The sequence below is a fragment of the Salmo trutta genome, unplaced genomic scaffold (genome assembly GCF_901001165.1).
Source record: "Salmo trutta unplaced genomic scaffold, fSalTru1.1, whole genome shotgun sequence".
In the NCBI taxonomy this organism is placed as follows: Eukaryota; Metazoa; Chordata; class Actinopteri; order Salmoniformes; family Salmonidae; genus Salmo; species Salmo trutta.
In genome coordinates, this window is record NW_021822406.1 from 208,507 (window position 1) to 333,024 (window position 124,518).

The following is a 124,518-nucleotide window of genomic DNA, read 5'->3' on the forward strand; positions in this document are numbered from 1 at the left end:
TCCGTCTCATGCTACCACTAGAGTGAAAGCACCGCCAGCATTCAAAAGTGACCAAAACATCAGCCAGGAAGCATAGGAACTGAGAAGTGGTCTGTGGTCACCACCTGCAGAACCACTCCTTTATTGGGGGTGTCTTGCTAATTGCCTATAATTTCCACCTGTTGTCTATTCCATTTGCACAACAGCATGTGAAATTTATTGTCAATCAGTGTTGCTTCCTAAGTGGACAGTTTGATTTCACAGAAGTGTGATTGACTTGGAGTTACATTGTGTTGTTTAAGTGTTCCCTTTATTTTTTTGAGCAGTGTATAATGAACAATAGAAGGTTTATAGTTGTATCCATTAAAGTTTCATAATCAAAACAAAATAAAATTGTATAGTATTTAATCTGATTTTAGACATCAGGTCAACAGCTGAAAACTAAAACAAAAGTACATCTATTTTGTTAATGATTTCATATAAACAATAGGATTTCATTTGGCATAAACAAAAACCTAAATTCTCAGGTCAAAAAGATAAGTCAGAACACAGCCTCTCTATTCTCTCATGTGATTTCAGGTCTTCTGACTGGGAAAATGTCTTTCCACACTGAGAGCAGTGGTATGTCTTCTCCTCCTGTGTATGCATTATTGCATGCTTATTCAGATGTCTTAAATTGATAAAACTCATTCCACACTGGGAGCATTGGTAGGGCTTTTCTTGTGTGTGTGTTGTCTCATGCTCTTTTAGGGTCCCTAACTGGGTAAAACGCTTTCCACACTGGGAACATTGGAAAGGCTTTTCCCCTGTGTGTATCCTCTCATGCGCCTTCAGGCTCCCTAAGCAGGTAAGACGCTTTCCACACGGGGAACATTGGAAAGGCTTTTCCCCTGTGTGTATCCTCTCATGCGCCTTCAGGCTCCTTAAGTGGGTAAGACGCTTTCCACACTGGGAACATTGGAAAGGCTTTTCCCCTGTGTGTATCCTCTCATGTTGCTTTAGGCTCCCTAACCAGGCGAAACTCTTTCCACACTGGGAACAGTTGTATGGTTTCTCTCCAGAGTGTATTCTCTTATGCTCCCTCAGGTTTCCTAACAAAGTAAAACTCTTTCCACACTGGGAACATTGGAAAGGCCTTTCTCCTGTGTGTATCCTCTCATGCCGTTTTAGGTCCCATGATAGGGAAAATCTCTTTTCACATTGGGAGCATTGGTGTTGTCTCGCTGGTTTGGGTGTCACTGGGTCTGGTCCCCCTGAAGGACTCTTTCCCCTGTCAGAGTGAGAGTCTGGTCCCTCTCCTGCCAAAGACAAACAGATTATTTAGTTAAATACTTAATAGAGACCTGAATAAAACTTCTACATGATAAAACTGGCTCCGGTTAAAGGAGGAGCCTGGTGAAGAGCTCCGGTCTGAGTAACTAACTGGCTGACGCTGCTCCCTCCGTGACGTCGCTGCTCCCTCCGTGACGTCGCTGCTCCCTCCGTGACGTCGCTGCTCCCTCCGTGACGTCGCTGCTCCCTCCGTGACGTCGCTGCTCCCTCCTTTTAAACTACTGCCCAGCCTTTCTGAACTGCCTGGCTGAACAACACCTTATCATCTGAAGCTGTGGTAGACCATCATCAAGACCTGCCAGATCTCTACATGTGTTTTGTTCGTTTTTACAGTCTGAGATTGTCTTTCAAATGAAAAGCATTGTATAAAATACATTATTATTACTACTACTATTGTTATACTACCAGGTTTAGTCCCCCAATCACCTCATGAATTTAAAAAAAGTACTACTCTGCCATTTTTTTATTTGTACCCCCCTTCAGTCCTTGATTTTCCCTCAATAAATCTATATGACGCACTGTCATTGTTACAATCTTAATTTCACTAACAGAACTGGCGTTACCCACTTTGAGGAGGGCATATCATTTACCCACTTTGAGGAGGGCATGTCATTTTATTGAATAGTTTCCCCCCGTCCCCCAGTCCATCTCCTGAAAATAGCCCCTGCTCCTCTCCTTCTCCTGACAGGTTAAAGACCATTATTGGGCTAACAGAGGCTCCTGTTATTCATTTTTTACATTTTAGTCATTTACATTTTATTCAGCGACTTACAGTAGTGAATGCATACATTTCATACAATTTCATACATTTCATACTTTTTTCCCCCTGTGCTGGCCCCCCGTGGGAATCGAACCCACAACCCTGGCGTTGCAAACACCATGCTCTACCAACTGAGCTTCAGGTAGTACTTACTGGTGGTAATCAATAGCTCCTCCCCTCCTCCTGACAGGTTAAAGGGACGTGACTAGTTGATAATCATCCCCAATCATTTCTTCCAAACTGAACCTAACCTCTATTCAGACGTAGAACAACGGATTAAATGACTGAGGTAAAGTATGGTGGGGGAGAAAGGGGGAGAACGGGTGAGTTGATGAGTGAGGGGAAAATAATTATTTAATCACCAATTGTGAATGAAGAACAGCAGTCCTATCAGTCTACTCTGGTCTACTTGGAGTCCACAGTGACAGTGTGTCTAACTTACTAAATCTGAACGAAAACTACTCGGATGGCGGGGAAGAAATGAATCAAGACATCTCTGATGATTATTCTTGGGGAGGCCCTCCACCTATAAAATGGATTGAACTTGGGGGAAAGACCCTCCACCAATAAGAATGGATTGAACTTGGGGGGGAAAGGCCCTCCACCAATAAAAATGGATTGAACATGGGGGGAAAGGCCCTCCACCAATAGAAATGGATGGAACATGGGGGGGAAAGCCCTCCACCAATAAAAATGGATTGAACATGGGGGAAAGGCCCTCCACCAATAAAAATGGATTGAACATGGGGGGAAAGGCCCTCCACCAATAAAAATGGATTGAACATGGGGGGGAAAGGCCCTCCACCAATAAAAATGGTTTGAACATGGGGGGGAAAGGCCCTCCACCAATAAAAATGGATTGAACATGGGGGGGAAAGGCCCTCCACCAATAGAAATGGATTGAACATGGGGGAAAGGCCCTCCACCAATAGAAATGGATTGAACATGGGGGGAAAGGCCCTCCACCAATAGAAATGGATTGAACATGGGGGGGGGGGGGAGGCCCTCCACCAATAAAAATGGATTGAACATGGGGGGAAAGGCCCTCCACCAATAGAAATGGATTGAACATGGGGGGAAAGGCCCTCCACCAATAGAAATGGATTGAACATGGGGGGGGGGGGAGGCCCTCCACCATAAAAATGGATTGAACATGGGGGGAAAGGCCCTCCACCAATAGAAATGGATTGAACATGGGGGGGAAAGGCCCTCCACCAATAGAAATGGATTGAACATGGGGGGGAAAGGCCCTCCACCAATAGAAATGGATTGAACATGGGGGAAAGGCCCTCCACCAATAAACATGGATGGAACATGGGGGAAAGGCCCTCCACCAATAAAAACGGATTGAACATGGGGGAAAGGCCCTCCACCAATAAAAATGGATTGAACATGGGGGGGAAAGGCCCTCCACCAATAGAAATGGATTGAACATGGGGGAAAGGCCCTCCACCAATAGAAATGGATGGAACATGGGGGGAAAGGCCCTCCACCAATAAAAATGGATTGAACATGGGGGGAAAGGCCCTCCACCAATAAAAATGGATTGAACATGGGGGGGGGGGGGCCCTCCACCAATAAAAATGGATGGAACATGGGGGGGAAAGGCCCTCCACCAATAAAAATGGATGGAACATGGGGGAAAGGCCCTCCACCAATAGAAATGGATTGAACATGGGGGGGGGGGGGGAGGCCCTCCACCAATAAAAATGGATTGAACATGGGGGAAAGGCCCTCCACCAATAGAAATGGCTTTAACATGGGGGGGAAAGGCCCTCCACCAATAGAAATGGATTGAACATGGGGGGAAAGGCCCTCCACCAATAGAAATGGCCCCCCTCCACCAATAGAAATGGATTGAACATGGGGGGAAAGGCCCTCCACCAATAAAAATGGATTGAACATGGGGGGAGGCCCTCCACCAATAAAAATGGATTGAACATGGGGGGGAAAGGCCCTCCACCAATAGAAATGGATTGAACATGGGGGGGAAAGGCCCTCCACCAATAAAAATGGATGGAACATGGGGGAAAGGCCCTCCACCAATAGAAATGGATTGAACATGGGGGAAAGGCCCTCCACCAATAGAAATGGATGGAACATGGGGGGGAAAAGCCCTCCACCAATAGAAATGGATTGAACATGGGGGGGAAAGGCCCACCACCAATAGAAATGGATTGAACATGGGGGGGAAAAGCCCTCCAACAATAGAAATGGTTTGAACATGGGGGGAAAGGCCCACCACCAATAGAAATGGATGGAACATGGGGGGAAAGGCCCTCCACCAATAGAAATGGATTGAACATGGGGGGAAAGGATCAGAAAACCAGTCAGTATCTGGTGTGTCCACCATTTTCCTCATGCAGCGTGACATTTTTTATATGAATAAAAGCTTGCTAGAATGACCAAAGTCAGCATTTTGACATGTCCCTCCGTCCAACATGTATCACTTCCAGGATCATATTAACCCACTTAATCCCCCCCCAAAATGCTGTAAATTTCACCATAATTGTAAAGCCCAAAAGTTTTAATTGCTACCTTTATAGGGTTACTGTTCCCACATGGCCATATTTCCATGTTACAGCATGTTTGAGGAAAACAGATGGAAGACAGATGATAGACAGAGGCATACCTGGGCTAATTAGCTATCAGCGACTCCTAACACCTGTGTGTTAACGGAATACGGACGCCACAAAGGTGTTGTCGCTGAAAAACACTGTCGGCTGCAACTGTGTTAAAACCAGTTAGAACAGTGTGCAGTAAGAGTATATTTGTGAAATTATTTTTGATGTGATATGAAAGTAGAGAGATTTAGGTTTCTGGAACCGTACCACAATTGAGAATCGATTCACATTTAGATGTAGTATTTGTCTGTTTTGGAGCCAGTTCGCCTCACAGCAGAACATGTCTGGTCCTTGGACTATATTGAGTAACGTCAGGCTTCTTTCGTCCATTATTGGTCTAAAAGAGGTTGTGATCCTGTTATTAAGATAGTACTTACTGGTCTCAATCAGATCTTCTGTCTCCTCCTCGTCTTCTTCTTTCAATGTGACAGTCATCTCCCCCTCCTCCCCTGCATCCTCCTCTTGCTCTTCCTCCTCCTCTTTCACTCTGAACGCGTCTTCCTCTTCTTTCACAGTAACGTCTTCCTCTTCTTCTTTCACGGGAACAGCCTCAACCTCTACTTGTTTTTTAACTGTGACATCCTCCTCTTCTTTCTCCTCTTTCACGACAATGTTCAGCCATATACCCTCTGGAGCCTTATTCTCCGTCCAGCAGACCGCTTCTTCTTCAGCAGGAGGAGAGTAGCTTAGTGAGCTCATGGTCGGGGATGTTAGCTAGCTAGCATTAGCGACTAGCCTAGTGCTAGGCTAACTTATCAAGCCAGGTAACTGACTAACAATGTACATATAACATTAAATAAGGTAACTAGCTAAACGACAAAATTGTGTTTAAAACACTGAGACAGTCTAAAGAGCTTCAATGTTTCGGTTATGTTTGCTAGAAAGCTACCGAGGTGTCTGACTAGCTGCTGTTGTTGTTGAAGAAACGTCCCGTCCACTAGATTATACGTCACAATGACAGCATCGCCTGAAAGACGCTCATCGCCATCTGCTGACTGGAGTTGGTAACGCAGTTGAGAGAAAAGTGCATTTTATTTCATTTAAAACACTTTCCATCTGCTACGTATCTGACTGCATTTAAGGAAATGTCATATTAATTCTGTCAAAGAAACAATCTATACCGTGGTTTAACAGGGATCAACGTTCTATGAAAGCAGCTGGGAGCAAACTGGAGAAACGCTAGAGGAAAACAAGGCGAACTGTATATACATATGAAGTGTGTACAACAGTATGTAAGCATTATTAAAGCAACCAGTGATTCCATGTCTATGTACATAGGACAGCAGCCTTGAAGGTGCAGGGTTGAGTACCGGGCGGTAGCCAGCTAGTGACAGTGACAGGGCAGGGTACTGGGTGGAGGCCGGCTAGTGATGGCTATTTAACAGTCTGACGGCCTTGAGATAGAAGCTGTTTGGTGCAGTTGCTGTACCAGGTGGTGATACAGACTGACAGGATGCTCTCAATTGCATATCTGTATAAGTTTGTGAGGGTCTTAGGGGCCAAGCCTCCTGAGGTTGAAGAGGAACTGTTGCTCCTTCTTCACCACACTGTGTGGATGGACCATGTTCAGATTGTCAGGGATGTGTACGCCGAGGAACTTGAAGCTTTTCACCTTCTCCACTGCGGCTGGTCTCCTGAAGTCCACGATCAGCTCCTTTGTTTTTGTTGACGTTGAGGGAGGGGTTATTTTCTTGGCACCACTCCGCCAGGGCCCTCACCTCCTCCCTGTAGGCTGTTTCGTCATTGTTGGTAATCAGGCCATTCACTGTTGTGTCGTCTACAAACTTGATGATTGAGTTGGAGGTGTGGCCATGCAATCATGGATTCATTGTAAGACAAGAGGACCTTGTGCATTTCAGATAACATAACAACCCAATGTTTATATCCCAGGACAAATCAGCCAGCAACAGCAAGCTAACTAGCTAAATTGCCATGAATGCTTTTCGACCTGTCCCCAAATTCATGTACTTGGTTCAGAGTTCATTTTGATATTTCAACCTGCGTGTCCTGATCGCGTCTGGTATGGATGGACAAAATCAATATGCGCAGGTACATTTATTAGACCTAATGGATAAATAGACTAGTCAGTATAGGATACATATATTAGACCTAATGGATAAATAGACTAGTCAGTATAGGATACATATATTAGACCTAATGGATAAATAGACTAGTCAGTATAGGATACATGTATTAGACCTAATGGATAATAGACTAGTCAGTATAGGATACATGTATTAGACCTAATGGATAAATAGACTAGTCAGTATAGGATACATGTATTAGACCTACTGGATAATAGACTAGTCAGTATAGGATACATGTATTAGACCTAATGGATAATAGACTAGTCAGTATAGGATACATGTATTAGACCTAATGGATAAATAGTCTAGTCAGTATAGGATACATGTATTAGACCTAATGGATAATAGACTAGTCAGTATAGGATACATGTATTAGACCTAATGGATAAATAGACTAGTCAGTATAGGATACATGTATTAGACCTAATGGATAATAGACTAGTCAGTATAGGATACATGTATTAGACCTACTGGATAATAGACTAGTCAGTATAGGATACATGTATTAGACCTAATGGATAATAGACTAGTCAGTATAGGATACATGTATTAGACCTAATGGATAAATAGACTAGTCAGTATAGGATACATGTATTAGACCTAATGGATAAATAGACTAGTCAGTATAGGATACAATTATGGTAACTTATTATAGCCTAATATATTAGCTACCATGGAGCCATATTCTAATGAAATGTATTAGATCCATGGAGCCTAATTCTACTTTATTAGCTACCGTGGATCCTTATTCTAATATAATGAATTAGCTACCATGGTGCCTTATTCTAATGAATTAGCTACCATGGAGACTTATTCTATTTTAATGTATTAGCTGCCATGGAGCCTTATGCTATTTTAATGTATAAGCTTAAATGGAGCCTTATTCTATTCTAATGTATTAGCTACCATGGAGCCTTATTATATTCTAATGTATTAGCTACCATGGAGCCTTATTATATTTTAATGTATTAGCTGCCATGGAGCCTTATGCTATTTTAATGTATTAGCTACCATGGAGCCTTATTATATTCTATTGTATTAGCTACCATGGTGCCTTATTATATTCTATTGTATTAGCTACCATGGTGCCTTATTCTATTCTAATGTATTAGGTACCATGGAGCCTTATTATATTATAATGTATTAGCTACCACGGAGCCTTATTCTATTATAATGTATTAGCGACCATAGAGCCTAATTCTATTCTATTGTATTAGCTGCCATGGTGCCTTATTCTAATGTAATAGCTACCATGGAGCTTTATTCTAATGTATTAGCTACCATGGAGCCTTATTATATGCTAATGTATTAGCTACCATGGTGCCTTATTCTAATGTATTCTCTACCATGGAGCCTGATTATATTCTAATGTATTAGCTACCATGGAGCCTTATTATATTCTAATGTATTATCTACCATGGAGCCTTATTATATTCTAATGTATTAGCTACCATGGAGCCTTATTATATTCTATTGTATTAGCTACCATGGTGCCTTATTATATTCTAATGTATTATCTACCATGGAGCCTTATTATATTCTAATGTATTAGCTACCATGGAGCCTTATTATATGCTAATGTATTAGCTACCATGGAGCCTTATTATATTCTAATGTGTTATCTACCATGGAGCCTTATTATATTCTAATGTATTAGCTACCATGGAGCCTTATTATATTCTACTGTATTAGCTACCATGGAGCCTTATTATATGCTAATGTATTAGCTACCATGGAGCCTTATTATATTCTACTGTATTAGCTACCATGGAGCCTTATTATATTCTAATGTGTTATCTACCATGGAGCATTATTATATTCTAATGTATTAGCTACCATGGAGCCTTATTATATTCTACTGTATTAGCTACCATGGAGCCTTATTATATGCTAATGTATTAGCTACCATGGAGCCTTATTATATTCTACTGTATTAGCTACCATGGAGCCTTATTATATGCTAATGTATTAGCTACCATGGTGCCTTATTATATTCTAATGTATTAGCTACCATGGAGCCTTATTATATTGTAATGTATTAGCTACCATGGAGCCTTATTATATTCTAATGTATTAGCTACCATGGAGCCTTATTATATTCTACTGTATTAGCTACCATGGAGCCTTATTATATTCTAATGTATTAGCTACCATGGTGCCTTATTCTACTCTAATGTATTAGCTACCATGGAGCCTTATTATATTCTATTGTATTAGCTACCATGGAGCCTTATTATATGCTAATGTATTAGCTACCATGGAGCCTTATTATATTCTACTGTATTAGCTACCATGGAGCCTTATTATATGCTAATGTATTAGCTACCATGGTGCCTTATTATATTCTAATGTATTAGCTACCATGGAGCCTTATTATATTGTAATGTATTAGCTACCATGGAGCCTTATTATATTCTAATGTATTAGCTACCATGGAGCCTTATTATATTCTACTGTATTAGCTACCATGGAGCCTTATTCTATTCTAATGTATTAGCTACCATGGAGCCTTATTATATTCTAATGTATTAGCTACCATGGAGCCTTATTATATTCTAATGTATTAGCTACCATGGTGCCTTATTCTACTCTAATGTATTAGCTACCATGGAGCCTTATTCTATTCTAATGTATTAGCTACCATGGTGCCTTATTATATTCTAATGTATTAGCTACCATGGAGCCTTATTATATTCTAATGTATTAGCTACCATGGAGCCTTATTATATTCTAATGTATTAGCTACCATGGAGCCTTATTATATTCTAATGTATTAGCTACCATGGAGCCTTATTATATTCTAATGTATTAGCTACCATGGAGCCTTATTATATTCTAATGTATTAGCTACCATGGAGCCTTATTATATTCTAATGTATTAGCTACCATGGAGCCTTATTATATTCTAATGTATTAGCTACCATGGAGCCTTATTATATGCTAATGTATTAGCTACCATGGAGCCTTATTATATGCTAATGTATTAGCTACCATGGAGCCTTATTCAACAGTATTAGCTACCATGGAGCCTTATTATATTCTAATGTATTAGCTACCATGGAGCCTTATTATATTCTAATGTATTAGCTACCATGGAGCCTTATTATATTCTAATGTATTAGCTACCATGGACCCTTATTATATTCTAATGTATTAGCTACCATGGAGCCTTATTATATGCTAATGTATTAGCTACCATGGAGCCTTATTATATTCTAATGTATTAGCTACCATGGAGCCTTATTATATGCTAATGTATTAGCTACCATGGAGCCTTATTCAACAGTATTAGCTACCATGGAGCCTTATTATATTCTAATGTATTAGCTACCATGGAGCCTTATTATATTCTAATGTATTAGCTACCATGGAGCCTTATTATATTCTAATGTATTAGCTACCATGGAGCCTTATTATATTCTAATGTATTAGCTACCATGGAGCCTTATTATATTCTACTGTATTAGCTACCATGGAGCCTTATTATATTCTAATGTATTAGCTACCATGGAGCCTTATTATATTCTACTGTATTAGCTACCATGGAGCATTATTATATTCTAATGTATTAGCTACCATGGAGCCTTATTATATTGTAATGTATTAGCTACCATGGAGCCTTATTATATTCTAATGTATTAGCTACCATGGAGCCTTATTATATTCTACTGTATTAGCTACCATGGAGCCTTATTATATTCTAATGTATTAGCTACCATGGTGCCTTATTCTACTCTAATGTATTAGCTACCATGGAGCCTTATTATATTCTATTGTATTAGCTACCATGGAGCCTTATTATATGCTAATGTATTAGCTACCATGGAGCCTTATTATATTCTACTGTATTAGCTACCATGGAGCCTTATTATATGCTAATGTATTAGCTACCATGGTGCCTTATTATATTCTAATGTATTAGCTACCATGGAGCCTTATTATATTGTAATGTATTAGCTACCATGGAGCCTTATTATATTCTAATGTATTAGCTACCATGGAGCCTTATTATATTCTACTGTATTAGCTACCATGGAGCCTTATTCTATTCTAATGTATTAGCTACCATGGAGCCTTATTATATTCTAATGTATTAGCTACCATGGAGCCTTATTATATTCTAATGTATAAGCTACCATGGAGCCTTATTATATGCTAATGTATTAGCTACCATGGAGCCTTATTCAACAGTATTAGCTACCATGGAGCCTTATTATATTCTAATGTATTAGCTACCATGGAGCCTTATTATATTCTAATGTATTAGCTACCATGGAGCCTTATTATATTCTAATGTATTAGCTACCATGGACCCTTATTATATTCTAATGTATTAGCTACCATGGAGCCTTATTATATGCTAATGTATTAGCTACCATGGAGCCTTATTATATTCTAATGTATTAGCTACCATGGAGCCTTATTATATGCTAATGTATTAGCTACCATGGAGCCTTATTCAACAGTATTAGCTACCATGGAGCCTTATTATATTCTAATGTATTAGCTACCATGGAGCCTTATTATATTCTAATGTATTAGCTACCATGGAGCCTTATTATATTCTAATGTATTAGCTACCATGGAGCCTTATTATATTCTAATGTATTAGCTACCATGGAGCCTTATTATATTCTACTGTATTAGCTACCATGGAGCCTTATTATATTCTAATGTATTAGCTACCATGGAGCCTTATTATATTCTACTGTATTAGCTACCATGGAGCATTATTATATTCTAATGTATTAGCTACCATGGAGCCTTATTATATTCTAATGTATTAGCTACCATGGAGCCTTATTCTACTTTTTATTTTTCATTTCTTTCAAAAGTTTATTATATTGAGACTAACAAAGATACGTTTTTGCTAATCAATTAGTAAGAATTTAAAATAAACTTCACATCTACTACACATCTGTATTCAATCTAAACTAGCTCTATACTGCTTCTATATAGTGGTATAACATTGATGGGAACACTCATGTTTTTCATGTAAACAACTTATCAATGTTGTTATAAAAACGGCATCACATTTTCATTGTACTTTAGCTTGATGACTAGTAAACAAATTAACTAAATGCAACAAAAACGACTAAATTCAAGAGGTTTCAATGTTCAAAATAAAGAAATGCACATTCTATTAATCTATTCAATAATTTACATGGTGCAATATCTAAATCATGTAATACAATTCATTTAGTGAAAAACCAGATCACATCAAATTCAGGAGGTTTAAGGTTAGAATCAAGAAATGCAAACTCCATTCATCAACATTTAGCAATATCCCAAAAACAAAATGAACAATATTAGAGGGTTTGCAATGGATTAAATATTAGAGGGTATGCAATGGATTAAAGTTCATAATCAAAACACATTGTATAGTTTTTATCATCTCCAGATGAAAACTTAAACAAAAGTAGGTCTATTTGGTTAATGATTTCATGTTGTATAAACAAAAACCTAAATTCTCAGGTCAAAAACATAAGTCAGAACACAGCCTCTCTATTCTATGATGTGATTTCAGGTCCTCTGACTGGGAAAATGTCTTTCCACAATGAGAGCACTGGTAAGTGCATGCTTATTCAGATGTCTTAAATTGCTAAAACTATTTCCACACTGGGAACATTGGAAATGATTTCCCCTGTGTGCATCCTCTCATGCTTCTGCAGGCTCCTTAAGCGGGTAAAAATCTTTCCACACTGGGAACATTGGAAAGGATTTTCCCCTGTGTGTATCTTCTCATGCTTCTGCAGGCTCCTTAAACGGGTAAAATGCTTTTCACACTGGGAACATTGGAAAGGATTTTCCCTTGTGTGTACCCTCTCATGACTCTTCAGGTTCCTTAAGCGGATAAAACGCTGTTCACACTTGGAACATTGGAAAGGCTTTTCCCCTGTGTGTAGCCTCTCATGCTCCGTCAGGCTCATTAAGCGGGTAAAACGCTTTCCACAGTGGGAACATTGGAAAAGATTTTCCCCTGTATGTGTCCTCTCATGCTCCTTCAGGCTCCTTAAGCGGGCAAAATGCTTTCCACAGTGAGAACATTGGAAAGGCTTTTCCCCTGTGTGTGTCCTCTCATGCTGTTTTAGGGCCCATGATAGGGAGTGGTGTTGTCTCGCTGGTTTGTGTGTCACTGGGTCTGGTCCTCCTGAAGGACTCTTTCCGCTGTCAGAGTGAGAGTCTGGTCTCTCTCCTGCCAAAGAAAAACAGATTATTTAGTTAAATACTTAATAGAGACCTGAATAAAACTTCTACATGATAAAACTGGCTCCGGTTAAAGGAGGAGCCTGGTGAAGAGCTCCGGTCTGAGTAACTAACTGACTGACACTGCTCCCTCCGTGACGTCGCTGCTCCCTCCGTGACGTCGCTGCTCCCTCCGTGACGTCGCTGCTCCCTCCGTGACGTCGCTGCTCCCTCTGTGACATCGCTGCTCCCTCCTTTTAAACTACTGCCCAGCCTTTCTGAACTGCCTGGCTGAACAACACCTTATCATCTGAAGCTGTGGTAGACCATCATCAAGACCTGCCAGATCTCTACATGTGTTTTGTTAGTTTTTACAGTTTTTACAGTCTGAGATTGTCTTTGTAATGAAAAGTGTTGTATAAAATACATTATTGTTATTATTACTACTATTGTTATACTATCAGGTTTAGTCCCCCAATCACATCATGAATTTAAATAAAGTACTACTCTGCCATTTTTTTGTATTCATGCCCCTCTTCAGTCCTTGATTTTCCCTCAATAAATCTATATGATGCACTGTCATTGTTACAATCTTAATTTCACTAACAGAACTGGCGTTACCCACTTTTTGGAGGGCATGTCATTTTATTGAATAGTTCCCCCCCTGCCTGTCCGTCTCCAGACAATAGCGCCTGCTCCTCTCCTTCTCCTGACAGGTTAAAGTCCATTATTGGGCTAACAGAGGTTCCTGTTATTCAGGTAGTACTTACTGGTGGTAATCAATAGCTCCTCCCCTTCTCCTGACAGGTTAAAGTCCATTATTGGGCTAACAGAGGTTCCTGTTATTCAGGTAGTACTTACTGGTGGTAATCAATAGCTCCTCTCCTTCTCCTGACAGGTTAAAGTCCATTATTGGGCTAACAGAGGTTCCTGTTATTCAGGTAGTACTTACTGGTGGTAATCAATAGCTCCTCCCCTCCTCCTGACAGGTTAAAGGGACGTGACTAGTTGATAATCATCCCCAATCATTTCTTCCAAACTGAACCTAACCTCTATTCAGACGTAGAACAACGGATTAAATGACTGAGATAATGTATGGTGGGGGAGAAAGGGGGAGAACGGGTGAGTTGATGAGCGAGGGGAAGATAATTATTTAATCACCAATTGTGAATGAAGAACAGCAGTCCTATCAGTCTACTCTGGTCTACTTGGAGTCCACAGTGACAGTGTGTCTAACTTACCAAATCTGAACGAAAACTACTCGGATGGCGGGGAAGAAATTAATCAAGACATCTCTGATGATTATTCTTGGGGAGGCCCTCCACCTATAAAATGGTTTGAACATGGGGATGAAAGGCCCTCCACCTATAAAATGGTTTGAACATGGGGGAAAGACCCTCCACCAATAGAAATGGATTGAACTTGGGGGGGAAAGACCCTCCACCAATAGAAATGGATTGAACATGGGGGGAAAGGCCCTCCACCAATAAAATGGTTTGAACATGGGGGGGGAAAGGCCCTCCACCAATAGAAATGGTTTGAACATGGGGGGGAAAGGCCCTCCACCTATAAAATGGTTTGAACATGGGGGGAAGGCCCTCCACCAATAGAAATGGATTGAACATGGGGGGAAAGGCCCTCCACCAATAGAAATGGATTGAACATGGGGGGGGGGGGGCCTCCACCAATAAAAATGGATTGAACATGGGGGGAAAGGCCCTCCACCAATAAAAATGGATTGAACATGGGGGGGAAAGGCCCTCCACCAATAAAAATGGATGGAACATGGGGGAAAGGCCCTCCACCAATAAAAATGGATTGAACATGGGGGGAAAGGCCCTCCACCAATAAAAATGGATTGAACATGGGGGGGAAAGGCCCTCCACCAATAAAAATGGATTGAACATGGGGGGGAAAGGCCCTCCACCAATAAAAATGGATGGAACATGGGGGGAAAGGCCCTCCACCAATAAGAATGGATTGAACATGGGGGAAAAGGATCAGAAAACCAGTCAGTATCTGGTGTGACCACCATTTTCCTCATGCAGCGTGACATTTTTTATATGAATAAAAGCTTGCTAGAATGACCAAAGTCAGCATTTTGACATGTCCCTCCGTCCAACATGTATCACTTCCAGGATCATATTAACCCACTTAATCCCCCCCCAAAATGCTGTAAATTTCACCATAATTGTAAAGCCCAAAAGTTTTAATTGCTAACTTTATAGGGTTACTTTTCCCACATGGCCATATTTCCATGTTACAGCATGTTTGAGGAAAACAGATGGAAGACAGATGATAGACAGAGGCATACCTGGGCTAATTAGCTATCAGCGACTCCTAACACCTGTGTGTTAACGGAATACGGACGCCACAAAGGTGTTGTCGCTGAAAAACACTGTCGGCTGCAACTGTGTTAAAACCAGTTAGAACAGTGTGCAGTAAGAGTATATTTGTGAAATTATTTTTGATGTGATATGAAAGTAGAGAGATTTAGGTTTCTGGAACCGTACCACAATTGAGAATCGATTCACATTTAGATGTAGTATTTGTCTGTTTTGGAGCCAGTTCGCCTCACAGCAGAACATGTCTGGTCCTTGGACTATATTGAGTAACGTCAGGCTTCTTTCGTCCATTATTGGTCTAAAAGAGGTTGTGATCCTGTTATTAAGATAGTACTTACTGGTCTCAATCAGATCTTCTGTCTCCTCCTCGTCTTCTTCTTTCAATGTGACAGTCATCTCCCCCTCCTCCCCTGCATCCTCCTCCTCCTCTTTCACTCTGAACGCGTCTTCCTCTTCTTTCACAGTAACGTCTTCCTCTTCTTCTTTCACGGGAACAGCCTCAACCTCTACTTGTTTTTTAACTGTGACATCCTCCTCTTCTTTCTCCTCTTTCACGACAATGTTCAGCCATATACCCTCTGGAGCCTTATTCTCCGTCCAGCAGACCGCTTCTTCTTCAGCAGGAGGAGAGTAGCTTCGTGAGCTCATGGTCGGGGATGTTAGCTAGCTAGCATTAGCGACTAGCCTAGTGCTAGGCTAACTTATCAAGCCAGGTAACTGACTAACAATGTACATATAACATTAAATAAGGTAACTAGCTAAACGACAAAATTGTGTTTAAAACACTGAGACAGTCTAAAGAGCTTCAATGTTTCGGTTATGTTGGCGAGCAAGCTACCGAGGTGTCTGACTAGCTGTTGTTGTTGTTGAAGAAACGTCCCGTCCACTAGATTATACGTCACACAGCAGTAACGCCTGAAAGACGCTCATCGCCATCTGCTGACTGGAGTTGGTAACGCAGTTGAGAGAAAAGTGCATTTTATTTCATTTCAAACACGTATCTGACTGCATTTAATTAAGGAAATGTCATTTTAATTCTGTCAAACAATCTGCACCATGGTTTAACAGTGATCTACGTTCTATGAAAGCGGCTGGGAGCAAACTGGAGAATAGCTGGAGGAAAACAAAGCGAACAGTATATGCATATGAAGTGTGTACAACAGTATGTAAGCATTATTAAATTGACCAGTGATTCCATGTCTATGTAAATATGGCAGCAGCACACCGGGCGGCAGCCAGCTAGTGACAGTGACTAAGTTCAGTGTAGGGTACTGGGTGGAGGCCGGCCAGTGATGACTATTTAAAAGTCTGATGGCCTTGAGATAGAAGCTGTTTGGTGCAGTTGCTGTACCAGGTGGTGATACAGACTGACAGGATGCTCTCAATTGCATATCTGTATAAGTTTGTGAGGGTCTTAGGGGCCAAGCCTCCTGAGGTTGAAGAGGAACTGTTGCTCCTTCTTCACCACACTGTCTGTATGGACCATGTTCAGATTGTCAGGGATGTGTACGCCGAGGAACTTGAAGCTTTTCACCTTCTCCACTGCGGCTGGTCTACTGAAGTCCACGATCAGCTCCTTTGTTTTTGTTGATTTTGAGGGAGAGGTTATTTTCTTGGCACCACTCCGCCAGGGCCCTCACCTCCTCCTTGTAGGCTGTTTCGTCATTGTTGGTAATCAGGCCATTCACTGTTGTGTCGTCTACAAACTTGATGATTGAGTTGGAGGCGTGGCCATGCAATCATGGATTCATTGTAAGACAAGAGGACCTTGTGCATTTCAGATAACATAACAACCCAATGTCTATATCACAGGACAAATTAGCCAGCAACAGCAAGCTAACAAGCTAAATTGTCATGAATGCTTTTCGACCTGTCCCCAAATTCATGTACTTGGTTCAGAGTTCATTTTGATATTTCAACCTGCGTGTCCTGATCGCGTCTGGTATGGATGGACAAAATCAACATGCGCAGGTACATTTATTACACCTAATGGATAATAGACTAGTCAGTATAGGATACATATATTAGACCTAATGGATAAATAGACTAGTCAGTATAGGATACATGTATTAGACCTAATGGATAATAGACTAGTCAGTATAGGATACATGTATTAGACCTAATGGATAAATAGACTAGTCAGTATAGGATACATGTATTAGACCTAATGGATAAATAGACTAGTCAGTATAGGATACATGTATTAGACCTAATGGATAATAGACTAGTCAGTATAGGATACATTTATAGTAACTTATTCTATTCTAATGTATTAGCTACCATGGAGCCTTATTATATTCTAATGTATTAGCTACCATGGAGCCTTATTATATTCTACTGTATTAGCTACCATGGAGCCTTATTATATTCTATTGTATTAGCTACCATGGAGCCTTATTCTATTCTAATGTATTAGCTACCATGGAGCCTTATTCTATTCTAATGTATTAGCTACCATGGTGACTTATTATATTTTAATGTATTAGCTACCATGGAGCCTTATTATATTCCAATGTATTAGCTACCATGGAGCCTTATTATGTTCTAATGTATTAGCTACCATGGAGCCATATTCTATTCTAATGTATTAGCTACCATGGAGCCTTATTCTATTCTAATGTATTAGCTACCATGGAGCCTTATTATGTTCTAATGTATTAGCTACCATGGAGCCATATTCTATTCTAATGTATTAGCTACCATGGAGCCATATTATATTCTACTGTATTAGCTACCATGGAGCCTTATTATATTCTAATGTATTAGCTACCATGGAGCCTTATTATATTCTAATGTATTAGCTACCATGGAGCCATATTATATTCTACTGTATTAGCTACCATGGAGCCTTATTCAACAGTATTAGCTACCATGGAGCCTTATTCTACTATAATATATTAGCTGCCATGCTGCATTATTCTATTATAACGTATTAGCTTCCATGGAGCCTTATTATATTCTAATGTATTAGCTACCATGGAGCCTTATTATATTCTAATGTATTAGCTACCATGGAGCCATATTATATTCTACTGTATTAGCTACCATGGAGCCTTATTCAACAGTATTAGCTACCATGGAGCCTTATTCTACTATAATATATTAGCTGCCATGCTGCATTATTCTATTATAACGTATTAGCTTCCATGGAGCCTTATTATATTCTACTGTATTAGCTACCATGGAGCCTTATTCTATTCTAATGTATTAGCTACCATGGAGCCTTATTCTATTCTAATGTATTAGCTACCATGGAGCCTTATTATATTCTATTGTATTAGCTACCATGGTGACTTATTATATTTTAATGTATTAGCTACCATGGTGCCTTATTATATTCTAATGTATTAGCTACCATGGAGCCTTATTATATTCTAATGTAATAGCTACCATGGAGCCTTATTATATTCTAATGTATTAGCTACCATGGAGCCTTATTATATTCTAATGTAATAGCTACCATGGAGCCTTATTTTATTCTAATGTAATAGCTACCATGGAGCCTTATTATATTCTAATGTATTAGCTACCATGGAGCCTTATTATATTCTAATGTATTAGCTACCATGGAGCCTTATTACATTCTAATGTATTAGCTACCATGGTGCCTTATTATATTCTATTGTATTAGCTGCCATGGAGCCTTATTATATTCTAATGTATTAGCTACCATGGAGCCTTATTATATTCTAATGTATTAGCTACCATGGAGCCTTATTCAACAGTATTAGCTACCATGGAGCCTTATTATATTCTAATGTATTAGCTACCATGGAGCCTTATTCTATTCTAATGTATTAGCTACCATGGTGCCTTATTCTATTCTAATGTATTAGCTACCATTGAGCCTTATTATATTCTAATGTATTCTCTACCATGGAGCCTTATTATATTCTAATGTATTAGCTACCATGGAGCCTTATTCTATTCTAATGTATTAGCTACCATGGTGACTTATTATATTTTAATGTATTAGCTACCATGGAGCCTTATTATATTCCAATGTATTAGCTACCATGGAGCCTTATTATGTTCTAATGTATTAGCTACCATGGAGCCATATTCTATTCTAATGTATTAGCTACCATGGAGCCTTATTCTATTCTAATGTATTAGCTACCATGGAGCCTTATTATATTCCAATGTATTAGCTACCATGGAGCCTTATTATGTTCTAATGTATTAGCTACCATGGAGCCATATTCTATTCTAATGTATTAGCTACCATGGAGCCATATTATATTCTACTGTATTAGCTACCATTGAGCCTTATTATATTCTAATGTATTAGCTACCATGGAGCCTTATTATATTCTAATGTATTAGCTACCATGGAGCCTTATTATATTCTAATGTATTAGCTACCATGGAGCCTTATTATATTCTAATGTATTAGCTACCATGGAGCCATATTATATTCTACTGTATTAGCTACCATGGAGCCTTATTCAACAGTATTAGCTACCATGGAGCCTTATTCTACTATAATATATTAGCTGCCATGCTGCATTATTCTATTATAACGTATTAGCTTCAATGGAGCCTTATTATATTCTAATGTATTAGCTACCATGGAGCCTTATTATATTCTAATGTATTAGCTACCATGGAGCCATATTATATTCTACTGTATTAGCTACCATGGAGCCTTATTCAACAGTATTAGCTACCATGGAGCCTTATTCTACTATAATATATTAGCTGCCATGCTGCATTATTCTATTATAACGTATTAGCTTCCATGGAGCCTTATTATATTCTACTGTATTAGCTACCATGGAGCCTTATTCTATTCTAATGTATTAGCTACCATGGAGCCTTATTCTATTCTAATGTATTAGCTACCATGGAACCTTATTATATTCTATTGTATTAGCTACCATGGTGACTTATTAGATTTTAATGTATTAGCTACCATGGTGCCTTATTATATTCTAATGTATTAGCTACCATGGAGCCTTATTATATTCTAATGTAATAGCTACCATGGAGCCTTATTATATTCTAATGTATTAGCTACCATGGAGCCTTATTATATTCTAATGTAATAGCTACCATGGAGCCTTATTATATTCTAATGTAATAGCTACCATGGAGCCTTATTATATTCTAATGTATTAGCTACCATGGAGCCTTATTATATTCTAATGTATTAGCTACCATGGAGCCTTATTACATTCTAATGTATTAGCTACCATGGTGCCTTATTATATTCTATTGTATTAGCTGCCATGGAGCCTTATTATATTCTAATGTATTAGCTACCATGGAGCCTTATTATATTCTAATGTATTAGCTACCATGGAGCCTTATTCAACAGTATTAGCTACCATGGAGCCTTATTATATTCTAATATATTAGCTACCATGGAGCCTTATTCTATTCTAATGTATTAGCTACCATGGTGCCTTATTCTATTCTAATGTATTAGCTACCATGGAGCCTTATTATATTCTAATGTATTAGCTACCATGGAGCCTTATTATATTCTAATGTATTAGCTACCATGGAGCCTTATTCAACAGTATTAGCTACCATGGAGCCTTATTATATTCTAATGTATTAGCTACCATGGAGCCTTATTCTATTCTAATGTATTAGCTACCATGGAAACTTATTATATTCTAATGTATTAGCTACCATGGAGCCTTATTCAACAATATTAGCTACCATGGAGCCTTATTATATTCCAATGTATTAGCTACCATGGAGCCTTATTCTATTCTAATGTATTAGCTACCATGGAGCCTTATTCTATTCTAATGTATTAGCTACCATGGAGCCTTATTATATTCTAATGTATTAGCTACCATGGAGCCTTATTCTATTGTATTAGCTACCATGGAACCTTATTATATTCTAATGTATTAGCTACCATGGAGCCTTATTATATTCTAATGTATTAGCTACCATGGAGCCTTATTATATTCTAATGTATTAGCTACCATGGAGCCTTATTTTATTCTACTGTATTAGCTACCATGGAGCCTTATTCTATTCTAATGTATTAGCTACCATGGTGCCTTATTATATTCTAATGTATTAGCTACCATGGAGCCTTATTCTATTCTAATGTATTAGCTACCATGGAGCCTTATTACATTCTAATGTATTAGCTACCATGGAGCCTTATTCTATTGTATTAGCTACCATGGAACCTTATTATATTCTAATGTATTAGCTACCATGGAGCCTTATTATATTCTAATGTATTAGCTACCATGGAGCCTTATTATATTCTAATGTATTAGCTACCATGGAGCCTTATTTTATTCTACTGTATTAGCTACCATGGAGCCTTATTCTATTCTAATGTATTAGCTACCATGGAGCCTTATTCTATTGTATTAGCTACCATGGAACCTTATTATATTCTAATGTATTAGCTACCATGGAGCCTTATTTTATTCTACTGTATTAGCTACCATGGAGCCTTATTCTATTCTAATGTATTAGCTACCATGGTGCCTTATTATATTCTAATGTATTAGCTACCATGGAGCCTTATTATATTATAATGTATTAGCTACCATGGTGCCTTATTCTATTCTAATGTATTAGCTACCATGGAGCCTTATTATATTCTAATGTATTAGCTACCATGGAGCCTTATTATATTCTAATGTATTAGCTACCATGGAGCCTTATTATATTCTAATGTATTAGCTACCATGGAGCCTTATTATATTCTAATGTATTAGCTACCATGGAGCCTTATTATATTCTAATGTATTAGCTACCATGGAGCCTTATTATATTCTAATGTATTAGCTACCATGGAGCCTTATTCTATTCTAATGTGTTAGGTACCATGGAGCCTTATTATATTCTATTGTATTAGCTACCATGGAGCCTTATTATATTCTACTGTATTAGCTACCATGGAGCCTTATTATATTCTAATGTATTAGCTACCATGGAGCCTTATTATATTCTAATGTATTAGCTACCATGGAGCCTTATTCTATTTTAATGTATTAGCTACCATGGAGCCTTATTATATTCTAATGTATTAGCTACCATGGAGCCTTATTCTATTTTAATGTATTAGCTACCATGTATCCTTATTATATTCTAATGTATTAGCTACCATGGAGCCTTATTCTATTTTAATGTATTAGCTACCATGGAGCCTTATTATATTCTAATGTATTAGCTACCATGGTGCCTTATTCTATTCTAATGTATTAGCTACCATGGAGCCTTATTATATTCTACTGTATTAGCTACCCTGGAGCCTTATTATATTCTACTGTATTAGCTACCATGGAGCCTTATTATATTCTACTGTATTAGCTACCATGGAGCCTTATTATATTCTATTGTATTAGCTACCATGGAGCCTTATTATATTCTAATGTATTAGCTACCATGGAGCCTTATTATATTCTACTGTATTAGCTACCATGGAGCCTTATTATATTCTACTGTATTAGCTACCATGGAGCCTTATTATATTCTAATGTAATAGCTACCATGGAGCCTTATTATATTTTAATGTATTAGCTACCATGGAGCCTTATTATATTCTACTGTATTAGCTACCATGGAGCCTTATTATATTCTAATGTATTAGCTACCATGAAGCCTTATTCTACTTTTTATTTTTCATTTCTTTCGAAAGTTTAATATTATATTGAGACTGACAGACACGTTTTTGCTGATCGATTAGTGAGAATTTAAAATTAACTTAATCTACTACACATCTGTATTCAATGCAAATTCTGATTCATTCAGTCAACAGACAATATCAAAATAAACAACTAGCTCTATACTGCTTCTACATAGTGGTATAACATTGATGAGAACACTCGTGTTTTTCATGTCAATAACTTTATTATAAAAACACCATCACATTTTCATAGTCCTTTAGCTTGACGACTAGTACACAAACTAACTCAATGAAACAAAACAATTAAAATCAAGAAATGCATTTTCTATTAATCTATTCAATAATATACATGGTGCAATATCCATGGTAGCTAAATCATGTATTCAATCAAATTCATTTAGCGAAAGCCAAATCCAAGAGGTTTAAGGTTAGAATCAAGAAATGCAAAACTCCATTCATCTATATAATCATTAACATTTAGCAATATCCCAAAAACATAATGAACAATATTAGAGGGTTTATACTTGTATGCAATGGATTAAAGTTCATAATCAAAACACATTGTATAGTATTTATCATCTCCAGATGAAAACTTAAACAAAATTAGGTATATTTTGTTAATGATTTCATGTGGTATAAACAAAAACCTAAATTCTCAAGTCAAAAACATAAGTCAGAACACAGCGCCTCTATTCTCTCATGTGATTTCAGGTCCTCTGACTGGGAAAATGTCTTTCCACACTGAGAGCAGTGGTAAGTCTTCTCCTCCTGTGTATGAATTCTTGCATGCTTATTCAGATGTTTTAAATTGATAAAACTCTTTCCACACAGGGAGCATTGGTAGAGCTTTTCTTGTGCGTGTGTTGTCTCATGCTCTTTTAGGGTCCCTAACTGGGTAAAACGCTTTCCACACTGGGAACATTGGAAAGGCTTTTCCCCTGTGTGTATCCTCTCATGCTCCTTCAGGCTCCTTAAGCGGGTAAACCGCTTTCCACACTGGGAACATTGGAAAGGCTTTTCCCCTGTGTGTATCCTCTCATGCTGCTTTAGGCTCCCTAACCAGGCGAAACGCTTTCCACACTGGGAACAGTGGTACGGTTTCTCTCCAGAGTGTATTCTCTTGTGCTCCCTCAGGTTTCCTAACAAAGTAAAACCATTTCCACACTGGGAACATTGGAAAGGCCTTTCACCTGTGTGTGTCCTCTCATGCCGTTTTAGGGCCCATGATTGGGAAAATCTCTTTTCACATTGGGAGCAGTGGTGTTGTCTCACTGGTTTGGGTGTCACTGGGTCTGGTCCCCCTGAAGGACTCTTTCCGCTGTCAGAGTGAGAGTCTGGTCCCTCTCCTGCCAAAGACAAACAGATTATTTAGTTAAATACTTAATAGAGACCTGAATAAAATTTCTACATGATAAAACTGGCTTTAGCAATTGTTCGATGTCTTTAGCAATTGTTCGATGTTGTCTTTTTGAAAAATGAAGAAGTAGTCGTCTTCTTTCTAAGTGTCACTCAGGTGGACTCTAGTCTTTTGGTGCGCGTGAATGAGAGCGCGCTCCGTGTTGTTTTTCTCCGGTATTGGAAACAGTTTATTCCATCTTAAATTTGATCGATTATTTACATTTTAGCGTTTCTAAGGTTGGATTAGAAATGTTGTTTGAAATGTTTGGACCAAGTTTACAGGTAACTTATTAGATCCTTTGTAGGCATGTTGGGTGAGTTGGAACTGGTGTATTTCTGAATCAAACGTGCCAAATAAACTGACATTTTTGGGATATAAAGAAGGACTTTATCAAACAAAATGACCATTCATTGTGTAACTGAGACCTTTGGGATTGCAAAAATATGAAGATCTTCAAAGGTAAGCGATTTATTTTATCGCTATTTCTGACTTTCGTGATGCATCTGTTTGGTTGGAAAATGTTTTTCATGCTTTTGTCTGCAGGGCGCTGTCCTGAGATAATCACATGGTATGTTTTCGCCGTAAAGCCTTTTTAAAATCTGACAAAGCGGCTGGATTAACAAGAAGTTCATCTTTAAGCCGATGTATAACACTTGTATTTTTTATGAATGTTTATTATGACTATTTCTGTATTTTGAATTTGGCGCTCTGCAATTTCACCGGATGTTGTCGAGGTGGGTGGCTAGCGGAACGCCTACGCCAGAAAGGTCAAAGGGCCGTTTCATCCATTATTGGACTAACAGAGCTTCCTGTTATTCAGATAGATCTGATTACCACCAGTAAGTACTACCTTCTCTTCCTCCTCCTCTTTGAACTCTCCTTCCTCTTCTTTCACGGTAACGGCCTCACCCTGTACTTATTTTGTTACTGTGACATCCTCCTCTTCATTCTCTTCTTCACAACAATGTTCAGCCCCAGACCCTCTTTCTCCGTCCAGCAGATCTCCTCTTCTTTAGCAGGAGGGGAGTAGCTTAATCGGGGATGTTAGCTAGGAAGCATTAGCCACTAACCTAGTGCTAGGCTAACTTATCAAGCCAGCTAGCTGAGTAACAATGTAAATATAATATTAAATATGGTAAATAGCTAAACAACAGAAATGTGTTTAAAACACAGAGGCACATATACAAAGTCTAAAGAGCTTCAATGTTTCGGCAATGTTTGCTAGAAAGCTACCGAGGTGTCTGACTAGCTGCTGTTGTTGTTGAAGAAACGTCCCGTCCACTAGATTACACGTCACAATGGCAGCATCGCCTGAAAGACGCTCATCGCCATCTGCTGACTGGAGTTGGTAACACAGTTGAGAGAAAAGTGTATTTTATTTCATTTAAAACACACTTTCCATCTGCTACATATCTGACTACATTTAAGGAAATGTCATATTAATTCTGTCAACCAAACAATCTGCACCATGGTTTAACAGTGATCTACCTTCTATGAAAGCGGCTGGGAGCAAACTGGAGAATAGCTAGAGGAAAACAAAGCTAACTGTGCATCCACAGTCCCTGGTATATCACCAGACTGTATACAAACCTAACTGCATCCCCAGTCCCTGGTATATCACCAGACTGTATACAAACCTAACTGCATCCCCAGTCCCTGGTATATCACCAGACTGTATACAAACCTAACTGCATCCCCAGTCCCTGGTATATCACCATACTGTATACAAACCTAACTGCATCCCCAGTCCCTGGAATATCACCCGACTGCATACAAACCTAACTGCATCCCAGTCCCTGGTATATCATCAGACTGTACAAACCTAACTACATCCCCAGTCCCTGGTATATCACCAGACTGTATACACACCTAACTGCATCCCCAGGCCCTGGTATATCACCAGACTGTACAAACCTAACTGCATCCCCAAGCCCTGGTATATCACCAGACTGCATACAAACCTAACTGCATCCCCAGTCCCTGGTATATCACCAGACTGTACAAACCTAACTGCATCCACAGTCCCTGGTATATCACCAGACTGTACAAACCTAACTACATCCCCAGTCCCTGGTATATCACCAGACTGTATAAACCTAACTGCATCCCCAAGCCCTGGTATATCACCAGACTGTATACAAACCTAACTGCATCCCCAGTCCCTGGTATATCACCAGACTGTACAAACCTAACTGCATCCCCAGTCCCTGGTATATCACCAGACTGCATACAAACCTAACTACATCCCCAGTACCTGGTATATCATCAGACTGTACAAACCTAACTGCATCCCCAGTCCCTGGTATATCATCAGACTGTACAAACCTAACTGCATCCCCAGTCCCTGGTATATCATCAGACTGTACAAACCTAACTGCATCCCCAGTCCCTGGTTTATCATCAGACTGTACAAACCTAACTGCATCCCCAGTCCCTGGTATATCACCAGACTGTATACAAACCTAACTGCATCTCCAGGCCCTGGTATATCATCAGACTGTACAAACCTAACTACATCCCCAGTCCCTGGTATATCACCATACTACATACAAACCTAACTGCATCCCCAGTCCCTGGTATATCACCAGACTGCATACAAACCTAACTACATCCCCAGTCCCTGGTATATCACCAGACTGTACAAACCTAACTGCATCCCCAGTCCCTTGTATATCACCAGACTGTACAAACCTAACTGCATCCCCAGGCCCTGGTATATCACCAGACTGCATACAAACCTAACTACATCCCCAGTACCTGGTATATCATCAGACTGTACAAACCTAACTGCATCCCCAGTCCCTGGTATATCATCAGACTGTACAAACCTAACTGCATCCCCAGTCCCTGGTATATCACCAGACTACATACAAACCTACCTGCATCCCCAGTCCCTGGTATATCACCAGACTACATACAAACCTAATTACATCCCCAGTCCCTGGTATATCACCAGACTGTACAGTCCCTGGTATATCACCAGACTGTATACAAACCTAACTGCATCCCCAGTCCCTGGTATATCACCAGACTGTACAAACCTAACTACATCCCCAGTCCCTGGTATATCACCAGACTGTACAGTCCCTGGTATATCACCAGACTGTACAAACCTAACTGCATCCCCAGTCCCTGGTATATCAGCAGACTGTATACAAACCTAACTGCATCCACAGTCCCTGGTATATCATCAGACTGTACAAACCTAACTACATCCCCAGTCCCTGGTATATCATCAGACTGTACAAACCTAACTGCATCCCCAGTCCCTGGTATATCAGCAGACTGTATACAAACCTAAATGCATCCACAGTCCCTGGTATATCACCAGACTGTACAAACCTAACTACATCCCCAGGCCCTGGTATATCACCAGACTACATACAAACCTAACTACATCCCCAGTCCCTGGTATATCACCAGACTGTACAAACCTAACTACATCCCCAGGCCCTGGTATATCACCAGACTACATACAAACCTAACTACATCCCCAGTCCCTGGTATATCACCAGACTGTACAAACCTAACTACATCCCCAGTCCCTGGTATATCACCAGACTGCATATAAACCTAACTGCATCCCCAGTCCCTGGTAAATCACCAGACTGTACAAACCTAACTACATCCCCAGTCCCTGGTATATCATCAGACTGTACAAACCTAACTGCATCCCCAGTCCCTGGTATATCACCAGACTGTACAAACCTAACTGCATCCCCAGTCCCTGGTATATCACCAGACTGTACAAACCTAACTACATCCCCAGTCCCTGGTATATCATCAGACTGTACAAACCTAACTGCATCCCTAGTCCCTGGTATATCACCAGACTGTACAAACCTAACTGCATCCCCAGTCCCTGGTATATCACCAGACTGTACAAACCTAACTGCATCCCCAGTCCCTGGTATATCATCAGACTGTACAAACCTAACTACATCCCCAGTCCCTGGTATATCATCAGACTGCATACAAACCTAACTGCATCCCCAGTCCCTGGTATATCACCATACTGCATACAAACCTAACTGCATCCCCAGTCCCTGGTATATCACCAGACTGTACAAACCTAACTGCATCCCCAGTCCCTGGTATATCACCATACTACATACAAACCTAACTGCATCCCCAGTCCCTGGTATATCACCAGACTGCATACAAACCTAACTACATCCCCAGTCCCTGGTATATCACCAGACTGTACAAACCTAACTGCATCCCCAGTCCCTGGTATATCACCAGACTACATACAAACCTAATTACATCCCCAGTCCCTGGTATATCACCAGACTGTACAAACCTAACTGCATCCCCAGTCCCTGGTATATCACCAGACTACATACAAACCTAACTGCATCCCCAGTCCCTGGTATATCACCAGACTACATACAAACCTAATTACATCCCCAGTCCCTGGTATATCACCAGACTGTACAGTCCCTGGTATATCACCAGACTGTACAAACCTAACTGCATCCCCAGTCCCTGGTATATCACCAGACTGTACAAACCTAACTACATCCCCAGTCCCTGGTATATCACCAGACTGTACAAACCTAACTACATCCCCAGTCCCTGGTATATCATCAGACTGTACAAACCTAACTGCATCCCCAGTCCCTGGTATATCACCAGACTGTACAAACCTAACTGCATCCCCAGTCCCTGGTATATCACCAGACTGTACAAACCTAACTACATCCCCAGTCCCTGGTATATCATCAGACTGTACAAACCTAACTGCATCCCTAGTCCCTGGTATATCACCAGACTGTACAAACCTAACTGCATCCCCAGTCCCTGGTATATCACCAGACTGTACAAACCTAACTGCATCCCCAGGCCCTGGTGTATCACCAGACTGTACAAACCTAACTACATCCCCAGTCCCTGGTATATCACCATACTACATACAAACCTAACTGCATCCCCAGTCCCTGGTATATCACCAGACTGCATACAAACCTAACTACATCCCCAGTCCCTGGTATATCACCAGACTGTACAAACCTAACTGCATCCCCAGTCCCTGGTATATCACCAGACTGTACAAACCTAACTACATCCCCAGTCCCTGGTATATCACCATACTACATACAAACCTAACTGCATCCCCAGTCCCTGGTATATCACCAGACTGCATACAAACCTAACTACATCCCCAGTCCCTGGTATATCACCAGACTGTACAAACCTAACTGCATCCCCAGTCCCGTGTATATCACCAGACTGTACAAACCTAACTGCATCCCCAGGCCCTGGTATATCACCAGACTGCATACAAACCTAACTGCATCCCCAGTCCCTGGTATATCATCAGACTGTACAAACCTAACTGCATCCCCAGTCCCTGGTATATCACCAGACTGTATACAAACCTAACTGCATCCCCAGGCCCTGGTATATCATCTGACTGTACAAACCTAACTACATCCCCAGTCCCTGGTATATCATCAGACTGTACAAACCTAACTGCATCCCCAGTCCCTGGTATATCACCAGACTGTATACAAACCTAACTGCATCCCCAGGCCCTGGTATATCATCAGACTGTACAAACCTAACTACATCCCCAGTCCCTGGTATATCATCAGACTGTATACAAACCTAACTACATCCCCAGTCCCTGGTATATCATCAGACTGCATACAAACCTAACTACATCCCCAGTCCCTGGTATATCATCAGACTGCATACAAACCTAACTGTATCCCCAGTCCCTGGTATATCACCAGATTGTACAAACCTAACTGCATCCCCAGTCCCTGGTATATCACCAGACTGTACAAACCTAACTACATCCCCAGTCCCTGGTATATCATCAGACTGCATACAAACCTAACTGCATCCCCAGTCCCTGGTATATCATCAGACTGTACAAACCTAACTACATCCCCAGTCCCTGGTATATCATCAGACTGCATACAACGAGGCACTGAACACTGCACACAAGTTATACTTTACCAATCTCGTTGCAAGTGTTGAGGGGAACCCCAGAATTCTATTTTCTGTTGTAAAGAAATGAGTTCAACCACCAGTTAACTCCTCCTTTACCCACTCCATTGAGTAAAGTAAAAGCCAATGGCCAGTATACAGTCTCCCTTCTCTATGTTTGACAAGTTGTAGCTGTGGCTAGGAGTGTTATTTATTCATTATTATTATATAATATATAATTAATACAATGTCGTCACAGTGAATTTGGTGGTGTTTTTTCTCCTGTTCAGATCATTTAGAAGTCGCTTGCATTTTGCCCCATAAATAAGTGTGAAAGTACCCCGTTTTTCCCACTAGATGCCGCTGTTCCTGCTTTCGCCACAAGTTTTCATACATTTTGCTGTGTTTATTAAATGGATCACAACAATTTCTTTCCAACTTTGGGTAGAAAACCAATAGCTTTTTTCTCACAATGAAAATAAATTGTCCTCTGATTCAGTCCTCCATGAAAGCAATTCAGTCCTTCTCTTAGGCTTAATCTGTGTCCAGGAAACAGCGTGTGGTTTATTCCCTTCAAAGAAGGGATCTGGATTAGTTAAGACCATTCCTGGTTGGTGGGGGATCCATGGGAAGCTTTTGACCATTTAACTGGATTCCTCATGTCTTACTCAAATGTTGGAAGAAGTTTGATCCCAATCGGATGTTGGATACTATATTTATTGAATATTATGAATCAAAAGGGCCAATTTGGGTGCAATCAATTAGCTTCATTTCTCAGATCAAATTAGATGTCAACAAAATCATGTTGCTGAAATGACATGAAACGACTTAGCTGTTATTCCATCCCTGTGATTGGGTATGGTAACTCCTACTCCTATAGGTTAGTGAAGAGGTCAGGTAATATGGGAGTTTTTGCAATAGGGCTTTATAAATGAATAAAATGCAGTGTTTCAACCTACGTGAGGTCAAAGAGGGTCATCCTACTTTCTGATAGAGCGAGCGGTGGAGTGCAAAACCTGTCACCTGTGATGAAACGAAGAGCGCTTTGATAAACTGCATCTAACGGCTTTAATGAAGTGGAAGCTGCATTCATGTAGATCAGGTTGTCATACCTGTGGTATACGGGCCTTATTGCTTAAATAAACTATTTATACTCCTCTACGTATTTATCTGGACAGGGAAGATAAACCGTTTAATGTGGCTCTGTACTCCTCTACGTATTTATCTGGACAGGGAAGATAAACCGTTTAATGTGGCTCTGTACTCCTCTACGTATTTATCTGGACAGGGAAGATAAACCGTTTAATGTGGCTCTGTACTCCCCTATGTATTTATCTGGACAGGGAAGATAAACCGTTTAATGTGGCTCTGTACTCCTCTACGTATTTATCTGGACAGGGAAGATAAACCGTTTAATGTGGCTCTGTACTCCTCTACGTATTTATCTGGACAGGGAAGATAAACCGTTTAATGTGGCTCTGTACTCCTCTACGTATTTATCTGGACAGGGAAGATAAACCGTTTAATGTGGCTCTGTACTCCTCTACGTATTTATCTGGACAGGGAAGATAAACCGTTTAATGTGGCTCTGTACTCCTCTACGTATTTATCTGGACAGGGAAGATAAACCGTTTAATGTGGCTCTGTACTCCTCTACGTATTTATCTGGACAGGGAAGATAAACTGTTTAATGTGGCTCTGTACTCCAGCATTTTAGATCAAATGTTTCATATGAGACAAAGGAAGAGAATGTCACCTTTTATTTGAGGGTATTTTCAGGGCATCTGTTTTACCATTTATAAATAAAATCACTTCATGTCGCTAGTCCCCCCCATTTGAATGCGTCATAATAAATTCACTTATATGTGTATTAAAGTATTTGGTCCAATATTCCTAGAACACAATGACTACATCAAGCTTGTGACTCTTCAAACTTGTTGGATACATTTGCAGTTTGTTTTGGTTGTGTTTCAGATGATGTTGTACCCAATAGAAATGAATGGTGTTGGGTTCTGAGAGTATGAAATATATTTATTCATGAACATGAGGGCGAGAGGGTAATGTATAACGTTTACATTATATCAGGGACCCTACTGAAAGACTGAGTGCAGGGAAGCGGTCACATGTGGCAGGCATTGATAAGGGGAGAGAGCCACGGATTAGTGATGAAGGGGGGGGTCGAGGACAGGTCACGTTAAGGGAGAAAGAAAAGTTTATGGCCCATATTATTTAGTGTCCAGCAATGTGAAGTAAAGTGCAGTAAAGATACAATGTTTGTACAGATGTGTAGGAGGCGGTTTTTTGTCTAATCCAGCTGGATTGACCATCTGGGAAGAATAAACTGGTTCAGCTTTTTCCGTTGGGTTTTCACTCTGAGAATTAGAACCTAACAACGGTAAATAATGTACAGTGAGGGAAAAAAGTATTTGATCCCCTGCTGATTTTGTACATTTGCCCACTGACAAAGAAATGATCAGTCTCTAATTTTAATGGTAGGTTTATTTGAACAGTGAGAGACAGAATAACAACAAAAGAATCCTGAAAAACACATGTCAAAAATGTTATACATTGATTTGCATTTTAATGAGGAAAAGAAGTTTTTGACCCCTCTCAATCAGAAAGATTTCTGGCTCCCAGGTGTCTTTTATACAGGTGACGAGCTGAGATTAGGAGCACACTCTTAAAGGGAGGGCTCCTAATCTCAGTTTGTTACCTGAATAAAAGACACCTGTCCACAGAAGCAATCAATCAATCAGATTCCAAACACTCCACCATGGCCAAGACCAAAGAGCTCTCCAAGGATGTCAGGGACAAGATTGTAGACCTACATAATGCTGGAATGGGCTACAAGACCATCGCCAAGCAGCTTGGTGAGAAGGTGACAACAGTTGGTGCGATTATTCGCAAATGGAAGAAACACAAAAGAACTGTCAATCTCCCTCGGCCTGGGGCTCCATGCAAGATCTCACCTCGTGGAGTTGCAATGATCATGAGAACGGTGAGGAATCAGCCCAGAACTACACGGGAGGATCTTGTCAATGATCTCAAGGCAGCTGGGATCATAGTCACCAAGAAAACAATTGGTAACACACTACGCCGTGAAAGAACTGAAATTCTGCAGCGCCCGCAAGGTCCCCCTGCTCAAGAAAGCACATATACATGCCCGTCTGAAGTTTGCCAATGAACATCTGAATGATTCAGAGGACAACTGGTGAAAGTGTTGTGGTCAGATGAGACCAAAATGGAGCTCTTTGACATCAACTCAACTCGCCGTGTTTGGAGGAGGAATGCTGCCTATGACCCCAAGAACACCATCCCCACCATCAAACATGGAGGTGGAAACATTATGCTTTGGGGGTGTTTTTCTGCTAAGGGGACAGGACAACTTCACCGCATCAAAGGGACGATGGACGGGGCCACGTACCATCAAATCTTGGGTGAGAACTTCCTTCCTTCAGCCAGGGCATTGAAAATGGGTCCTGGATGGGTATTCCAGCATGACAATGACCCAAAACACACGGCCAAGGCAACAAAGGAGTGGCTCAAGAAGAAGCACATTAAGGTCCTGGAGTGGCCTAGCCAGTCTCCAGACCTTAATCCCATAGAAAATCTGTGGAGGGAGCTGAAGGTTCGAGTTGCCAAACGTCAGCCTCAAAACCTTAATGACTTGGAGAAGACCTGCAAAGAGGAGTGGGACAAAATCCCTCCTGAGATGTGTGCAAACCTGGTGGCCAACTACAAGAAACGTCTGACCTCTGTGATTGCCAACAAGGGTTTTGCTACCAAGTACTAAGTCATGTTTTGCAGAGGGGTCAAATACTTATTTCCCTCATTAAAATGCAAATCATTTTATAACATTTTTGACATGTGTTTTTCTGGATTTTTTTGTTGTTATTCTGTCTCTCACTGTTCAAATAAACCTACCATTAAAATTATAGACTGATCATTTCTTTGTCAGTGGGCAAACGTACAAAATCAGCAGGGGATCAAATACTTTTTTCCCTCACTGTATTGTGTCATATGAGTCACACAAGAATAGAATATGTTTCTTAACACTTTGTGGATGCTAACATGATGGGTTCGGTAGGTAGCCTAGTGGTTAGAGTGTTGGGCCAGTAACCGAAATGTTGCTGGGTCGAATCCCCGAGCAGACAAGTTAAAAATCTGTCGTTCTGCCCTTGAACAACCCACTGTTCCCCGGTAGGCCCCAATTGTAAATAAGAATATGTTCTTAACTGACTTGCCTGGTTAAATAAAATACAAATATTTTGGGGGGGATAATCATGAATGGATCATGAATAATAATGAGTGAGAAAGGTAGAGCCATAAATATCATACACCTTATTGGTACGTAAGCGTTTTATATCTCGACTGTCCTAATAAACAGATAGGGGAGAGTAGCTGAGGGTTTGAAGAAATGGAACAACTCTAATTCATAGACAGAGCAGTGATGCAAGGACCGACCATGAGATCAAAATGATTGTTTTAACCACGTTTTGAGTCAAATACAGTGTTTGTTTACATTTGCATTGTTTACACACAACGAGAGTTTTGGGGTTCTGGTGAGGAGCACATTTCAGTGCAATGACCCTTTGGCTTTCAAACCACACATTAGTTCAACAACTGCAGAGTTTCTGTCTGGGTTTTTAAGACAGTACTCACTGGTGTTAATCAGATCTTCAGTCTCCTCTTCCTCTCCTTCATCTCCCAAAACATCCTCCTCTTCTTCTATCAATGTTATGGCCTCCTCTTCCTCCTTTTTCATCCTGAAAGCTTCTACCTCCTCTTTCTCTATCCCATCTTCATCTTTCACTCTAAAAGGTTCTTCCTCTTCTTTCACTATAATATCCTCCTCTTTCATTCTGAAAGCGCCTACCTCCTCTTCTTTCACTGTGACAGCCTCTATCCCCTCCTCTTCTTTCACTGTGACAGCCTCTATCCCCTCCTCTTCTTTCACTGTGACAGCCTCTATCCCCTCCTCTTCTTTCACTGTGACAGCCTCTATCCCCTCCTCTTCTTTCACTGTGACAGCCTCTATCCCCTCCTCCTCTTCTTTCACTGTGACAGCCTCTATCCCCTCCTCTTCTTTCACTGTGACAGCCTCTATCCCCTCCTCTTCTTTCACTGTGACAGCCTCTATCCCCTCCTCTTCTTTCACTGTGACAGCCTCTATCCCCTCCTCTTCTTCCACTGTGACAGCCTCTATCCCCTCCTCTTCTTTCACTGTGACAGCCTCTATCACCTCCTCTTCTTTCACGGTGACAGCCTCTATTATCTCCTCTTCTTTCACTGTGACAGCCTCTATCCCCTCCTCTTCTTCCACTGTGACAGCCTCTATCCCCTCCTCTTCTTTCACTGTGACAGCCTCTATCCCCTTTTCCTCTTTCACTCTAAAAGGTTCTTTCTCTTCTTTCACTGTAACATCCTCTTCTTTCAATGTGATACTGATAGCCTCTTCTTCTTCCTCTTTCATTCTGAAAGCTTCTTCCTCTCCTTTTACTGTAACATCCTCCTCCTCTTCGTTCATGACAACGTTCAGCCCCAGAGCTTCTTTCTCCGTCCAGCAGACCTCTTCTTTAGAAGGAGGCGAGTAGCTTAGTGACCTCATGGTCGGGCTAGCTAGCATTAGCGATAAGCTTAGTGCTAGACTTAGTATAATCAACACATTTGTAAATTTAACAAGCAAATTACTTTAAGTTAAATAGTAGATACGTAAAGAGGATTGTGTTAAAAACACCGAGATCAACATACAGAAAAATGGTCCAAAGAGCTTGTTTTCGGTTGTATGTTGGCTACCAGGCTACGGAGGTGGTTGAATGAGTCAGTATCCGTGTTGTTGAAACAGCATCCGGTGTCGATTAGTCCACTAGATATGACGTCACCATCTGAAGACGCATATCGCCGTCAGCTGACTGGAATGGGTAACGCAGATTAGAAAAAATATTCACTACATTGTTTATTCATTTAAAGATGAGCAAATATGTTTTGTCTGACTTCTTACAGCCAAAACGTTCGTCTATGCAGACCTGTAGCTACATGTGAATATGTACATTATGAATACATACTGTTAGAATAGTTTAATGCAGACCTGTAGCTTCATGTGAATATGTACATTATGAATACATACTGTTAGAATAGTTTAATGCAGACCTGTAGCTTCATGTGAATATGTACATTATGAATACATACTGTTAGAATAGTTTAATGCAGACCTGTAGCTTCATGTGAATATGTACATTATGAATACATACTGTTAGAATAGTTTAATGCAGACCTGTAGCTACATGTGAATATGTACATTATGAATACATACTGTTATAATAGTTTAATGCAGACCTGTAGCTACATGTGAATATGAACATTATGAATACTTACTGTTAGAATAGTTTAATGCAGACCTGTAGCTTCATGTGAATATGTACATTATGAATACATACTGTTAGAATAGTTTAATGCAGACCTGTAGCTACATGTGAATATGTACATTATGAATACATACTGTTAGAATAGTTCCGTGTAGCTCAGTTGGTAAAGCATGGCGCACGCAACGCGAGGGTTGTTGGTTTGATACCCGCGGGGGACCAGTACGAAAATGTATGCACACACTAATGTAAGTGGAGCTGTGTCTGCTTAATTAATAAAATGTTTAACAAAATTAAGACCTAGTTAAGGATTGAACTCCAATCTTGACAATATAATGTCAGTTGCTACGGAGGTGGCTGACTAGCTGCTGTTGTTGAAGAAGCGTCCCGTCTTCTAGATTACACGTCACGCTGGTAGCGTCGCCTCAAAGAAGCACATCGTCATCTGCAGACTGGTGTCATACGTTTATTTCATTTTCAGAACGTTTTCCCCCCCATCTATTTCATTAGATACTTATTAGATTGATTAGACGTCATGACAATTTAAAACATACTATCCTACTATTTTGTCATTCAGTGAAATGAACAGATAATTGTTTGTTTAATTTATTAAGAAAAACTGCGAAATGGAGAGTTGAAAATAAAGAGGAGGGAGGGTCACAAAAGTAATGTTTGGGAAAGATTTGCTGAAGTGGTAAAAGAGGATGATAGCTATGTCATGTGTGATGAATGTGAAGCACGATACAACTTTGCTCCCATTGGAAACAACGCCAATGATAAATCTGGGGTTAGTTATCAGTACGCTGCATTCATAACCAAGTGGGAATTTACCACATACGACTGGGAAAAGTCCACTTGAACGGCCATCCAACTGGTATTTGCAAACACAGCATTATTGGTTGCCACACCTCAGTCCACCTCATTCACCTGAGAGGGGTGGGGCTAGCTCTTTAAATGCCCCCACCTGCAGTCTTCGGCAGTGTTCATCTGCTCAGACGTTGCTGACACCTGACAGAGCTTACAATGCCTGGACAGGTAGTTGCACATGTTATGGCAATGGGCTGTTACAAGCGAATCACTGTTGTCAAGTCACCACCTTTCAAAGAGTGATGCATTTTGGGGATAGAAAGTGTCCGACTTGCTGACATGTCGACTACATAAACTTTACAACAATGACTTTACTATTGACGATGATGATCTGGCAAAGGTCCTTGAAGTACAGAACAACCTCTCTACCAACAACCTGCATGAACCCTTCTAGTCTGGCTAGATACTACAGAACTACCTCTCTACCAACAATCTGCATGAACCCGTCTAGTCTGGCTAGATACTACAGAACTACCTCTCTACCAACAACCTGCATGAACCCTTCTAGTCTGGCTAGATACTACAGAACTACCTCTCTACCACCAACCTGCATGAACCCTTCTAGTCTGGCTAGATACTACAGAACTACCTCTCTACCAACAACCTGCATGAACCCTTCTAGTCTGGCTAGATACTACAGAACTAACTCTCTACCAACAACCTGCATGAACCCTTCTAGACTGGCTAGATACTACAGAACTACCTCTCTACCAACAACCTGCATGAACCCTTCTAGTCTGACTGTATACAACTACAGAACTACCTCTCTACCAACAACCTGCATGAACCCTTCTAGTCTGACTGTATACAACTACAGAACTACCTCTCTACCAACAACCTGCATGAACCCTTCTAGTCTGGCTAGATACTACAGAACTACCTCTCTACCAACAACCTGCATGAACCCTTCTAGTCTGGCTAGATACTACAGAACTACCTCTCTACCAACAATCTGCATGAACCCTTCTAGTCTGGCTAGATACTACAGAACTACCTCTCTACCAACAACCTGCATGAACCCTTCTAGTCTGGCTAGATACTACAGAACTACCTCTCTACCAACAACCTGCATGAACCCTTCCAGTCTGGCTAGATACTACAGAACTACCTCTCTACCAACAACCTGCATGAACCCTTCTAGTCTGGCTAGATACTACAGAACTACCTCTACCAACAATCTGCATGAACCCTTCTAGTCTGACTAGATACTACAGAACTACCTCTCTACCAACAACCTGCATGAACCCTTCTAGTCTGGCTGGATACTACAGAACTACCTCTCTACCAACAACCTGCATGAACCCTTCTAGTCTGGCTAGATACTACAGAACTACCTCTACCAACAATCTGCATGAACCCTTCTAGTCTGACTAGATACTACAGAACTACCTCTCTACCAACAACCTGCATGAACCCTTCTAGTCTGGCTAGATACTACAGAACTACCTCTCTACCAACAATCTGCATGAACCCTTCTAGTCTGGCTAGATACTACAGAACTACCTCTCTACCAACAACCTGCATGAACCCTTCTAGTCTGGCTAGATACTACAGAACTACCTCTCTACCAACAACCTGCATGAACCCTTCTAGTCTGACTAGATACTACAGAACTACCTCTCTACCAACAACCTGCATGAACCCTTCTAGTCTGACTAGATACTACAGAACTACCTCTCTACCAACAACCTGCATGAACCCTTCTAGTCTGACTAGATACTACAGAACTACCTCTCTACCAACAACCTGCATGAACCCTTCTAGTCTGACTAGATACTACAGAACTACCTCTACCAACAATCTGCATGAACCCTTCTAGTCTGGCTAGATACTACAGAACTACCTCTACCAACAATCTGCATGAACCCTTCTAGTCTGGCTAGATACTACAGAACTACCTCTCTACCAACAACCTACATGAACCCTTCTAGTCTGGCTAGATACTACAGAACTACCTCTCTACCAACAACCTGCATGAACCCTTCTAGTCTGGCTAGATACTACAGAACTGCCTCTCTACCAACAATCTGCATGAACCCTTCTAGTCTGACTAGATACTACAGAACTGCCTCTCTACCAACAACCTGCATGAACCCTTCTAGTCTGACTAGATACTACAGAACTGCCTCTCTACCAACAACCTGCATGAACCCTTCTAGTCTGACTAGATACTACAGAACTGCCTCTCTACCAACAATCTGCATGAACCCTTCTAGTCTGACTAGATACTACAGAACTACCTCTACCAACAATCTGCATGAACCCTTCTAGTCTGGCTAGATACTACAGAACTACCTCTCTACCAACAACCTGCATGAACCCTTCTAGTCTGACTAGATACTACAGAACTACCTCTCTACCAACAACCTGCATGAACCCTTCTAGTCTGGCTAGATACTACAGAACTACCTCTCTACCAACAATCTGCATGAACCCTTCTAGTCTGCCTAGATATTACAGAACTACCTCTCTACCAACAACCTGCATGAACCCTTCTAGTCTGGCTAGATACTACAGAACTACCTCTCTACCAACAACCTGCATGAACCCTTCTAGTCTGACTAGATACTACAGAACTGCCTCTCTACCAACAATCTGCATGAACCCTTCTAGTCTGGCTAGATACTACAGAACTGCCTCTACCAACAACCTGCATGAACCCTTCTAGTCTGGCTAGATACTACAGAACTACCTCTCTACCAACAATCTGCATGAACCCTTCCAGTCTGACTAGATACTACAGAACTGCCTCTACCAACAACCTGCATGAACCCTTCTAGTCTGGCTAGATACTACAGAACTACCTCTCTACCAACAACCTGCATGAACCCTTCTAGTCTGGCTAGATACTACAGAACTACCTCTACCAACAACCTGCATGAACCCTTCTAGTCTGACTAGATACTACAGAACTACCTCTCTACCAACAACCTGCATGAACCCTTCTAGTCTGGCTAGATACTACAGAACTACCTCTCTACCAACAATCTGCATGAAACCCTTCCAGTCTGACTAGATACTACAGAACTGCCTCTACCAACAACCTGCATGAACCCTTCTAGTCTGGCTAGATACTACAGAACTACCTCTCTACCAACAACCTGCATGAACCCTTCTAGTCTGGCTAGATACTACAGAACTACCTCTACCAACAACCTGCATGAACCCTTCTAGTCTGACTAGATACTACAGAACTACCTCTCTACCAACAACCTGCATGAACCCTTCTAGTCTGGATAGATACTACAGAACTACCTCTCTACCAACAATCTGCATGAACCCTTCTAGTCTGGCTAGATACTACAGAACTACCTCTCTACAACAACCTGCATGAACCCTTCCAGTCTGGCTAGATACTACAGAACTACCTCTCTACCAACAACCTGCATGAACCCTTCTCGTCTGGCTAGATACTACAGAACTACCTCTCTACTAACACTCTGCATAAACCCTTCCAGTCTGACTAGATACTACAGAACTACCTCTCTACCAACAATCTGCATGAACCCTTCTAGTCTGGCTAGATACTACAGAACTACCTCTACCAACAATCTGCATGAACCCTTCTAGTCTGGCTAGATACTACAGAACTACCTCTCTACCAACAACCTGCATGAACCCTTCTAGTCTGGCTAGATACTACAGAACTACCTCTCTACCAACAACCTGCATGAACCCTTCTAGTCTGGCTAGAAACTACAGAACTACCTCTCTACCAACAACCTGCATGAACCCTTCCAGTCTGGCTAGATACTACAGAACTACCTCTCTACCAACAACCTGCATGAACCCTTATAGTCTGGCTAGATACTACAGAACTACCTCTCTACCAACAACCTGCATGAACCCTTCTAGTCTGGCTAGTATAACTACAGAACTACCTCTCTACCAACAACCTGCATGAACCCTTCTAGTCTGACTGTATACAACTACAGAACCTACCTCTCTACCAACAACCTGCATGAACCCTTCTAGTCTGACTGTATACAACTACAGAACTACCTCTCTACCAACAACCTGCATGAACCCTTCTAGTCTGGCTAGATACTACAGAACTACCTCTCTACCAACAACCTGCATGAACCCTTCTAGTCTGGCTAGATACTACAGAACTACCTCTCTACCAACAATCTGCATGAACCCTTCTAGTCTGGCTAGATACTACAGAACTACCTCTCTACCAACAACCTGCATGAACCCTTCCAGTCTGGCTAGATACTACAGAACTGCCTCTACCAACAATCTGCATGAACCCTTCTAGTCTGGCTGTATACTACAGAACTGCCTCTACCAACAATCTGCATGAACCCTTCTAGTCTGGCTTTATACAACTACAGAACTACCCTCTCTACCAACAATCTGCATGAACCCTTCTAGTCTGGCTAGATACTACAGAACTACCTCTCTACCAACAACCTGCATGAACCCTTCTAGTCTGACTAGATACTACAGAACTGCCTCTACCAACAATCTGCATGAAGCCTTCTAGTCTGGCTAGATACTACAGAACTGCCTCTACCAACAATCTGCATGAACCCTTCTAGTCTGGCTGTATACAACTACAGAACTACCTCTCTACCAACAATCTGCATGAACCCTTCTAGTCTGGCTAGATACTACAGAACTACTTCTCTACCAACAATCTGCATGAACCCTTCTAGTCTGGCTAGATACTACATAACTACCTCTCTACCAACAACCTGCATGAACCCTTCCAGTCTGACTGTATACAACTACAGAACTACCTCTCTACCAACAACCTGCATGAACCCTTCCAGTCTGGCTGTATACAACTACAGAACTACCTCTCTACCAACAACCTGCATGAACCCTTCTAGTCTGGTTAGATACTACAGAACTACCTCTCTACCAACAATCCGCATGAACCCTTCTAGTCTGGCTAGATACTACAGAACTACCTCTCTACCAACAATCTGCATGAACCCTTCCAGTCTGGCTAGATACTACAGAACTACCTCTCTACCAACAACCTGCGTGAACCCTTCCAGTCTGGCTAGATACTACAGAACTACCTCTCTACCAACAATCTGCATGAACCCTTCTAGTCTGACAAGATACTACAGAACTACCTCTCTACCAACAACCTGCATGAACCCTTCCAGTCTGGCTAGATACTACAGAACTACCTCTCTACCAACAATCTGCATGAACCCTTCTAGTCTGGCTAGATACTACAGAACTACTTCTCTACCAACACTCTGCACGAACCCTTCTAGTCTGACTGTATACAACTACAGAACTACCTCTCTACCAACAACCTGCATGAACCCTTCTAGTCTGGCTAGATACTACAGAACTACCTCTCTACCAACAACCTGCATGAACCCTTCTAGTCTGACTGTATACAACTACAGAACTACCTCTCTACCAACAACCTGCATGAACCCTTCTAGTCTGACTGTATACAACTACAGAACTACCTCTCTACCAACAACCTGCATGAACCCTTCTAGTCTGGCTAGATACTACAGAACTACCTCTCTACCAACAACCTGCATGAACCCTTCTAGTCTGGCTAGATACTACAGAACTACCTCTCTACCAACAATCTGCATGAACCCTTCTAGTCTGGCTAGATACTACAGAACTACCTCTCTACCAACAACCTGCATGAACCCTTCCAGTCTGGCTAGATACTACAGAACTGCCTCTACCAACAATCTGCATGAACCCTTCTAGTCTGGCTGTATACTACAGAACTGCCTCTACCAACAATCTGCATGAACCCTTCTAGTCTGGCTTTATACAACTACAGAACTACCTCTCTACCAACAATCTGCATGAACCCTTCTAGTCTGGCTAGATACTACAGAACTACCTCTCTACCAACAACCTGCATGAACCCTTCTAGTCTGACTAGATACTACAGAACTGCCTCTACCAACAATCTGCATGAAGCCTTCTAGTCTGGCTAGATACTACAGAACTGCCTCTACCAACAATCTGCATGAACCCTTCTAGTCTGGCTGTATACAACTACAGAACTACCTCTCTACCAACAATCTGCATGAACCCTTCTAGTCTGGCTAGATACTACAGAACTACTTCTCTACCAACAATCTGCATGAACCCTTCTAGTCTGGCTAGATACTACATAACTACCTCTCTACCAACAACCTGCATGAACCCTTCCAGTCTGACTGTATACAACTACAGAACTACCTCTCTACCAACAACCTGCATGAACCCTTCCAGTCTGGCTGTATACAACTACAGAACTACCTCTCTACCAACAACCTGCATGAACCCTTCTAGTCTGGTTAGATACTACAGAACTACCTCTCTACCAACAATCCGCATGAACCCTTCTAGTCTGGCTAGATACTACAGAACTACCTCTCTACCAACAATCTGCATGAACCCTTCCAGTCTGGCTAGATACTACAGAACTACCTCTCTACCAACAACCTGCGTGAACCCTTCCAGTCTGGCTAGATACTACAGAACTACCTCTCTACCAACAATCTGCATGAACCCTTCTAGTCTGACAAGATACTACAGAACTACCTCTCTACCAACAACCTGCATGAACCCTTCCAGTCTGGCTAGATACTACAGAACTACCTCTCTACCAACAATCTGCATGAACCCTTCTAGTCTGGCTAGATACTACAGAACTACTTCTCTACCAACACTCTGCACGAACCCTTCTAGTCTGACTGTATACAACTACAGAACTACCTCTCTACCAACAACCTGCATGAACCCTTCTAGTCTGGCTAGATACTACAGAACTACCTCTCTACCAACAATCTGCATGAACCCTTCTAGTCTGGCTAGATACTACAGAACTACGTCTCTACGAACAATCTGCATGAACCCTTCTAGTCTGGCTAGATACTACAGAACTAACTCTCTACCAACAACCTGCATGAACCCTTCCAGTCTGACTGTATACAACTACAGAACTACCTCTCTACCAACAACCTGCATGAACCCTTCCAGTCTGGCTAGATACTACAGAACTACATCTCTACCAACACTCTGCATGAACCCTTCTAGTCTGGCTAGATACTACAGAACTACCTCTCTACCAACAACCTGCATGAACCCTTCCAGTCTGGCTAGATACTACAGAACTACCTCTCTACCAACAATCTGCATGAACCCTTCTAGTCTGGCTAGATACTACAGAACTACCTCTCTACCAACAACCTGCATGAACCCTTCTAGTCTGGCTAGATACTACAGAACTACCTCTCTACCAACAACCTGCATGAACCCTTCTAGTCTGGCTGTATACAACTACAGAACTACCTCTCTACCAACACTCTGCATGAACCCTTCTAGTCTGGCTGTATACAACTACAGAACTACCTCTCTACCAACAATCTGCATGAACCCTTCTAGTCTGGCTAGATACTACAGAACTACCTCTCTACCAACAACCTGCATGAACCCTTCTAGACTGACTAGATACTACAGAACTACCTCTCTACCAACAATCTGCATGAACCCTTCTAGTCTGGCTAGATACTACAGAACTTCCTCTCTACCAACAATCTGCATGAACCCTTCTAGTCTGGCTAGATACTACAGAACTACGTCTCTACGAACAATCTGCATGAACCCTTCTAGTCTGGCTAGATACTACAGAACTACCTCTCTACCAACAACCTGCATGAACCCTTCCAGTCTGACTGTATACAACTACAGAACTACCTCTCTACCAACAACCTGCATGAACCCTTCCAGTCTGGCTAGATACTACAGAACTACCTCTCTACCAACAATCTGCATGAACCCTTCTAGTCTGGCTAGATACTACAGAACTACCTCTCTACCAACAACCTGCATGAACCCTTCTAGTCTGGCTAGATACTACAGAACTACCTCTCTACCAACAACCTGCATGAACCCTTCTAGTCTGGCTGTATACAACTACAGAACTACCTCTCTACCAACACTCTGCATGAACCCTTCTAGTCTGGCTGTATACAACTACAGAACTACCTCTCTACCAACAATCTGCATGAACCCTTCTAGACTGAGTAGATACTACAGAACTACCTCTCTACCAACAATCTGCATGAACCCTTCTAGTCTGGCTAGATACTACAGAACTACCTCTCTACCAACAATCTGCATGAACCCTTCTAGTCTGGCTAGATACTACAGAACTACCTCTCTACCAACAACCTGCATGAACCCTTCTAGTCTGGCTAGATACGACAGAACTACCTCTCTACCAACAACCTGCATGAACCCTTCTAGTCTGGCTGTATACAACTACAGAACTACCTCTCTACCAACACTCTGCATGAACCCTTCTAGTCTGGCTAGATACTACAGAACTACCTCTCTACCAACACTCTGCATGAACCCTTCTAGTCTGACTGTATACAACTACAGAACTACCTCTCTACCAACAACCTGCATGAACCCTTCTAGTCTGACTAAATACTACAGAACTACCTCTCTACCAACAATCTGCATGAACCCTTCCAGTCTGGCTAGATACAACTACAGAACTACCTCTCTACCAACAATCTGCATGAACCCTTCCAGTCTGGCTGTATACAACTACAGAACTACCTCTCTACCAACAATGCCAAGAGTGTGCAAAGCTGTTATCATGGCAAAAGGTGGCTACTTTGAAGAATCTGAAATATAAAATATATTTTGATTAGTTTCGTTTTTTGGTTACTACATGATTCCATATGTGTTATTTCATAGTTTTGATGTCTTCACTAATATTCTACAATGTAGAAAATAGTAAAAATAAAGAAAAACCCTGCAACGAGTAGGTGTGTTCAAACTTTTGACTGGTACTGTAAGTATTCCGACACTTTGCTATGAGACTCAAAATTGAGTTTTGATGCATCCTGTTTTCACTGATCATCCTTGAGATGTTTCTACAACTTCATTGTCTATACAAGGCCCCACAGTTGACAGTGCAAAAACCAAGCCATGAGGTTGAAGGAATTGTCCATAGAGCTCTGAGACAGGATTGTGTCGAGGCATAGATTTGGGGAAGGGTACCAAAGCATTTCGGCAGCATTGAAGGTATCAAAGACCACAGTGGCCTCCATCATTCTTAAATGGAATTAGTTTGGAACCACCAAGATTCTTCCTAGAGCTGGCCGCCCGGCCAAACTGACCAATCGGAGAAGGGCCTTTGTCAGGGAGGTGACCAAGAACCCAATGGTCACTCTGACAGAGTTCCTCTGTGAAGATGGGAGAATCTTACAGAAGGACAACCATCTCTGCAGCAGTCCACCAATCGGGCCTTTATGGTAGAGTGGCCAAATGGAAGCCACTTCTTAGTTAAAGACACATGACAGCCCGCTTGGAGTTTGCCAAAAGGAACCTAAAGGACTCTCAGACCATGAGAAACAAGATTCTCTGGTCTGATGAAACTAAGATTGAACTCTTTGGCCTGAATGCCAAGCGTCACGTCTGGAGGAAACCTGGCACCATCACTGCGGTGAAGCATGGTGGTGGCAGCATCATGCTATGGGGATGTTTTTCAGAGGCAGGGACTGGGAGACTAGTCAGGATCGAGGGAAAGGTGAACGGAGCAAAGTACAGAGAGATCCTTGATGAAAACCTGCTCCAGAGCGCTCAGGACCTCAGACTGGGGTGAAGGTTCATCTTTCCAACAGGACAACGACCCTAAGCACACAGCCAAGACAACCCAGGAGTGGCTTCGGGACAAGTCTCTGAATGTCCTTGAGTGGCCCAGACAGAGCCCGGACTTGAACCCGATCAAACACCTCTGGAGAGATCTGAAAATAGCTGTGCAGTGACGCTCCCCATCCAACCTGACAGAGCTTGAGAGGATGTGCAGAGAAGAATGGGAGAAACTCTACAAATACAGGTGTGCCAAGCTTGTAGCGGCATACCCAAGAAGACTCGAGGCTGTAATCGCTGCCAAAGGTGCTTCAACAAAATACTGAGTAAAGGGTCTGAATACTTATGTAAATGTAGTACTTACTGGTGGTAATCAATAGCTCCTCTCCTTCTCCTGACAGGTTAAAGACCATTATTGGGCTAACAGAGGTTCCTGTTATTCAGGTAGTACTTACTGGTGGTAATCAATAGCTCCTCCCCTTCTCCTGACAGGTTAAAGTCCATTATTGGGCTAACAGAGGTTCCTGTTATTCAGGTAGTACTTACTGGTGGTAATCAATAGCTCCTCTCCTTCTCCTGACAGGTTAAAGGGACGTGACTAGTTGATAATCATCCCCAATCATTTCTTCCAAACTGAACCTAACCTCTATTCAGACGTAGAACAACGGATTAAATGACTGAGGTAAAGTATGGTGGGGGAGAAAGGGGGAGAACGGGTGAGTTGATGAGTGAGGGGAAGATAATTATTTAATCACCAATTGTGAATGAAGAACAGCAGTCCTATCAGTCTACTCTGGTCTACTTGGAGTCCACAGTGAGAGTGTGTCTAACTTACCAAATCTGAACGAAAACTACTCGGATGGCGGGGAAGAAATGAATCAAGCCATCTCTGATGATTATTCTTCTGATTCTTAACCTCTGACCTACACCTCTGAGAGGCAGAAAGGTGAGTAGCACTGAGCAGATGCCTGTGCCACGACCAAATAACAACGGTGAGACAGGAAGAGAGGACGAGACGGCACCATTTGGACAGAACAAAGATGGTGACAATGTTACGGAACTATTATCAGCATAAAATGAGCAGATGCCTGCGCCACGACCAAATGAAAACGGTGAGACAGGAAGAGAGGGCACCATTTGGACAGAACAAAGATGGTGACAATGTTACGGAACTATTATCAGCATAAAATGAGCAGAAGCCTGCGCCACGACCAAATGAAAACGGTGAGACAGGAAGAGAGGGCACCGTTTGGACAGAACAAGATGGTGACAATGTTACGGAACTATTATCAGCATAAAATGTCATCACTCAGCAATGCACTCACAAGCTTTCATTGTTTATGTGACATGGACGTGCTCCAACCGATGTCGTTGTTTATGTGACATGGACATGCTCCAACCGATGTCTTCGTTCAGGTGACATGGACGTGCTCCAACCGATGTCTTTGTTCAGGTGACATGGACGTGCTCCAACCGATGTCTTCGTTCAGGTGACATGGACGTGCTCCAACCGATGTCATCGTTCAGGTGACATGGACGTGCTCCAACCGATGTCGTCGTTCAGGTGAGATGGACGTGCTCCAACCGATGTCTTCGTTCGGGTGACATGGACATGCTCCAACCGATGTCGTCGTTCAGGTGACATGGACATGCTCCAACCGATGCCGTTGTTCAGGTGACATGGACATGCTCCAACCGATGTCGTTGTTCAGGTGACATGGACATGCTCCAACCGATGTCGTTGCATGAACACCATGTACCATGTAAGCACGAGCTGACAATAACTGACTATATTTGACTGCTGTCATATCGACACATACTGTATTCATTATAATGTCATTATGGCATTTGAGTAAGACATTTAAGCGCGTTAACCCTCGCAAGGCTGCCGGCCCAGACGGACGTTCTTCCTCTCCTTTTACTGTAACATCCTCCTCCTCTTCTTCTTTAGCGGGGGGGGGGGGAGTAGCTTAGTGAGCTCATGGTCAGGGATGTTAGCTCGTTAACATTAACGGCTAGCCTGGTGCTAAGCTAATTTAGCAATCCAGCTAGCTACTAACCTGATTAACAACGTAAATATTAAATTAAATGGGGCAAGTTGCTATACGAAACAAGTATGTTAAAAACACACGGACCAAAATACACCTAAAGCTTGAATGTTTGGGCTACATTGGCTAACAAACTACCGATGTTGTTGTTGAAGAAACTATGATTTTTATTAACAACAAATCAATACAAAAAGTACAAGAACAACAGGTTTGTATAAAGAATATACAAAGAACATTTTGCAAGGGGCGGGGCTGGGGGCGTGACTGGGGGGGGGGGGGGGGTACAATATCACGTTACACAAGGACCTTAATGGACACAAACGCATTTATCGTTCGAACAGGCCGAGTATTTAATTGTCTTAAAATATAGTTACATTTCATTTTGCAAAGTAATAAAATGTGGTGTTTTGTTTGTAAATTTACATTTGTGAATATGAAATTTGGCCAAAAGAATAATGAAATTAATTACATTCAATTTTTCAATTTATTTCTATCATAAATAAAGAATCCAAGCAGTACATCTCTCCACAATAGTGTAAAATCTTCATAAATGTGTTCATTTATAAATCTACTGATGTCTTGCCGCAGATTCTTACATGAATACATTGCCAAAAAAGATGCAACACTGTTTCTGGGTGGTCATTACAAAAGGTACCATTTCATTTTTTTTTTTTTACATCTTCATATAGGGGTTGTCAGGATAATATTTATGAATAATTTAAAAAGAAACTTCCTGAATTTTGTTAATAAGTAGGTATGTGTGTGGCAACATCCAAACTTTTTCCAACAGACATTATCATCAATAAAAACATTCCAATAATGCATGACAAGGCATAGACACAACATCCTGTTGAAACAAGGTTCCTATAGCTCTATTGTTGTTCAATGGACTGACATGACAAGGCATAGACACACCATCCTGTTGAAACAAGGTTCCTGTAGATCTATTGTTGTTGAATAGACCAACATGACATAAGGAATAGACACAACATCCTGTTGAAACAAGGCATGTATAGATCTATTGTTGTTGAATGGACTAAAAGAACAACAAATCTTTCCTACTGATGAGTCAACAGGGGTAATCATAGGTATGTTCTGAGGGTCAGGTCTTGACACGTTCCTGAATAATAAAGCAACGCCTGAGGGAATGGCAGCTAAAATGATTGTAAAATGTTTAGGTGTTACAGGGACCTTGTGAAGTGATCAGAATTCCTTATAATTAAGTAAAAGACCCTCTGCATTTACAAGTTGGCTCACCAATAGGATATTATTTAGGAACCAATATTCTAAAAACAAAGAAGTATTTTTAAACAATATGTCCCGATTACTTCATATATAATATATATAATATACATATATAAAATTATGCTTATAAATTAAGGTCCGTAACAAGAAAAGCTGCCGATGAAAACCTGAGTTTCACCGGAACTCGTAGTACAGAGTAGATCAATCTGACATTGCGACATATTGCATTGTAGGTAGTTTAGAAGATATCCGGAAATAAGTTAATAAATATGTAGTAACGCAAAAACTCAAGCTTCCTAACCTTCAACGTGTTGTCAGAAAATAAAATATACATTTTGCTCAACTGCGTTACCCACTCCCACTCCAGTCAACAAAAAGCAATGTGGATTTTAAGTCAATGCCGCTAGTGTGACGTATAATGTAGTGGACGGAACGCTTCTTTCAACAACAACAACAGTTAGTCAGCCACCTCGGTAGCTTGCTAGACAACATAGACGAACCAATAAAGCTCTTTAGACGCTTTAGTGTATATTAGCCACTGTGTTTTAAACCCACTTCTGTCGTCTAGTTAGTTATCCGTTTTAATTTCATATTTACAGTGTTGTTATTAGTCAGCTAGCGGGCTGGTTAAGTTAGCATTAGCCTAGCTAGCTAACATCTCCGACAATGAGCTCACTAAGCTACTCTCCTCCTGCTAAAGAAGAGCAGGTCTGCTGGACGGAGAAAGAAGCTCTTGTGAAAGAGGAGGAGGAAGAGGAGGCTGTTACAATACAACAACAAGTAGAGGGTGAGGCTGTTACCGTGAAAGAAGAAGAGAAAGACGTTTCAGTGAAAGAAGAGGAAGACGCGTTCAGAGTGAAAGAGGAGGAGGATGTTACAGTAAAAGAAGAGGAGGAGGAGAAAGAGGAGGATGCAGTTTTTGGATTGAAAGAGGATGAGGGGGAGATGACTGTCACATCGAAAGAAGAGGAGGAAGAAGAGGAGGAAACTGGATATCTGGGCCCCGTTTCCCAAAGTTATCTTAAGGCATCCAATGGTTCTAAAGATGAAGTTAGCTGTGAAATGGTTTTGGGAAACCGGGCGCTGATTAATACTAGTAAGTACTGTCTTAAAAACAGAGGCATAAACTCTGCAGTTGTTGAACTGATGTGTGGTTTTAAAAGGAAAATCTGCAGTTGCTTTTTAAATTATTTATATATAGTCATTGATTCTTGAAGATTATAAACTGTGTGGTTCCAGCCCTGAATGCTGATTGACTGACAGCCGTGGTATATCAGACCGTATACCACGGGTATGACGAAACATTTTATTTTTACTGCTCTAATTACGTTGGTAACCAGTTTATAATAGCAATAAGGCACGTCAAGTGTTTGTGGTATATGTAAACCAACACTGTATAGCCTCAAAACATGGTTAAAACGAGAATGTTGATATCATGGATGGTCAGTCCTTGCATCCGTAGGCCTGTCTATGAATTTGAGAGTAGTTACATTTCTCCAGACCCATCCATCATCTTATTACCAAAACAGTAGCAGAATGATATCTTTGTTATTGTTTGAACTGCAGATTGGTTGGTTGGTTGATTGATTGTGGCTTTATTTTTACTTCTACAGGATCAATGTCCCGAAATCTGGACAGTTGCTGCTCTGAAGGTAAATAATGTACTTCTATTCAGTAATCTTGCTCTGATTTGTCATCCTGAGGGTCCCAGAGATAAAATGTGGTAGTAGTTTTATATCCAAACACGATCCATTTTTATATACAGTGTTTTGCATGAATTCCCGACTCTTTCAACTTGCAACAAAACTATTTATGAAATCTAATCTGCTAAACGTTGTTTAACCCGGTCAAGTTCAGTTTCTGTGCCCAGACACTCTAGAAGACAACCAAACTTGTTTCATCATTCTACATTACATATTGGCTACACAACACGTCAATTATACCATGAAGGTCAACCATCATTACGCACCAATGAGACGAGCTGTGTTCACTTGATTGACAGTGTCTTGGTCCAATGACCACCTATCGTTTTGAAATATAACTAGCTAGATAGCCAATGAGCTGGGCTTTCCAGCAGTATGTGAATGCCCTTTGTAATGACAAACAGCCATCTTGCTAGAGCTGTGTGCAACAGTGTTCATTCTCAGGTTAAAGGAAACAGGTAGTTTACGTTACGCAGAGGTTCGTTCTATATATTCCAAGAATATTCCTGAATTTAAACAGTTTTGTAAAGAGGAATGGTCCAAAATTCGTCCTGACCGTTGTGCAGGTTTGATCTACAACTACAGAAAACGTTTGGTTGAGGTTATTGCTGCCAAAGGAGGTTCAACCAGTTATTAAATCCAAGGGTTCACATACTTTTCCCACCCTGCACTGTGAATGTTTACATGGTGTGTTCAATGAAGACATGGACACTTATAATTGTTTGTGTGTTATCAGTTTAAGCAGACTGTTTGTCTATTGTTGTGACCTACATGAAGATCAGATCAAATTCTATCACCAATTTAAGCAGAAATCCAGGTAATTCCAAAGGGTTCACATACTTTTTCTTGCCACTGTATGTATATGTGTGTATATATGCTCAAAAAAATAAAGTGAACACTTAAACAACACAATGTAACTCCAAGTCAATCACACTTCTGTGAAATCAAACTGTCCACTTAGGAAGCAACACTGATTGACAATAAATTTCACATGCTGTTGTGCAAATGGAATAGACATCAGGTGGAAATTATAGGCAATTAGCAAGACACCCCCAATAAAGGAGTGGTTCTGCAGGTGGTGACCACAGACCACTTCCTATGCTTCCTGGCTGATGTTTTGGTCACTTTTGAATGCTGGCGGTGCTTTCACTCTAGTGGTAGCATGAGACGGCGTCTACAACCCACACAAGTGGCTCAGGTAGTGCAGCTCATCCAGGATGGCACATCAATGAGAGCTGTTGCAAGAAGGTTTGCTGTGTCTGTCAGCGTAGTGTCCAGAGCATGGAGGCGCTACCAGGAGACGTGGAGGAGGCCGTAGGAGGGCAACAACCCAGCAGCAGGACCGCTACTTCCGCCTTTGTGCAAGGAGGAGCAGGAGGAGCACTGCCAGAGCCCTGCAAAATAACCTCCAGCAGGCCACAAATGTGCATGTGTCTGCTCAAACGGTCAGAAACAGACTCCATTAGGGTGGTATGAGGGCCCGACGTCCACAGGTAGGGGTTGTGCTTACAGCCCAACACCGTGCAGGACGTTTGGCATTTGCCAGAGAACACCAAGATTGGCAAATTCGCCACTGGCGCCCTGTGCTCTTCACAGATGAAAGCAGGTTCACACTGAGCACATGTGACAGACGTGACAGAGTCTGGAGACGCCGTGGAGAACGTTTTGCTGCCTGCAACATCCTCCAGCATGACCGGTTTGGCGGTGGGTCAGTCATGGTGTGGGGTGGCATTTCTTTGGAGGGCCGCACAGCCATCCATGTTCTCGCCAGAGGTAGCCTGACTGCCATTAGGTACCGAGATGAGATCCTCAGACCCCTTGTGAGACCATATGCTGGTGCAGTTGGCCTTGGGTTCCTCCTAATGCAAGACAATGCTAGACCTCATGTGGCTGGAGTGTGTCAGCAGTTCCTGCAAGAGGAAGACATTGATGCTATGGACTGGCCCGCCCGTTCCCCAGACCTGAATCCAATTGAGCACATCTTGGACATCATGTCTCGCTCCATCCACCAACGCCACGTTGCACCACAGACTGTCCAGGAGTTGGCGGATGCTTTAGTCCTGGTCTGGGAGGAGATCCCTCAGGAGACCATCCGCCACCTCATCAGGAGCATGCCCAGGCGTTGTAGGGAGGTCATACAGGCACGTGGAGGCCACACACACTACTGAGCCTCATTTTGACTTGTTTTAAGGACATTACATCAAAGTTGGATCAGCCTGTAGTGTGGTTTTCCACTTTCATTTTGAGTGTGACTCCAAATCCAGACCTCCATGGGTTGATAAATTGGATTTACATTGATTATTTTTGTGTGATTTTGTTGTCAGCACATTCAACTATGTAAAGAAAAAAGTATTTAATAAGATTATTTCATTAATTCAGATCTAGGATGTGTTATTTTAGTGTTCCCTTTATTTTTTTGAGCAGTGTATATAAAACTTTTGACCGGTAGTGTGTGTGTGTATATAAGTTTTAGACTTACCATATCAGTGTGTAGCCCAAACTGTTTGGAGGCTACAGACGTTTACTTGAGAAGACAGATTTTCGGGACAAACACTGCTAGTCTGACAAACACCGTTGTAGCTCTGCCACCTTTTCGCCACTAATGCGGTTATTAGTTATAAATAAAATTAAAAAAAATTGCGGTTGTCATAGGCAACCGTTGTTGTTGTTTTGATTATTACTTGAACAGTCGCTATGGTTGTGATATTTGCAAAATACTTATTTTTGATGCGGCCCTGATTAACACCAGTAAGTACTTTTTAAAAACAGAAGCATAAACTCTGCAGTTGTTGAACTGATGTTTGGTGTTAAAAGGGAAATCTGCAGTTGCTTGTAAATTATTTATATTAGCTTGAATGCTAACGCTCATTGATAGGCTGGTTGCAAAGCTAGCCAAAGACTTAAAGTAGTTAAAGCTAGCCAAAGACTTAAAGTAATTAAAGCTAGCCAAAGAGCATTTTGCTGGCTGAAGTTAAAGTATTTTTTAAAGTATAAACCAGTTGATTTGTGACAATGACACAAACATTATACATTCTAACGAGCCTTACAATTATAATCCAAAAGTTAAATGTACTCATAAGCAACCTGGAAATGGAGGCTATTTTTGCTGGCAGCCTACGATTTTGAGCTGATAATGTGTAGTAATATTCAGAATACATTGTGAAAAACCAAAATCTTTGCTCATCATTTTTGCTCCATGCAGATATACTACATCCATAACTAGTGGTTTCCTCATTACCAGATATACTACATCCATAACTAGTGGTTTCCTCATTACCAGATATACTACATCCATAACTAGTGGTTTCCTCATTACCAGATATACTACATCCATAACTAGTGGTTTCCTCATTACCAGATATACTACATCCATAACTAGTGGTTTCCTCATTACCAGATATACTACATCCATAACTAGTGGTTTCCTCATTACCAGATATACTACATCCATAACTAGTGGTTTCCTCATTAGCAGATATACTACATCCATAACTAGTGGTTTCCTCATTAGCAGATATACTACATCCATAACTAGTGGTTTCCTCATTACCAGATATACTACATCCATAACTAGTGGTTTCCTCATTACCAGATATACTACATCCATAACTAGTGATTTCCTCATTAGCAGATATACTACATCCATAACTAGTGGTTTCCTCATTAGCAGATATACTACATCCATAACTAGTGGTTTCCTCATTACCAGATATACTACATCCATAACTAGTGGTTTCCTCATTACCAGATATACTACATCCATAACTAGTGGTTTCCTCATTACCAGATATACTACATCCATAACTAGTGGTTTCCTCATTACCAGATATACTACATCCATAACTAGTGGTTTCCTCATTAGCAGATATACTACATCCATAACTAGTGGTTTCCTCATTACCAGATATACTACATCCATAACTAGTGGTTTCCTCATTACCAGATATACTACATCCATAACTAGTGGTTTCCTCATTAGCAGATATACTACATCCATAACTAGTGGTTTCCTCATTAGCAGATATACTACATCCATAACTAGTGGTTTCCTCATTACCAGATATACTACATCCATAACTAGTGGTTTCCTCATTAGCAGATATACTACATCCATAACTAGTGGTTTCCTCATTAGCAGATATACTACATCCATAACTAGTGGTTTCCTCATTACCAGATATACTACATCCATAACTAGCGGTTTCCTCATTAGCAGGGAGGCGTTTCTACAACCAGATTGCATACGCATCGCTCTCTTGTGGCAATGTTTGCAAACACAGAAAGGGCCCTATATTGGAAACCGAAAGTGATCTGGCACACTGCTTAGGGTTTCAGGAACTTTAATAACTTATTTCTAACCTAGAATCATACATCATAATTACTACTAATGTGAAAAGAATAAGACAAAATATGGCTGTTTTTGATCACTTGACTGTCTTAAGACAATAGTCAATTAAGTTTGTAAAGGCATTTAAACATTCATTAAGGATGTAAATTGTTGTACAACATCATGGGGTTCACCCTTTAGCTGAAAGATACAGTGGATTTCTGCTGTTATGGGCCTTTAACCATCTGTCTGACTTTGTTGTTCACACAGGAGAGAGACGGGACTATCGTGGATCCTCTGGGGAGCCTCAACAACATCATGAAGTTGACGAGGCAGAGAAGAGTCTCTCCAGATCAGAACACCTCAAGAAACACCTGCGGAAACCCACAGGGAAGAAATCTCACCACTGCTCTGACTGTGGGAAGAGTTATTTAAGATCAGATTCACTAAAAATACACCAGAGAATACAAACTGGAGAGAAATCTTACAGCTGTGATCAGTGTGGGAAGAGTTTTACTTCATCTAGCCATCTGACTATACACCAGAGACAACACACAGGAGAGAAGCCTTATAGCTGTGATCATTGTGGGAAGAGTTTTGTTACATCTAGCCGTCTGACCATACACCAGAGAACACACACAGGAGAGAGACCTTACCAGTGCTCTGACTGTGGAAAGAGTTTTGTTATCTCAGGAAATTTAACATCACACCAGAGAACACACACAGGAGAGAAGCCTTATAGCTGTAATCAATGTGGGAAGAATTTTTCTCACTCAGGCAACCTGATAGCACACCTGAAAATACACACTGGAGAGAAACCTCATTGCTGCTCTGACTGTGGGAAGAGATTCATCTTTTTAGCAGATCTTAAAATACATCAGAGAATCCATACAGGAGAAAAACCTTACCACTGCTCTAACTGTGGAAAGAGTTTTGTTTCCTCAAGGCATTTAAAATCACACCAGAGAACACACACAGGAGAGAAGCCTTATAGCTGTGATCAATGTGAGAAGAGTTTTGTTACATCTAGCAGCCTGAAAACACACCAGAGGACACACACAGGAGAGAAACCTTATAGCTGTGATCAATGTGGGAAGAGTTTTGTTACATCTAGCAGTCTTACTATGCACCAGCGCACACACACAGGAGAGAAACCATATAGCTGTAGTCAATGTGACATGAGATACTCTGCTAAAAGATCTCTGATTAAACATCAGAAAATACATACATGAAGTTGTTTCATGATATCAATGAAATAATGTCACAATATAGGATGTTTTAACATTGTAGTAGGAGTATCTTAATGATGTCACAATGTAGAATGTTTTAACATTGTAGTAGGAGTATTTTAATTGATAATGTCACAATGTAGAACCTTAAACCATTGCCCTGTTCTATTGAGTTCAGTGTCATATGGATATTAGCCTCAGGGGAAAAATCCAGCCTCTGAATTGAAAGAGTTCTATTTAACCAAAAAAGTGTTGTGTTACACTTACCATGTTGGCGACCCACTTAAATCAAAACGCAACTCTTCAAAATGTAGCTTTTTGCTAGAAATTGTCCTCTAACCAGTGATGTACACATTATTCCCAGATTTTGTGGGGTGTTTGAGCTGTTCGTTTTTACAGGATTTGCAACCTCATCTCCCCCTCACGCGCAATTGATTTCAACGTGATTTTGATATGAGTGATGACAAATAATTGTTGCGTTTATCTTCGTCAAGCTCCCAGGCTCTACCAGGGGCTTGATGTGGTCTCCCACAGCTCTGTTCTGTAATGGAAAGTCATGTTCTGCTGCCTTTCCATTACATTGCTTGACTGCCCCTGCAACACAGAAAGAAACCATTTAGTCATATTATACTGAACAAAAATATAAACGCAACATGTTTCATGAGCTGAAATAAAAGACCCCAGAAATGTTTCATTTTTAGAAAAAGCTTATTTCTCAAAAATGTTGGGTGCAAATTTGTTTACATCCCTGTTAGTTAGCATTTCTGTTTCAGCAGGGTACTGCACGGCCCCATGTCGCAAGGATCTGTACACAATTCCTGGAAGCTGAAAATGTCCCAGTTCTTCCATGGCCTGCATACTCACCAGACAAATTACCCATTAAGCATGTTTGGGATGCTCTGGATCGATGTGTATGACGGCGTATTCCAGTTCCCGCCAATATCCAGCAACTTCGTCACAGCCATTGAAAAGCAGTGGGACAATATTTCACAGGCCACAATCAACAGCCTGATCCTTTCACAGCATTTTAAGGCTGCACTGAGACAATGACTTATCAATGACCCAAGCCCAGTTCAGTTCATCTCTACCATTCTGTTGCTTAGTTGTCATAATGCGTCAGCAAATGTACATTTTTATAATTTTTTTTATATTTTCTATTTCACCTTTATTTAACCAGGTAGGCTAGTTGAGAACAAGTTCTCATTTGCAACTGTGACCTGGCCAAGATAAAGCAAAGCAGTTCGACACATACAACAACACAGAGTTACACGGAATAAACAAACATACAATCAATAATACATTAGCCCAGGGGTGTTGGACGACACAGTGTCAGTGACCTAATTTATGTCCCGTTAACTGCCCTGAAGGCCTCTGCTGATGCTACAGCTACTGTATATAGTAATCATGTGCCTATGAACCAGAGATGTACTGTTAGCACTGAGGCGGTGTGCCCTAGGAGGAAGTCCACTGTGTGCAGCTCACCCTGCACTAACATAAATAACATAACATTTCCTCAGCTTCACAATAAAGCAATGAAAACAAGCAAGCATCCCAGAAAAGTGCTAAAAATAGCCCACTTTAACATATGTTGCTTAAGAAACAAGGTTCATGAAGTCAATCATTTGCTTGTAACAAATGACATGCATATTCTGACATTCTCTGAAACTCACTTGGATAATAGCTTTGATGTTACAATTGTAGCATTACATGGTTATAACATCTACAGAAAATACAGAAATATCAAAGGTGGAGGTGTTTCCATTTATATTCAGAACCACATTCCTGTAAAGCTTAGAGAGGATCTCAAGTTAAATACTGTTGAAGTAATATGGCTACAGGTTCATCTGCCTCACCTAAAGCCCATTCTGATGGGAAGCTGCTATAGACCACCAAGTGCTAACACAGTCAGTATCTGGATAACATGTGTGAAATGCTTGATAATGTATGTGATGTCAACAGAGAGGTATATTTTCTGGGTGATTTAAATATTGACTGGCTTTCATCAAGCTGACCACTCAAGAAAAAGCTTCAAACTGTAACTAGTGCCTGCAACTTGGTTCAGATTATCAGTCAACCTACCATGGTAGTTACAAACAGCATAGGAATTAAATCATCAACATGTGTTGATCATATCTTTACTTGTGCTGCAGAAAATTGTTTGAAAGCAGTATACAAATCCATCGGATGTAGTGATCACTATATAGTAGCCATATCGAGACAAACCCAAGTTCCAAAGGCTGGGCCTGATGTTCTGTAAAAGAGGTCATACAATAAGTTGTAGTGATTCCTATGTTGTTGATGTAAAGAATATTTGTTGGTCCGTGGTGTGTAATGAGGAGCGACCAGACGCAGCACTTGACACATTTATGAAATTGCTTATTCCAGTTACTAATAAGCATGCACCCATTAAGAAAAGGACTGTAAAAACTGTTAAATTCCCTTGGATTTATGAGGAATTGAAAAAGTGTATGGTTGAGAGGGATGAGGCAACAGGAATGGAAAATAGGTCTGGCTGCACAACCGATTGGCAAACGTACTTCAAATTGAGAAATCATGTCACTAAACTGAATAAAAAGGAGAAGAAACTATACAATGAAATAAAGATAAAAGACATAAAGAATGATAGTAAAAAGCTTTGGAGCACCTTAAATGAAATGTTGGGCAAAAAGGCAAACTCAGCACCATTTTTTATTGAATCAGATTGAATCTCAATAAATCACAAAACCCACTGATATTACCAAGTACTTTAATGATTTTTCCATTGGAAAGATTTCAGAGAGAGGAGAAGCAGACTTAGGGATGACGTACACATCCGAGGAAAAAACAATGACAAATAAAATCTGAAATATTTACTAAACAAACATAAGATAAAAAACCAAAATAATGACAAACTAAACAACTAAAAAGCACCCTGAGGAAAATCAAAAATACAAATATGTGTTTTAAGATCTCTTTTAAATATGTCCACATTTTCAGCCCCCCTCAGGTTCTCTGGCAGGCTGTTCCAGAGGCTGGGGGTATAATAACTAAAGGCTGCCTCTCCATGCCTCTTGGTCCCCCTCAGGTTCTCTGACAGGCTATTCCAGAGGCTGGGATATAGTAACTAAAGGCTGCCTCTCCATGCCTCTTGGTCCCCCTCAGGTTCTCTGGCAGACTATTCCAGAGACTGGGGGTATAGTAACTAAAGGCTGCCTCTCCATGCCTCTTGGTCCTAGGCTTTGGGATAGTTAAAAGGCCAGAGGACCTGAGGGACGTACTGGGTACATAACTTAAAAACATGTCTGACATGTATTGGGGTGCACAATCATGGATTGATTTAAAAACCAATAGAATGATTTTAAAATGAATTCTAAAACTGACAGGCAGCCAGTGCAGAGACCTTAAAACCAGTGTAATGTGTGCTCTCCGTCTGGTCTTGGTCAGTACCCCTGCTGCAGTATTCTGTATGTTTTGCAGTTGACCAATTACTTTCTTGGGTAGTCCAGAATAGAAGAGCATTACAGTAGCTTGCTTGTAATTAAAGCATGGATGAGTCTCTGTATCAGCCTGAGATAAAAACGACCGTACTTTGGCAATGTTCCTCATGTGGTAAAAAGCTATTTTGGTCACATTCCTAATGTGTGAATCGAAATTTAGTCCCAGGAACTAAAATAACACCTAGGTTTTTTACCTGGTGTTTTATGTGTATTGCCTGTGAATTAAAATGTGCGGCCAGATTCTCTCTCTGTGCTTTAGTTCCAACAATAATTACCTCATTCTTGGCTTGATTTAGCTGGAGGAAGTTGGGACTCATCCAAGTATTTAAATCACTAATACAGTCTAATAATTTATCTGTGGAGCTAAAATCCTCTGGTGACACAGAAATGTAAAGTTGTGTATCTTCTGAGTAGCAGTGAAAATCTATGCTGTGCAATCTGATAACGCTACCAATGAGTAACTCACTACCTGTCAAAAGTTTTAGAACACATACTCATTCAAGTTTTTTTTTTTTTTTACTATTTTCTACATTGTAGAATAACAGTGAAGAAATCAAAGGGCCCCAGGATCAATGGAAGCAAAATAGCCCCATAACATCAAAAATCCAGCATCAATTTACAGCAGGTACGGGGTTCTTTTGTGCTCATGCATTCTCATTTAGACTCTAAACCCACCAAGGAGCTCTATTTTAATCGATCACTTAGCAACAGATGTAAAGTTTGTTTTAAATTCTCACTGATAAAAAATCTGAACTAATCAATCAACACATGCTTTTATTTGGAAAAGTGTTATTAATCTATATATATAATATTATTTAATAGACAAAAATTAAACATTCCCTCAACTGCGTTTCCTCCCTCCAGACAGCAGATGGCGATATGTGTCTTTCAGGCGATGTTTCTAGTGTGACGTATAATTTAGTGGACGGAAAGCCTCTTCAACAACTGCAGCCACCTCGGTAGCTAACATTGTCGAAACAAATACACTCTTTAGACAATTTCGTGGTTTATTTGCCACTATGGTTTAAACAAATAGTTACCCCATGTAATTTTATATTAACGTTGTTGTCAGTCAGCATTAGCCTAGCTAGCTAACATCCCGACCATGAGTTTACTAAGCCACTCTCCCCCTGTTAAAGAAGAGGTCTTCTGGACGGAGAAAGGAACTATCGTGAAAGATGAGAAGGAAGAGGAGGCTGTTACCGTCAAAAAAGAAGTTAAAGGTGAGGCTGTTACGGTGAAAGAAGATGAAGACGTGTTCAGAGTGAAAGAAGAGGATAAAGAGGACGATGTTGCTGTCACAGTGAAAGAAGAGGAAGACGTTTTTGGCGTGAAGGGGATAACTGTCACATTGGAGGAGGAAGAAGCAGAAAAGACTGGAGATCTGATTAACTCCAGTAAGTACTATCTTAAACAGGGACACAAACTCTGCAGTTGTTGAACTAATGTGTGATTTTTAAAAGGGCACTACACTTGGATATGTTTTTCTGTACTGTAGGAATTGATAAAGACATCCTCTTATTCCTCTGGGAAGATATGTCATCAGCTAGCTCTCGAGAACTCTAGGAGGCATTCTGCATTCTCCCTACAGATTCCAGCCATTAGTTTGCATGTACTATGTTACGTCTAGTCTATGAGACCAGGCTGTGTGTGTTTAGAAAGTCAATCATTGCTTGCGATACGGCTTTTGAAGCAGCGTGAAAGAATCCTTCAAATTAAAAATATACACTTACTGTAGCAGTTACAGAGCCATACAGCTATGGAGCCTCCATCCTACTAAACTACACTGTAGCAGTTACAGAGCCATACAGCTATGGAGCCTCCATCCTACTAAACTCGTCTTCCGCTAGACTTCCTGAGTTAGGCTTACACACAGGAGCTAGATAGCTAATTAGCACAGGTATGTCGCCTCTTGTCTTCCATCGGGGTTCTGTAAACACGTGCTGTAACATGACCCTGTGGGAACATTAACCTTATAAAGGTGTGTATCTTTTTAACCTTTTTTAAAAATGATTATTATTTCTTGCTGATATGAAAGATAAGGTCCTTATGCTTCCAGAACAGTACTCCCAGGGGGACTTTCCTTGGCTCATCGAGTTCCAGCAACTCCTTGTGGCGGTCCAGGCACCTGCAAGCTGACTTTGGTCATCACATTGGTGCTGGCTTCCCGGTTAAGCGAACAGTGTGTTCAGAAGTTTCGGAGAATGCTTGTCTAGACCTTCGCCTCTCCCAAGCCCTTTGGGGAGTTGCAGCGATGAGACAATTGTAACTACCAATTGGATATCACAAAAAAAATCAAGAAATAAAATAACCCCCCCCCCGCGCCACAGACTCACTGAGCCATCCATCCACACAGAGAGCCATCCATCCACACAGAGAGCCATCCATCCACACAGAGAGCCATCCATCCACACAGAGATCCATCCATCCACACAGAGAGCCATCCATCCACACAGAGAGCCATCCATCCACACAGAGAGCCATCCATCCACACAGAGAGCCACATATACCATCCACTGAGCCATCCATCCACATAGATCCATCCATCCATCCATCCACACAGAGATCCATCCATCCACACAGAGATCCATCCATCCACACAGAGAGCCATCCATCCACACAGAGAGCCACATATACCATCCACTGAGCCATCCATCCACACAGAGAGCCATCCAGCCACACAGAGAGCCACATATACCATCCACTGAGCCATCCATCCACACAGAGAGCGACATATACCATCCAATGAGCCATCCATCCACACAGAGCGCCACAGACGCAACGAGACACCATCCAACAAGCCATCCATCCACACAGAGATCCATCCATCCACACAGAGAGCCATCCATCCACACAGAGAGCCATCCATCCACACAGAGAGCCATCCATCCACACAGAGAGCCATCCATCCACACAGAGAGCCATCCATCCACACAGAGAGCCATCCATCTACACAGAGAGACATCCATCCACACAGAGCACCACAGACACCATCCAATAAGCCATCTATCCACACAGATAGCCATCCATCAGACATTTTTTTGGTACCCTTCCCAGGATCACAATTCTTCAACCTCATGGCTTGATTTTTGCTCTGACATGCACTGTCAACTGTGGGACCTTATATAGACAGGTGTGTGCCTTTCCAAATCATGTCCAATCAATTGAATTGACCACAGGTGGACTCCAATGAAGTTGTAAAAACATTTCAATGATGATCAATGGAAACAGGATCCACCTGAGCTCAATTTCGAGTCTTATGTCAAAGGGTCTGAATACTTCTGTAAATAAGATATTGTTTATTTTTTATACATTTGCAGAAATGTCTAAAAACCTGTTTTCACTTTGTTATTATGGGGTATTGTGTGCTGATAAGGTGAAAAAATATTTTAATACATTTTAGAATAAGGCTGTAACGTAACAAAATGTGGAAAAAGGGAAGGGGTCTGAATACTTTCAAAATGCACTGTATAAAGAACAGTAAAACTGTATCTTTATCCATCTTTCAATAGACTCCTATCACCTGTTCTATTCACTATCTCTCTGTTTAACTAAATACTATGTTTGTCTTTGGCAGGAGAGAGACCAGACTCTCACTCTGACAGACGGAAGCGTCCTTCAGGGGAACACGACCCTGAGATGCCCAAACCAGTGAGACAACACCACTGCTCCCAGTGTAATAAGAGTTTTAAGTGGTTATGGAAGCTGAAAGAGCATGATAGAACACACACAGGAGAAAAGCCCTTCCAATGCTTCCAGTGTGGAAAAAGTTATACCCAGTTAGTGAGCCTGAAAAGGCATAAAGGAATACACTCAGGAGAAAAGGCTTACCACTGCTCTCAGTGTGGAAATAGTTTTACCCAGTTAGGGAACCTGAACAAACATAAGAGAATACACTCTGGAGAGAAGCCTTACCCTTGTTCCCATTGTGGAAAGAACTTTAGGTTGTCAGATAATCGGAAGGAGCATGAGAGGACACACACAGGAGACATACCATACCATTGCTCCATCTGTAGAAAGGGTTTTACCAAGTTAAGGAACCTAAAAGAGCATGAGAGGAAACACACAGGAGAAAAGCCTTTCCGATGCTCCCAGTGTGGAAAGAGTTTTTCCCATTTAGGGAACCTGAACAAACATAAGAGAATACACTCTGGAGATAAGCCTTACCACTGTTCCCATTGTGGAAAGAATTTCAGGTTGTCGGATAACTTAAAGGAGCATGAGAGGACACACACAGGGGAGAAAACTTGCCATTGCTCCCAGTGTGGAAAGAGTTTTTCTAATTTAGGGAACCTGAACAAACATAAGAGAATACACTCTGGAGAGAAGCCTTACCACTGTTCCCAGTGTGGAAAGAGTTTTACCCAGTTAGGGAGCCTGAAAAGGCATGAGAACATACACACACAGGGGAAGATAAGCTCACAGTTTGGAAAGAGTTTTAGTGAGGGAACCTAATTGTGGAAAGACATTTTCCCCAGACAAAGGACCTGAAATCACATGATAGAATAGACAGGCTGTGTTCTGATGAGTCACTGTGTTCTGATTGATGTTTGACTGTTGTTTTATGCTACATTAAATCATGTTGTTTATATGCAATCTTACTCAAAATTAGGCCCATTTTTATTTTTTCTCTAGAGACATGATCATGTCTAAAATCAGATTACAATTAAAACATTTCTCTCTTTTTTTATTATTATGGATTTGGACTGATTGAATTCATCTATAAAGATGTTCTTTATATGATTTTGATATTTTACAATATAAATGATTAAACGGATGAATAATGGGTCCCTAAGCAACCATTTTAAATGTAAACAGGTTCTCCAGCACAAAATGGGTATCGGCCAATTAAAATAGTTGATTTACTTGCATGTTCTGACTGACAAGTTGTGTTATACACCTTCCGGCCATCCATTCACCCACTCAGACGAGCTCATTTCTGTAAGTACAATGAATGCAGTTGACAGAACACTAAATTGTACATGTAACAATCTCATATTTTTTCCCCTCAAAGCACATGGATGTGTCAAACAGAAACAACAACATGGGATTTTGTCATACTATATTTGCAAAAACATGAAAATGTTGTCTAATGTTAGTAGTAGCTAGTAATCTAGTCAAGGAAGCATCAATGCAATATTGGTACACAACATTATGTTACAGACCAATGAATTTGTAGGTTTAAAATATCCCTCTAGTAGCCAAAGTTGACCTATTTTAAGAAATGCCATTGTTTGGTGGACGTAAAGTCTAAAGTCTTTGATAGGCTGATGAAGAATTTGTTCAGGTGAGCATAGGGCGTCATCCAATGGTACCAGCTACAATTTAGCTTTCTGTCAACTTCAAGTACATTTTTTTTTAAATTGTGCCGACGAACCTGTTTAAATTGAAATTGTTTCTTATGTTCGCAACTATGGACTCGGTGTATTTCTTGACTCTAACCTCATGAATTTAGTCTTTTGGTTTCATTTAATTAATTTGTGTACTAGGACTCTATTCAGTCTGTACAGCTGAAGTGTTACAGATTCCGCTATAGAAATGTAAAGGTCATTTCGGATTGAGCCGACATATGCAGGGTTTACCTTGAATGCAGTCTCCACTAAAGCGGTAACACTGCCTTTAAATTTCATTCACGCTGTAAAGCTGAACTTCCGCGATCCGGATTGAATAGAGCCCTCAGTCTTCAAGCTAAGAAAACAGAGTGCAGATTGTATTTTTTTTTTGCAACATGTTATCTGAATAAAAATTTCAATTAATATTTTTAACTGTGTTAGCCACTAGTGGACATTGATTATGTATATCTATGTACTTACAGAAATGAGCTCGTCTGAGTGGGTGAATGGATGGCTGGAAGGTAGACAACACAACATGTCAGTCAGAACATCACTAGAGGTCTCTTCTGAGTGGGTGAATGGATGGCTGGAAGGTAGACAACACAACATGTCAGTCAGAACATCACTAGAGGTCTCTTCTGAGTGGGTGAATGGATGGCTGGAAGGTATATAACACAACATGTCAGACAGAACATCACTAGAGGTCTCTTCTGAGTGGGTGAATGGATGGCTGGAAGATAGATGACACACTGTCAGCCTGAAAACCAATCACTTAAAACAAAATGTTACCTTTATTTAACAAGGCAAGTCAGTTAAAAACAAATTCTTATTTACAATGACGGCCTACTCCAGCCAAACCCGGACGACGCTGGGCCAATTGTGCGCCGCCCTGTGGGGCAGGTCTCCCAATCACGGCCGGTTGTGAACCAGGTACTATAGTGACGCCTCATGCAGTGCCTTAGACCGCTGTGATACAGCCTGGATTCAAACCAGGTACTATAGTGACGCCTCATGCAGTGCCTTAGACCGCTGTGATACAGCCTGGATTCAAACCAGGTACTATAGTGACGCCTCATGCAGTGCCTTAGACCGCTGTGATACAGCCTGGATTCAAACCAGGTACTATAGTGACGCCTCATGCAGTGCCTTAGACCGCTGTGATACAGCCTGGATTCAAACCAGGTACTGTAGTGACGCCTCATGCAGTGCCTTAGACCGCTGTGATACAGCCTGGATTCAAACCAGGTACTGTAGTGCCTTAGACCACTGCGCCACTTGGGAGCCCACATCACCTCAGGATCGCACACTTCCTTCTCTCTTCCGTGGCAGTCGTAAAAGAAACACAGACGGACAACTAGATGCACAATGGATGATCTTGGTCATCTAGTTGCTCCCAACTACATCGCACAGTTCAGGCATGATCTGATTTATCTCTACAGAAACTACAACTCTACTACATTGCACAGTTCAGTCTGGGTCTGATTTATCTCTACAGAAACTACAACTCCCTACTACATCGCACAGTTCAGTCTGGGTCTGATTTATCTCTAGAGAAACTACAACTCCCTACTACATCGCACAGTTCAGTCTGGGTCTGATTTATCTCTACAGAAACTACAACTCCCTACTACATCGCACAATTCAGTCTGGGTCTGATTTATCTCTAGAGAAACTACAACTCTCTACTACATCGCAAAGTTCCGGCTTGATTAGATGTATTTCTAGAGAAACTGCGATGTACACATTGAAGTAAAAAAATAAATAAAAATGTAATTGAAATAATTAAAATAACGTTGGCCAATTCGTTGTTTAAAAAACTTTATTTTGGTTAATCGCTCAGCACTAAGTGAACAGACGTTGAGGAATTGTTGGTTTGCTCCAGTTGGTGGGTGTGGCTTAAAGCAATGAGTGACACATTAAGGGCAGCAGTGCATTTTCAACCCAATAGTTTAACTAGTCGCTCAGTGCAGCACCTTTTCCTTTTAATTCATGTTCCACTACTTTTTTCATACTGACTGCAGCTCAGTACACCGTGTAGGAGCAGTTTGGACCTACTCAGTACTGTTACACCGTGTAGGAGCAGTTTGGACCTACTCAGTACTGTTACACCATGTAGGAGCAGTTTGGACCTACTCAGTACTGTTACACCGTGTAGGAGCAGTTTGGACCTACTCAGTACTGTTACACCGTGTAGGAGCAGTTTGGACCTACTCAGTACTGTTACACCGTGTAGGAGCAGTTTGGACCTACTCAGTACTGTTACACCGTGTAGGAGCAGTTTGGACCTACTCAGTACTGTTACACCATGTAGGAGCAGTTTGGACCTACTCAGTACTGTTACACCATGTAGGAGCAATTTGGACCTACTCAGTCCTGTTACACCGTGTAGGAGCAGTTTGGACCTACTCAGTCCTGTTACACCGTGTAGGAGCAGTTTGGACCTACTCAGTCCTGTTACACCGTGTAGGAGCAATTTGGACCTACTCAGTCCTGTTACACCGTGTAGGAGCAGTTTGGACCTACTCAGTACTGTTATACCATGTAGGAGCAGTTTGGACCTACTCAGTACTGTTACACCATGTAGGAGCAGTTTGGACCTACTCAGTACTGTTACACCATGTAGGAGCAGTTTGGACCTACTCAGTCCTGTTACACCGTGTAGGAGCAGTATGGACCCACTCAGTACTGTTACACCGTGTAGAGGCAGTTTGGACCTACTCAGTCCTGTTACACTGTGTAGGAGCAGTTTGGACCTACTCAGTCCTGTTACACTGTGTAGGAGCAGTTTGGACCTAGATACCTTATTGGATTATTATCTGTTTGATTGATTGATTTCCTAAATGCAGATGTGCAGGAGTAAATTGTTTTAAATTCTCACTCATTAAAGATATTCACAAATTAACACATGCTTCTCTTTGTACGTCACAATATAATAATATTATATAATGAAATACATTTTTTTTTTAAATTGTTTTGGTCTGGAAAATGAAAATAAAAATGTTCCTCAACTGCGTTACCAACTCCAGTCAGCAGATGGCGATGAGCGTGTTTCAGGCGATGCTGCTGTGTGACGTATAATCTAGTGGACGGGACGTTTCTTCAACAACAACAGCTAGTCAGACACCTCGGTAGCTTGCTCGCAAACATAGCCGAAGCTTTCAAGCTCTGTAGACACTTTCGGTGTATATTTGCCACAGTGTTTTAAGCCATGAGCTCGCTAAACGACTCTGCTAAAACATTTCAGCTCTTTAAATGCGTTCGTTGTATATTAGCCACTGTGTTTTAAACACACTTGTCGTATCTACTAGCTAGTTACACCATTTAATTTGATATTTACGTTGTTGTTAGTCAGCTAGCTAGCTGGGTAAATTAGCAGTAGTGCTAGTCTAGTCACTAATGCTAACTAGCTATCAAGCTAACATCCCAACCATGAGCTCACTAAACGACTCCCCTTCTGAAGAGGGGATCTGCTGGACGGAGAAAGAAGCTCTGGGGCTGAACGTTGTCGTGAAAGAGGAGAAGGAAGAAGAGGATGTCACAATTAAGAAAGAAGCCGAGATTGAGGCTGTTACAGTGAAACAAGTTAAATTGGCAGAAGATGAAGACGCGTTCAGAGTGAAAGAGGAGGAGGATGTTACAGTAAAAGAAGAGGAGGAAGAGAAAGAGGAGGTGACTGTCACAGTGAAAGAAGAGGAAGACATTTTTGGAATGAAGGAAGTGGGAGAGATCACTGTCACATTGGAAGAAGAGGAGGAGACAGGAGATCTGATTAACAACAGTGAGTAATATCTTAAACAGGGGTACAAACTCTGCAGTTGTTGAACCGATGTGTGGTTTTAAAGGGGCATTCTACTGAAGTTCTACACTTTAATAGTTCTGTACTGTAGGAATTGTGAAAGCTACAAAGAGTGGGGGGGCGGCCAACAAAACGTTTATGGATCAAATGCTTCAAAATATAATTTTCACTACATTTGTAAACATCTGAATATCTCTTTCTGTAGTGCTTTGATCACATAAAAGCAAAAATCAACTCAGGACCAGGATCATTTTGATCTGGATGAAGTGTATTTAAAATTAACTGACCGGGTTATTTAAAAAATAAAGCACGAGAACCTGTGGATTATTGGAACACAAACTAAAGCCTGTTAGAGTGTTAATCACAATAATCCAGGCCTGTTAGTGTTAATCACAATAATCCAGGCCTGTTAGATTGTTAATCACAATAATCCAGGCCTGTTAGAGTGTTAATCACAATAATCCAGGCCTGTTAGAGTGTTAATCACAATAATCCAGGCCTGTTAGAGTGTTAATCACAATAATCCAGGCCTGTTAGAGTGTTAATCCCAATAATCCAGGCCTGTTAGAGTGTTAATCACAATAATCCAGGCCTGTTAGAGTGTTAATCACAATAATCCAGGCCTGTTAGAGTGTTAATCACAATAATCCAGGCCTGTTAGAGTGTTAATCACAATAATCCAGGCCTGTTAGAGTGTTAATCACAATAATCCAGGCCTGTTAGTGTTAATCACAATAATCCAGGCCTGTTAGTGTTAATCACAATAATCCAGGCCTGTTAGAGTGTTAATCACAATAATCCAGGCCTGTTAGAGTGTTAATCACAATAATCCAGGCCTGTTAGTGTTAATCACAATAATCCAGGCCTGTTAGAGTGTTAATCACAATAATCCAGGCCTGTTAGAGTGTTAATCACAATAATCCAGGCCTGTTAGTGTTAATCACAATAATCCAGGCCTGTTAGAGTGTTAATCACAATAATCCAGGCCTGTTAGAGTGTTAATCACAATAATCCAGGCCTGTTAGAGTTAATCACAATAATCCAGGCCTGTTAGTATTAATCACAATAATCCAGGCCTGTTAGAGTGTTAATCCCAATAATCCAGGCCTGTTAGTGTTAATCACAATAATCCAGGCCTGTTAGAGTGTTAATCACAATAATCCAGGGGTTGAAATCTTTTAGGAAAAATGACAAATATTAACATGTTTTTATTTATACCAGAGGATATAGTCTAATCACACCAACATTCACAATGTTGGAAATTATGACACAATAACACTGTCAAACACGAACACTTTTGTAACAAAGGTAAATGGTTTACATTTCTCAGAATAAGCCTATTTTAACATGTAACTCGAGGCCCTTCTCTCCCGATTATTCAGTTTGACCGGGCAGCTAGATCTAGGAAGAGACTTGGTGGTTCCAAACGTCTTCCATTTAAGAATGGAGGTGGTCACTGTGTTCTTGGGAACCTTCAATGCTGCAGAAATTTGGTACCCTTCCCCAGATCTGTGGCTCAACACATTCCTGTCTCGGAGCTCTATGGACAATTCCTTTGACGGCATGTCTTGGTTTTTGCTCTGACACGCACTGTCAACTGTGGACCTTATATAGACAACTGTGTTCCTTTCAAAATCATGTCCAATCAATTGAATTTTCCAAAGGTGGACTCCAATCAAGTTGTAGAAACATCTCAAGGATGATCAATAGAAACAGGATGCACCTGAGCTCAATTTTGAGTCTCATGTCAAAGGGTCCGAATACTGTATTTCTGTTTTTTTTCTCCCCCAAAATTTGAAAAACCTGTTTTTACTTTGTTATTATGGGGTATTGTATATAGATTGATTAAGGAGAAAAATGTATTTAATAAATTCTAGAGTAAGGCTGTAACGTAACAAAATGAGGAAAAGGGGAAGGGGTCTGAATAATTCCTAGCCTACCTCTTCCAGGTAATAAATTCAGTGCAGTATTAGCCTTATTAATTAGCTAAATATGATGGGTAATGCATAATTAAGCTTCTAGCCTCTGTCTCTTGTACAATACGCAACACCAGTGCTCGCTGGCCTCTCCTTAAAAAACGCTCCTAGCTAGACTAAAACAGCTGGACATCTGTTTTTTTTTTTTGCCATTTCTTATACCAATAGACTATTCGAAGAGGGACGCAAGCTCTTTTTTGCTGAATGTTACACTGAACAAAAATATGAACACAACATGTAAAGTGTTGGTCCCATGTTTCATGAGCTGAGATAATGATCCCATACATTTTCCATATGCAGAAAAAGCTTATTTCTCAAAAAATTTGGTGCACAAATTTGTTTAAATCCATGATAGTGAGCATTTCTCCATTGCCAAGAGAATCCATCCACCTGACAGGTGTGGCATATCAAGAAGCTGATTAAACAGCATGATCATTACACAGGTGCACTTTGTGCTGGGGACAATAAAAGGACACTCTCTAAAATGTGCAGTTTTGTCAAACAATACAATGCCACAGGCATCTCAACTTTTGAAGGAGCGTGCAATGGGCATGCTGACTGCAGGAATGTGCACCAGAGCTGTTGTTAGAGAATTGAATGTTCATTTCTCTACCATAAGCCGCCTCCAATGTAATTTTAGAGAATTTGGCAGTACGTCCAACCAGCCTCACAACCGCAAACCACATATATGGTGTTGTGTGGGCGAGCAATTTGCTGATGTCAACATTGTGAACAGAGTGGCCACCAATTCCTGGAAGTTGAAGAGGTCCCAGTTCTTCCATGGCCTGCATACTGACCAGACATGTCACCCATTGAGTATGTTTTGGATGCTCTGGATCAACATGTACAACAGCATGTTCCAGTTCCTGCCAATATCCACCAACATTGAACAGCCATTGAAGAGGATTGGGACAACCTTCCACAGGCCACAATCAACAGCCTGATCAACTCTATGTGAAGGAGATGTGTCGCGCTGCATGAGGCAAATGGTGGTCACACCAGATACTGACTGGTTTTCTGATCCACGCCCATAACTTGTTTTTTATAGGTATCTGTGAACAACAGATGCATATCTGTATTCCCAGTCATGTGAAATCCATAGATTAGGGCCTAATGCATTTATTTCATTTGACTGATTTCCTTATTTGAACTGGAACTCAGACAAATCTTTGGAATTGTTGCATGTTGCGTTTATATTTTTATTCAGTATAGATTTATTTTCGTTTGTTTGACCTGTTTTTCTGTTGTTATTTCTTTGTATAAAATAATAATATATTCCTAATAGTGCTGATGCTTGATTTCACCAGGCTGGTTTAGAAAAGTTTGTCTCATCCGGTCACGTTCATTCCCTATGGCAGGGCAGAGATTACATTCGTTCCCTATGGCAGGGCAGAGATCACATTCGTTCCCTATGGCAGGGCAGAGATCACATTCGTTCCCTATGGCAGGGCAGAGATCACATTCGTTCCCTATGGCAGGGCAGAGATCACGTTCGTTCCCTATGGCAGGGCAGAGATCACGTTTCAAAATGTCAACATTGTTTCTGTAGTGGCTTCAAACAACGTCCCAATATTCTAATTAGCCTCTTCCTTTAGACCTTTACAAGGATGTTTTAACACGTCTCCATGTGTCCAAGAAAAGGCCTAAGATATATTTTATTGGTTGAACAAAATCACATTTATTATACTTAAGGGTTTGTCACACAGTTATTTTGTTGTGGAATGGTAAAGAAAACAATTTGTCCAGGTAAACATAGACCGGTCCCAGATGATAATGATGGTAAACACAGACCGGTCCCAGTTGATAATGATGGTAAACACAGACCGGTTCCAGTTGATAATGATGGTAAACACAGACCGGTTCCAGTTGATAATGATGGTAAACACAGACCGATCCCAGTTGATAATGATGGTAAACACAGACCGGTTCCAGTTGATAATGATGGTAAACACAGACCGGTCCCAGTTGGTAATGATGGTAAACACAGACCGGTTCCAGTTGATAATGATGGTAAACACAGACCGGTCCCAGTTGATAATGATGGTAAACACAGACCGGTTCCAGTTGATAATGATGGTAAACACAGACCGGTCCCAGTTGATAATGATGGTAAACACAGACCGGTTCCAGTTGATAATGATGGTAAACACAGACCGGTTCCAGTTGATAATGATGGTAAACACAGACCGGTTCCAGTTGATAATGATGGTAAACACAGACCGATCCCAGTTGATAATGATGGTAAACACAGACCGGTTCCAGTTGATAATGATGGTAAACACAGACCGGTCCCAGTTGGTAATGATGGTAAACACAGACCGGTTCCAGTTGATAATGATGGTAAACACAGACCGGTCCCAGTTGATAATGATGGTAAACACAGACCGGTTCCAGTTGATAATGATGGTAAACACAGACCGGTCCCAGTTGATAATGATGGTAAACACAGACCGGTTCCAGTTGATAATGATGGTAAACACAGACCGGTTCCAGTTGATAATGATGGTAAACACAGACCGATCCCAGTTGATAATGATGGTAAACACAGACCGGTCCCAGTTGATAATGATGGTAAACACAGACCGGTTCCAGTTGATAATGATGGTAAACACAGACCGGTTCCAGTTGATAATGATGGTAAACACAGACCGATCCCAGTTGATAATGATGGTAAACACAGACCGGTTCCAGTTGGTAATGATGGTAAACACAGACCGGTCCCAGTTGATAATGATGGTAAACACAGACCGGTCCCAGTTGATAATGATGGTAAAACAGGTTGTAATTGATATTGATGGTAAAACAGGTTGTAATTGATGTTGATGGTAAAACAGGTTGTAATTGATATTGATGGTAAAACAGGTTGTAATTGATGGTAAAACAGGTTGTAATTGATATTGATGGTAAAACAGGTTGTAATTGATATTGATGGTAAAACAGGTTGTAATTGATGTTGATGGTAAAACAGGTTGTAATTGATGTTGATAGTAAAAACACAAAAATTATGGGGGGTGAAATAAATGGTAAATCCAAAGGTATAAATTCACAAATGAAAAGGTGTAAATATAATGGTGTAAATCACGGTTTCTAATCAAATTTTATTTGTCACATTCGCCAAATCCAACAGGTATTGAACCGTGAAATGCTTACTTACAATCGCTTAACCAACGCCTAACCAACAATGCAGTTCAAGAAATAGAGTTAAGAAAATATTTACTAATTAAACTAAAGTAAAACAATATATTTTTTTAAGTAACACAATAAATTGACAATAACAAGGCTATATACAAGGGGTACCAGTACTGAGTCAATGTGCGGGGGTACAGGTTAGTAATGAGGCTATATACAAGGGGTACCAGTACTGAGTCAATGTGCGGGGGTAGAGGTTAGTAATGAGGCTATATACAGGGGGTACCAGTACTGAGTCAATGTGCGGGGGTACAGGTTAGTAATGAGGTTATATACAGGGGGTACCAGTGCTGAGTCAATGTGCGGGGGTAGAGGTTAGTAATGAGGCTATATACAGGGGGTACCAGTACTGAGTCAATGTGCGGGGGTACAGGTTAGTAATGAGGCTATATACAGGGGGTACCGGTACTGAGTCAATGTGCGGGGGTACAGGTTAGTAATGAGGCTATATACAGGGGGTACCGGTACTGAGTCAATGTGCGGGGGTAGAGGTTAGTAATGAGGCTATATACAGGGGGTACCGGTACTGAGTCAATGTGCAGGGGTACAGGTTAGTAATGAGGCTATATACAGGGGGTACCAGTACTGAGTCAATGTGCGGGGGTACAGGTTAGTAATGAGGCTATATACAGGGGGTACCAGTACTGAGTCAATGTGCGGGGGTAGAGGTTAGTAATGAGGCTATATACAGGGGGTACCAGTACTGAGTCAATGTGCGGGGGTACAGGTTAGTAATGAGGCTATATACAGGGGGTACCAGTACTGAGTCAATGTGCAGGGGTACAGGTTAGTAATGAGGCTATATACAGGGGGTACCGGTACTGAGTCAATGTGTGGGGGTACAGGTTAGTAATGAGGCTATATACAGGGGGTACCAGTACTGAGTCAATGTGCGGGGGTACAGGTTAGTAATGAGGCTATATACAGGGGGTACCAGTACTGAGTCAATGTGCGGGGGTACAGGTTAGTCGAGGCAATTTGTATTATTATTGTTTTATTATACCTTTATTTCAACAAGGAACACAGACTGAGACCAAGGTCTCTTTTACAGCTGGGCCCTGCGTATACATGTTTACACATACAGTTTAGGTACAATGATTAAAAAACTAAACAAGACAAACAAAATGATCACAGATAACACAAAAACAATACAGCAACAGATTACATTTACACATAGGTTACTCCCCTAACAGCACAAGAACTTGCATTACCCAAAACAGTTACAAGCAATACAAAAAAAAAATGTACATGTAGGTATGGGTACAGTGACTATGCATAGATAATAAACAGACAGTAACAGCAGTGTACATGTAGGTAGGGGTACAGTGACTATGCATAGATAATAAACAGAGAGTAGCAGCAGTGTAAAAACAAAGGGGGGTGTCAATGTAAATAGTCCGGTGGCCATTTGAATTAATTGTTCAGCAGTCTTGTGGCTTGGGGGTAGAAGCTGTTAAGGAGCCTTTTGGACCTAGACTTGGCGCTCCGGTACCACTTGCCGTGCGGTAGCAGAGAGAACAGTCTATGACTTGGGTGACTGGAGTCTTTGACAATTTTTTGGGCCTTCCTCTGACACCGCCTAGTATATAGGTCCTGGATGTCAGGAAGCTTGGCCCCAGTGATGTACTGGGCTGCACGCACTACCCTCTGTAGCGCCTTACGGTTGGATGCCGAGCAGTTGCCTTACCAGGCGGTGATGCAACCAGTTCAGGATGCTCTCGATGGTGCAACTGTCAAACTTTTTGAGGGTCTGGGGACCCATGCCAAATCTTTTCAGTCTCCTGAAGGAGGAAAAGGTGTTGTCATGCCCTCTTCACAACCTTCTTGGTGTGTTTGGACCATGATCATTTGTTGGTGATGTGGACACCAAGGAACTTGAAACTCTCAACCCGCTCCACTTCTAACCCCATCTTAACCCCTTATGTATCACTCTAGCCCCATCTTAACTCCTTATGTATCATTCTAGCCCCATCTTAACCCCCTATGTACCACTCTAGCCCCATCTTAACTTAACCCCCTATGTACCATTCTAGTAGCAAACCAACAATTGTCCACTAGGTGACATTCTAGCAGGTAAAGGAGATTATAAACATTTTTCATACATTTATATTCAATAATAAATCACCAAAATTTTAGAGGTCTGAGCAAGGTTTATACAAATCCCCTTTGTTGCAAACCAAATTCTAGACTAGAAAACGTGGTAATAATGTCTAGATGCTTTTTTCCAGTGGAGATTAGTTGATGAATTGCCTGGCTGGGCTGTGGGACAGTGGAGATTAGTTGATGAATTGCCTGGCTGGGCTGTGGGACAGTGTATGCATAGGGATCAGTGGCCATTTTAATAATTGTTTTCATGAGCATGGCCTTATTTCTATTAAAGCATATTGGATGACTGTCATTCATATTCCATTCACCCAGTTCATTGTAACATAGATAGGTTTAGGCTACTACATGATACTCTAATTTTCCCTTTACCCATCACGAGGTTGCTACAACCTAGTCTATGAATGAAAGTTTACAACGTAGGTGCACACCGTTTGAGATCAATTTTAGTAATCAAGGTAACAGACAGTGACACATTCAATACCGCCTTGCACAATCTTGCCTGCATCTAGCTGATCTAGGGTGTAATCATTAGTCCAACAGTTGCAAACAAGAGTTTCTATTGAACACATTCAGGCATGTTTATCCCCGTTTTCATTCTGTTTAAGAAATGTTTTTCAACAGAATTGGTGGAATGAATACACCCCTGATCACCGCAAACAGAGTTCACTTTCATAGCAGCCACATACAAACAGCATGATAATTTTCGTAGCTGCGACATACAAACAGCATGATCATTTTCATAGCTGCCACATACAAACAGCATGATCACTTTCGTAGTTGCCACATACAAACAGCATGATCACTTTCATAGCTGCCACATACAAACAGCATGATCACTTTCATAGCTGCCACATACAAACAGCATGATTACTTTCATAGCTGCCACATACAAACAGCATGATCACTTTCATAGCTGCCACATACAAACAGCATGATCACTTTCATAGCTGCCACATACAAACAGCATGACCACTTTCATAGCTGCCACACACAAACAGCATGATCACTTTCATAGCTGCCACACACAAACAGCATGATCACTTTCATAGCTGCCACACACAAACACCATGATCACTTTCATAGCTGCCACATACAAACAGCATGATCACTTTCATAGCAGCCACATACAAACAGCATGATAGTTGTATAATTCCTTCTTCTGCATCTCCTCTAACCTTTTCCCTTCACTTGTGGACTTCAGTGCACAACACATCAGCTGTCTATGACCAGGCGGGAAAAAAATGTTTCTAAGCCAAACCTTTATATTATTACTGTTAACTGCTACACAGCCTACATCGTTGTCAACATAGCTACTAACGCGTTAGTAAATCCACTACAATCATTCAGTACAGTGTACAGTCAGCAAGCAGTTTAGCAGTTACACCGGCGGGCCCCGGTGGCAATAAATTAATCCAACCAAAAGCTTACCTTGACTTGGAAAAGTCGCAGTGTTGGATAGCCAGCAAGCCAGCTAACAAAGCATCCCTCTCTGTTTGAGCCAGGTGTTTGAGTAGGCTAAACATAGCTAGTTGCATTCGCTAGCTAGGGAAGTGACAGTGAAAAAAAAAATACAACCAAATATAGCTTTCTCGCTCTTGATTCTCCTTCAGTTTTGAAGAAATTAATTTGTTAAAAACTGTTAAACTATTGTCTTTGACTCAGAGAGAATCTCAACATGTTATGCACTGCAGTGCTAGCTAGCTGTAGCTTTTGCTTTCCGTACTAGATTCATTCTCTGATCCTTTGACTGGGTGGACACAATGTCAGTTCATGGACGGGGGTGAGAATCACAAGCCTCCTAGGTTTTGTATTGAAGTCGATGTACCCAGAGGAGGACGGAAGCTAACTGTCCTCCGGCTACACCATGGTGCTACTCTACAGAGTGCTGCTGAGACTACTGTAGACCTTCATTGCAAAACAGTGTGTTTTAATAATTTATTTGGTGACGTGAATATATTTATTATAGTTTTATCTAAAAAGGATAACTTTTCTAATATTTATTTTTCTGAAATTCACTGAGGATGGTCCTCCTCTGAGGAACCTTGACTAGTAGAAGTAATTCAAATGGAACTGTTAACAGGCATTATGCAGGGATTATCATGAATAACTAACTGCTATCAACCAATCGGTATCCAGGATCTAAATGTACTGTTTTATAATGAGCAATCTCGTCTAGATTAAACCTGATTTATCATGTGAAGTTTTCATTCAGGTCTCTTTGTTTAACTAAATGCTCTGTTTGTCTTTGGCAGGAGAAAGACCAGACTCTCACTCTGACAGTGTGAAGACTTCTTCAGGGAAACCATACCCAGAGATGCCCAAACCAGTGAGACAACACCACTGCTCCCAGTGTAATAAGAGTTTTAAGTGGTTATGGAAGCTGAAAGAGCATGATAGAACACACACAGGAGAAAAGCCCTTCCAATGCTCCCAGTGTGGAAAAAGTTATACCCAGTTAGTGAGCCTGAAAAGGCATAAAGGAATACACTTAGGAGAAAAGCCTTATCACTGCTCTCAGTGTGGAAATAGTTTTACCCAGTTAGGGAACCTGAACAAACATAAGAGAATACACTCTGGAGAGAAGCCTTACCCTTGTTCCCATTGTGGAAAGAACTTTAGGTTGTCCGATAATCTGAAGGAGCATGAGAGGACTCACACAGGAGAGAAACCTTACCATTGCTCCGTGTGTGGAAAAGATTTTACCAAGTTAGGGAACCTGAAAGAGCATGAGAGGAAACACACGGGAGAAAAGCCTTACCACTGCTCCCAGTGTGGAAAGATATTTTCAAGATCAACAGACCTTAAAATGCACGAGAGGACACACACAGAAGAAAAGCCTTACCACTGCTCCCAGTGTGGAAAGAGTTTTACTGACTTAGATAGCCTGAACATACATAAGATAATACACTCTAAAGAGAAACCTTACCATTGTTGCCAGTGTGGAAAGAGTTTTGCCAAGCTAGGGAACCTGAAAAGGCATGAGAACATACACACACAGGGGAGGATAAGCTCACAGTTTGGAAAGAGTTTTAGTTAGGGAACCTAATTGTGGAAAGACATTTTCTCCGGACAGTTTTTTGACTGTTGTTTTATGTCACATTAAATCATATTGTTTATTTGAAATCTTAATAAAAAATAGGTTTTGTTTCTTTTTTCCTCTGAAGACATGAACATGTCTAAAATCAGATTACAATTCATTTATTTTTTATTTTTTATGGCTCCATAAGCAACCGTTTTAAATGTAAACACGTTATCCAGCACAAAATGGGTATCAGCCAATTAAAATCATTGATTTACTTGCAGTTGACAGAACGCTGAATTGTACATGTTGAAAGGACCTCATCATGGATGTATGTCAAACAAAAACAAAAACATTTTGTCATACTGTTTATGCAAAAACATGACAATGTTGTCTAATGTTAGTAGTCACTAGTAGTCTAGTCAAGGAAGCATCAATTTAATATTCGAACACAACATTTTTGTTACAGACCAATGGAACAAAAGTAAACCTTGAATTTGTAGGTTTATTTTAAGAAATTACATTTGTTGGTGGATATGAAGTCTAATGTTAAGTCTTAGATATGCTGATTAATGATTTGTTCCAGGTGAGGTTAGCAATTGGGGCATTTATCTGATGAGACCAGCTACAATTTAGTGTTATGTCATGTGCAATTAAATCAACCATTTTAGTTGGCTGATATTCATTTTGTGCCGGAAAAATTGTTTTACATTTAAACGGTTGCTTATGTTCGCAACTATGGACTCAGTGTATTTCTGGACTCTAACCTCATGAATTTAGTCTTGGTTTCATTTGTTTCATTTCATTAATTTGTGTACTAGGACTCTATTCAGTCTGTACAGCTGAAGTGTTTAAGGTAATTTCGGATTGAGCCGACATATGCGGGGTTTACCTTGAATGCAGTCTCCACTAAAGCGGTAACATTGCCTTTAAATTTCAATAACGCTGCAAAGCTGAACTTCCGCGATGCGGATTGATTGTAGCTTCAACCCCGCAGCACACACACAGCAATTGATTAATGGACTGCTGAATGTATTTTTCCCCCTTGCTTTGTCTGCTCTTTTCAATATTATGTCTATCTCTGATAAGCTACCCAGGAAAGGGCTGAAAATAGCCCATATTAATATATGTAGCCTTAAAAATAAGGTTCATGAAATGAATAACTTGCTAACATCAGATAACATTCATATATTAGACATTTCTGAGACTCACTTAGATCATTAATTTGATGATAGATCAGTAGCAGTACAATGATATAACATTTATAGAAGAGACATAAATGCTTATGGTGGAGGTGTTGCTGTATATATTCAGAGCCATATCCCTGTAATGCTTAGAGAATATCTTATATCAAGTGTTATTGAAGTGTTGTGGTTGCAGGTTCACTTGGCACATCTAAAGCCTTTTCTTGTGGGGTATTGCTATAGGCCACCAAGTGCTAACAGTCAGTATCTAAATAATATGTGTGAAATGCTTGATAGTGTATGTGATGTAAACAGAGAGGTCTACGTTCTTGGGGACCTGAATATTGACTGGTTTTCATCAAGCTGTTTGCTCATGAGGAAGCTTATTACTGTAACCAGTGCCTGTAATCTGGTTCAGGTTATTAATCAACCTACCAGGGTGTTTACAAACACTACAGGGAAAGGTTCATCCACATCTATCAATCACATTTTTACTAATGCTGTAGAACTTTGTTCTACACTATATCCGTACCCACTGGATGCAGTGATCACAGTATAGTGGCTATATCCAGGAAAGCCAAAGTTCCAACAGCTGGGCCTAAAATAGTGTATAGGAGATCATACAAAAGATTTTGCTGTGACTCTCCAAATATTTGTTGGTCTGATGTGATTAATGAGGAGCATCCACACGCTGGACTTGATGAATTTATGAAATTGCTTCTTCCAATTATTGATAAACATGCACCTGTTAAGAAACTGACTGTTAGAACTGTTAAGGCTCCATGGATTGATGAGGAATTGAAAAACTGTATGGTTGAAAGAGATGGGGCAAAAGGAGTGGCTAATAAGTCTGGCTGCACATCTGACTGGCTTACTTACTGCAAATTGAGAAATTATGTGACTAAACTCAACAAAAAGAAGAATAAACTGTATTATGAAGCCAAGATCAATGATATAAAGAATGATGGAAAAAACTTTGGAGAACTTTAAATGAAATGATGGGCAGAAAAACAAATTCAGCTCTGTCTTTTGTCGAATCAGATGGCTTATTCATCACAAAACCATTTGATGTTGCCAATTATTTTAATGATTATTTCATTGGCAAAGTGGGCAACCTTAGGCAGGAAATGCCTATGACAAACAGTGAGTAATTATATTCATGCATAAAAAAACTAATAATGAAAGAAAAGCAGTGCAAGTTTGAATTTTGTAAAGTTAGTTTGGGAGAGGTGGATTTTTTTTTGTTAACAATCAATAATGACAAACATCCTGGCATTGACAACTTAGATGGAAAGCGACTGAGGACGGTAGCTGACTCTATAGCGACTCCTATCTGTCATATTTTTAATCTGAGCCTAGAGGAAAGTCTTTGTCCTCAGGCCTGGAGGGAAGCCAAAGTAATTCCGCTACCCAAGAGTGGTAAAGCGGCCTTTATTGGTTCTAACAGCAGACCTATCAGCATGCTGCCAGTTCTTAGCTAACTGTTGGAAAAATTGTGTTTGACCAAATACAATGCTATTTCTCTGTAAACAAATTAACAAAAGACTTTCAGCATGCTTATAGAGAAGGGCACTCAACATGTACTGCACTGACGCAAATGACTGATGATTGGTTGAAAGAAATTGACAATAAGAAGATTGTGGGAGCTGTACTGTTAGATTTCAGTGCAGCCTTTGATATTATTGACCATAACCTGTTGTTGAAAAAACATATGTGCTATGGCTTTTCAACCTCTGCCATATCGTGGATTCAGAGCTATCTATCTAATAGAACTCAAAGGGTTTTCTTTAATTGAAGTGTCTCTAATGTTAAACATGTAAAGTGTGGTGTACCACTGGGCAGCTCTCTAGGCCCTCTACTCTTTTCTATTTTTATCAATGACCTGCCACTGGCATTAAACAAAGCTTGCGTGTCCATGTATGCTGATGATTCAACCATATACGCATCTGCAACCACAGCTAATGAAGTCACTGAAACCCTTAACAAAGAGTTGCAGTCTATTTTGGAATGGGAGGCCAGTAATAAACTGGTCCTGAACATCTATAAAACTAAGAGCATTGTATTTGGTACAAATCATTCCTTAAGTGCTAGACCTCAGCTGAATCTGGTAATGAATGGTGTGGCTGTTGAACAAGTTGAGGAGACTAAATTACATGGCGTTACCTTAGATTGTAAACTGTCATGGTCAAAACATATAGATTCAATGGTTGTAAAGATGGGGATAGGTCTGTCCGTCATAAAGAGATGCTCTGCTGTTTTGACACCACACTCCACAAAGCAAATTCTGCAGGCTCTAGTTTTATCTAATCTTGATTATTGTCCAGTCGTGTTGTCCAGTACTGCAAGGAAAGACCTAGTTAAGCTGCAGCTGGCCCAGAACAGAGCGGTACGTTTTGCTGTTAATTGTAATCAGAGGGCTGATATAAATTCTATGCATGCCAGTCTCTCTTGGCTAAGAGTTGAGGAGAGACTGACTGCATCACTTCTTTTTAATAAGAAACATTAATGTGTTGAAAATCCCAAATTGTTTGCAGTGTCAACTTACACACAGCTCTGACACACACACTTATCCCACCAGACATGCCACCAGGGGTCTTTTCACAGTCCCCAAATCCAGAACAAATTCATGAAAACGTACAGTGTTATATAGAGCCCTTATTGCATGGAACTTCCTTCCATCTCATATTCCTCAAACATCAAACATGGTTTCAAAAAACAGATAACGCAACACCTCGCGGCACCTGTGGCTCAGTTGGTAGAGCATGGTGTCTGCAATGCTAGGGTTGTGGGTTCGATTCCCACGGGGGGCCAGTACAAACAGAAAAATGCATGAAATTATATTTTTTGAAATGTATGCATTCACTACTGTAAGTCGCTCTGGATAAGAGCGTCTGCTAAATGACTAAAATGTAAAATGTAACAACGCCTCTCCCCTATTTGACCTAGATAGTTTGTGTGCATTGATATGTAGGCTACGTGTGCCTTTTATTTATTTTTTATGTATTTCTGTCCTTGAGCTGTTCTTGTCTATTAATGTGCTGTATTATGCGTCATGTGTCATGTGGACCCCAGGAAGAGTAGCTGCCGCTTTAGAAACAGCTAATGGGGATTCTAATAAAATACCGGATAGAACTCTTAGTCTTCAAGCTAAAGGTTAATGTGATGATGTTGTTCTGATAATGTTGATAAGTTGTTGAAATGAACAACAACATTCACTACCTGATGACTGTTCCCATCAGTATTATTCCCCCATGTTGGAGAAAACACTGGGTTCTGATTGTAAAAAATAAATAAAAATTGTGCAACATGTTTTCTGAAGAAAAATCTCATTAATATTTTGTTAACTATGTTAGCCACAAGTGGACATTCATTATATTGAGCTTTTCTTAGTATGTGAATGGATGGCTGGAAGGTAGATAACACAACATGTCAGTCAGAACATCACTAGAGGTCTTCTGAGTGGGTGAATTGATGGCTGGAAGGTAGACAACACAAAATGTCAGTCAGAACATCACTAGAGGTCTTCTGAGTGGGTGAATGGATGGCTGGAAGGTAGATAACACAACATGTCAGTCAGAACATCACTAGAGGTCTTCTGAGTGGGTGAATGGATGGCTGGAAGTAGACAACTCAACATGTCAGTCAGAATACCAATCACTTAGATCAGGGTTTCCCAAACTCGGTCCTGGGACCCCCCTTGGGTGCGTGTTTTGGTTTTTGCCCTCTAGCACTACACAGCTTATTCAAATAATCAAAGCTTGATGATGAGCTTGTTACTTGAATTAGCTGTGTAGAACTCAGGGGTGTCCCAGGACCGAGTTTGGGAACCCTGACTTAGATCACATCACCTCAGGATCGCACACTCTTCCTTCTCTCTTCCGTGGCAGTCGTAAAAGAAACACAGATGAACAAGTAGCGCAACGGATTATGGTTATTGTAGTTAATTACGTTTTACGCGCTAAACTATGTAGAATATTGGCCTTTTGGAAACTACAACTCTACATCACACAGTTCAGTCTGGGTCTGATTTATCTCTAGAGAAACTACAACTCCCTACTACATCACACATTTCAGGCTTGGTCTGATTTATCTCTAGAGAAACTACAACTCTCTACTACATCACACAGTTCAGTCTGGATCTGATTTATCTCTAGAGAAACTACAACTCCCTACTACATCACACATTTCAGGCTTGGTCTGATTTATCTCTAGAGAAACTACAACTCTCTACTACATCACACAGTTCAGCCTGGGTCTGATTTATCTCTAGAGAAACTACAACTCCCTACTACATCACACATTTCAGTCTGGGTCTGATTTATCTCTAGAGAAACTACAACTCTCTACTACATCACACATTTCAGTCTGGGTCTGATTTATCTCTAGAGAAACTACAACTCCCTACTACATCACACAGTTCAGTCTGGGTCTGATTTATCTCTAGAGAAACTGTGCAATGTGCGCATTGAAGTCACAGGATAAAAAAAGAGAACAAAATGGTATTGAAATAATTGCAACTTCAGTCTATTACTGTGGTTTGTGTAGCTTAAAGCAAGGAGTTATACATTAAGGGCAACAGTGCATTTTCAAACCAATAGTTTTTTCAACTAGTCGCTCAGTACAGCACCTTTTCCTTTTAATTCAACGTTCCACTACTTTTGCATGTTATTCATTACGTTTTGTGTTTGGGTGATACTCAGTTTGAGAAAATTTGGTGATTGAGGTAATCTGACGATCTAAAATGGCCACCTCTATGGTTGTTATAGGAGATATGGGCACCAGAGGATATGACCTATATGGGCACCAGTGGATATGACCTATATGGGCACCAGAGGTATATGATCTATATGGGCACCAGTGGATATGACCTATATGGGCACCAGTGGATATGATCTATATGGGCACCAGTGGATATGACCTATATGGGCACCAGTGGATATGATCTATATGGGCACCAGTGGATACGACCTATAAGGGCACCAGTGGATATGATCTATATGGACACCAGTGGATATGATCTATATGGGCACCAGTGGATATGACCTATATGGGCACCAGTGGATACGACCTATAAGGGCACCAGTGGATATGATCTATATGGGCACCAGTGGATATGATCTATATGGGCACCAGTGGATATGATCTATATGGACACCAGTGGATATGATCTATATGGGCACCAGTGGATATGATCTATATGGGCACCAGTGGATATGATCTATATGGGCACCAGTGGATATGATCTATATGGGCACCAGTTGATTCGACCTATATGGGCACCAGTGGATATGATCTATATGGGCACCAGTGGATATGATCTATATGGACACCAGTGGATATGATCTATATGGGCACCAGTGGATATGATCTATATGGGCACCAGTGGATACGACCTATAAGGGCACCAGTGGATATGATCTATATGGGCACCAGTGGATATGATCTATATGGGCACCAGTGGATATGACCTATATGGGCACCAGTGGATATGATCTATATGGGCACCAGTGGATATGACCTATATGGGCACCAGTGGATATGATCTATATGGGCACCAGTGGATATGATCTATATGGGCACCAGTGGATATGATCTATATGGGCACCAGTGGATATGACCTATATGGACACCAGTGGATATGACCTATATGGACACCAGTGGATATGATCTATATGGACACCAGTGGATATGATCTATATGGGCACCAGTGGATATGATCTATATGGGCACCGGAGCCATCAGTCTTTCAACTCTGGAATGCTATGGATTATCAACTCCTTTCCAATTGTATCTGAAAGATCAGACTCTTCGTATTTATAGACATTTGACTGGAAGCTAAATATGTATACATTTTTGTTGTTATTTTTGAGTTATAGTGGCTGTCATGTCCCCCACCCCCCCCCCCCCCAAATAATGCAATCTCCAGATTGTCTTGATGTAGTTACGCATTTCAAATATATGAACAGTCCAGATTAATGTCTTAATTTTCTTTATAAGAAATGACCATACCAGACACTTTTGGATAACATAAATAGTAAAGAAATAAAATAATAGTACACCAACATTAGTTTCGATTTATACAAAGCGAGGGGTACATTTTTACAGATTTGTCGTGGTAAACGAGGAAATACTTAATTTCTGTTGTACAGAATGCTCGCCCTTAGCAACCAGAGGGCGAACATATCTTGAAAGACTTTGCTTGCAAGCAGGACCAAGGCAGAGAGGTAGAAGCAAAGCGAGAAGGCTCACTCTCGCCAAAATAAACCCAATGAGTTTCTATGGGATTAAAACGCAGACCTAAGCTTGTCGCCTGCCTTCCTGCCTTTGGGACGACTCCCATTGTTAGGACGGAGACATGAGCATCTCGTCATTATATACAGATCTCTGACATCATCTTTTAGGGAGCGGTAGAGGTGACCAATAATGGTTGAGATCAGCTGTGACATCAGCTGTGTGGGTGAATTTAGAACATATTGATGGTTTAACGAGACATCAGCTGTGTGGGTGAATTTAGAACATATTGATGGTTTAACGAGACATCAGCTGTGTGGGTGAATTTAGAACATATTGATGGTTTAACGAGACATCAGCTGTGTGGGTGAATTTAGAACATATTGATGGTTTAACGAGACACCAGCTGTGTGGGTGAATTAAGAACATATTGATGGTTTAACGAGACATCAGCTGTGTGGGTGAATTTAGAACATATTGATGGTTTAACAGACATCGGCTGTGTGGGTGAATTTAGAACATATTGATGGTTTAACGAGACATCAGCTGTGTGGGTGAATTAAGAACATATTGATGGTTTAACGAGACATCAGCTGTGTGGGTGAATTTAGAACATATTGATGGTTTAACAGACATCAGCTGTGTGGGTGAATTTAGAACATGTTGATGGTTTAACGAGACATCAGCTGTGTGGGTGAATTAAGAACATATTGATGTAATATATGAGACATCAGCTGTGTGGGTGAATTTAGAACATATTGATGGTTTAACAGACATCAGCTGTGTGGGTGAATTTAGAACATGTTGATGGTTTAACGAGACATCAGCTGTGTGGGTGAATTAAGAACATATTGATGGTTTAACGAGACATCAGCTGTGTGGGTGAATTTAGAACATATTGATGGTTTAACAGACATCAGCTGTGTGGGTGAATTTAGAACATGTTGATGGTTTAACGAGACATCAGCTGTGTGGGTGAATTAAGAACATATTGATGGTTTAACGAGACATCAGCTGTGTGGGTGAATTTAGAACATATTGATGGTTTAACGAGACATCAGCTGTGTGGGTGAATTTAGCACTGTCACGACTTCCGCCGAAGTCGGCTCCCCTCATTGTTCGATCGGCGGTCGACGTCACCGGCTTTCTAGCCATCGCCACTCCATTTTTCATTGTTCCGTTTGTTTTGTCTTGTTCCCTGCACACCTGGTTTTCATTCCCTAATCACACTGCATGTATTTATTCCTCTGTTCCCCTCCATGTCTTTGTGTGAAATTGTTTATTGTTATGTGGTTATTGTGACGCGCCACGCTATGTTTCCATGTTCCGTGTTTGTACACGTTGTATGTTCATTTGGTACATTAGCTTTGTGTTTGACCACATACAATGCTATTTCACAGTAAACAAATTAACAACAGACTTTCAGCACGCTTATCGGGAAGCACAGCAAATGACTGATGATTGGCTGAGAGAAATTGATGATAAAATGATTGTGGGGGATGTCTTGTTAGACTTCAGTGCAGCTTTTTACATTATCGATCATAGTCTGCTGCTGGAAAAACTTATGACTTTACACCCCCTGCTATAATGTGGATAAAGAGTTACTTGTCTAACAGGACACAGAGGGTGTTCTTAAATGGAAGCCTCTCAAACATAATCAAATCAAATCAAACTTTATTTGTCACATGCGCCGAGTACAACATGTGTAGACCTTGTTGTGAAAATGCTTACGTACAAGCCCTTAACCAACAGTGCAGTTCAAGAAAGAGTTAAGAAAATATTTACCAAATAAACTAAAGTTAAAAAGAATAAGAAAGTAACACCATAAAATAACAATAACAAGGCTATATACAGGGAGTACCGTACCGAGTTAATGTGCGGGGGTACAGGTTAGTCATGAGGCTATATACAGGGAGTACCGTACCGAGTCAATGTGCGGGGGTACAGGTTAGTAATGAGGCTATATACAGGGAGTACCGTACCGAGTCAATGTGCGGGGGTACAGGTTAGTAATGAGGCTATATACAGGGAGTACCGTACCGAGTCAATGTGCAGGGGTACAGGTTAGTAATGAGGCTATATACAGGGAGTACCGTACCGAGTCAATGTGCAAGGGTACAGGTTAGTAATGAGGCTATATACAGGGAGTACCGTACCGAGTCAATGTGCAGGGGTACAGGTTAGTAATGAGGCTATATACAGGGAGTACCGTACCGAGTCAATGTGCGGGGGTACAGGTTAGTAATGAGGCTATATACAGGGAGTACCGTACCGAGTCAATGTGCGGGGGTAGAGGTTAGTAATGAGGCTATATACAGGGAGTACCGTACCGAGTCAATGTGCGGGGGTACAGGTTAGTCATGAGGCTATATACAGGGAGTACCGTACCGAGTCAATGTGCGGGGGTAGAGGTTAGTAATGAGGCTATATACAGGGAGTACCGTACCGAGTCAATGTGCGGGGGTACAGGTTAGTAATGAGGCTATATACAGGGAGTACCGTACCGAGTCAATGTGCGGGGGTACAGGTTAGTAATGAGGCTATATACAGGGAGTACCGTACCGAGTCAATGTGCGGGGGTACAGGTTAGTAATGAGGCTATATACAGGGAGTACCGTACCGAGTCAATGTGCGGGGGTACAGGTTAGTAATGAGGCTATATACAGGGAGTACCGTACCGAGTCAATGTGCGGGGGTACAGGTTAGTAATGAGGCTATATACAGGGAGTACCGTACCGAGTCAATGTGCGGGGGTACAGGTTAGTCATGAGGCTATATACAGGGGGTACCGTACCGAGTCAATGTGCGGGGGGTACAGGTTAGTAATGAGGCTATATACAGGGAGTACCGTACCGAGTCAATGTGCGGGGGTACAGGTTAGTAATGAGGCTATATACAGGGAGTACCGTACCGAGTCAATGTGCGGGGGTACAGGTTAGTAATGAGGCTATATACAGGGAGTACCGTACCGAGTCAATGTGCGAGGGTACAGGTTAGTAATGAGGCTATATACAGGGAGTACCGTACCGAGTCAATGTGCGGGGGTAGAGGTTAGTAATGAGGCTATATACAGGGAGTACCGTACCGAGTCAATGTGCGGGGGTACAGGTTAGTAATGAGGCTATATACAGGGAGTACCGTACCGAGTCAATGTGCGGGGGTACAGGTTAGTAATGAGGCTATATACAGGGAGTACCGTACCGAGTCAATGTGCGGGGGTACAGGTTAGTAATGAGGCTATATACAGGGAGTACCGTACCGAGTCAATGTGCGGGGGTACAGGTTAGTAATGAGGCTATATACAGGGAGTACCGTACCGAGTCAATGTGCGGGGGTACAGGTTAGTAATGAGGCTATATACAGGGAGTACCGTACCGAGTCAATGTGCGGGGGTACAGGTTAGTCATGAGGCTATATACAGGGAGTACCGTACCGAGTCAATGTGCGGGGGTACAGGTTAGTCATGAGGCTATATACAGGGAGTACCGTACCGAGTCAATGTGCGGGGGTACAGGTTAGTAATGAGGCTATATACAGGGAGTACCGTACCGAGTCAATGTGCGGGGGTAGAGGTTAGTAATGAGGCTATATACAGGGGGTACCGGTACTGAGTCAATGTGCGGGGGTACAGGTTAGTAATGAGGCTATATACAGGGAGTACCGTACCGAGTCAATGTGCGGGGGTACAGGTTAGTAATGAGGCTATATACAGGGAGTACCGTACCGAGTCAATGTGCGGGGGTACAGGTTAGTAATGAGGCTATATACAGGGGGTACCGTACCGAGTCAATGTGCGGGGGTACAGGTTAGTAATGAGGCTATATACAGGGAGTACCGTACCGAGTCAATGTGCGGGGGTACAGGTTAGTAATGAGGCTATATACAGGGAGTACCGTACCGAGTCAATGTGCGGGGTACAGGTTAGTCATGAGGCTATATACAGGGAGTACCGTACCGAGTCAATGTGCGGGGGTACAGGTTAGTAATGAGGCTATATACAGGGAGTACCGTACCGAGTCAATGTGCGGGGGTACAGGTTAGTAATGAGGCTATATACAGGGAGTACCGTACCGAGTCAATGTGCGGGGGTACAGGTTAGTCAAGGTAATTTGTAATCCAGGTAGAATCAGGAATTCCCCAGGATAGCTGTTTAGGCCCCTTACTTTTTTCAATCTTTTGAGAGAATGCCAAGAGTGTGCAAAGCTGTCATCAAGGCAAAGGGTGGCTACTTTGAAGAATCTGAAATATAAAATATATTTGGATTTGTTTGGTAACTACATGATTCCAAATGTGTTATTTCATAGTTTTAATGTCTTTGCTATTATTCTACAATGTAGAAAATAGTAAAAATAAAGAAAAACCCTTGAATGAGTAGGTGTGTCCTACCTGGAACCGTACAACTGGTACTGTACAATTTATACAACTTGAAACTTGAACTTGAATTCTGTTACTGCAATTCTGTTACCGGGTTTAAATCCACTTCACTTACTGTAGTTCAATAACCAAAATATATTTGCTCTAACTTCAGGTGTGATGTCATAGCTGACACCCCATTCTTTCTGCAGACATCTTTGAATCTTAACTCAGAGAAGATACAGTATTTGGAAAATGTGGTCACATTAAAAACTGAGCGACATTTTACAGAAATTATTTTACCAAACGTTGCAGCTCCACAATTCTTCCAGTAAATGTGTTTTGTAAACTGTTCAGTTTAAATTGTTAAAAGTAGTCCTTGTGCATAAAGTTGTTTGGCTTGTTAAACTTTTAAACAGCACACTAGCTGCATTTTCATTTGTTCACTTTTTTAAGCTATCAACCAATCAGGATCCACATTTACAGTTTTATAATGAGGGATTTAGTCTGGATTAAACCGCATAGGAAAACACTTTTATCTTGTGGAGGTTTCAATCACACTCCGCTTAACTAAATACTATGTTTGTTCTTTGGCAGGAGAGATACCATTCTCTCACTCTGACAGCAGGAAGAGTCCTTCAGGGGAACCAAACCCAGAGACGCCCAATCCAGTGAGACAACACCACTGCTCCCAGTGTAATAAGAGTTTTAAGTGGTTATGGAAGCTGAAAGAGCATGATAGAACACACACAGGAGAAAAGCCCTTCCAATGCTCCCAGTGTGGAAAGAGTTTTACCCAGTTAGTGAACCTGAAAAAGCATAAACGAATACACTATGGAGAGAAACCTTATTCATGTTCCCATTGTGGAAAGAGATATTCACACTCACAGGACCTAAAATCACATGAGAGGACACACACAGGGGAGAAACCACACTCTTGCTCCCAGTGTGGAAAGAGTTTTACCCAGTTAGCAACCCTGAAATAGCATAAACGAATACACACAGGAGAAAAGCCTTGCCACTGCTATCAGTGTGGAAAGAGTTTTACCCAGTTAGGGAGCCTGAACATACATAAGAGAATACACTCTGGAGAAAAGCCTTACCCTTGTTCCCAGTGTGGAAAGAGTTTTACCAAGCTAGGGAAGCTGAAAAGGCATGAGAACATATACACACACAGGAGAGGATAAGCTCACAATTTGGAAAGAGTTTTAGTTAGGGAACCTAATTGTGGAAAGACATTTTCCCGGACAAGGGACCTGAAATCACATGACAGAATAGACAGGCTGTGTTCTGATTGATGTTTTGACTGTTGTTTTATGCCACATTAAATAATATTGTTTATATAAAATCTGCATATTATGTGTGTGATCACCATATAATTGGATTTTCAGAACCAGTTGTTGTTTTATTCAGAAAATAAAGACAAATGCCATAGTACTTCTTATGGCCATCAGTGAGCTTGCTGCCCTTGTCTACTGGCAATTTGGCCCACTCTTCAGCAGCAAACTGTCAATGTTTGAGGGTTGCCCTCCACCAACTGCTGTTTTCAAATATCACCATAGGTTATGGATGTGATTCAGATCTGGACTCTTCGCTGGCCACTCCAGAACACTCCAGAACAGAACACTCCAGAACAGTCCACTCCAGAACACTCCAGAACAGAACACTCCAGAACAGAACAACCCAGAACGGTCCAGAACAGAACACTCCAGAACAGTCCAGAGTTTCTTCTTGAACCATTCTAATCCATTTGAGTTTGGGGTTGTTGTCCTGCTGGAAGACCCACAACCTTCAACAGAGACACTGGTTTTAGACACTGGGTTGAACATTGAACTCCAAAAAACATTTGATAATCTGCTGATTTCATGATGTCTTGCACAAGTTCAAGGTCCACAGTACCAGAGGCAGCAAAGCAACCCCACAGCCCTATCAAACCTCCCCCATGTTTGATTGTAGGGGGAGAGATGTTCTTTTCTTTAAATACTTAATTTGTTTCTTTGAATGCTTCATTTGGTTGTCAGTACACAAAGGACTAAGTACTAGCACCGGGGTGCTAATCATTTTGTCCCCATGCCATTTATCTTTATTTTCTAAAAGAAAAATCATAAACCAAATAAAATTAGTTCTGCAATGTTGCAAAGCCAATGAAGAAATAGGGATTTATTTATTTAAGAAAAGGACAAGGGTGACACTATATTTGGCCGCATTTGAATATGATGTGGATATTCCAAAACGTAAATAATTAAATCGATGAATAGAATGTGCATTTCTTGATTCTAACCTTGAAACCTCTTGAATTTAGTTGTTTTGTGCTGGTCATCAAGATGAAGATGTATGAAAATGTGATGACGTTGTTCTGATAACATTGTTGCCATGAAACATTTTTCCCAACCTTATTAATCTTACCATCAGTATTATTCTTCCGCCACAAGAACTGAATGTAAAATTGATTTCATTAATATTTAATTTATTTAGAATTTTGATTGTATTATTTAATTAATATATTTTTGTCTGAATAGAAATAAAATGTCATCAAGGCAAAGACAGGGTGGCTATTTGAAGAATCTCAAATCTCAAATATATTTTAATTTGTTTAACACTTTTTTTTGGTTACTACATGATTCTATATGTGTTATTTCATAGTTCTGATGTCTTCACTATTATTCTACAATGTAGAAAATAGTAAAAATAAAGAAAAAACATTGAAAGATTAGGGGTTCTAAAACTTTTGACCAGTGGTGTAGGTGCTTACAGTATTTTGATACTATCTGTTTATTTGACTGAATGAATCAGAAATAGCCTTAAATACAGATATGTAGTAGATGTAAAGTTGGTTTTAAATTCTCACTCATTAAAAATCTGCACTAAGCAATCAAATCAAATCAAATTTTATTTGTCACATGCGCCGAATACAACAGGTGTAGATCTTACAGTGAAATGCAAGCCCTTGACCAACAATGCAGTTTAAAAAAAAGAAAACATTTAAAATACCCCCCCCCAAAAAAATAAGAATAAGAAATAAAAGTAACAAGTAATTAAAGAGCAGCAGTAAAATAACAATAGCGAGGCTCTATAAAGGGGGGTACCGGTACAGAGTCAATGTGCGGGGGGAACCGGTTATTCGGGGTAATTGAGGTAATATGTACATGTAGGTAGAGTTATTAAAGTGACTATACATAGATAATAAACATAGAATAGCAGCAGTGTAACAGAAGAGGTGGGGGGGGGGGGCAATGCAAATAGTCTGGGTAGCCATTTTATTAGATGTTCAGGAGTCTTATGGCTTGGGGGCAGAAGCTGTTTAGAAGCCTCTTGGACGTAGACTTGGCACTCCGGTATCGCATGCTATGCGGTAACAGAGAGAACAGTCTATGACTAGGGTGGCTGGAGTCTTTGACAATTTTTAGTGCCTTCCTCTGACACCGCCTGGTATAGAGGTCCTGGATGGCAGGAAGCTTGGCCCGTCAGGAAGTCCAGGATCCAGTTACAGTGGGAGGTGTTTAGTCCCAGGGTCCTTAGCTAAGTGATGAGCTTTGAGGGCACTATGTTGTTGAACGCTGAGCTGTAGTCAATGAATAGCATTCTCACATTGTAGTTAATGAACAGCATTCTCACATAGCATTCTTACATAGCACCACAGATGAATGGCATTCTCACATCCTTTTGTCTAGGTGGGAAAGGGCAGTGTGGAGTGCAATAGATATTGCATCATCTGTGGATCTGTTGGGACAGGACAGTATGCTAATTTGGTGGGTCTAGAGTTTCTGGGATAATGGTGTTGATGTGAGCCATGACCAGCCTTTCAAAGCACTTCATGGCTACAGACCGTGAATGCTACGGGTCGGTAGTCATTTAGGCAGGTTACCTTAGTGTTCTTGGGCACAGGGACTATGGTGGTCTGCTTGAAACATGTTGGCATTACAGACTCAGACAGGGGTTGAAAATGTCTGTGAAGACACTTGCCAGTTGGTCAGCTCATGCTCAGTGTACACGTCCTGGTAACCCGTCTAGCCCTGTGGCCTTGTGAATGTTGACCTGTTTAAAGGTCTTACTCACATCGGCTGCGGAGAGCGTGATCACACAGTCGTCCGGAACAGTTGATGCTCTCATGCATGTTTCAGTGTTACTTGCCTCAAAGCGAGCATAGAAGTAATTTAGCTCGTCTGGTAGGCTCCTGTCACTGGGCAGCTCTTGGCTGTGCTTCTCTTTGTCGTCTGTGATAGTTTGCAAGCCCTGCCACATCCGACGAGCATCAAGCCGGTGTAGTACGATTCGATCACCACATGCTGGTCTTTGTACATCTCAATTTAATATTATTATATAATAAAAGAAAAATATATGTACACTTCTTGTAAAAGAAAATACAATAAAAGCCCTGCTTTACCCACTCCAATCAGCAGATGGCGATGTGTGTCTTTCAGGCAATGCTGACAGTGTGACGATTAATCTAGTGGACGGAACGCTTCTTCAACAACAACAGCAGCAGCTATTCAGCAACCACGGTAGCTTCCTAGCCAACAATGCCGAGGCATTGGAGCTCTTTAGACGCTTTCGTTGTATATTTGCCTCTGTGTTATAAAATATAACGTACTTCTTTCGTATAGCTAGTTGACCCATTTAATTTCATATTTACGTTGTTAATCAGGTTAGTAGCGAGCTGGCTTGCTAAATTAGCTTAGCACCGGGCAAGTCGTTTATCCTAACTAACTTAGCTAGTTAACATCGCCAACCATGAGCTCATTAAGCTACTCCCCTCCTGCTAAAGAAGAGGAGGTTTGCTGTACATTATCGTAAAAGAAGAAGAGAAGGGTATTACAGTGAAAAGAGAAATAAGCTTTCAGAATGAAAAAGAAGGAAGAGGAGGAGAATGTTACAGTGAAAGAAGAGAAAGAACATTTTGGCGAGTAAGAGGGTATAGAGGCTGTCACAGTGGGAGAGGATGAGGTAGAATCTTTATTCAGAATGGAAGCGGAGGCTATCAGTGTCACATTGAAAGAGGAGGTAGAAGCTTTCAGAATGGAAGCAGAGGCTATCAGTGTCACATTGAAGAAAGAGGAGGATGTTACAGTGAAAGAAGAGAAAGAACATTTTAGAGTGAAAGTTGAGGAGGGGATAGAGGCTGTCACAGTGAAAGAAGAGGAGGAGGTAGAAGCTTCCAGAATGAAAAAGGAGGAAGAGGAGGCCATCACATTGAAAGAAGAAGAAGAGGAGGATGTTATAGTGAAAGAAGAGAAAGAACCTTTTGGAGAGGAAGAGGAGGCTATCTTAAGAGAAGAGGAGGAGGAAGACGTTTTGGGAGATGAAGGAGAGGAAGAGAGACTGAAGATCTGATTAACACCAGTGAGTACCGTCTTAAAAGCAGGGCCACAAACTGCCCTTGTTGAATTAATGTATTGTTTTAATATATGGCTCTGGGCCTAGCCATTGATTCTTGGAGAATATAACTTAGAAATGCCCACTTAGCTTAGTTCAACTGTCCTACCCAAAATATAAGCTTGTTTTACTCCTTTGTTTGTAAACAATGTAATTGTAAATAAACACTATATCCTTAAAACATGGACGTTGTCCATTAGGCTGAACCTGAGACATGAGACTGTTATTTAAAGCACTATAGAAATGTAATAATTTATTACTATGCATTAAGAATGATGGATCATTTTGAATATTGTTCTAATTCTAGATATTCAGTTACATAATATAATTTAAATATTCCCAGTTATTGTTAATGGGGGAGCTAACATGGCTGCCATAATGTCACGTTCAGACTTTCAGTCGTATATATGTATTGATAATGGGGAAGCTAACATGGCTGCCATAATGCCACGTTCAGACTTTCAGTCGTATATATGTATTGATAATGGGGGAGCTAACATGGCTGCCATAATGCCACGTTCAGACTTTCAGTCGTATATATGTATTGATAATGGGGAAGCTAACATGGCTGCCATAATGTCATGTAAAGGCACCATAATGCAGAAACCTGGCCCAAACCTCTAAATACCTCTGGACTGTACCAGGTTGCGCCGGTCTAAAGCCTGAACTGGGTTGAGCTGGGCCAAGGCCTGAACTGGGTTGAGCTGGGCCAAGGCCTGAACTGGGTTTAGCTGGGCTAAAGCCTGAACTGGGTTGAGCTGGGCTAAAGCCTGAACTGGGTTGAGCTGGGCTAAAGCCTGAACTGGGTTGAGCTGGGCTAAAGCCTGAACTGGGTTTAGCTGGGCTAAAGCCTGAACTGGGTTGAGCTGGGCTAAAGCCTGAACTGGGTTGCGCCGGGCCAAGGCCTGAACTGGGTTGCGCCGGGCCAAGGCCTGAACCGGGTTGCGCAAGGGCCAAGGCCCGTCGTTTGACCGGGTAAAAGCTGTGAGGGAGGAGCGCCCTTCTTAAAACAGTAATCTGCACTAACTGGTCATATTGGCAGCATGGTTCATCGTTCCGTGAAATATATGTTAGAATGATCTAACTAGTTTTCCTTGGGAAGACGGATAGAGCACGACTGTGTTTTTGTTAAATGAACGATCCACTGCTTGTCTCCACGACTCCACAGCAACTTATTTTGTGGCCCTAGTTATCCAAACTTTTTTTTATAGCTAATAAGGGATAAAATAGGCTTTTGTCGAACAAGGATGTAATTTGTTAGAAAGATGAGATGACTACAGCGTCCATGATTCTTTGTGTCTGGAAGGCAGGTACAGGGAGGAGCGTCTAACTAGATGGGTGTTAGATGGACGTTAGCTCTGGTTAAATAAAAAAAAACTGACAAAAGTCAATCTAGTAACAATGCACGTTACAACACTACTGAGTATACCAAACACTACACTGAGTATACCAAACACTACACTGAGTATACCAAACACTACACTGAGTATACCAAACACTACACTGAGTATTCCAAACACTACAGCACTACACTGAGTATACCAAACACTACACTGAGTATACCAAACACTACAGCACTACACTGAGTATACCAAACACTACACTGAGTATACCAAACACTACACTGAGTATACCAAACACTACAGCACTACACTGAGTATACCAAACACTACACTGAGTATTCCAAACACTACACTGAGTATACCAAACACTACACTGAGTATACCAAACACTACAGCACTACACTGAGTATACCAAACACTACACTGAGTATACCAAACACTACACTGAGTATACCAAACACTACACTGAGTATTCCAAACACTACACTGAGTATACCAAACACTACAGCACTACACTGAGTATACCAAACACTACACTGAGTATACCAAACACTACACTGAGTATTCCAAACACTACACTGAGTATACCAAACACTACAGCACTACACTGAGTATACCAAACACTACACTGAGTATACCAAACACTACACTGAGTATTCCAAACACTACACTGAGTATACCAAACACTACAGCACTACACTGAGTATACCAAACACTACACTGAGTATACCAAACACTACAACACTACATTGAGTATACCAAACACTATACTGAGTATACCAAACACTACAGCACTACACTGAGTATACCAAACACTACACTGAGTATACCAAACACTACACTGAGTATACCAAACACTACAACACTACTGAGTATACCAAACACTACACTGAGTATACCAAACACTACAACACCACTGAGTATACCAAACACTACACTGAGTATACCAAACACTACACTGAGTATACCAAACACTACACTGAGTATACCAAACACTACAGCACTACTGAGTATACCAAACACTACACTGAGTATACCAAACACTACACTGACTATACCAAACACTACACTGAGTATACCAAACATTAGTAGTTTGTAACCACCACAATGTGCCCTACTCTTAAACCTTTTCTTCAATGCCTCTGTAATTTGTAGCGCTTCGAATTGGTAGTAATTTAGGCAGGTTACCTTGATGTTCTTTGTTACAGTGAATATGGTGGTCTGCTTAAAACATGTAAGTATTACAGACTCAGTCAGGGACTGGTTGAAAATGTCTGTGAAGATACTTGGCAGTTGTTCAACACATGCTCTGAGTACACTTCCTGGTAATCTGTCTGGCCCTGCGGCCTTATGAATGTTGACCTGTTTAAAGGTCTTACTCACATCGGCTGCGGAGAGCGTGATCACACAGTCGTCCGGAACAGCTGGTGCTCTCATGCATGCTTCAGTGTTGCTTGCCTCAAAGTGCCTATAGAAGTAATTTAGCTCGTCTGGTAGGCTCGTGTCACTGGGCAGCTCGCAGCTGGGCTTTCCCTTGTGGTAATTAATAGTTTTCAAGCCCTGCCACATCCAACTAACCAGTGTAGTAGGATTCAATCTTAGTCCTTTATTGACGCCTTACCTGTTTTATGGTTCGTCGGAGGGCATAGTGGGATTTCTTATAAGCGTCCGGGTTAGAGTCCCGCTCCTTGAAACGGCAGCTCTACCCTTTAGCTCAGTGCGGATGTTGCATTTAATCCATAGCTTCTGGTTGGGGTATGTAAGTACTGTCACTGTGGGGGCAACGTCATCGATACACTTATTGATTTAGCTGGTGACTGATGTGATTAAACCTCATAGGAAGACAGTTTAACCATGTGGAGGTTTCATTCAGGTCTCTCTGTTTAACCAAATACCCTGTTTGTCTTTGGCAGGAGAGGGACCAGACTCTCACTCTGACCGTGAGAAGAGTCCTTCAGGGGATCCAGTCCCAGTGACGCCCAAACCAGTGAGACGACACCACTGTTCTCAGTGTGGAAAGAGTTTTACTCTGTTAGGGAACCTGAAAAGGCATGAGAAGACACACACGGGAGAGAAGTCTTTCCAATGTTCACAGTGTGGAAAGAGTTTTACAAGATTAGGGAACCTGAATATGCATGACAGAACACACACAGGAGAGAAACCTTTCCAATGCTCCCAGTGTGGAAAGGGTTTTACAGGGTTAGGGCATCTGAAGGAACATAAAAGAATACACACAGGAGAGAAACCTTTCCAATGCTCCCAGTGTGGAAAGGGTTTTACCTTGTTAGGGAACCTGAATATGCATGACAGAACACACACAGGAGAGAAGCCTTTCCAATGCTCCCAGTGTGGAAAGGGTTTTACACAGTTAGGAAATCTGAAGGAGCATGAAAGAACACACACAGGGGAGACATCTTACCATTGCTCTTTGTGTGGAAAGGATTTTGCCAAGTTAGGGAGCCTAAAGGAACATAAAAGAATACACACAGGAGAGAAACCTTTCCAATGCTCCCAGTGTGGAAAGAGTTTTACAAGGTTAGGGCATCTGAAGGAACATGAAAGAATACACACAGGAGACAAGACTTTCCAATGTTCCCAGTGTGGAAAGAGTTTTACACGGTTAGGGAACCTGAAAAGGCATGAGATAATACATACAGTCTTTCCAATACGCCCAGTGTGTAGCAGGAACCGGCTCAGAGAACAGAAACAAAAACTGGAAAAAGTTGAGAAACAGAACCTGGAAAGAAAGTGATCTCTACTTTTCTGGAACAGAACCGTTATTTTAATTGCGTTGGAAATGGTTAATAACTTTCTTTTAAAGTAACTGCCCAGTGAAAATCTCACTTTAAAAGTTAATTCTGTTAACTCATATGTAAATGTTGTTGACTTGTCCTATACTTGTGTTTGTGGACAAAGCATAAATTGAAGAAAAACACTTTTTAAAAAAACAAACAGACCATTTCATTTTTTTTGCTATTTCCTCATAGAACATGATGTCATCTCCCTGAGGAGGATGAGCTGGCCAATCAGTAGTCTACTTGCATTAATATTTTAGTGACTGGTATACGCCCACACCATTCAGTTTTTTGGGGGTAGCCCACACCATAACAACACAGAAAAGCTGCTTTTTAACATGCTTAATAAATACAAATTTGAAGGAAAAGTATTTCACTCATATTGTAATTAATTATAGGTCATGTTTCATAGAAATCTGGAAACACTGGGAATTTAATTTCAATTCTGGCCATTTTTTTTTCAGTCCTACAAAAATTGCCGACAAAGCGCTTATGCAAAGCCTACCTTCCCTTCCCCCTCCGTAGCTACTTGCTCTCTCCCGTCTCAGTCGCATCTCGTGCCCTACACTTGTTGTCTGTCCATCATACAACTAGCTTGTCCGCTCCATAGCATGCTGATCCATCCACACTGATTGGTGAAGTCATTTAATTAGCTACATGTTAGAAAAGGAACAGAAAGGAACGATATAAACCGGTACCAGTTCAGAACTTTATTTTGATGGTCGAAACCTATGACGTATATAAACCCTGGATTGCTGATGCTATGTATTGGCCATTGAGAGGCTTTGAAGCCACTGGTCGATCGTATTGGCACTCCCCATTGGGAGCAGTCCTCCATAGGAATGAATCGAATCCTACAGTATTTCAATTAAATGTTTTCAAGGACAAAATTACATGTAATTAAGAAAAAAGCCCAGCAGCGTTGCAGTTCTTGACACAAACCGGTGTGCCTGCACCTACTACCATACCCCGTTCAAAGGCACTTCAGTCTTTTGTCATGCCCATTCATGGCACACACACACACACAATCCATGTCTCCACTGTCTCCTCCCCTTCATCTATACTGATTGAAGTGGAGTTAACAAGTGACATCAATAAGGGACCCTGGCTTTCACCTGGATTCACCTGGATTCACCTGGTCAGTCTATGTCATGGAAAGAGCAGGTGTTCTTAAAGTTTTGTCCACTCAGTGTATAAACAGTACATATATTATGTTTAGCTCGCACAATAGAATTTAAACGTATTAATTTGTCTGTAAACGTGTCCAAAATTAATGTAGACATTAATAAATGTATTTCTATATCTCCCATGGGGTACGAAGGTGGTGGCTATACAGCCCCGCCCCCTTTTCAGTCATCCAGGGTTTGCACACCTTTCAGTCATCCAGGGTGTATACACCTTTCAGTCATCCAGGGTTTATACACCTTTCAGTCATCCAGGGTTTATACACCTTTCAGTCATCCAGGGTTTATACACCTTTCAGTCATCCAGGGTTTATACACCTTTCAGTCATCCAGGGGTTTATGCACCTTTCAGTCATCCAGGGTGTATACACCTTTCAGTCATCCAGGGTTTATACACCTTTCAGTCATCCAGGGTTTATACACCTTTCAGTCATCCAGGGTTTATACACCTTTCAGTCATCCAGGGTGTATACACCTTTCAGTCATCCAGGGTTTATACACCTTTCAGTCATCCAGGGTTTATACACCTTTCAGTCATCCAGGGTGTATACACCTTTCAGTCATCCAGGGTTTATACACCTTTCAGTCATCCAGGGTGTATACACCTTTCAGTCATCCAGGGGTTTATACACCTTTCAGTCATCCAGGGTTTATACACCTTTCAGTCATCCAGGGTTTATACACCTTTCAGTCATCCAGGGTTTATACACCTTTCAGTCATCCAGGGGTTTATACACCTTTCAGTCATCCAGGGGTTTATACACCTTTCAGTCATCCAGGGTTTATACACCTTTCAGTCATCCAGGGTTTATACACCTTTCAGTCATCCAGGGTTTTATACACCTTTCAGTCATCCAGGGGTTTATACACCTTTCAGTCATCCAGGGGTTTATACACCTTTCAGTCATCCAGGGGTTTATACACCTTTCAGTCATCCAGGGTGTATACACCTTTCAGTCATCCAGGGTGTATACACCTTTTCAGTCATCCAGGGTTTGTACACATCATTGGTCGGAACAGTAGAATGTAACAAACAAATGGCGATTGGATAAAATTATTTTGGTTCCAACCCATGGGGTGTATTCATTCCGCCGATTCTGTTGCAAAACGTTTCTTAAGTTAAATGGCAGCAAAAGGAACGAAAACGGAGAGGGACTTGAATTCGTCCAATAATTTTGTCCAACGTTCAGGCAGAACGAATACACCCCAGGTGTGGAAAGAGTTTTACCCAGTTAGGGATCCCGAAAACACATGAGAGGGAATACATAGGAGAAAAGCCTTTCTAATGTTCTGTGTGGAAAGAGTTTTACCCAGTTAAGGAACCTAATTGTGGAAAGACATTTTTCATGACTTGAAATTAGAGAATAGAAAGTCTGTGTTCCGACTTATGTTTTTGTCTGAGAATTTGCCTTTTTGTTTATGCCACATAAAATCATATTGTTTGTATGAAATCTTACTTTCGTTTTTTTCGTCTCAAGACATTATTGTTAAAAACAGATTAACATTTTAAATGTGTATTTTATTTTGACTTTGGATTTTGATTGATTGAATACAAGTCTGAATGCTTAGATGTTCATGATATGATTTTGATATTTTGATATAGAATGGGGCTAGAATGTGGCTAACATTCTAGAACACGAAGCCTAATTCTTGATTCTAACCTTGGAACCTCACCAATGTATTCGTTTTGTTTCATTTAATTCATTTGTGTACTAGTCTTCAAGCTGAAGGTGTATGAAAATGTGATGATGTTGTTCTGATAACGTCAGGTAAGTTATTGACATGAAGAACATTTACTAGCTACCACATCAGTATTATTCCACCATGTCAGAGAAAACACAGGTGCTGATTGTAAAAAACATTTGATTAATGCAACATATTTTTGTCTAAATATAAATCAAATTATGGAATACCACTGGTTGACATTAATTATTTTACCAGGTAAGTTGACTGAGAACACATTCTCAGCAACAACCTGGGGAATACTTACAGGGGATGAATGAGCCAATTATAAACTGGGGGTTATTAGGTGACCATGATGGTATGAGGGCCAGATTGGGAATTTAGCCAGGACACCAGGGTTAACACCCCTACTCTTACAATAATTGCCATGGGATCTTTAATGACCTCAGTGAGGTCTGGACACCCATTTAACATCCCATCTGAAAGACAGCACCCTACCCAGGGCAGTGTCCCCAATCACTGCCCTGGGGCTTGGTATATTTTTTTAGACCAGAGGAAAGAGTGCCTCCTACTGGGCCTCCAACACCACATCCAGCAGCATCTGGTCTCCCATCCAGGGACTAACCACAACCAACCCTGCTTAGCTTCAGAAGCAAGCCAGCAGTGGTATGCTGGGTGGTATGCTGCTGACCAGGACCAATCCTGCTTAGCTTCAGAAGCAAGCCAGCAGTGGTATGCAGGGTGGTATGCTGCTGGCATTATATGCATACCTCTATGTATTGTTACATGTAGGAGCCGTATAGAGCTAGATGCTTATTTTAATATCTGTTTGACTGCATAAGAAATTGCCTTATGCAGATTTGTATTAGATGTTAAGTTTTTTTTTTTATTCTCACTCATTAAAACTAATCAATTAACTCTTGCTTCTCAATACAATATTGTTTTTTGTTGTTGTTTTTTTTACAATATTGTTAGCTATTTAGTTAAATAAATGAATCTTAACTTTTGGTCTGGGAAAAAAATACTTTTCCATGAACTTCAGGGTCAGTAGCTTCAGCCCCAATATCACCATCACAAGTGCCTGATTGACTATCTCCGATAAGCAGGAACAATGGAGAGTAGAGTTTTTCAGGATCATGGATCAGTACCATGTTAAAGTACCGTGTTTTTCAGGATCATGGATCAGTACCGTGTTTTTCAGGATCATGGATCAGTACCATGTTAAAGTACCGTGTTTTTCAGGATCATGGATCAGTACCGTGTTTTTCAGGATCATGGATCAGTACCATGTTAAGGTACCGTGTTTTTCAGGATCATGGATCAGTACCATGTTAAGGTACCGTGTTTTTCAGGATCATGGATCAGTACCGTGTTTTTCAGGATCATGGATCAGTACCGTGTTAAGGTACCGTGTTTTTCAGGATCATGGATCAGTACCATGTTAAGGTACCGTGTTTTTCAGGATGATGGATCAGTACCATGTTAAGGTACCGTGTTTTTCAGGATCATGGATCAGTACCATGTTAAGGTGGTAATTTGCTGGTTTGATTATTCTCTTATTTCCCCACAATATTCTCAATGCACCTTTTGTTTGGCACAAAGCTCTTCTCATTTGCAACCTACATGGTAGTCTTTACTATTGTGACTGTCTTTATGGTAGTCTTTACTATTGTGACTGTCTTTATGGTAGTCTTGATTGTAGTCTTCATTATTGTGACTGTCTTTATGGTAGTCTTTATTATTGTGACTGTCTATGGTAGTCTTCATTATTGTGACTGTCTTTATGGCAGTCTTTATTATTGTGACTGTCTATGGTAGTCTTCATTATTGTGACTGTCTTTATGGTAGTCTTTATTATTGTGACTGTCTTTATGGTAGTCTTCATTATTGTGACTGTCTTTATGGTAGTCTTTATTGCAATGAGATTGGTATAGTCTAACTTGTATGCAGTGTTTAGTGCCTCTTTGTATGCAGTCTGTTGATATGCCAGGGCCTGGGCATGCAGTTAGGTTTGTACAATGTGAGGATATACCAGGGCCTGAGCATGCAGTTAGGTTTGTATGCAGTCTGATGATATACCAGGGCCTGGGCATGCAGTTTGGTTTGTTTTCCTTTATCTTCTCACTCAATACAAATCAGCACCACTCAATCAACACATGCTTTCCTTTGTACATCTGAATACAATAATATATTTTTTTTTTATTAAAAAGGAGAAAACAATTTTTTATCTAAATAAAATCTACTTCTCTGAACTGCGTAACCCACTCCAGTCAGCAGATGGCGATGTGCGTCTTCCAGTCAATGCTGACAGAGTGCTGCTACACACCTCAAGCCTTGTTTTCAGGGCACCATTGAAGGGAAAGATTTCTGGGGTAGCATTAAGTATGGAGGTGGAACAAATGAAGTTGAAGATTCCTGGGTGGGAGAGCGTGGTGAAACAGAGGTGACACAGTCTGTTCTTTTTGAGCTTTGATTCAGAGTCTTTACCTGACAAACTAATGTTTGGATACATGAGTTATGCTGTTAGAGCTTTTTGTGCCGTATCCACTGCAGTGTTCTAGGTGTCACGTTTATGGGCATGTCACAGCAGTTTCAAAGAGGGAGATTCCAAGATGTGAGAAGTGCAAGAGGACATGGGACAGAGGAATGTGTCATTTTGGTAGAAAAAGTTGTGTATATCAACTGTAAGGGTGCCCATGTTGCTGGGGATAGGAGGTGTCCAGTGCGAGAAATGCAGGTTGAGGTGGCCAGGGTCAGAGTAGTGCAGAAGGTGTCGTATGGTGAGGCAGTGAAGAAAAGTAGAGGAGAGTGGGTCAAGGGTGAGGGATTCTGAGAGGATCCCTGCGAATAGTAGATCTGAGCCAGAACAGAGGGATAGACCAATGAGTTATATGTTTCAGTAAGGTTGGCTTCTTACCGGTCATAGCAAAGGTTATCAACTGTACCAAAGAGATGGAACGTACATTGATTTCGGAAAATATTCAGACCCATTGACTTTTTCCACATTTTGTTACCTTACAGGCTTATTCTAAAATTGATTAAATAAATGTTTTTCCTCATCAATCTACACACAATGCTGCATAATTACAAAGTGAAAACAGGTTGTTTAGAATTTTGTGCAAAAAACAGAAATACCTTATTTACATACAGTTGAAGTCGGAAGTTTACAAACTCGTTTTTCAACCACTCCACAAATTTCTTGTTAACAAACTATAGTTTTAGCAAGTCGGTTAGGACGTCTAATTTGTGCATGACACAAGTCATTTTTCCAACAAGTGTTTACAGACAGATTATTTCACTTATAATTCACTGTATCACAATTCCACTGGGTCAGAAGTTTACATACACTATGTTGACTGTGCCTTTAAACAGCTTGGAAAATTCCAGAAAAGGATGTCATGGCTTTAGAAGCTTCTAATAGGCTAACTGACATCATTTGAGTCAATTGGCGGTGTACCTGTGGATGTATTTCAAGGCCTACCTTCAAACTCAGTGCCTCTTTGCTTGACAGCATGGGAAAATCAAAAGAAATTAGCCAAGACCTCAGAAAATAAATTGTAGACCTCCACAAGTCTGGTTCATCCTTTGGAGCAATTTCCAAACGCCTGAAGGTACCACGTTCATCTGTATAAACAATAGTATGCAAGTATGAACACCATGGGACCACGCAGCCGCCATACCGCTCAGGAAGGAGACGCGTTCTGTCTCCTAGAGAGGAACGTACTTTGGTGCGAAAAGTGCAAATCAATCCCAGAACAAGAGCAAAAGACCTTGTGAAGATGCTGGAGGAAACAGGTACAAAGGTATCTATATCCACAGTAAAACAAGTCCTATATCAACATAACCTGAAAGGCCGCTCAGCAAGGAAGAAGCCACTGCTCCAAAACCGCCATAAAAATGCCAGACTACATCTTCCCTTCAGCAGTGATAAATTCATGAACTTCTTTGAGGAAAAGATCATGATCATTAGAAAGCAAATTACGGACTCCTCTTTAAATCTGCGTATTCCTCCAAAGCTCAGTTGTCCTGAGTCTGCACAACTCTGCCAGGATCTAGGATTACATTTACATTACATTTAAGTCATTTAGCAGACGCTCTTATCCAGAGCGACTTACAAATTGGTGCATTCACCTATAATATCCAGTAGAACAAACACTTTACAATAGTGCATCTAAATCCTTTAAAGGGGGGGGGGGGGTTAGAAGGATTACTTTATCCTATCCCAGGTATTCCTTAAAGAGGTGGGGTTTCAGGTGTCTCCGGAAGGTGGTGATTGACTCCGCTGTCCTGGCATCGTGAGGGAGATTGTTCCACCATTGGGGTGCCAGAGCGGCGAACAGTTTTGACTGGGCTGAGCGGGAACTGTGCTTCCTCAGAGGTAGGGAGGCGAGCAGGCCAGAGGTGGATGAACGCAGTGCCCTTGTTTGGGTGTAGGGCCTGATCAGAGCCTGAAGGTACGGAGGTGCCGTTCCCCAGATTTTTAGTACTATATCTCTTGACACATTGATGAAAATAATAATGGCCTCTAAACCTTCAAGCTACATACTGGACCCTATTCCAACTAAACTACTGAAAGTGCTGCTTCCTGTGCTTGGCCCTCCTATGTTCAACATAATAAATACATCTCTATCCACCAAATGTGTACCAAACTCACTAAAAGTGGCGGTAATAAAGCCTCTCTTGAAAAAGCTGAATAACTCTGAAGGACCTCGGCGTTACTCTGGACCCTGATCTCTCTTTTGACGAACATATCAAGACTGTTTCAAGGACAGCTTTTTTCCATCTACGTAACATTGCAAAAATCAGTAACTTTCTGTCCTAAAATGATGCATAAAAATTCATCCATGCATTTGTCACTTCTAGGTTAGACTACTGCAATGCTCTTCTTTCCGGCTACCTGGATAAAGCACTAAATAAACTTCAGTTAGTGCTAAACACGGCTGCTAGAATCTTGACTAGAACCCAAAAAATGGATCATATTACTCTAGTGCTCTAGAGTAATATGATGAATATGAATATGATGACCGGCCTCCTGTTAAGGCAAGGGCTGATTTCAAGGTTTTACTGCTAACCTACAAAGCATTACATGGGCTTGCTCCTACCTATCGTTCCGATTTGGTCCTGCCGTACATACCGACACGTACGCTACGATCACAAGACGCATGCCTCCTTACTGTCCCTAGAATTTCTAAGCAAACAGCTGGACGCAGGGCTTTCTGCTATAGAGCTCAATTTTTATGGAATGGTCTGCCTACCCATGTGAGAGACGCAGACTTGGTCTCAAACTTTAAGTCTTTATTGAAAACTCATCTCTTCAGTAGATCCTATGATTGAGTGTAGTATGGCCCAGGGGTGTGAAGGTGAACGGAAAGGCGCTGGAGCAACGAACCGCCCTTGCTGTCTCTGCCTGGCCGGTTCCCTTCTCTCCACTGGGATTCTCTGCCTCTAACCCTATTACAGGGGCTGAGTCACTGGCTTACTGGTGCTCTTCCATGCCGTCCCTAGGAGGGGTGCGTCACTTGAGTGGGTTGAGTCACTGACGTGGGTCTTCCTGCCCAGGTTGGCGCCCCCCCTTGGGTTGTGCTGTGGCGGAGATCTTTGTGGGCTATTCTCGGCCTTGTCTCAGGATGGAAAGTTAGTGTTGGAGATTTCCCTCTTGTGGTGTGGGGGCTGTGCTTTGGCAAAGTGGGTGGGGTTATATCCTGCCTGTTTGACCCTGTCCGGGGGTATCGTCGGATGGGGCCACAGTGTCTCCCGACCCCTCCTGTCTCAGCCTCCAGTATTTATGCTGCAGTAGTTCATGTGTCGGGGGGCTAGGGTCAGTCTGTTATATCTGGAGTATTTCTCCTGTCTTATCCGGTGTTATGTGTGAATTTAAGTATGCTCTCTCTAATTCTCTAATTCTTTCTTTCTTTCTCTCTCTCTCTATCTCGGAGGACCTGAGCCCTAGGACCATGCCTCAAGACTACCTGGCCTGATGACTCCTTGCTGTCCCCAGTCCACCTGGCCGTGCTGCTGCTCCAGTTTCAACTGTTCTGCCTGCGGCTATGGAACCCTGACCTGTTCACCGGACGTGCTACCCGTCCCAGACCTGCTGTTTTCAACTCTCTAGAGACAGCAGGAGCAGTAGAGATACTCTGAATGATCAGCTATGAAAAGCCAACTGACTGACATTTACTCCTGAGGTGCTGACCTGTTGCACCCTCGACAACCACTGTGATTATTATTATTTGACCCTGCTGGTCATCTATGAACATGTGAACATCTTGGCCATGTTCTGTTATAATTTCCACCCGGCACAGCCAGAAGAGGACTGGCCACCCCTCATAGGCTGGTTCCTCTCTAGGTTTTTTCCTAGGTTCTGGCTTTTCTAGGGAGTTTTTCCTAGCCACTGTGCTTCTACACCTGCATTGCTTGCTTTTTGTTTTTTTTAGGCTGGGCTTCTGCAAAGCACTTTGTGACATCAGCTGATGTAAGAAGGGCTTTATAAATACATTTGATTGATTTGCAATAGCACATAGGAACAAAGATCGTACTTTTTGGAGAAATGTCCTCTGGTCATACTGTAAGTATTCAAACCCTTTGCTATGAGACTCGAAATTGAGATCAGGTGCATCCTGTTTCAATTAATCATCCATGAGATGTTTCTATAACTTGATTGGAGTCCACCTGTGGTAAATTCAATTGACTAGACATGATTTGGAAAGGCACACACCTGTTTATATAAGGTCCCACAGTTGACAGTGTATGTCAGAGCAAAAACCAAGCCATGAGATTGAAGGAATTGTCCGTAGAGCTCCGAGACAGGATTGTGTCAAGGCACAGATCTGGAGAAGGGTACAAAAATGTCTGCAGCATTGACGGTCCCCAAGAACACAGTGGCCTCCATTATTCTTCAATGGAAGAAGTTTGGAAACACCAAGAAGCAATTTTCCAGATTGACTGACCTTCATGTCGTAAAGTAATGGACTGTCGTTTCTCTTTGCTTATTTGTGCTGTTCTTGCCATTATATGGACTTGGTATTTTACCAAATAGGGCTATCTTCTGTATACCCCCCCACCTTGTCACAACACAACTGATTGGCTCAAACGCATTAAGAAGGAAAGAAATTCCACAAATTAACTTTTAACAAGGCACACCTGTTAATTGAAATGTATTCCAGGTGACTACCTCATGAAGCTTGTTGAGAGAATGCCAAGCGTGTGTAACGCTGTCATCAAGGCGAAGGGTGGCTACTTTGAAGAATCTCAAATATAAAATATATTTTGATTTGTTTAACACTTTTTTGGTTACTACAATTTGTGTTATTTCATTGTTTTGATGTCTTCACTATTATTCTACAATGTATAAAAAAATTTAAATAAAGAAAAACCCTGGAATGAGTAGGTGTGTCCAACTTGTTGACTGGTACTATATATAAATATAGACTGAAGGAGCCAAGATGTGTGGGGATTATCACTTTGATGGAGACGGTGTAGCAGAAGAGTGTCATGAAGTGGCCCTTTTTGGGTATAGGTAGTGGCTTCCCCCTCTCTCTCTCTTTCTCTCTCTCCTACACCCAGGTTCTGTTATCTCAGGTCGTAAATTCCTGAAGGAGACTCTCTTCCCCTGGCCATGCAGAAAAAGACACATAGAGAGAACAAAGAATTTCATATGGCTAACCCCTAAATCCCCAAAATAGGGATTTGATACAAAATGTCCACTTGTGGGAATGGTCCGTGGACACTTAAGGGACGGGTATGACGAGTGTGTTTCATTTGGTGACCTCAGAGAGGACAGGAAACACACATGACTATATCTCTGAATGTGTACATTTCTCAATTACACGGTTTGCATCTAATTCTTGTATAAAATGAATAAGTAAAGATGAAACTATTTGTGAAATGATGTAAGGTGATGTTAAACTTTTAATGAAAGAGAATTGTATTCCCTTTAAAGTTTAACCAAGTCATTGGCCCGCCCCCATGAACACAGACTGGAACAGCCCTTTTCTACTGTTACGAATAAAAACCCCTCCTGAGGAAATCATCTTCAGACCATGCCTACCTCGGCAATTGTTATTCTTGCAAAGCAATGTTAACGTTTTAATCAAGCTATTATATGAATCTGATTATCCACAATAATGTTATTATTGTGGATAATCAGATTCATATAATAGCTTGATTAAAACGTTAACATTGCTTTGCAAGAAGAACAATTGCCCTAATAACACTTTACATGGACACATCTGAAATCAGGCTACCTGATGGCACTCTGATATCCTGTTTCCATGGACACATCTGAAATCAGCCCACCTGATGGCACTCTGATATCCTGTTTTCATGGACACACCTGAAATCAGGCTACCTGATGGCACTCTGATATCCTGTTTCCATGGACACATCTGAAATCAGGCCACCCGATGGCACTCTGATGTCCTGTTTCCATGGACAAGTCTGAAATCAGGCTACCTGATGGCACTCTGATAAATGTAGAAAATCACCAATCAAAATAAACATTCTACCAAAGGGACCATGTTATTTTTGGAATAATATTTTAATCTGATTTCGGACATATAAAGTTTGTATGTGAAAACTACCTCTAAGACGGATACATTGTTCTTCTGAACTCACTCTGGCTAAAGAGGGAGGCTCGCTCGGCTGGTGATAGCACATGAGCAGATCAAATACACAGCTGGAACCCACATGAGCAGATCAAATACACAGCTGGAACGCACATGAGCAGATCAAATACACAGCTGGAACGCACATGAGCAGATCAAATACACAGCTGGAACCCACATGAGCAGATCAAATACACAGCTGGAACGCACATGAGCAGATCAAACACACAGCTGGAACGCACATGAGCAGATCAAACACACAGCTGGAACGCACATGAGTAGATCAAATACACAGCTGGAACGCACATGAGCAGATCAAATACACAGCTGGAACGCACATGAGCAGATCAAATACACAGCTGGAACGCACATGAGCAGATCAAATACACAGCTGGAACGCACATGAGCAGATCAAATACACAGCTGGAACGCACATGAGTAGATCAAATACACAGCTGGAACGCACATGAGCAGATCAAATACACAGCTGGAACGCACATGAGCAGATCAAATACACAGCTGGAACGCACATGAGCAGATCAAATACACAGCTGGAACGCACATGAGCAGATCAAATACACAGCTGGAACGCACATGAGCAGATCAAATACACAGCTGGAACGATCAAATACACAGCTGGAACGCACATGAGCAGATCAAATACACAGCTGGAACGCACATGAGCAGATCAAATACACAGCTGGAACGCACATGAGCAGATCAAATACACAGCTGGAACGCACATGAGCAGATCAAATACACAGCTGGAACGCACATGAGCAGATCAAATACACAGCTGGAACGCACATGAGCAGATCAAATACACAGCTGGAACGCACATGAGCAGATCAAATACACAGCTGGAACGCACATGAGCAGATCAAATACACAGCTGGAACGCACATGAGCAGATCAAATACACAGCTGGAACGCACATGAGCAGATCAAATACACAGCTGGAACGCACATGAGCAGATCAAATACACAGCTGGAACGCACATGAGCAGATCAAATACACAGCTGGAACGCACATGAGCAGATCAAATACACAGCTGGAACGCACATGAGCAGATCAAATACACAGCTGGAACGCACATGAGCAGATCAAATACACAGCTGGAACGCACATGAGTAGATCAAATACACAGCTGGAACGCACATGAGTAGATCAAATACACAGCTGGAACGCACATGAGTAGATCAAATACACAGCTGGAACGCACATGAGTAGATCAAATACACAGCTGGAACGCACATGAGTAGATCAAATACACAGCTGGAACGCACATGAGCAGATCAAACACACAGCTGGAACGCACATGAGCAGATCAAATACACAGCTGGAACGCACATGAGCAGATCAAATACACAGCTGGAACACACATGAGCAGATCAAATACACAGCTGGAACGCACATGAGCAGATCAAATACACAGCTGGAACACACATGAGCAGATCAAATACACAGCTGGAACGCACATGAGCAGATCAAATACACAGCTGGAACCCACATGAGCAGATCAAATACACAGCTGGAACGCACATGAGTAGATCAAATACACAGCTGGAACGCACATGAGCAGATCAAATACACAGCTGGAACCCACATGAGCAGATCAAATACACAGCTGGAACCCACATGAGCAGATCAAATACACAGCTGGAACCCACATGAGCAGATCAAATACACAGCTGGAACCCACATGAGTAGATCAAATACACTGCTGGAACCCACATGAGCAGATCAAATACACAGCTGGAACGCACATGAGCAGATCAAATACACAGCTGGAACCCACATGAGCAGATCAAATACACAGCTGGAACGCACATGAGCAGATCAAATACACAGCTGGAACGCACATGAGCAGATCAAATACACAGCTGGAACCCACATGAGTAGATCAAATACACAGCTGGAACGCACATGAGCAGATCAAATACACAGCTGGAACCCACATGAGCAGATCAAATACACAGCTGGAACGCACATGAGCAGATCAAATACACAGCTGGAACACACATGAGCAGATCAAATACACAGCTGGAACCCACATGAGCAGATCAAATACACAGCTGGAACCCACATCAGCAGATCAAATACACAGCTGGAACGCACATGAGCAGATCAAATACACAGCTGGAACGCACATGAGCAGATCAAATACACAGCTGGAACCCACATGAGCAGATCAAATACACAGCTGGAACACACATGAGCAGATCAAATACACAGCTGGAACACACATGAACAGATCAAATACACAGCTGGAACACACATGAGCAGATCAAACACACAGCTGGAATGCACATGAGCAGATCAAACACACAGCTGGAACACACATGAACAGATCAAATACACAGCTGGAACGCACACGAACAGATCAAACACACAGCTGGAACACACATGAGCAGATCAAATACACAGCTGGAACGCACATGAACAGATCAAATACACAGCTGGAACGCACATGAACAGATCAAACACACAGCTGGAACACACATGAGCAGATCAAATACACAGCTGGAACGCACATGAACAGATCAAATACACAGCTGGAACGCACATGAACAGATCAAATACACAGCTGGAACACACATGAACAGATCAAATACACAGCTGGAACACACATGAACAGATCAAATACACAGCTGGAATGCAAATGAAGGTGTTTACATGTCTTAATACTTCAAAAATTAATATTTTTTTTACCCACTTTTTTTCCCCCAATTTCAATCTTATCTCATCGCTGCAACTCCCCAACGGGCTCAGGAGAGGTGAAGGTGGTGTCGTGCGTCCTCTGAAACATGACTCACCTCACTCCTTAACACCCGCCAGCTTAACCCGGAAGCCAGCCGCACCAATGTGTCAGAGGAAACACCATTCAACTGGCAACCGTGATCAGCCTGCAGGCACCTGGCACCCCACAAGGAGTCACAAGAGCGCGATGAGCCAAGTAATATATATATATATATATATATATACGTTTTTATTATTATTTTATTTTTGTTCACTCACCTTTTGAGTTCGCCAAAAAACCCAAAGAAGAAGAAGTCAGCAACCTATCGGAGGTGTTCGGTGAGAGAAAGTTAGGTTGAGGTTGCCAGGGTTACAGCAGGACAGAAAGTGTTGTATGCCGAAGCAGTGAAGAGAGTGGTAGAGGAAGATCGGTGAGGGATCCTGAGAGGATTCCTGTGAATAGGCAGAGACCAAGGGAGAGTGCAGAACAGTTGCAGGTGGTGTTGAGTGGTAGTGTTCTGTCCTCCCAGACTGTTGGCCTGGAGTAGGATTAAATAGGGTTGAATAATGGAATGGGTTAATAGTTGCCAGGGAAACGGCACTTTTCCACAATTTGTATTACCAAATCAAGAATTTAATGTAGGTAGGCTGTGAATGGCCTCACACACCAGTACAGCAGGTGGCGGTATATGCACCTTAAACCCGGATGAGCTCCGCCAACCAAATCCTAAAGAAGAAGAAGTCGGCCACCTCGGTAGCTTGCTTGGCAACATAGCTGAAACATTGGCGCTCTTCAGACGCTTTCGGTGATTATTAGCCACTGTGTTTTAAACTAATTTCTGTCGTCTAGCTAGTTACTACACCTTTTGTTTAATTTTTCTGTTGTTAGTCATCTAGCTAGCTGGTTAAGTTAGTAGTAGTATTATACTAGTTGCTAATGCTAACTAGCTAGCAAGCTAACATCCCCGACCATGAGCTCACTAAACTACTCCACCCATGAGGAGGTCTGCTGGACGGAGAAAGAAACTCTCGTGAAAGAGGAGAATGAAGAAGAGGATGTCACAATAAAAAAAGAAGTAGAGAGTGAGGCTGTTACAGTGAAAGAAGAAGAGAAAGACGTTACAGTGAAAATAGAGGCGTGCAGAGTGAAAGAGGAGGAGGAGGAGGATGTTACTGAAGAGCTGGAGAATGCCGTTTTTGGAATGAAGGAGGATGAGGGGGAGATGACTGTTACTGTGAAGGAAGAGGAGGAAGACTATGCCGTTTTTGGAATGAAGGAGGAGGAGGGGGAGGTGACTGTTGCAGCAAAAGAAGAGGAAGAAGCTTTCAGTGTGAAAGAGGAGGAGGATGTTACTCTGAAGGAAGCTTTCAGAGTGAAAGAGGAGGCGGATGTTACTCTGAAGGAAGAGGAGGAAGCTTTCAGAGTGAAAGAGGAGGCGGATGTTACTCTGAAGGAAGAGGAGGAAGCTTTCAGAGTGAAAGAGGAGGAGGATGTTACTCTGAAGGAAGAGAAAGAGGAGAATGCCGTTTTTGGAATGAAAGAGGAGGGGGAGGTGACTGTCTCATTGGAGGAGGAAGAAGACGAAGAAGAGACAACAGGAGATCTGATTAACAGTAAGTACTGTCTTAAAAACAGGCAAATACTCGGCAGTTGTTGAACTATATGTGTGGTTAGGAATTGTTAAAGCTACAGATTGTCATCAACCAACAAAATGTTAATGGATAAAATGCTTCCCGTTTAAAAAATAAAACAAAAAATAAAAATCCCAACATTTTTAATCATCACTGAATATCTCTTTCTGTAGTGCTTTGCTCATTCTCTATACTCGGCATCCCATGAGAGCAAGGTTATTATTTTGTATTTATTATAGTTATTATCAATGGTAGTATTATTAGGTCCTTGGTTGTTTAGTTATAAGATAAAAGGCAGATCTGATCTGATTTGCAAAAAATTATTTTACCTTTATTTAACTAGGCAAGTCAGTTAAGAACAAATTCTTATTTACAATGACGGCCTACCCCGGCCAAACCCTAACCCAGACGACGCTGGGCCAATTATGCGCAGCCCTATGGGACTCCCAATCACGGCCGGTTGTGATACAGCCTGGAATCAAACCAGGGTCTGTAGTGACACCTCTAGCACTGAGATGCAGTGCCTTAGACCGCTGTGATACAGCCTGGAATCGAACCGGGGTCTCTAGTGACACCTCTAGCACTGAGATGCAGTGCCTTAGACTGCTTCGCCACTCTGGAGCCCAAATGAGTACATTAATGAGTACATTCGTTTTATTTCATCCTTCTATGACTGGTGTTGATTTATTATCTGATAAAGAAACCAACATACACCCAGCCAACATGTCTCCTCCCCCAACCTACCATCCTGTTCCCCCAACCCCACCCAGCCAACATGTCTCCTCCCCCAACCTACCATCCTGTTCCCCCAACCCCACCCAGCCAACATGTCTCCTCCCCCAACCTACCATCCTGTTCCCCCAACCCCACCCAGCCAACATGTCTCCTCCCCCAACCTACCATCCTGTTCCCCCAACCCCACCCAGCCAACATGTCTCCTCCCCCAACCTACCATCCCGTCCCCCAACCCCACCCAGCCAACATGTCTCCTCCCCCAACCTACCATCCTGATCCCCCAACCCCACCCAGCCAACATGTCTCCTCCCCCAACCTACCATCCCGTCCCCCAACCCCACCCAGCCAACATGTCTCCTCCCCAACCTACCATCCCGTCCCCCAACCCCACCCATCCAACATGTCTCCTCCCCAACCCACCGTCCCGTCCCCCCAACCCCACCCAGCCAACATGTCTCCTCCCCAACCCACCGTCCCGTCCCCCCAACCCCACCCAGCCAACATGTCTCCTCCCCAACCCACCGTCCTGTTCCCCCAACCCCACCCAGCCAACATGTCTCCTCCCCAACCTACCATCCTGTTCCCCCAACCCCACCCAGCCAACATGTCTCCTCCCCCAACCTACCATCCTGTTCCCCCAACCCCACCCAGCCAACATGTCTCCTCCCCAACCTACCGTCCTGTTCCCCCAACCCCACCCAGCCAACATGTCTCCTCCCCAACCCACCATCCCCCAACCCCACCCAGCCAACATGTCTCCTCCCCCAACCTACCATCCCGTCCCCCAACCCCACCCAGCCAACATGTCTCCTCCCCCAACCTACCATCCCGTCCCCCAACCCCACCCAGCCAACATGTCTCCTCCCCCAACCTACCATCCTGTTCCCCCAACCCCACCCAGCCAACATGTCTCCTCCCCCAACCTACCATCCTGTTCCCCCAACCCCACCCAGCCAACATGTCTCCTCCCCAACCTACCGTCCCGTTCCCCCAACCCCACCCAGCCAACATGTCTCCTCCCCAACCCAACCCACCGTCCCCCCAACCCCACCCAGCCAACATGTCTCCTCCCCCAACCTACCATCCTGTTCCCCCAACCCCACCCAGCCAACATGTCTCCTCCCCCAACCTACCATCCTGTTCCCCCAACCCCACCCAGCCAACATGTCTCCTCCCCCAACCTACCATCCTGATCCCCCAACCCCACCCAGCCAACATGTCTCCTCCCCAACCTACCATCCTGATCCCCCAACCCCACCCAGCCAACATGTCTCCTCCCCAACCTACCATCCTGATCCCCCAACCCCACCCAGCCAACATGTCTCCTCCCCCACCCTACCATCCTGTTCCCCCAACCCCACCCAGCCAACATGTCTCCTCCCCAACCTACCATCCCCCCAACCCCACCCAGCCAACATGTCTCCTCCCCCAACCTACCATCCCGTCCCCCCATTGTGTTCCAACAATGAGGACAGGTTGATCACATTCTAAATGGACTGGTTGACTGAAGGAGTGTTGTATGTGTTCCAACAATGAGGACAGGTTGATCACATTCTAAATGGACTGGTTGACTGAAGTAGTGTTGTATGTGTTCCAACAATGAGCTGCAGTTGGGCAATAATTGCATTCTTTTCAGTTTATAGGCTACTTTGCGGTTTTCACTAGTTACCACAGCCACAAAGTAAAAATAGGCTTTTTGGTCTTAATTTAAGGTTAGGCATAAGGTTAACAGTGCGGTTAAGGATTGGGTTTAAAGTCATATTTTAAGAAGCGAAATTGTAGAAACTGGCACGGTTTTTGACTTTGTGACTGTGGTAACTAACGTTAGTGACGACCCTACTTTGCGTACTGCTAGAGGCATTTAGAATTGGTTAGCTTAGGCTATAACCCCCCCCTAAATATAGACAGGTTCCACTCTGAACGTATGTAAAAAAAACAAAAAAACATTCGTTTGATAAAGACGGAGAGTATTTTCATCAGGATCATTAAACCTAGACCTAGTCACCAAGCAGATGTCCTGGCCATAATTCATCACCAAGCAGATGTCCTGGCCATAGTTCATCACCAAGCAGATGTCCTGGCCATCGTTCATCACCAAGCAGATGTCCTGGCCATAGTTCATCACCAAGCAGATGTCCTGGCCATAGTTCATCACCAAGCAGATGTCCTGGCCATAGTTCATCACCAAGCAGATGTCCTGGCCATAGTTCATCACCAAGCAGATGTCCTGGCCATAGTTCATCACCAAGCAGATGTCCTGGCCATAGTTCATCACCAAGCAGATGTCCTGGCCATAGTTCATCACCAAGCAGATGTCCTGGCCATAGGCTTCTACAGGCAAGTGCCACACTGCTGAGGTTAGTACCTTTCTGAAGAGTGTGTTCTACGATATAATATTAACCAGCTGATATTACAGTTAAAATAAATGAATGTTAAATGGCATTTTACAGAATATGAGGCGATTTAACAGTTAGGATTTGTTATCTGTAATGGTTATGATAAATTAGGCATCGTTGCTCACTGTTGGCATATACTGAACAAAAAATATGAACCAAAAAATGCACCAATTTCAAAGATTTTACTGAGTCACTGTTCATATGAGGAAATCAGTCAATTGAAATAAATTCATTAGGCCCTAATCTATGGATTTCACATGACTGGGCAGGGGCGCAGCCATGGGTGGGCCTGGGAGGGCATCGGACCACCCACTGGGGAGCCAGGAACTGCCAAACATAATGAGTTTTTCCCCTACAAAAGGGCTTACTCATCAGTTTCATCAGCTGTCTGGGTGGCTGGTCTCAGACAATCCCGCAGGTGAAGAAGCCGGATGTGAATGCCCTGGGCTGGCGTGGTTACACGTGGTCTGTGGTTGTGAGGCCGGTTGAGTGTATTGCCAAATTCTCTAAGATGACACTGTTACTCCAGCTGCTCTCTCTTCATCTGACTACGTTTCCTCTGAGTCCGAGAGCATCTGGTTGTCGCGGTGATGGAACAGGGCTACTAATTTCTCTGGAGATGTTCTATTTTCTCCCTCTCTCTTCTCTCTCTCTCTCCCCTGTCCATCTCCTCATTGTAATTGTCCACTCAAGCTTAATATTGTCACCCACCAGGTGCCCTTGGAGAGTTCCTCAATGAGCTTGACACCTTGAAGAACTCATGTCCTGACGATTGACTCACTGCTCTTCTTACTGAGCGACTTCAACCTCCTGACGTCTGCATTCGATTCATTTCTTTCCAACTCTCTCTTTCCCCTCCTTGACTCTTTTGACCTCACCTCACCCCTTCCCAATCCCCCTCCCACTCACAAGGCAGGCAATATGCTTGACCTCATATTTACTAGAGGCTGTTGGCCTACTAATCTCACTGTGTATCATCTATATACTGGGTGGTGGTGATGGTGTGTAGCATCTATATACTGGGTGGTGGTGGTGGTGTGTATCATCTATATACTGGGTGGTGGTGGTGGTGTGTAGCATCTATATACTGGGTGGTGGTGGTGGTGTGTAGCATCTATATACTGGGTGGTGGTGGTGGTGTGTAGCATCTATATACTGGGTGGTGGGGTGGTTGGTGTGTAGCATCTATATACTGGGTGGTGTGGTGGTGTGTGTAGCACTATCTTAACTTGGGTGGTGGTGGTGGGGGTGTGTAGCATCTATATACTGGGTGGTGGTGGTGGTGTGGTGTGTAGCACTATATACTGGGTGGTGGTGGTGGTGGTGTGTAGCATCTATATACTGGGTGGTGGTGGTGTGTAGCATCTATATACTGGGTGGTGGTGGTGGTGTGTAGCATCTATATACTGGGTGGTGGTGGTGGTGTGAGGCATCTATATACTGGGTGGTGGTGGTGGTGGGTGTGTAGCATCTATATACTGGGTGGTGGTGGTGGTGGTGTGTAGCATCTATATACTGGGGGGGGGTGGTGGTGGTGTGTAGCATCTATATACTGGTGGTGTGGTGGTGGTGGTGTTGAGCATCTATATACTGGGTGGTGGGTGGTGGTGGTGTGTAGCATCTATATACTGGGTGGTGGTGGTGGTATGTAGCATCTTAATATACTGGTGGTGGTTGGTGGGTGTAGCATCTATATAACTGGGTGGTGGTGGTGGTGGTGTGTAGCATCTATATACTGGGGTGTGGTGGTGGTGGTGTGTAGCATCTATATACTGGGTGGTGGGTGGTGGTGGTGTGTAGCATCTATATACTGGGTGGTGGTGGTGGTGGTGTGTAGCATCTATATACTGGGTGGTGGTGGTGGGGTGGTGTAGCATCTATATACTGGGTGGTGGTGGTGGTGTGTAGCATCTATATACTGGGGTGGTGGTGGTGGTGTGTAGCATCTATATACTGGGTGGTGGTGGGGTGGTGTGTAGCATCTATATACTGGGTGGTGGTGGTGGTGGTGTGTAGCATCATTATACTGGGTGTGGTGGGTGGTGGTGTGTAGCATCTATATACTGGGTGGTGGTGGTGTGTAGCATCTATATACTGGGTGGTGGTGGTGGTGTGTAGCATCTATATACTGGGTGGTGGTGTGGTGGTGTGTAGCATCTATATACTGGGTGGTGGTGGTGGGGTGGTGTGTAGCATCATATACTGGGTGGTGGTGGTGGTGGTGTGTAGCTCTATATACTGGGTGGTGGTGGTGTGGTGTGTAGCATCTATATACTGGTGGTGGTGGTGGTGGTGTGTAGCATCTATATACTGGGTGGTGGTGGTGGTGGTGTGTAGCATCTATATACTGGTGGTGGTGGTGGTGGTGTGTAGCATCTATATACTGGGTGGTGGTGGTGTGGTGTGTAGCATCTATATACTGGGTGGTGGTGGGTGGTGGTGTGTAGCATCTATATACTGGTGGTGGTGGTGGTGGTGTGTAGCATCTATATACTGGGTGGTGGTGGTGGTGGTGTGTAGCATCTATATACTGGGTGGTGGTGGTGGTGGTGTGTAGCATCTATATACTGGGTGGTGGTGGTGGTGGTGTGTAGCATCTATATACTGGGTGGTGGTGGTGGTGTGTAGCATCTATATACTGGGTGGTGGTGGTGGTGTGTAGCATCTATATACTGGGTGGTGGTGGTGGTGTGTAGCATCTATATACTGGGTGGTGGTGGTGGTGGTGTGTAGCATCTATATACTGGGTGGTGGTGGTGGTGGTGTGTAGCATATATATACTGGGTGGTGGTGGTGGTGGTGTTGTAGCATCTATATACTGGGTGGTGGTGGTGGTGGTGTAGCATCTATATACTGGGTGGTGGTGGTGGTGTGTAGCATCTATATACTGGGTGGTGGTGGTGGTGTGTAGCATCTATATACTGGGTGGTGGTGGTGGTGTGTAGCATCTATATACTGGGTGGTGGTGGTGGTGTGTAGCATCTATATACTGGGTGGTGGTGGTGGTGTGTAGCATCTATATACTGGGTGGTGGTGGTGGTGTGTAGCATCTATATACTGGGTGGTGGTGGTGGTGGTGTGTAGCATCTATATACTGGGTGGTGGTGGTGGTGTGTAGCATCTATATACTGGGTGGTGGTGGTGGTGTGTAGCATCTATATACTGGGTGGTGGTGGTGGTGTGTGTAGCAATTATATACTGGGTGGTGGTGGTGGTGTGTAGCATCTATATACTGGGTGGTGGTGGTGGGTGTAGCATCTATATACTGGGTGGTGGTGGTGGTGGTGGTGGTAGCATCTATATACTGGGTGGTGGTGGTGGTGGTGGTGTGTAGCATCTATATACTGGGTGGTGGTGGTGGTGGTGTGTAGCATCTATATACTGGGTGGTGGTGGTGGTGGTGTGTAGCATCTATATACTGGGTGGTGGTGGTGGTGGTGTGTAGCATCTATATACTGGGTGGTGGTGGGTGGTGTGTAGCATCTATATACTGGGTGGTGGTGGTGGTGTGTAGCATCTATATACTGGGTGGTGGTGGTGGTGTGTAGCATCTATATACTGGGTGGTGGTGGTGGTGTGTAGCATCTATATACTGGGTGGTGGTGGTGGTGTGTAGCATCTATATACTGGGTGGTGGTGGTGGTGTGTAGCATCTATATACTGGGTGGTGGTGGTGGTGTGTAGCATCTATATACTGGGTGTGGTGGTGGTGTGTAGCATCTATATACTGGGTGG

General features: G+C 41.8%; 5 protein-coding genes, 1 long non-coding RNA gene and 1 pseudogene across 10 annotated transcripts; 4 read left to right on the forward strand and 3 right to left on the reverse strand.

Moving 5' to 3' along the window:
• Positions 1-270: 270 nt before the first annotated feature.
• On the reverse strand, positions 271-5,628 carry LOC115182239 (gastrula zinc finger protein XlCGF17.1-like). The gene is made up of 2 exons (XM_029743864.1): positions 5,073-5,628; positions 271-1,277 (listed from the first exon to the last, which is right to left on the reverse strand). The coding sequence occupies exons 1-2, from the start codon at positions 5,392-5,394 to the stop codon at positions 508-510; spliced, it is 1,092 nt and encodes a 363-aa protein (XP_029599724.1). The 5' UTR covers positions 5,395-5,628; the 3' UTR covers positions 271-507.
• A 6,170-nt stretch (positions 5,629-11,798) lies between these two features.
• Positions 11,799-16,582, reverse strand: LOC115182240 (zinc finger protein 773-like). Of its 2 annotated transcripts, none has more exons than XM_029743865.1 (2): positions 15,652-16,582; positions 11,799-12,978 (listed from the first exon to the last, which is right to left on the reverse strand). In XM_029743865.1, the coding sequence occupies exons 1-2, from the start codon at positions 15,959-15,961 to the stop codon at positions 12,377-12,379; spliced, it is 912 nt and encodes a 303-aa protein (XP_029599725.1). In that variant the 5' UTR covers positions 15,962-16,582; the 3' UTR covers positions 11,799-12,376. The 2 variants fall into 2 exon arrangements, with proteins under 2 accessions (XP_029599725.1, XP_029599726.1); XM_029743866.1 differs by lacking the exon at positions 11,799-12,978 and adding an exon at positions 13,231-14,051 and having other exon boundaries at positions 15,652-16,569.
• A 6,547-nt stretch (positions 16,583-23,129) lies between these two features.
• On the reverse strand, positions 23,130-35,026 carry LOC115182219 (gastrula zinc finger protein XlCGF7.1-like). Its single transcript, XM_029743844.1, has 2 exons — positions 34,924-35,026; positions 23,130-24,271 (listed from the first exon to the last, which is right to left on the reverse strand). The coding sequence occupies exons 1-2, from the start codon at positions 35,024-35,026 to the stop codon at positions 23,586-23,588; spliced, it is 789 nt and encodes a 262-aa protein (XP_029599704.1). The 3' UTR covers positions 23,130-23,585.
• Positions 35,027-51,363: 16,337 nt separating this feature from the next.
• LOC115182214 (uncharacterized) lies at positions 51,364-52,183 on the forward strand. The gene is made up of 2 exons (XR_003873682.1): positions 51,364-51,473; positions 51,991-52,183. It is a non-coding gene; the product is annotated as an uncharacterized LOC115182214 (long non-coding RNA).
• Positions 52,184-62,036: 9,853 nt separating this feature from the next.
• Positions 62,037-65,720, forward strand: LOC115182211 (zinc finger protein 239-like). 3 transcript variants are annotated; one of them, XM_029743834.1, is made up of 2 exons: positions 62,037-62,509; positions 64,690-65,720. In XM_029743834.1, exons 1-2 carry the CDS (start codon positions 62,218-62,220, stop codon positions 65,565-65,567), a joined length of 1,170 nt encoding a protein of 389 aa, XP_029599694.1. In that variant the 5' UTR covers positions 62,037-62,217; the 3' UTR covers positions 65,568-65,720. The 3 variants fall into 3 exon arrangements, with proteins under 3 accessions (XP_029599694.1, XP_029599696.1, XP_029599695.1); XM_029743836.1 differs by lacking the exon at positions 64,690-65,720 and adding an exon at positions 63,172-63,407; XM_029743835.1 differs by lacking the exon at positions 64,690-65,720 and adding an exon at positions 63,177-63,407.
• Positions 65,721-69,683: 3,963 nt separating this feature from the next.
• Positions 69,684-93,911, forward strand: LOC115182213 (zinc finger protein 239-like). Of its 2 annotated transcripts, XM_029743837.1 has the most exons (4): positions 69,684-70,223; positions 79,765-80,584; positions 82,551-82,552; positions 93,552-93,911. In XM_029743837.1, the coding sequence occupies exons 1-2, from the start codon at positions 69,842-69,844 to the stop codon at positions 80,547-80,549; spliced, it is 1,167 nt and encodes a 388-aa protein (XP_029599697.1). In that variant the 5' UTR covers positions 69,684-69,841; the 3' UTR covers positions 80,550-80,584; positions 82,551-82,552; positions 93,552-93,911. The 2 variants fall into 2 exon arrangements, with proteins under 2 accessions (XP_029599697.1, XP_029599698.1); XM_029743838.1 differs by lacking the exons at positions 82,551-82,552; positions 93,552-93,911 and having other exon boundaries at positions 79,765-80,683.
• On the forward strand, positions 86,528-102,178 carry LOC115182220 (zinc finger protein 239-like; annotated as a pseudogene).
• The last annotated feature ends 22,340 nt before the right edge of the window (positions 102,179-124,518 follow it).

Coding starts and splice junctions, on each gene's coding strand:
- LOC115182239 (XM_029743864.1), bottom strand. CDS start 5,394: ATGAGCTCACTAAGCTACTCTCCTCCTGCTGAAGAAGAAGCGGTCTGC. Junction 1,278..5,072: donor AGAAGATCTGATTGAGACCA/GTAAGTACTATC, acceptor TGTCTTTGGCAG/GAGAGGGACCAGACTCTCAC.
- LOC115182240 (XM_029743865.1), bottom strand. CDS start 15,961: ATGAGCTCACGAAGCTACTCTCCTCCTGCTGAAGAAGAAGCGGTCTGC. Junction 12,979..15,651: donor AGAAGATCTGATTGAGACCA/GTAAGTACTATC, acceptor TTTCTTTGGCAG/GAGAGAGACCAGACTCTCAC.
- LOC115182219 (XM_029743844.1), bottom strand. CDS start 35,026: ATGAAAAAGGAGGAAGAGGAGGCCATAACATTGATAGAAGAAGAGGAG. Junction 24,272..34,923: donor TGAAGATCTGATTAACACCA/GTGAGTACTGTC, acceptor TGTCTTTGGCAG/GAGAGGGACCAGACTCTCAC.
- LOC115182211 (XM_029743834.1), top strand. CDS start 62,218: ATGAGTTTACTAAGCCACTCTCCCCCTGTTAAAGAAGAGGTCTTCTGG. Junction 62,510..64,689: donor TGGAGATCTGATTAACTCCA/GTAAGTACTATC, acceptor TGTCTTTGGCAG/GAGAGAGACCAGACTCTCAC.
- LOC115182213 (XM_029743837.1), top strand. CDS start 69,842: ATGCTAACTAGCTATCAAGCTAACATCCCAACCATGAGCTCACTAAAC. Junction 70,224..79,764: donor AGGAGATCTGATTAACAACA/GTGAGTAATATC, acceptor TGTCTTTGGCAG/GAGAAAGACCAGACTCTCAC.